This window comes from Somniosus microcephalus, unplaced genomic scaffold (genome assembly GCF_052327205.1).
Source record: "Somniosus microcephalus isolate GS21.2 unplaced genomic scaffold, FLI_Smic_1.0 unresolved_chr9, whole genome shotgun sequence".
Taxonomy (NCBI): domain Eukaryota; kingdom Metazoa; phylum Chordata; class Chondrichthyes; order Squaliformes; family Somniosidae; genus Somniosus; species Somniosus microcephalus.
The window spans coordinates 5,690,167-5,829,351 of record NW_028225187.1 but is presented as its reverse complement, the minus strand read 5'-3'; the positions used below and the strand labels follow the sequence as shown (position 1 = coordinate 5,829,351).

Genomic DNA, 139,185 nt, shown 5'->3' with positions numbered 1-139,185 from the left:
GAGCCTGTTCAGTCTTTCCTGACAAGTATAACCTCTCAGTTCTGGTATCATTCTAGTAAATACTGTTTGTACCTGGACCAGTCCCTCTGTGTCCTTTTTATAAGACGGAGACCATGTTCACAGTACACCAAGTGTGGTCTAACCAAGGTTACATACACGTTTAACATCTATCCCTTCACAAATGAACCCCAATAATTTCTTTGTATTTATGGCCTGTCAACCTGCATTGCAACTTTTACTGATTTATGTAACTGTACCCTCACATCCCTCTGTCCCTCAACCCCGTTTAGAACTTATATTCCAAGGTGTATGTGACCTCTGTATTCTTCCTATTAAAATGCACTACCTCACATTTCTCTATATTGAGCTTCATTTGTCAGTTACACACCCATTTTGCCAGTTTAATAACGTCTTCCTGGATTTTGTTGCAGTCTGCCTCTGTATATTAAATATAAACCCCCATTTAGGTGGCATCCACAATGTTTGAAATTGCAAATTCCGATTCCTGAGTCCTAATTGTTTAATTAAATGGTGAACAAAAGTGTTCCCAGCACCGATCTTTGTGAAACACTACTTCCCACCATTGGCCAACTTTACTTATTTTAATTCTATCGCCTTAAAAATAAACCCCAATTCATTGTCAGCATTTTATCTGCTTTGCTGTCCAGTGACACTGCTTTTGATTATTTGTTCCACTGTAGCCCTGCTGCCCTTTGCTCTTCTGCCACGTTCAGCTTCTTATTTTCTGAGGTATCGGTGATTATAGAATCATGGAATGATACAACACAGAAGGAGGCCATTCGGCCCACCGTGCCTGTGCCGCTTTCTGGTAGAGCTATCCGATAAATCCTACTCCTCTGCTCTGTCCCCAGTATTTTATTTTATCTGAAGTGTCTTTTTCCAAATCCCCTTTGAAAGTTACTGCTGAATCTGCTTCCACCGCCAACTTCAGGCAATGCATTCTAGATCACAACAACTCGCTGTGTAAAACAAAATCTTCCTCATGTTGCCTCAGGTTCTTTTGCCAATCACATTAAATCTGTGTCCTCTGGTTACCACCACACTGCCACTGGAAACATTTGCTCCGTTATTAATCAATTAAATGTATTTATGCTTTTAAACACCTCTATCAAATCTCCTCTTCACCTTCTCTGCTCTAATCAGAACAACCCCAGCTTCTCCAGTCTCTCCACATAACTGATGTCCCTTATCCCTGGTACCATTCTAGTAAATCTCCCCTTAACTTTCTCTGCTCTAATCAGAACAACCCCAGCTTCTCCAGTCTCTCCACATAACTGATGTCCCTTATCCCTGGTACGATTCTAGTAAATCTCTTCTGCACACGCTCCAAGGCCTTGCCATTTTCCTAAAGTGTGGTGCCCAGAATTGGACACAATACTCCACCTGAAACCTAATCAGTGCTTTATAAAGTTTTTGCATAACTTCCCTGCTTTTGTGCTCTACTGCTTATAAATAAAGTGAAGGATCCCGTATGCTTTATTAGCAGACTGCTCAAATTGTCAGCCGCATTCAAAGATTAGTGTACATACATGCCTAGCTCCCTCTGTTCCCCCACTCCCTTTAAAATTGTACCTTTCATATCACATTGCCTCTCCTCATTCTTCACTTCACAATTCTCTGTGTTAAATAGAATCTGTCAAGTGTCTGCCTAATTGAATCAGAGTTCGGGTTATGCTGCAAGCAAAGGGATTGGATTCGGAAAGAAACACCATCAGAGAAGTGTAGGATCATGTCAGGGACGTACCTGAAGCTCTCAAACCCTCCAGCCTGAGGAACAGTTTATAAGGGTAAAGACCCAGGCAAATTTCCTTGGCATTTAGGGTCTTGCTTTTGGCTCCAATGATATTTTATTTCGTTAATGCAAAATATGCCAGTAAGCTGATTAAGGAGATAACTTTAAATGCCGGAATTAGGGTCAATTAGAAAGTGCTGCATGAATGACTTTTTAACCAAAGGTCAGCCATGATCGTACTGAATGGTGAAGCAGGCTCGAAGGGCCGAATGGCCTACTCCTGTTCCCATTTCTTATGTTCTCTTGTTGACCAGTCAGGCTACGTCCTCCTGAAATGTGTTACTATCCTCCTCATTGTGTGCTACATTACCGAATTTCAGTGCCCTGTATACCCAACTCTAGGTGATTAAAATATAGCAAAGAGAGCACTGGTCCTAATAGTGACCCCTGGGGAACACCACTGTATACTTCCCTCCAGTCTGAAAAACAACACATCACCACTGCTCACTGCTTTCTGACCCTTAGCCAATTTGGTATCCATGCTGCCCTGTCCCACTAATCCCATGGGCTACATCTTTATGACAAGTTCTGTAACGAGATTTTTGTCAAATGCCTTTTGAAAGTCCATATACACAACATCAACCGCACTACGCTCATGATGCTTCTATTTTGCTACCAAAGTAAATCACCTCGCATTCATCGATGTTACATTTCACTTGTCACTTAACTGCGCAGTCTTTATGTTTTCTAATGTCTGTTGTGCAATGTCACTGTGAGAAATGTCGATTCAATATTTGAAGCAAAGCATCAGTGTATTGAATAAAAAGCAATAGTAATTAATAAAGGCAGACATCTACAACTGTGTGTGGTTTTCGAATTTTATCAGAACATCTGAGGATTTATTGCAGAGTAAACTCCTGGCTTATTATTTCTACCACTGCTGTTTGAAGAAGTCGGTCAAGATATTATTTATTTCAAATAACAGTACTTCTCACCTGTTTGCTTCAGCCTCTCTTTTTGACTTTCGATATATATATATGCATCGAACATCCTAAAGTACTCCTCACCCCACGTAATATCCTCAGCTCCTCCGCACAGCACCAAATATCCTCAGCTTCTCCCCACCCCACCTAATACCCTCAGCTCCTCCCCATCTCACCTAATATCCTCAGCTCCTCCTCACCCGACCTAATATCCTCAGCTCCTCCCCACCCCACCTAATATCCTCAGCTTCTCCCCACCCCACCTAATATCCTCAGCTTCTCCCCATCCCTCCAAATATCCTCAGCTTCTCCCCACCCCACCGAATATCCTCAGCTCCTCCCCACCCCACCTAATATCCTCAGCTCCTCCCCACCCCAACTAATATCCTCTGCTCCCTCCCACCCCACCTAATATCCTCAGCTCCTCTCCACCCAACTTAATATCCACAGCTCCTCTCCACCCCACCAATGTCCTCAGCTCCTCTTCACTCCACCTAATGTCCTCAGCTCCTCCCCACCCCACCTAATATCCTCAGCTCCTCCCCACCCCACCTAACATCCTCAGCTCCTCCCCACCACACCTAATATCCTCAGCTCATCTCCACCCCACCTAATATCCTCAGCTCCTCCCCACCCCACCTAACATCCTCAGCTCCTCCCCACCACACCTAATATCCTCAGCTCATCTCCACCCCACCTAACATCCTCAGCTCCTCCCCACCACACCTAATATCCTCAGCTCATCTCCACCCAACCTAATATACTCAGCTCCTCTTCACTCCACCTAATATCCTCAGCTCCTCCCCACCCCACCTAAAATCCTCTGCTCCTCCCCACCCCACCTAATATTTCAGCTCCTCCCCACCCCACCAAATATTCTCAGCTCTTCCCCACCCCACCTAATATCCTCAGCTCCTCCCCACCCCACCTAATATCCTCAGCTCCTCCGCACCCCACCTAATATCCTCAGCTCCTCCCCACCCCAACTAAAATCCTGAGCTCCTCCCCACCCCACCTAATATCCTCAGCTCCTCCGCACCCCACCTAATATCCTCAGCTCCTCCCCACCCCAACTAAAATCCTGAGCTCCTCCCCACCCCACCTAATATCCTCAGCTCCTCCTCACTCCATCTAATATCCTCAGCTCCTCTCCACCCCACCTAAGATCATCAGCTCCTCTCCACCCCACCTAATATCCTCAGCTCCTGACCAAGCGACCTAATATACTCGCCACCCCCCCACCCCATCTAATATCCTCAGCTCCTCCCCACCCCACCTAATATCCTCAGCTTCTCCCCACCCCACCTAATATCCTCAGCTCCTCCCCACCCCACCTAATATCCTCAGCTCCTCCCCACCCCACCTAATATCCTCAGCTCCTCCCCACCCCACCTACTATCCTCAGCTCCTCGCCAGCCCACCTAATATCATCAGCTCCTCTCCACCCCACCTAATATCCTCAGCTCCTGACCAATCGACCTAATTTACTCACCACCCCCCCACGCCATCTAATATCCTCACCTCCTCCCCACCCCACCTAATATCCTCAGCTCCTCCCCACCCCACCAAATATCCTCGGCTCCTCCCCACCAATGTCCCATCGAATCTTTTCATACTGTACGGCCACAAACTCCTTTGAACGTGACCTTTTCATCTGTGGGCAAATTTAACAACAACAGATTTTAGAGCAACTTTTAGAAAAGCAACTTTTACAACAACGACAGCCACAACAACCAGTTAAACTCATATATACAGTAATGAGATATTGTCACCCCATTATCTCAAATCATGAGACAATCAGACAAGGTTCTGCAAGTTTAGCAGAACTTCCCTGCTTTTGAAATCCATTGCTCTAGAAATGAACCCGTGCTTTATTTGCACTTTTATGGCTTTTTAACCTGCGTTGCTACTTCTGATGATTTGTGAACCTATACCCCGAGATCCCTTTGCACCTCTACCCCTTTTAGACTCTAATTTTCCAAGGAGTAACTCGAGTCCTTATTCCTGCTGACAAAATTCACCAGCTCACACTTACCTAGATTGAAATTCATTTTTCATTTAAATGCCCATTCTGCAAGATTTTTTTACGGTATAATTAATTAAAAGCTTTTAGTTCGTTATGTACAAACTATATTTAAATAAATACTTGTCAGAAATTACTGGGATATAAAAGAACAGCAGAATAATAAATTAGCACTTCAGAAACGTCACTCAGTTACACATCGACAAACAATCCAAAAGCTCAAGGTGAGCTGAATGAGGCGTATCTATTCGTGCAATTTGTATTCGTTTTAAGGTTTTCAACTTATTACCCCTTCCGTCGTGTCACTATAGCAATGGTTGCAAAGCAGCAGGTGCAGAGGCTTTCCTATGGTGCTGACGTGCTGTACGTCCAGATATGTACTCAGAATATTAATTACAATGCACCCAGACAACCAACAAATATAAAGTGCTGTAGTTCTTTAGTTCACAGAATTAAAAAGAACTGAACAGCAACGGGTATTCGTATTTCCAACTTCAATCACTTCCATTAATAAACGTGGTCTTTTTGAATCAGCACACCCCCATGTAACCTGTCAGAACTGCAGCAGTTATTCACAAGTGCAGAAAAAACACATACACAATTTGCATCACTGAATTAAAAACCAAAAGCAGGAAAAGCTATGATTTATCACAAATAAATATTCATAATTCTTCCTGGACAATAGAACCAATCAGACTGACTTGGAAATATTTGCTAACATGTTGATGTAAAGATGTTAATTAACAACTTTTGCTTCCAATGTTATTTCTCTCAAACATTCTCCACAATATTAATCCCTACTCTTATCACGAAAAGTGTTGAATTATTTTAGGTACTTCCCAATTAAACAGCAGGAAACAAACGTCATTGTGCTCTCCATTTTCAATCTCCTAATTCAAACATTTTAACCTAATCCAAATGATAGATTTTCAGTTTAATCAATGTATTTTGCGTGTCTATCTCAATAAACAAAAAGTAGTTTCTTCCAAATTAATTTGCTGCATTTTTCATACATCAACACAGAGTTCTTGTTTCTATTAACACGCCACTAAACATTTAAGCAAAAATCTATAATTACGTTATTCCTGGGATTTGTTCAGACTATAGAACGACAGACAAAATAAAATCGTTCACAATAGCAAAATACAGCCGATGCTGGAATCTGAAATATAAACAGAAAATGGTGGGAAATCTCAGCAGGCCAGGCAGTATCTGTGGAGAGAGGGAGAGGAACAAAGTTACCGTTTCAGGTCTGTGACCTTTTGTCAGAACTGGAAAATGTTAGAGATGTGACAGATTTTAACCCGGTGCAGAGGTGGGATTTAACCACTGCTGCCTTCCACCCTATCACAGACCATCCCTTGGATAAAGTTAGAGATTTACCCTGTGCAGAGGCCGGATTTAACCACTGCTGCCTTCCACCCTATCACAGACCATCCCTGTTGTACCTTCCTCCCCTCCCGCCTTTCGCTGCCTCTGCACCTGGTAAAATCTGGAACAACTCTAACATTTTCCATTTCTGAAGAAAGGTCACAGACCTGAAACGTTAAATCTGTTTTTCTCTCTCTCCGCAGATGCTGCCTGGCCTGGTGAGTATTTCCAGCATTTTCTCTTTTTATATTATGTAGAATTTAATTGTTTGCGTTTTTCCCCGTTTTTGGTTTTCTTCCTAAACGTCTTAATGATATTTTCATAAAATCAATAAAATGTAATAAGTACTCCTCTAAATCTTCCCCTGCCCTTCGACTTCAACAGCATGGTTGCATGTTTGTGCGACGCTACTCAATCCAGTCGATCGTTGAAAATCAAATATTGAGAAATTTCCATTTTAGAACGTTATAAGCAATTCAGAGCCTGCTTAAAATAATAAAAGTTCATTAAAAATCTTTAAATCCTTTCTCGTCTCATTGCAGTTATTGCAAAAGAAGTTGCGACAAGTTTCTCTTTCCCTCTTGAATGCTGTTGTTAAACATGCAACAATAAAATAAAGTAAACTCTAATTCCAAACGGAGCTGTAAGAAGAAAGCGAAGAATGTGGTTAAACTTCCTAAGAGATGAGGGTACCTCTCCCCAGTATAATAGCAAAATACTGCAGATGCTGGAAATCTGAAATAACAAGGAAAATGCTGGAAACACTCAGCAGGTCAGGCACCATCCCTGGAGAGGGAAACAGAGGTTTCAGGTCTGTGAACCATCATCAGAGTCCCAACCTACTCAACCTTTCCTCATACGTCAACCCCCTCATCCCTGGAATCAACCGAGTGAACCTTCTCTGAACCGCCTCGAGAGCAAGTATATTTTTTCTTAAATATGGAAACCAAAACCACACGCAGTATTACAGGTGTGGCCTCACCAATACCCTGTATAACTGCAGCAAGACTTCCCTGTTTTTATACTCCATCCCTCTTGCAATAAAATCCAAGATTTCATTGGCCTTCCTGATCACCTGCTGCACCTGCATACTAACTTTTTTGTGTTTCATGCACCAGGACCCCCAGATTAATTTGTACTGTAGCACTTTGCAGTTTCTCTCCATTTAGATAATAACTTGCCCTTTGATTTTTTCTGCCAAAGTGCATAACCTCACAATTTCCAACATTATATTGCATCTGCCAAATCTTTGCCCACTCACTTAGCCTGTCTATGTCCTTTTGCAGGTTTTTTATGTCCTCCTCACTCACTGCTTTCCCTCCCATCTTTGTATCGTCGGCAAACCTGGATATGTTGCACTCGGTCCCTTCCTCCAAATCGTTAATATAGATTATCCTTAGACAGTGACCCCTGGTTCTGGACTCCCCCACCATCGGGAACAGCCTTCATGCAGCTAGCCTGTCTAGTCCTGTTAGAATTTTATAAGTTTCAATGAGATCCCCTCTCATTCTTATAAGCACTAGCGAATATAAGCCTAATCGACCCAATCACTGTTCATACGCCATTCCAGGTATCAGTCTGGTGAATCTTCGCAGCACTCCCTCTATGGCAACAACATCCTTCGTCAGATAAGGCGATCAAAACTGCACACAATACTCAAGGTATGGTTTCACCAAGGCCCTGTAGAATTGCATCAACACATCCTTTCTCCTGTAATCGAATCCTCTCACTATGAAGGCCAACAGATCTTTTGGCTTCTTAACCACCCACTGCACCTGCTTGCTTACCTTCAGCGACTGGTGCACAAGGACACCCACGTCTCGTTGCACTTCCCATTTTCCCAATCTATTGCCGTTCAGTTAATAATTTGCCTTCCTGTTTTTGCCACCAAAGTGGATAACCTCGCATTTATCTACATTATACTGCATCTGCCATGCATCTGCTCAATCGCCCAACCTATCCAAATCGTACACACCCACCCAGCTTTGTGTCATCTGCAAACTTGGCGATTTTACATCCAGTTCCCTCGTCTAGATCATTAGTATATATTGTGAATAACTGGGGTCCTAGCACCAATCCCTGTGGTATCCCACGAGTCACTGCCTTCCACTCGGAAATAGACCCGTTTATTCCAACTCTTTGCTTCCTGTCTGCCAACCAGTTTTCTATCCAAGTCAGTACCTTACCCCCAATCCCATGTGCTTTAACTTTTCACGCTAGTCTCTTCTGCGGGACCTTATCAAAAGCCTTCTGAAAGTCCAACTACACCACATCCACTGGTTCTCACTTTTCTATTCTACCAGTTACATCTTCCAAAAATTCCAGTAGATTAGTCAAGCATGATTTACCTTTTGTAAATCCATGCTGACTTTGTCTGAAATAACAACAGGAAATGGTGGAAAAACTCAGCAGGCCAGGCAACATCTGTGGAGAGAAAATAGAGCCAACGTTGAAAATAGACCCGAAACGTTGACTCTATTTTCTCTCCACATATGTTGCCTAGCCTGCTGAGTTTTTCCAGCATTTCCTGTTGTTATTTCTGATTTCCAGCATCTGCAGTATTTTGCTTTTGAGTTTGTCCGATCCTGTCACTGTTTTCCAAGTGCTGTACCATTACATCTTTTATAATGGACTCTAGCATTTCCCCACTACCGATGTCATGCTTACCGGTCTATAATTCCCCGTTTCTTCTCTACCACCTTTTTTATATGGTGGGGTTACATTAGCTACCCTCCAATGGATGAGAATTGTTCTAGAAGTTACAGAATTTAGAAAGATAACAAGCATTGCATCAGCTATTTCTAGGGCCACTTCCTTAAGTACCCTAGGATGTAGATTGTCAGGCCCTGGGTATTTATCGGCCTTCAATCCCGTCAATTTCCCTACACCATTTCACTACAAATACTGATTTCATTCAGTTCCTCCCTTTCATTAAACCCTATGTTCCCCGACATCTCTGGGAGTTTATTTGTATCCTCCTTTGTGAAGACAGAACGAAAGCTTGTATTTAATTGGTCAGCCATGTCTTTGTTCCCCATTATAAATTCCCCTGATTCTGACTGCAAGGGACCTGCGCTTGACGTTACCAATCTTTTTCTCCTCACATTTCTAAATAAGCTTTTACAGTCAGTTTTTATGTTCACTGCTAGCTACTCTATATTCCCCCTCTTAATTAATACCTTAGTCCTCCTTTGCTGAATCCTAAACATAGAAACATAGAATATAGGAGCAGGAGTAGGCCATTCAGCCGCTCGCGCCTGCTCTGCCATTCAATGAAATCATGGCTGATCATACAAATTCAGTACCCTGTCCCTGCCTTCTCCCCATATCCCTTGATCCCTTTAGCCTGAAGAAATACATCGAACTCCTTCTTGAATATATTTAATGAATTTGCCTCCACTGCCTTCTGGTGTACAGAACTCCACAGGTTCACCACACTCTGGCTTACCCCTTATCCTTAGACTGTGACCCCTGGTTCTGGACTCCCTGGCCATCTGGAACATCCTTCCTGCATCTAGTCTGTCTAGTCCTGTTAGAATTTTGTTAATTTCAATGAGCTCCCCTCTCATTCTTCTAAACTCCAGCGAGTATAAGCCCAATGGACCCAATCTCTCCTCATACGTCATTCCTGCCATCCCAGGTGTCAGTCTGATAAACTGCTCCCAATAGTCAGGTTTGCTGCTTTTTCTGGCCAGTGTATATGTCCTCCCCTTGGATCTTATGCTATCCTTAATTTCCCTAGTTAGCCAATGTTGAGGGAGTCAAGGGTTATGAGGAGCGGGCAGGAAATTGGCGTTGAGTCAAAGATTTGATCAGCCATGATGTTATTGAATGGCGGGGCAGGCTCGAGGGGTGGAGTGGCACAAACCTGAGCCTATTTTTTCTGTTCTTATTCTTATTTTTGTCCCTCTGTCCACAGGTTGATTTTTGCTGTGACAGATTCTGCATCTTTCAGTTCCTCGTTAGTATAGTGGTGATTATCCCCGCCTGTCAGGCGGGAGATGGGGTTCAATTCCCCGACGGGGATGATTTTTAACATCCCCAATTTTAAACCTTTGGGCAGCTCCTTAAAATGCCCCTAGGAAAATTTGAACAGAACAAAATGAACTAAAATAATTTTAAAATATATACTGGCATATGAAGAACTGTATCACAACTCCCTGCACAAGTTCCTCGTTAGTACAGTGTTCTCCTTCTGTTTACGTTTTGTGTGGGGCACTCAGGAGGGAGAGAGCACAGAGAAAATGAGCTGACAGCGGGAGTAATCACCACTGCTCTTTCGAAGAGAGAGCACAGGCACGATTGGCCGAATGGCCTCCCACTGTGCTGCCTGCCTCCATGAATCCATGACACTGAGATGGATATCTGAGACATAACCCGAAAAACAGAGCACACACGGGTATTTTGTGTGTGTTTGATGCTTTGTCTCAAGCACTGCATAAACATTTCCTCTACATTGTCCTTGATATTATAATGCTAGTTATAGTATTCAATACCCCGCCGGCTTCTCTCTGACTGTGTGTCTCTGTCTCTGAAAAATACAGATGGAAATAGATGTCAAATGGACGCCTACCTGCAATTGGTGCTGTGATTTCGCGAACATGTCCTTTGTGTTCTCGCCTAAAACATGTCATCTTGTATGAAAAGTTTGCCTGGCGTGAAAGTGATCTGAATTTCAAAGCAGCAAGGAGGAAATACTGCGTTGCTCTGCTTTCTGGAAGACAACTCCCTGCAGCTTCCCTGATGGTGCAGTGGTGTGGATTCGGCACTTTTACCACTGCGGCCCGAATTCGGATTCTGCAGCTCAAACTGTCAGAACAATCATGGTTATTATCAATCTTCCATGTATTTTCTTGCCAACGGCATCTCCCTAACAAACTTACCTCATCACATAACGGCTATCAATCAACTCAACGCCAGTGTGAAAAATGCATCATTTGAATGTTAGCAACGTGTGCAAGACTGGAATGAGAGAGTGCCTGGGCCGTGATATCTTATCCTGAGCAGTAAGATATGCATTAGGCCTGAGCCCTTCCTGCGTTAGACAATTCTGCCCATAGTGATTCTTTTGCTGGTTATCTTCATTTGGTGTCCTCTGGTTACAATCAATCCTGCCACTGGCAAGCGTTTCTCCTTATTTCCTCTGTCAAAACCCCTTTAATTTTGAAAGCCTCTATTAAATATCCTCTTAACCGTCTGAGGAAAACATGCGTTACTCCTTATTACCTCTATCAAATCCTCTTGTAATTTTGAAAGTCTCTTATTAAATTTCCTCCTAACCTTCTGAGGAAAACAATCCCAGACTTTCAACATAACTGAAGTTCCTTATACTTCGGACCACTCTGCAAGACGTCAAACTGAGGCTCTCGCTCTTTGTCCCTGTCTCTCTCTGTATAGGATTCTGAGGCTGCTTGACAGGATAGATGCAGGGAGGATGGTTCCCCTGCTGGGGGAATCGAGAACTAGGAGGCAAAGCTTCAGGATAAGGGATCGCCCATTTAAAACGGAGATGAGGAGGAATTTCTTCTCTCAGAGTGTCGTGAATCTTTGGTATCCTCTACCCCAGAGAGCTGTGGAGGTGGAGCCATTGAATATATTCAAGGCGGAGATAGACATATATTTGAACTACAGGGAAGTCAAGGGTTATGAGGAGCGGGCAGGAAAGTGGCGTTGAGTCGAAGATCTGATCAGCCATGATCTTATTGAATGGCGGGGCAGGCTCGAGGGGCCGAATGGCCCACTCCTGCGCCTATTTCTTCTGTTCTTATTCTTATTTCTGTCCCTTCTGCCTCTTTGTCCCTCTGTCCACAGGTCGATTTTTCTTCTGACAGATTCTGCACCTTTCAGTTCCTCGTTAGTATAGTGGTGTGTATCCCTGCCTGTCATGCAGGAGACGGGGTTCAATTCCCCGACCGGGAGGATTTTTAACATCCCCAATTTTAAGCCTTTGGGCAGATCCTTAAAATGCCCCATGGAAAAGTTGAACAGAACAAAATGAACTAAAATAATTTTAAAATATGCACTGGCATATGAAGAACTGTATAACAACTCCCTGCACCAGTTCCTCTTTAGTATAGTGTTCTCCTTCTGTTTGCCTTTTGTGTGGGGCACTGAGGAGGGAGAGAGCACAGAGAAAATGAGATGACAGCGGGAGTAATCACCACTGCTCTTTCGAAGAGAGAGCACAGGCAGGATTGGCCGAATGGCCTCCCACTGTCCTGCCAGCCTCCATGAATCCATCAAACCGAGATGGATATCTGAGACATACCCAGAAAAACAGAGCACACACGGGTAATTTGTGTGTGTTTGATGCTTTGTCTCAAGCACTGCATAACCATTTCCTCTACATTGTCCTGGATATTATAATGGTGAGTATTCAATTCCCCGACGGCTTCTGCTTTGACTGTGTGTCTCTGTCTCGGAGAAAGGTACAAATGGAAATAGATGTCAAATGGACGCCTACCCGTGGTTTCGCGAACATGTCCTTTGTGTTCTCGCCTAAAATATTTCATCTTGTAGGAAAAGCTTGCCTGGCGTGAATGTGTTCTGAATTTCAACGCAGCAAGGAGGAAAGACTGCATTGCTCTGCTTGCTGGCAGGCAACTCCCTCCAGTTTTCCTGATGGTCTAGTGGTTAGGATTTGACGCTTTCTGGCGAGGCGTGGGTTCAGTTCCCGGTCTGGGTAATGGGGCTGTTTGAAATGCTACCAATCAAAGCACCCACACGAATCAATGCTTGCTCCTGATCAACCTTTCAACTTGCAGCATCGCTGCTGCCGCCTCAACAGATGCAAAATTCTTCTGTAAAATGGCTGATGTTTCAAAGTCAGCAGCAAATGACATTTGGAACGAGACAATTTAAATGTTTACATGTCCACATTTAACTGCAGCTCAAAGTGTCAGAACAGTCACAGTTATTATCAGTCTTCCATGTATTTTCTTACCGACTACATCTCCCTAACAAACTTAGCTTATCACAGCATGGCTATCAATCAACTCATTGCCAGGGTGAAAAATGCAACATTTGAAAGTTAACAACGTGTGCAATACTGGAATGAGAGACAGCCTGGGCCGTGATCACTTATCCTGAGCATTAAGATATTCATTAGGCCTGAGCCCTCCCTGCGTAAGACAATTCTCCCCATACTGTTTTTTTTGCCGGTTATCTTCAATCGGTGTCCTCTGGTTACCGTCCCTCCTGCCACTGGCAAACGTTTCTCCTTATTTTTTCTGTCAAAACCCCTTTAATTTTGAAAGCCTCTATTAAATATCCTCTTAAGCGTCTGAGTAAAACAATCCCAGCTTCTCCGCACTCTCAACATAACTGAAGTCCCTTATCCCACGGGCCACTCTCTAAGACGTCAAACTGAGACTCTCGCTCTGTATGCCTATCTATGTCTCTGTCTCCCTCTTTGTCTCTGTATATGATTCTAAGGGGGCTTGACAGTGTAGATGCAGGGTGGATGTTTCCCCTCCTGGGGGAATCTAGAACAAGGGGGCAAAGTTTCAGGATAATGGGTCGCCCATTTAAAACGGAGATGAGGAGGAATTTCTTTTCTCAGAATGTCGTGAATCTTTGGAATCCTCTAAGCAATCAAATCAAATCAACTTTTATTGCCATTGTTAGTGCACAAGTGCAGTACAACGAAATGTAGGCTTGCGGCTCCCAAGAGTGTACATTTAGATTAAGACATTTAAACAATCAACATACATTTGGCTTGTAATACATTAACATAAAGATAACCATAATAAAGTGCATTGGCAGATGTGCAGGCTTTAGAGTTTATTTGTGGAGTTCAGTACGATGACAACCCTGGGAAAGAAGCTGTTCCTAAATCTGGTCGTACGGGTGCGAACGCATCTGTAGCGTCTCCCAGATGGCAGGAGGGCGAACAGACTGTGGCTGGGGTGGGTAGGGTCTTTGATGATGGACCGTGACCTCCGTAAACAGCGTTTCTGGTATATGTGCTCTATGGTCAGTAGCCGGGTGCCGGTAATGCGTTGGGCAGTTTTGACTACCCGCTGCAGGGCTTTCCGGTCATAGTAGCTACAGCTGCCATACCATACTGTGATACCGTTCGTCAGGATGCTCTCTATTGTGCAGCGGTAAAAGTTAAAGAGGATCAGGGGTGACAGGTTACATCCCTTCAGCCTCCTTAGGAAATATAGGCGCTGCTGGGCCTTCTTCACCAGAGAGGAGGTATTGAGGGACCAGGAGAGGTCTTCCGTGATGTGGACTCCGAGGAACTTAAAGCTGTCCACCCTTTCCACCACAGCCCCATTGATGTGGATGGGGGTGTGACTTCCGCCATTAGACTTCCTGAAGCCCACAATGATTTCCTTGGTTTTCTTGATGTTAAGGGCCAGGTTGTTATCGGCGCACCACTTCACGAGATGCTGGACCTCCTCCCTGTAGGCTGACTCATCGTTGTTGGTGATCTGGCCTACTACCGTGGTATCATCCGCAAACTTGATGATGGTGTTTGAACCATGAACAGCCACACAGTCGTGGGTGAAGAGGGAGTAGAGGAGGGGGCTCAGCACACAATCTTGTGGGGCCCCCGTGTTCAGGGTCGGGGGGGGGAGGCGTGGTTACCTAATTTGACAGACTGGGGTCTGTTTGTTAGGAAGTCCAGGGTCCAGTTGCAGAGGGAAGTGTTCAGGACAAGAGTTTGGAGTTTGGTGGCCAGCTTGTTGGGGACGATAGTGTTGAATGCTGAGCTGTAGTCTATGAACAGCATTCTGATGCAGGTCTCTTTACAATCTAAGTGATTCAGTGCTGTGTGTAGAGCAGTTGTCTACCCCAGAGAGCTGTGGAGGCGGAGTCATTGATTATATTCAAGGCAGAGATAGACATATATTTGAGCTACAGGGTAGTCAAGTGTTATGAGGAGCTGGCAGGAAAGTGGCGTTGAGTCGAACATCTGATTAGTCCTGCTCTTAATGTATGGCGCAACAGGCTCGAGGGCCGCATGGCCAAATCCTGCTCCTATTTCTTCTGTTCTAATGTACCGATCTTGGCTGGTTGGGTTAAGAAATGCGGACTGTGGGCGCACGGTGGCATAATGATTAGCACTGTTATCTCCCAGCGCCAGGGACCCGGGTTCGAATCCGGCCTCGGGTGACTGTCTGTGTGGAGTTTGCACATTCTCCCCGTGTTTGCGTGGGTTTTTTCTGGGTGCTCCGGTTTCCTCCCACAGTCCAAAGATGTGCGGGGTTAGGTTAATTGGCTATGATAAAAATTGACCCTTAGTGTTAGGGGGATTAAATACGTGGGGTTACGGGGATAGGGTGGGATATGTGTTGGTGTATGGGGATCGGGTGGGATATGTGTCGGTGCAGGCTCGATGGGCCGAAATGGCCTCTACCTGTACTGTGAGGTTTCTGTGATTCTGTGATCATCTGTCTTAGTTCATTAAATAAGCATCGCAGTAGGAAACAGCATAAAATGGCTGCACAAATGACGTGCATTTTCTTCAATGGGTTGCAAAATAAATATTTTCGACGGATAAAATTGCTTCTACGTTTTCAAGAGCATTAAACAATGTAGCATTATCCTGTGGCCCAGGCCTCTCGTGATGCCGTGATGTAATAATGGGCTGAAGCGCTTGTTTTACTTTCTGCTTGAATCGTTGTTATAGCTTTGAATCTTGGCACAGGAACCGAAAGGCAGCAGTTAAAATGAAGTAAAGACAAGTTATTTGGGATGATGTTCTTCTTGCCGTAGTCGGCAAGAATTCGAACCTGTGTGGTGAAAACCCCTATGTATTCTTTAACCCATCGCCTTAGCCACCCGGCCACGACTACCCCGACGGATGATTGGATCCACGCAGATTATCATTTGCTGCAAAATCGGTACCTCTGCTGTGAACGCTCTGGCACTTAATCACTTGGGTTACTGTGGAATAATTCCAATTGCTAATTTTTTTCTCGTCTGCCTCTGTGGCCAATGGGCCAGTGCGTTCGGCTCTTTACTTGAAAGGTTAGTTGGTCGAGCCCACCTAGGAACGTGAGCAGCTTTTAATTTTTGCAAACTTATCTATTGTATAAAAATGGAGTCTTTGATTCCGTGAAATGAACAGTGGTGAGCATACTGCTGCTGCCTTCCTGCTTCCACTGGGAACAATCGCTTCATCGATCAGTCTTCGGCCAGGCAGCCTGGATATTGTACTTCCCTTATATACCAATATTCCAAGTGCAGCGTTCTTGCATGAAAATCCAGCAGGAAAATCGGCCACAGTGGATAATCCATTCTGAAAACCCTTTTCTACACTTTCCTCAGTTTTACATATGCATGGATTCGAATGGAAAGCTTGAAACAATAACAATTGCCAGACAACTTCAGCTTCCTTGCATCGCCCCACACACTGATCACGTGACATCAACCAACCAATCACATAGAGCGGCGCGAGAACGCCCCCACTAAATGTGTCCAATCAGGGCCTGAGGATTGAACTGTTCCGTCACAATCAGCTCCACCAGTACGTTGGAGGACCCCGCTGTGAGCGGATGATTAGCTCCTGTCGCTGGCGCTGCGGCCGACAAGTGAGCAGCCCCTGCAACCTCTTGTTTTCAGCTAAATGCTAGAGGTATGAATTTCTAATCACAAAATCTTTCATGCGCACTGATTTGGTTGCTGTATTTGAATGCGGTTTAGTGCCTCACACGGGCCTTGTGAATTTCTTTTTGCATACGGTTTGCAGTGTGTGACCGCTTAACATTTTGCGACTGAAATTAAATACAATGCCTGATTCAAATTTTTGCTTCATATGGCGTTCGGTCAAATTGAGGACATTCGACACAACGAACCGGATTCAAATCGCCTTTTCTCTCGTGTGCTGCTTTTGTCACTTTATACGGCCGCGTGCGTCAGGGAATGTGGTTGGAGAATAAATCTGTGGCTGCATTGTATTTCCTGCTGGTTGTCCATCCAGTTAAACATAGTGTTCTGTGGTGAACTGAATTCATCAGAGTCTACGAAGGAAGAACATGTAAATTCTTTCAGGGCTTGACTGAGCAGATGCTGAGAGGTTGTTTATCCTGGCTGTGGGGTCCCGAACTAGGGGTCAAATTTTCAGAATAAGGGGCCGGCCATTTAGGATTGAGATGCGGAGAAATTGCTTCATTCTAAGAGTTGTGTATCTTTGGATATTTCTACCGCAGAGAGCTGTGGCTGTTCAGTCGTTCAGTACATTCCTAACGGAGATAGATTTGTACATTACGGAAATCAAGGTATATGGGGCTTGGTCGGTTATTTTCAGTTGAGTTAGAGGATCAGCCATGATCTTATTGAATGGCGGAGCAGGATCGAGGGCCGCATGGCCAAATCCTGCTCCTATTTCTTATGATCTAATGCACCGATCTTGGCCGGCGGGGTTGAGAACTGTGGCTCGTCTGGCTTAGTTCATTAAATAAGCATCGCAGTAGGAAGCAGCATCAACTGGAAGATGACTGCGCGGACGACGTGCATTTTCTTCAATGGGTTGCGAAATAAAATATTTTCGACGGCTAAAATTGCTTTCACGGTTTCAAGAGCATTAAATAATGTAGTATTCCCCTGTGGCCCAGGCCTCTCGTAACCTGTGGCCAAGGCCTCTCGTAATGCCGTAATGTAATAATGGGGTGAAGTGCTTGTTATGCTTTCTGCTGGAATCGTTGTTTTGATTGTAGCTTTGAATCTCGGCACAGGAACCGAAAGGCAGCAGTTCAAATTCAGTGAAAACAGACATTTGGGACGACGTCCTCGTTGTCATGGTCGGCAAGATTCGAAACTGCATGGAGAAACCCCAATAGATATAACTAATCCATTGCACTTACCACTCGGCCACGACTGCCCTCACGAGGGATTGGACCCATGCAGTTTCTCATTTGCTGCGAAATTGGTGCCTCTGCTGTGAACGCTTTGGCACATAATCACTTGGGTTCGTGTGGAATATTTCCAATTGCAAAACTTTACTTGACTGTTTCTATGGCGCAATGGGCCAGCGCGTTCGGCTGTTAATTGAACAGTTGGTGATTCGATTCCACCCAGAGATGTGAGTAGCTTTTAATTTTTGCAAACTTAGCTATTGTTTAAAAATGGAGTCTTTGATTCCGTGAAATGAACAGTGGTGACAATACTGCTGCTGCCTTCCTGCTTCCAATGGGAACAATCACTTCATCGATCAGTCTTCTGCCAGGCAGCCTGCATATTCGACTTCCCTTATACCAATATTCCAAGTGCAGCAATCTTGCATTAAAATCCAGCAGGAAAATCGGCCACAGTAGATAATCCATTCTGAAAACCCTTTTCTACACTTTCCACAGTTTTACACATACATGGATTAGAATGGAAAGCTTGAAACAATAACAATTGCCAAAGAGCTTCAGCTTCCTTGCATCGCCCCGCACCCTGATCACATGACAACAACCAACTAATCACATAGAGCAGCGCGAGAGCGCCCCCATTGAATGTGTCTAATCAGAGCCTCAGTATTGAACTGCTCCGTCACAATCAGCTCCAGTAGGTTGGAGGACTCCGCTGTGAGCGGATTACTTGTTCCTGTCACTGGCGCCGCGGCTGAGAAGAGAGCAGCCTTTGCAATCTCTTGTTTTCAGCCAAATGCTAGAGGTATCAATTTTTAATCGCAAAATCTTTGACGCGATCTGATTTGGTTGCTGTATTTGAATGCGGTTTAGTGCCTCGCACATTAGAACATAAGAAATAGGAGCAGGAGTAGGCCAATCGGCCCCTCGAACCTGCTCGGCCATTCAATAAGATCATGGCTGATCTGATCCTAACCTCACATCTACTATCACTCTCCATCCCACCCAAACCCATGTGATCTCCCGGGAGAGGCGAATAACCAGGTAAAAAAAAACAATGGCCAATTTGGGCGAAAAAATCTGGGAAATTCCTCTCTGACCTATCTAGCCGATCGAAACTCGTCCAGGAGAACACTCTGTCCCTATATTTCCTGCAGTACTTACCTTCTATAAAAGGTGATCTCCACCCCAGCCAGCAACAGTCCCAATTTACTCTTGAAGGAATCGTTGCTGGCAGCCTGTTCCCGAGGTCTCCACTATCCATGTGACTAGATACATCTCCTGAAATCTAACAGAATTAGAATACAAGAAATAGGAGCAGGACCAGGCTACATGGCCCCTGGGCCGACTCCGCTACACAAAGGCCATTGACCGATCCAAACCTAGACTCATGTCCAATTTCCTGCCCGTTCCCCGTAACCCCTAATTCCCTTTACTTCTAGGAAACTGTATATTTCTGTTTTAATTTCATTAAATTATGTTGCTTCCACAGCTTTTTGGGGCAGCGAATTCCACAGACCTACCACCCTCTGAGAGAAGAAGTTTCTCCTCAGCTCTGTTTTGAAAGAGCAGCACCTTATTCTAAGATTATGCCCCCCTAGTTCTAGTTTCACCAATCATCAGGAACATCCTCACCACATCCACCTGATCAAGCCCCTTCACAATCTTATATGTTTCAATAAGATCGCCTCTCATTCTTCTGAACTCCAATGAGTAGCGTCCCAATCTACTCAACCTCTCCTCATATGTCCACCCCCACATCCCCGGGATTAATCGAGTGAACCTTCTTTGTATTGACTCGAGAGCAATATGTCTTTTCTTACGTAAGGACACCAAAACTGTATGCAATATTCCAGGTGCGGTCTCAGCGATACCTTGTACAACTGCAGCAATACCTCCCTGTTATTATATTCTATCCTCCTAGCAATAAAAGCCAACATTTCTTTGGCCTTCTTGATCACTTGCTGCACCTGCATACCACATTTTTGAGTTCCGTGACCAGGACCCCCAGATCCCTTTGTACTACATTACTTCCCAGTTTTTTGCTATTAAGATAATAACTTGCTCTATGATTTTTCCTGCCAAAGTGCATAACCTCACACTGTCAAGTATTGTATTCCATCTGCCAAATCTCTGCCCACTTACTTAGCCTGCCTATGCCCCTTTGCAGGTTTTTTATGTCCTCCTCACTCACTACTTTCCGTCCCATCTTTGTATCATCTGCAAACTTTGATATGTTACATTCGGTCCCCTCCTCCAAATCTTTAATAAAGATTGTAAAGAGTTGGGGACACAGCACTGACCCCTGCGGAACACCACTAGTTACTGATTGCCAGTCTGAGAACGAACCATTTATCCCAACTCTCTGCTTTCTGTTAGACAGCCAGACCTCCACCCATGCCAGAATATTACCCCCAATCCCGTGATTTTTTTATCTTGAGCAATAATCTTTTGTGTGACACCTTGTCAAATGCCTTTTGGAAGTCTAAACACACTATGTGCACTGGTTCCCCTTTATCCACCCTTTATGTTACTTATCAAAGAACGCAAGCAAATTTATCAAACATGACTTCCCCTTCATAAAACCATACTGACTTTGTCCTATTAAATTATGTTTATCCAAATGTCCCGTTAATGTCTCCTTTATAATCGACTCTAAAATTTTACCAACCACAGATGTTAGGCTAACAGGTCTATAGTTTCCAGCCTTCTGTCTACTACCCTTTTCAAATAAGGGTGTTACATTAGCAGTTTTCCAATCTGCCGGGACCTTTGCTCAGTCCAGGGAGTTTTGGAAAATTAGTACCAATGCATCCACAATCCCTACAGCCACTTCCCTCAAGACCCTAGGATGTAAGCCATCAGGTCCAGGTGATTTATTCGCCTTGAGTCCCATTATTTTACCGCGTACCACTTCCTTAGTGATTTTAATCGTATTTAGCTCCTCCCTCCCTAGAGCCCCCTGTTTGTCCAGTGTTGTGATATTCTTCATGTCCTCTACCGTAAAGACTGATACAAAATAATTGTTCAGTGTTTTTGCCATCTCCATGTTTCCCACCATTAATTTCCCGGTCTCATCCTCTAAGGGAGCAACATTTTCTTTAGCCACCCTTTTTCTTTTTATATAACTATTGAAACTCTTGCGATCTGTTTTTATATTTTTTGCTAATTTACTTTCATAATCTATCTTCCCTTTCTTAATCAATCTTGTAGTTATTTTTTGCTGTCTTTTAAAGACTTCCCAATCTTCTATCCTCCCACTAGATTCGGCTACCTTATATGCCCTTGTTTTTTGTCGGATACTATCCTTAATTACTTTACTTAGCCACGGATGGCTGTCTTTTTTTTACACCCTTTTTTCCTCAGTGGAATATATATTTTTTGGAAGTTGTAAAATAACTCCTTAAATGTACACCACTGATCATGTACCGTCTTACACTTTAATCTATTTTCTCAGTCCACTCTAATCAATTCCGCTCTCATACCTTCGTAGTCTCCTTTATTCAAGCTCAGCATGCTTGTTTGAGATCTAACCTTCGCACCCTCTAATTGAATATGGAATTCAACAATGTTATGGTCTCTCTTTCCAAGGGGATCCTTTACTAGGGCATTTTAAATTAATCCTGTCTCGTTACACAGGACCAGATATGAGGTTGCTTGCCCCCTAGTCGGTTCAGTTACATACTGCTCAAGAAACCCATCCCTAATACACTCAATGAACTCATTCTCAAGTCTGCCCTGCCCAATTTGATTTGTCCAGTTAAAATAATAGTTAAAATCCCCCATAATTATAGCTGTTCCCTTATTACATGCCTCAACTATTTCCTGATTAATACTCCGTCCAACAGAGTTGCAACTGTTCGGAGGCCTACAGACTACGCCCACTAGTGTCTTTTTCCCCTTATTATTCATTATCTCCACCCAAACTGTTTCACTATCCTGATCCTTTGACCCAATGTCATTTCTCTGTATTACAGAGATTCCTTCCACATTAACATAGCCACCCAACATCCCCTTCCTTCCTGCCTGTCCGTCCTGATTGTTAAATAACCTGGTATGTTTAATTTCCAGTCATGGTCACCCTGCGGCCATGGTTCTGTAATGGCCACAAGATCATGCCCATATGTAGTTTTTGTGCCGTTAACTCGTCCATTTTGTTACGAATGCTACATGCATTCAGATAAAGGACTTTCAAATATGTTTTGTGACACTTTGTTCCTGCTTTTTCCCTTTTTACAACGTTACATTTTACTCCATACCTTTTGTCCCTTCCTGACACGCTCTGCTTTTTAATTCCTACACTGCGACCTAAGTCTATGACCTTCTCCATTGTTATTTTATTTATTTGCTCTCTAGATACCTCCCCCCCCCCACTAATACGTTTAAAGCCCTCTCCACAGCCCTAGTTATATGATTCGCCAGGATTCTGGTCCCAGCACTGGCCAAGTGAAATCCGTCCCAACGGAACTGCTCCCTCCTGTCCCAGTACTGGTGCCAGTGTCCCAAGAAGCAAAACCCATTTCTCCCACACCAGTCTTTGAGCCACGCATTTAACTGACTAATTTTATTTATCCTAGCCAAATTCGCTCGTGGTTCAGGTAATAATCCAGAGATTATTACCCTTGAGGTTCTGTGTTTTAATTTGACCCCTAGCTGCTCATACTCCTTTAACAAAACCATCTTCCTTGTCCTAGCTACATCGTTTGTACCAACTTGGACCACGACAACTGGATCCTCCCACTCCCACTCCAAATTTATTTCCAGCCCAGAAGAGATGTCCTTAACCCTGGCACCGAGCAGCCAACAAAGCCTTCGGGACTCCCGCTCTCGACTGCAGAGAACCCTATCTATTCCCGTAATAATACTATCCCCTACCTCTACAACATTTCTATTTATTCCCCCCACTTGAATGGCCTCCTGTTCCACGGTGCTGTGGCCAGGTGGCTCATCCTCCGTGCAGTCCCCGCTCCCACCCCCACAGGGAGTAAGAACCTCGCAGCTGTTGGGCAAGAGCAAGGGCTGCGGCTCCTCCAGCACTAGCTCCTGGATCCCCGTACCTGCCTCACTCATAGTCACACCGTTCTGTCACTGACCACGGACAACATCTGAATTAATTAATTTCATAGTTGCGACTACCTCCTGAAACATAGAGTCCAGGTACTTCTCCCACTCCCTGGAGTGTTGCAGTGTCTGAAGCTCGGTCTCAAGCGCTTCAATACGGATCCGGAGTTCCTCCAGCAACAAACACATGTCGCAAATGTAATCACTGTGAGCGTCAATGGGGTCCACCGGCTCCCACATTTCACAACAGTAGCACGGGCCCTCTGATTTTCTTTTTGCGTACGGTTTGTGGTGTGTGATCGCTTAACATTTTGAGACTGAAATTAAATGCAATGTCTGGTTCAAGTTGTTGCTTCATATGGCGTTAGGTCAAATTGAGGAAATTCGACACTATGAACGGGATTCAAATCGCCTTTTCTCTGGTATGCTTCTTTTGTCCCTTTATACGGCCGCGTGCGTGTCAGGGAATGTGGTGGGAGAATAAATCTGAGGCTGCATTGTATTTCTACTGGTTGTCCATCCAGTTAAACATAGTTTTCTGTGGTGAAATGAATTCAGCAGATTCTACGAAGGAAGAACATATAAATCATTTCAGGGCTTGACTGGGCCGATGCTGAGAGCTTGTTTACTGGCTGTGGAGTCCCGAAATAGGGGTGAAAGTTTCAGAGTAAGGGGTCGGCCATTTAGGATTGAGATGAGAGAAATTGCTTCATTCTAAGGGTTGTGTACCTTTGGAATTAGCCACCGCAGAGGGCTGTGGCTGTTCAGTCGTTGAGTACATTCCTAACAGAGATGGATTTGTACATAACGGAAGGTTGGTTAATTTCAGTTGAGTTAAAGGATCAGCCATGATCTTATTGAATGGCGGAGCAGGATCGAGGGCCGCATGCTCATATTTCTTATGATCTAATGTACCGATCTTGGCCGGCAGGGTTGAAAGATGTGGCTCGTCTGGCTTAGTTCATTAAAAATAAGCATCGCAGTAGGAAGCAGCATCAACTGGAAGATGGCTGCGTGGACGACGTGCATTTTCTTCAATGCGTTGCAAAATAAAATATTTTGGACAGTTAAAATTGCTTTCACGGTTTCAATAGCATTAAATAATGTAGTATTCTCCTGTGGCCTAGGCCTCTCGTAATGCCGTGATGTAATAATGGGGTGAAGTGCTTGTTATACTTTCTGCTTGAATCGTTGTTTGATTGTAGCTTTGAATCTCGGCACAGAAACCGAAAGGCAGCATTTCAAATTAAGTAAAAACGGATCATTTGGGATGAAGTCCTCGTTGCCGTAGTCAGCAGGATAATAACCTGCACAGGGAAGCCCCACAGGATTACTAGTCCATTGTGGCGGAGCCACCATAGGACTATGGACAATTGTATACAATCATTTTTACAGCTTTGTTATACAGTCTGAAGATGTACCTTTAAATGGATCTGTTACTGCACTCAGGCTTCTCTCCTGTATGCTGCGCGATGACGTCAGACGGTCCATCACGTGACTCCTCAACGGCGGGAAGAACGTGATGACGTCATGACGTCAGGCCTCGGAACCTTCTGGCATTCCAGAGAGGCTTCCAAACAGACCAGACCTGTTTGTATCTTTACCTAGCTTTGATACCTAGCTTTGTTTGTTCATTAAACTTTATTGTTTTGATTCACTGAGTCGAACTCCATCTTTTGCTTAGGAACAGCCATCACTTTCAAACTGCCACACTTTTGGGAGCAGCAGCCAGCCACGTGCTTTTGCCAGGCAGAAGCACAGTTCCAGATCCGGGGAGTTACAGCGGATTCGACCCATTATTACTACGTAGTCTCCGCCCTCGACAGCGCCACAGCCTTGCGGGTCGGCAGCCTCCTCGAAAGTCCTCCTAACGACGGCAAGTACAAAGCATTAAAAGCACGCTTACTCCAAATATTCGGTCTGTTCAAATATGAACGTGCCTGATGACTGATCGCCATGCCCGGCCTTGGGGACTCAAAGCCCTCAGAGCTCAAGTGCCAAATGCTCACGTTGCTCGGCTCGAAATTGCAGTGCTTCCTGTTCCGTGAGCTGTTCCTCTGCCAGCTATCAGAGCCCATGCAGATAGCTTTGGCCAACTCCGCGATCACGGATTGTGCTGAACTCGCCGCGGAAGCAGATAAAATCTTGTCGGTCGCTCAACAGTCCTGCGCAGCCACAAAGGACCCAGACAGTGCGGAGCCCCCCGCCGATTCAGAGCCGGTTTACCCCGAAATGCAGTCATGTTGCACCACCACGAGTCGTCCATCCCCCACGAGGACGAACCAGTCTCCTCTTCCTATGGGTTGGTGCATATACCTTTCTCGTTTTGGCGCGAAAGCCAGGAATTGCCGTCCACCCTGCAGTTTCTTTCAAAAGAAAAAAAAACCTTTTTCAAATACCGGGGTTCGAGAAACTATACTAATCCTGCTGCACATGCGGGGACCACAATGGCTGTGGGATCTGCAGGAAAGCTCCTGTACATCACTGACTCCCTTTCAGGAATGCGCTTCCTCTGCGACATTGGCTCCCAGTGCAGTATTCAGCAAGCATCAAAGCTCGACCTACAGTCCGGCGGTCAGGTCCCCTCCCTCGAGGCAGCCAATGGCGCGGCCATCTGCACGTTCGGAAAGTGTAGGGTTCAATTGAGTTTTGGCAGCCAACTTGTTAGCTGGGAGTGCATCACAGTGAAGGTTTCACAGGCCATCCTGGGGGCAGACTTCCTCTGCGCTAATGGCTTCTTAGTCGACGTTCGACACTGCCCGTTAATCAACGCCTCAACTTTTCATTCAGTCCCCTGCCACTGAAGCACAGCGGCGCATTAGTCAGTTGTTTGTGCAGTCCCTTCCGCCAATGATTTTTCTCGTCTTCTCAAAGAATTTCCCGAGCTCACCAGGCCTACCTTTTCTTCATCAGTCACAAGACACGGTGTGACGCACCACATTACGACAACAGGGTCCCCCATTTACGCAAGAGCACAAAGGCTGGAACCCAGTAAACTTGCGGCGGCCAAGGCGGAGTTTCACACAATGGAACGCCTAGGCATGATCCAACGTTCAAATAGCTCTTGGTCCTCGCCTTTGCACATAGTTCCTAAGCCAGGCGGCGGTTGGCGACCATGTGGCGACGATAGGTGCCTGAACGAGGCTACCACACCAGGAAGGTATCCAATTCCTCACATACAGGACTTTTCGGCTCACCTGGTGAAGAATTGTATCTTTTCAAAAGTGGACCTCATGTGCGGCTAGCCTCAAGTGCCAGTGAATCCTCAAGACGTACCCAAAACCGCCGTCATCACACACTTTGGCCTCTTTGAATTTCTCCACATGCTGTTTGGGCTCAAAAACGCAGCAAACGCTTTCCAACGGCTTATGGATTCCGTCTTGCGCGACCTAACCTTCGTCTTCGTCTACTTAGATGACATCGTCATCGCCAGTAGCAGCCACACGGAGCACACCATGCACCTGCGTACCCTGTTCTCTCGCCTTAGCCTGCATGGCCTCATCATCAACCCGGCCAAGTGCCAGTTTGGTTTGCGCAGTATCGACTATCTGGGCCACAGAATCATCTCAGAAGGTGCCGTCCCTCTGGCCTTCAAGGTGGAAGCCGTCACAGCTTTTCCTCTGCCACAAACCGTGATGTCCCTCCAGGAATTCCTGGGAATGGTCAACTTTTATCACAGATTCGTCCCCAAGGCAGCCTTGTTGATGCAACCATTGTCGAGGCCATCAGAGGCAAAGCGGGCAAAGACCCGATAGAGTGGACACCCCAGATGAACCAAGCCTTTGTCGCCATCAAGAAAGCTCTGGCCACAGGAACCATGTTGGCTCACCCCCTCCCAGGTGCAGCCATCGCCGTCAGCACTGACGCCTCTGAATACACCATCAGGGCGGTACAAGAACAGTGGGTCGACGTGGCTTGGCAGCCACTGGCTTTCTTCAGCCGACAGTTGAGGAAGAATGAACGGAAGTATAGCACTTTTGACAGAGAACTGTTGGCACTCTTCCTGGTCATAAGCCATTTCCGCTTCCTCCTGGAAGGACGACCATTTATGGCTTTTGTCGATCACAAGACGCTTACATTCGTGATGGCTAAGACAGCAGAACCATAGTCGGCGCGCCAACAACGCCATCTCACGTACATCTCGGAATTCACAACCGACGTTCAGCATATCTCTGGAAAGAATGATCTGGTGGTGGATTGCCTCTCTCACGCCCAGCTCCACGTAGTACACCTGGGAGTCAAGTATGTCAGATTGGCCGAAGATCAGAAGGCGGATCCTGAAGTGCAGACATACCGCACCACACCTTCAAGCTTACAAGTGGATGACGTTCATTTCCAGTCCGCATGGACCATGCTCCTGTGCGACATTTCCATGGGCGTTCCACGTCCAATCGTCCCGGTTAAATGGTGCAAGAAAATCTTCGACACTATCCACGGGTTGTCACATCCCGGCATGAGAGTGTCCCAGCGGCTCAGGGCGAATAAATTCGTCTGGAAGTGCATGCATCTCGACGTCCGCGACTGGACAAACTTCTGTGTGACTTGCCAGAAAGCCAAAATACAACGTCATGTCAAGGCACCTCTCTCCACTTTTCTGTTCCCGGAGCGCCGCTTCGACAATGTGCATGTGGACCTCGTTGGCCCTCTTCATCCCTCTAGTGGGCACACTCATCTTCTCACCCTAATTGACCGCTCTACTAGATGGCCAGTGGCAATTCCTTTGGTGGCAACCACAGCAGCGGATATCTCCAGGGCCTTCATTTCATCATGGGTATCATCGTTTGGGGTATCGGCTGACATCTCTTCTGACAAGGGACCGCAGTTCACCTCTGAGCTTTGCAACGCCATTGCTGAAAGTTTAGGTCCCAAGCTTTATCGTACCACCGCCTACCATCCACAGGCGAATGGCCTCTGTGAGAGGTTTCACAGGTCTCTCAAAGCAGCACTACGCGCCAGTCTCACTGGGCCTGGCTGGATGGATAAGCTTCCTTGGGTGCTACTCGGTCTTCACAGGGCGCCAAAGGTCGACCTGCAAACTTCTTCAGCAGAGCTAGTCTTTGGTCAACCACTCAGGGTACTGGGTGATTTTCTTCCTCCTCACACTGAACCTTGGTCTCCAGCTCAGCAGCTCGTCAGCCACCAGGAAGCGGCCAGGAACTTCAACCCAGTGCCTACTTTGCATCATGACCAACAACGTTCTCATGTTCCAGGGGATCTCAAGAACGCGGAGTACGTGTTCATTCGACAAGATACACAAAAAGAACCGCTCAAGCCACCTTACACAGGGCCTTTTCGCGTCATCTCCTCGGGTGATAAGACTTTCATAGTCGACATCAGCAGTAAGCATGACCACATCTCTATAGATGGGTTGAAACCTGCTCCTCTTGACCTCAGCACACCAGCTGTCACTGCTCAGCCGCCCCACCGTGGTCGTCCTCCTTCGACTGCTGGTGTTCCACAGCCACAGTCAACCACCGAGGCACCAGGGTCCACCGCACCGAGTCGGCTGCGATCGTCTTCTCCTTTTTCGTTTTCTTCTTCTTCAGAAGCATCATCCCAGCCTCAAACAACCTGTTTCATCTTCTACCAACCCGTTTCAGCTACCAGAGTACTATAGTCGTTCGGACAGGCTCGTCAGGCCTCCTTCTCGTCTTACCTTCGCCATTAAAAGCAATCCTGGCCGGGGGGGGCGCATGTGGCGGAGGCACCATAGGACTATGGACTGTTGTATATCATTCCTTTTTACAGCTTTGTTATACAGTCTGACGATGTACCTTTAAATATATCTGTTACTGCACTCAGGCTTCTCTCCTGTACGCTGCGTGATGACGTCATGCGGTCCATCACGTTACTCCTCAACGGCGGGAAGAGCGTGATGATGTCAGGTCTCGGAACTTTCTGGCATTCCAGAGAGACTTCCAAGCAGACCAGGCCTGTTTGTATCTAACACTGTAATTTGATACCTAGCTTCGTTTGTTCATTAAACTTTATTGTTTTGATTCACTGAGTCGAACTCCATCTTTTGCTAAGTAACAGCGGTTCCATACACCATCGCCTTAACCACTCGGCCACGACTACCCCGACGGTGGAGTGGACCCATGCAGCTTCTCATTTGCAGCGAAATCTGTGCCTCTGCTGTGAACGCTTTGGCAAATAATCACTTGGGTTCGTGTGGAATAATTCCAATAGCCAAAATTTTCTTATGTGGTGCAATGGGCAAGCGCATTCGGCTGTTAAATGAAAGGTTGGTGGTTCAAGCCCACCCAGGGACGTGAGTAGCATATAATTTTTGCAAACTTATCTATTGTTTAAAAATTGTGTCTTTGATTCCGTGAAATCAACAGTGGTGTGCATAGTGCTGCTGCCTTCCTGCTTCCAATGGGAACAATTCTGGAATTAAATGTTAGTCTTAGTAATGGCGACCATGATACCATTGTCGATTGTTGCAAAAACCGATCTGGTTCACTAATGTCCTTTAGGGAAGGAAATCTTTCGTCCATACCTGGTCTGGCCTACATGTGACGCCAGACCCGCAGCAATGTGGTTGACTTTAATGCCCTCTGAAATGGCCTAGCAAGCCACTCAGTTGTAAACAACTGCTGCGAAAAACAATAAGAATAAAACTGGACGGACCACCCGTCATCGACCTCGGCATGGGAAACGGCAACGATAACGGCAAACCAAGCCCTTCGACCCTGCAAAGCCCTCCTTACCAACATCTGGGGGCTTGTACCAAAATTGGGAGAGCAGTCCCACAGACTAGTCAAGCAACAGCATGACATAGTCATAATTACCGAATCATACCTTACAACCAATGTCCCAGACACCACCATCACCATCCCTGGGTATGCCCTTTCGCAACGATAAGGACAGACCCACCAGAGGTGGTGGCACCGTGGTATACAGTCGGGAGAAATTTGCCCTGGGAGTCCTCAACATTGACTCAGGACCCCATGATGTCTCATGGCATCAAATCATACATGGGCAAGGAAACCTCCTGCTAATTTCCACCTACCGCCCTCCCTCAGCTGATGAATCAGTACTCCTTCATGTTGAACACCAATTGGAAGAAGCACTGAGAGTAGCAAGGGCACAAAATGTCCTCTGGGTGGGGGACTTCAAAGTCCATCACCAAGAGTGGCTCGGTAGCACCACAACTGACCGAGCTGGCCGAATCATAAAGGACATAGCTGCTAGACTGGGTCTGCGACAGGTGGTGAGGGAACCAACAAGAGTAAAAAACCTACTTGATCTCGTCCTCACCAATCTACCTGTTGCAGATGCATCTGTCCATGACAGCATTGCTGGAAATGACCACAGCACAGTCCTTGTGGAGACGAAGTCCCGTCTTCATGTTGAGGATACTCTCCACCGTGTTGTGTGGCACTACCACTGTGCTAAATGGGATAGATTTCGAACAGATCTGGCAACTCAAAACTGGGCATCCATGAGGCGCTGTAGGCCATCAGCAGGAGCAGAATTGTATTCAACCACAATCTGTAACCTCATGGCCCGGCATATCCCTCACTCTACCATTACCATCAAGCTGGGCGATCAACCCTGGTTTAACGAAGAGTGCAGGAGAGCATGCTGGTAACAGCACTAGGCATACCAAAAAATGAGGTGTCAACCTGGTCAGGCGACAACACAGGACTACTTGCATGCCAAACAATGGAAGCAACATGCGATAGACAGAGCTAAGCGATCTCACAACCATCGGATCAAATCAAAGCTCTGCAGTCTTGCCACATCCAGTCATGAGTGGTGGTGGTCAATTAAACCGTTAACAGGAGGAGGAGGCTCCAAAAATATCCCGATCCTCAATGATGGTGGAGTCCAGCACGTGAGTACAAAAGACAAGGCTGAAGCATTTGCAACTATCTTCAGCCAGAAGTGCCGAGTGGATGATCCATCTCGGCCTCCTCCTGAGGTCCCCAGCATCACAGATGCCAGTTTTCAGCCCATTCAATTCACTCCACGTGATGTCAAGAAACGGCTGAAGACACTGGATACTGCCAAGGCTATGGGCCCTGACAACATTCCGGCAATAGTACTGAAGACTTGTGCTCCAGAACCAGCTGCGCCCCCAGCCAAGCAGTTCCAGTACAGCTACAACACTGGCATCTACCCGGCAATGTGGAAAAATGCCCAAATACGTCCTGTCTACAAAAAGCAGGACAAATCCGACCCGGCCAATTACGGTCCCATCAGTCTACTCTCAATCATCAGCAAAGTGATGGAAGGTGTCATCGACAGTGCTATCAAGCGGCACTTACTCAGCAATAACCTGCTAACTGACGCCCAGTTTGGGTTTCGCCAAGGCCACTCAGCTCCTGACCTCATTACAGCCTTGGTCCAAACATGGACAAAAGAGCTGAACTCAAGAGATGAGGTGAGAGTGACTGCCCTTGACATCAAGGCAGCATTTGATCGAGTGTGGCATCAAGGATCCCTAGCAAAACTGAAGTCAATGGGAATCAAAGGGAAAACTCTCCATTGGTTGGAATCATACCTAGCACAAAGGAAGTTGGCTGTGCTTGTTGGAGGTCATTCATCTCAATCACATGACATCACTGCAGGAGTTCCTCAGGGCAGTGTCCTAGGCCCAACCATCTTCAGCTGTTTCATCAATGACCATCCCTCCATCATAAGGTCAGAAGTGGGGATGTTCGCTGATGATTGCACACTGTTCAGCACCATTCGAGACTCGTCAGATACTGAAGCAGTCCGTGTCCATATGCAGCAAGACCTGGACAACATTCAGACTGGGGCTGAAAAGTGGCAATTAACTTTCGCACCACACAAGTGCCAGGCAATGACCATCTCCAACAAGCGAGACTCTAGCCATCTCCCCTTGACATTCAATGGCATTACCATCGCTGAATCCCCCACTATCAACATGCCGGTGGTCACCATTGATCAGAAACTGAAGTGGGCCAGCCATATAAATACTGTGGCTACAAGAGCAGGCCAGAGGCTGGGAATTCTGCAGCGAGTGTCTCACCTCCTGACTCCCCAAAGCCTTTCTACCATCTACAAGGCACAAGTCAGGAGTGTGATGGAATACTCTCCACTTGCCTGGATGAGTGCTGCTCCAACAACACTCAAGAAGCTCGACACCATTCAGGATAAAGCAGTCCACTTGATTGGCACTCCATCTTCAACATTCACTCCCTCCACCATCGGCGTACCATCTACAAGATGCACTGCACTACTCGCCAATGCTCCTGCAACAGCACCTTCCAAACCCGCGATCTCTACCACTTAGAAGGACAAGGGCAGCAAACGCATGGGAACATCACCACTTACAAGTTCCTCTCCAAGCCGCAAGCCATCCTGACTTGGACATGTATCGCCGTTCCTTCACTGTCGCTGGGCCAAAATCCTGGAGAACCCTTCCTAACAGCAGTGTGGGTGTACCTACACCATATGGACTGCAGCGGTTCAAGAAGGTGGCTCCCCACCATCTTCTCAAGGGCAATTAGGGATGGGCACTAAATGCAGGCCGAGCCAGCCAGCGACGCCCACAACCCATCAGTGAATTTAAAAAAAATAACTTCATCGATCAGTCTTCTTCCAGGCAGCCTGGATATTCTACTTCCCTTATACCAATATTCCAAGTGCAGTGTTCTTTCATTAAAACCCAGCAGGAAATTCGGCCACAGCAGATAATCCATTCTGAAAACCCTTTTCTACACATACATGGATTAGAACGGAAAGCTTGAAATAATAACAATTGCCAGACAATTTCAGCCTCCTTGCATCGCACCGCACCCTGATCACATGACAACAACCAACGAATCACATAGAGCGGCGCGAGAACGCCCCCATTGAATGTGTCCAATCAGGGCCTGAGGATTGAACTGCTCAGTAACAAGCAGTTCCAGTACGTTGGAGGACTCAACTGTGAGCGGATGACTTGTTGCTGTCGCTGGCGCCGCGGCCGAGAAGCGAGCAGCCCCTGCAATCTCTTGTTTTCAGCCAAATGCTAGAGGTATGAATTTCTAACGACAAAATCTTTGACGCTAACTGAATTGTTTGCTGTATTTGAATGCGGTTTAGTGCCTCGCACGGGCCTTGTGATTAACTTTTTGCGTACGGTTTGCAGTGTGTGATCGCTTAACAGTTTGCTACTGAAATTAAATGCAATATCTGATTCAAATTGTTGCTTCCTACGGCGTTCGGTCAAATTGAGGAAATTCGACACCACGAAAGGGATTCAAATCGCCTTTTCTCTCGTGTGCTGCTTTTGTCCCTTTGTACGGCCGCGTGCGTCAGGGTATGTGGTTGGAGAATAAATCTTTGGCTGCATTGTTTTTCCTGCTGGTTGTCCATCCAGCTAAACATAGTTTTCTGTGGTGAAATGAATTCAGCAGACTCTACGAAGGAAGAACATATAAATTCTTTCATGGCTTCACTGGACGGATTCTGAGAGGTTATTTACCCTGGCCGTGGAGCCCGAACTAGGGGTCAAAGTTTCAGAATAAGGGGCCGGCCATTTAAGATTGAGATGTGGAGAAATTGCTTCATTGTAAGGGTTGTGTATCTTTGGAGTTTTCTAACGCAGAGGGCTGTGGCGGTTCAGTCGTTGAGTACATTCCTAACCGAGATGGATATGGACATTACGGAAGTCAAGGTATATGGGGCTTGGTCGGTAAATTTCAGTTGAGGTAGAGGATCAGCCATGATCTTATTGAATGGCGGAGCATGATCGAGGGCCGAATGGCCATATCCTGCTCCTATTTCTTATGATCTAATGTTCCGATTTAGGCCGGCGGTGTTGAGAACTGTGGCTCGTCTGGCTTAGTTCATTAAATAAACATCGCAGTAGGAAGCAGCATGAACTGGACGATGGCTGAGCGGAAGACGTGCATTTTCTTCAATGGGTTGCAAAATAAAATAATTTCGATGGTTAAAATTGCTTTGACGGTTTCAAGAGCGGTAAATAACGTAGTATTCTCCTTTGGCTTAGGCCTCTCGTAATGTCGTAAAGTGCTTGTTAAACTTTCCGCTTGAAACTTTGTTTGATTGTAGCTTTGAATCTCGGCAGAGGAACCGGAAGGCGGCAGTTCAAATTAATTAAAAACCGATCATTTGTGACGATGTCCTCGATGCCGTAGTCGGCAGGATTCGAACCTGCGCGGAGAATCACCCAATGGATTTTTAGTCCATCGTCTTAACCACTCGGCAACGACTACCCTGACGGGAGTGTGGCCCCACGCAGATCCTCATTTGCTTCGATATCGGTGCCTCTGCTGTGAACGCTCTGGCACATAATCACATGGGTTCATGTGGAATAATTCCAATTGCAAACATTTTCGTGTCTGTCTCTGTGGCGCAATGGGCCAGGGCGTTCGGCTGTTAACTGAAAGGTTGGTGGTTCGAGCCCACCCAGAGACGTGAGTAACTTTTAATTTTTGCACACTCATCTATTGTTTAAAAATGGAGTCTATGATTCCATGAAATGAACAGTGGTGAGCATACTGCTGCTGCCTTCCTGTTTCCAATGGGAACAATCGCTTCATCGATCAGTCTTCTGCCAGGCAGCATGGATATTCTACTTCCCTTATACCCATATTCCAAGTGCAGCGTTCTTGCATTAAAATCCAGCAGGAAAATCGGCCACAGTGGATAATCCATTCTGAAAAACCTTTTCTGCACTTTCCTCAGGTTTAACCATACATGGATTAGAATGGAACCCTTGAAACTATTACAATTGCCAGAGAACTTCAGCTTCCTTGCATCGCTCCGCACCCTGATCACGTGACAACAACCAACCAATCACATAGAACGGCGCGAGAACACCCCCATTGAATGTGTCCAATCAGGGCCTGAGGATTGAACTGCTCTGTCACAAGCAGTTCCAGTAGGTTGGAGGACTCAGCTGTGAGCGGATGACTTGTTGCTGTCGCTGGCGCCGCGGCCGAGAAGCGTGCAGCCCCTGCAATCTCTTGTTTTCAGCCAAATGCTAGAGGGATGAATTTCTAACGACAAAATCTTTGACGCTAACTGATTTGGTTGCTGTATTTGAATGCGGTTTATTGCCTCGCACGGGCCTTGTGATTTTCTTTTTGCATACGGTTTGCAGTGTGTGATCGCTTAACAGTTTGCGCCTGAAATTAAATGCAATATCTGATTCAAATTGTTGCTTCATATGGCGTTCGGTCAAATTGAGGAAATTCGACACGACGAACGGGATTCAAATCGCCTTTTCTCTCGTGTACTGCTTTTGTCCCTTTGTATGGCCGCGTGCCTCACGGAATGTGGTTGGAGAATAAATCTTTGGCTGCATTGTATTTCCTGCTGGTTCTCCATCCAGCTAAACATAGTTTTCTGTGGTGAAATGAATTCAGCAGACTCAACGAAGGAACAACATATAAATTATTTCATGGCTTCACTGGACGGAATCTGAGAGGTTGTTTACCCTGGCTGTGGAGCCCGAACTAGGGGTCAAAGTTTCAGAATAAGGGGCCGGCCATTTAAGATTGAGATGAGGATAAATTGCTTCATTGTAAGGGTTGTGTATCTTTGGAGTTTTCTAACGCAGAGGGCTGTGGCGGTTCAGTCGTTGAGTACATTCCTAACTGAGATGGATATGTACATTACGGAAATCAAGGTATATGGGGCTTGGTCGGTAATTTTCAGTTGAGGTAGAGGATCAGCCATGATCTTATTGAATGGCGGAGCATGATTGAGGGCCGCATGGCCAAATCCTGCTCCACTTTCTTATGATCTAATGTACCGATTTAGGCCGGCGGTGTTGAGAACTGTGGCTCGTCTGGCTTAGTTCATTAAATATCATCGCAGTAGGAAGCAGCATGAACTGGACGATGGCTGAGCGGAAGACGTGCATTTTCTTCAATGGGTTGCAAAATAAAATATTTTCGATGGTTAAAATTGCTTTGACGGTTTCAAGAGCGTTAAATAATATAGTATTCTCCTTTGGCTTTGGCCTCTCGTAAAGTCCTTGTTATTCTTTCCGCTTTGAAACTTTGTTTGATTGTAGCTTTGAATCTCGGCAGAGGAACCGAAAGGCAGCAGTTCAAATTAATGAAAAACCGATCATTTGTGACGATGTCCTCGATGCTGTCGTCGACAGGATTCGAACCTGCGCGAGGAAAAACCAATGGATTGCTAGCCCATCGCCTTAACCACTCGGCAACGACTACCCTGACGGTGGTGTGAACCCACGCAGATCCTCATTTGCTTCGCTATCGGTGCCTCTGCTGTGAACGCTCTGGCACATAATCACATGGGTTCATGTGGAATAACTCCAATTGCAAACATTTTCGTGTATGTCTCTGTGGCACAATGGGCCAGCGCATTCGGCTGCTAACTGAAAGGTGGGTGATTCGAGCCCACCCAGAGACGTGAGTAACTTTTAATTTTTGCACACTCATCTGTTGTTTAAAAATGGAGTCTATGATTCCGTGAAATGAACAGTGGTGAGCATACTGCTGCTGCCTTCCTGCTTCCAATGGGAACAATCGCTTCATCGATCAGTCTTCTGCCAGGCAGCATGGATATTCTACTTCCCTTATACCCATATTCCAAGTGCAGCGTTCTTGCATTAAAATCCAGCAGGAAAATCGGCCACAGTGGATAATACATTCTGAAAACCCTTTTCTACACTTTCCTCAGGTTTACACATACATGGATTAGAATGGAAAGCTTGAAACTATTACAATTGCCAGAGAATTTCAGCTTCCTTGCATCGCTCCGCACCCTGATCACGTGAGAACAACCAACCAATCACATAGAGCGGCGCGAGAACACCCCCATTGAATGTGTCCAATCAGGGCCTGAGGGTTCAACTGCTCTGTCACAAGCAGTTCCAGTACGTTGGAGGACTCAGCTGTGAGCGGATGACTTGTTGCTGTCGCTGGCGCCGCGGCCGAGAAGCGAGCAGCCTCTGCAATCTCTTGTTTTCAGCCAAATGCTCGAGGTATGAATTTCTAATGACAAAATCTTTGACGCTAACTGATTTGGTTGCTGTATTTGAATGCAGTTTAGTGCCTTGCGCGGGCCTTGTGATTAACTTTTTGCGTACGGTTTGCAGTGTGTGATCGCTTAACATTTTGCGACTGAAATTAAATGCAATATCTGATTCTGGTGCTGCGGGATCCCGGTCTCTTGGCTGTTTGACGGCCATGCTGTAGCTTTCAACAGAGCCTGGATGCTGAAATTTGTCTCGCTAACATACAGCACCGTGGGGCATCGGAACCTAAACACCAGCCGAGAGTTTACACTGGCACGCAGCAGAGTGGCGCAGCGGAAGCGCGTTGGGCCCATAGCTCTGAGATTGATGGATCGAAACCATTTTCTCCTATTTGCATTTTTATTTGCACCAACACTAAAAACTTCTAATGCTACACGCAATCAAATCGCACTTATTTTTACCACACTTTACTTACAATAACTTCCTGCTTGCAATACACAACAGGGATAAATTATTGATTAAATTTACAATGGGTGTGTTCCAACAACGATCTATTTATCAGTGTTTCCCTGTAAACAGGTAGGTTCTTCTGATCTAGTGGGTTGCATCAGAAGAGAGTTTGCCGATCACGAATTTAATTTCCTTTTGTTTCCCCTTTCACTTCCAAGAACAAGCCATATTTCAATCAGCAGTCACTAGTTTCAGATTCCACTGCTCATTGATCTGGTAGCGTGGCCGAGCGGTCTAAGATGCTGGATTAATAGCTGCGAGGGCGAGAGTTCGAATCCCGGAACTGCCAGATATTGCGGCATTCGTAAATTTCGTTGCTTTGCCAATAGCCGTAAACCGTGCAGGCACGGCGGTTTTGTTCAGTATTATGTCACCTTTTTCTTCAGTTGGTATTGGCAGACAGATCTGATTGCAGAATTTCCTCTGGTCCATAATTGGCCTGAACACCGTCCCGAACACTACAAACACCGCCAGCCAACCAACTGAATTCAGCTCGTTCACTCACTCGTCTCCACACCTGCTGCCTCTCACTTATTCAGGTATGCACCACTTTTACAAGTTTGTTTCTTCCATTTTTTGCAATCTGTCGACCGCGCCCCCCATTGCTGTCAATCTCGCACCCTCCATCTCTCCGTCATTTCCCCGTTCGCCCTTCCAAACTTGCCAGTTCAACAGCCCCTCCCATTTTCTCCTGTGCTCCAATCCGATTAATGTAACACGAGTGTCTTTTGTTCAACCTAACCTATCCAGACAGCGAAAGTTACCTTGAGACATGGTTAAGAGAAGATCCATTCTGTGAAAAAAAGGGTGGGTGGGATCTGGACTCTGGCTTCAGGATTTGAGTCAGATGTGTTTTTCATACCATTAGTCTGAAGAAGTTGTGATTAGGAGGGCAAATATTCCCTATTGTTCTCTCCTCATAATTATGAAAAATTTCAGGCTCAATGCGTCAGGTTTTTTTTATCACACTTTACGCTTTACTTACAGGGACTTCCTTCTAGCAGTAAACACAAGAATCTGCAACACAACTTTCAAATCACTTTATTCGCACCAACATAAGCTGCAAATGCTGCAGACTTGAAGCAGCCTTGGCCTTCCCCTTTCTCTCAACGCATTCCGGCAACGCCGCCTCTCCAGCACCAGATGGTGGTCTTGGCCTTTGCACAACAGGGAATACCTTCACACAAGACGGAACACCGTTAGACAACACGGAGAACCTTTACACAACAGGAAACACATTACTCAATATCGGACATCTTCACAAAGCAGACAAAATCTCTAAACAACAGAGAAAAACTTTACACAACAGAGAACATCTTTACACAACAGGGAACAACTTTATATAACAGGGAACATCTTTACACAACCGGGAATTTCTTTACACAGCAGAAAGCACCTTCATGCAAGTCTCTCTCTTCATCTCAGTCTCGGTTTCCGATGTCTGTCTACAAACCCTCGCTGTTTCTCTCGCAGTCTCGGTTTCCCTCAGTCTCTGTCTCTCCATCGTGTTATTCGGTCTGTCTCTCGCTCTGGTTTCTTAAGTGTCTTTCTCTGTCCCTCCCTTTGTGTGGCCAGAAAGACCCTTGCTGGTTTTCTGTGTGTCATTTTGTGACTGTCCCATTGTCGGTGGAGTAATACTGAGTGTCCTTGTGACAATATGTAGCCATGTGAGCCTGCCAACACGGGTGCTGCGGTGACCGGGTCTCTGGGCTGTTTGAGGGACATGCGATATCTTACAACACAGCCTGGATGCTGAAATTTGTCTCGCTGACACACAGCACCGTGGAGCATCGGAATCTAAACACCAGATGGGATCGTGCATAAACCGGCAGCAGAGTGGCGCAGCGGAAGCGTGCTGGGCCCATAACCCAGAGATCGATGGATCGAAGCCATTCTCTGCCATTTGCATTCTTATTTACACCATCAATAAAAACCTCTATTTCTATTCGCAATTATTTTTATCACACTTTACTTACGATAACTTCCTGCTTGCAATACACAACAGGGATAAATTATGAATTAAATTTACAATGGGTGTGTTCCAACAAAGATCTATTTATCAGTGTTGCCCTGTGAACAGGTAGCTTCTACTGATCTAGTGGGTTACATCAGAAGAGAGTCTGCCGATCACGAATTTAATTTCCTTTTGTTTCCCCTTTTAATTACAAGGTCAAGCCACATTTCAATCACCAGTCACTAGTTTCAGATTCCGTAGAGTATTGCTGTGGTAGCGTGGCCAAGCGGTCTAAGGCGCTGGGTTAAGAGTGCAGTCATTTCGGGGGCGTGGGTTCGAATCCCACCGCTGCCAAATATTGCGGCATTCGCAAATTTCTTTTCTTTGCCAACAGCCGTAAACCGTGCAGGCATGGCGGTTTTGTTCAGTATTATGTCTCCTTTTCCTTCATTGGCAGACAGGTCTGATTGCAGAATTTCCTCTGGTCCATAATTGGCCTGAACACCGTCCCGAACACAACAAACACCGCCACCCATCCAACTGAATTCAGCTCGTTCACTCACTCGTCTCCACACCTGCTGCCTCTTACTTATTCAGATATACACCACTTTTACAATTTTGTTTCTTCCATTTTTTGCAATCTGTCCACCGCGCCCCCCATTGCTGTCCATCTCGCACCCACCATCTCTCCGTCGTTTCCCCGTTCGACCTTCCAATCTTGCCGGTTCAACAGCCCCTCCCCTTTGCTCCTGTGCTCCAATCCGATTATTGTAACACGAGTATTTTTGTTCAATCTAACCTATCCAGACAGCGAAAGTTACATTAAGAGATGGTTAAGAGAAGATCCATTCCGTAAAAAAAAGGGTGGGTGGGATCTGGACTCTGACTTCAGGATGTGAGTCAGATGTGTTTTTCACACCATTAGACTGAGGAAGTTGAGATTAGGAGTGCAATTTTTTCCTATTGTTCTCTCCTCATATTTATGAAAACTTTCAGGCTCAAAGCGTCAGGTTTTTTTTTATCACACTTTACGCTTTACTTACGGGAACTTCCTTCTTGCAGTAAACACAAGAGCCTGCCACACAACTTTCAAATCACTTTATTCGTAACAATATTAGCTGCAAATGCTGCAAACTTGGAGCAGCCTTGGCCTTCCCCTTTCTCTCAACGCATTCCCTCCGTCTCTGTCTCTCCCTCGTGTTATTCGGTCTGTCTGTCTCTCTCTCTATCTCTCTCTCTGGTTTCTTCATTGTCTTTCTCTGTCCCTCCCTTTGTGTGGCCAGAAAGACACTTGCTAGTTTGCTGTGTGTCACTTTGTGTCTGTCCCATTGTCGGTGGAGTAATACTGAGTGTCCTTGTGACATTATGCAGACATGTGAGCCTGTCAACACGGGTGCTGCGGGGTCCCGGTCTCTGGGCTGTTTGAAGGCCATGCTGCAGCTTTGAACACAGCTTGGATGCTGAAATTTGTCTCGCTAGCAGAGAGCACCGTGCGGCATCTGAAACTAAACACCAGCCGGCAGTTTGGACCAACCAACAGCAAACCGGTGCAGCGGAAGCTTGCTGGGTCCATAACTCTAGCGGTCGATGGCTCGAAGCCATCCTCTTCTATTTGCATTCTTACTTATACCAACAATAAAAAGCTCCATTGCTGCCCACAATCACATCGCACTTAATTTTTTACCACTGTTTACAATTGACTTACTCCAACGTCCTGCTTGTAATACACAACAGGGATAAATTATGAATTCAATTTACAATAGGTGTGTTCCACAAACATCTATTTATTAGTGTTGCCATGCGAACACGTAGCTTCTTCTGATCCAGTGGGTTGCATCAGAAGTGATTTTGCCGTCCCGGAATATAATTTCCTTTTGTTTCCACTTTTTATTTTACAAAACCAAGCCACCTTTCAATCACCAGTTACTTGTTTCAGAACTCGCGGTGTGCTGTGGTAGCGGGGCTGAGCGGTCAACGGCGCTGGATTTATTCTCTAATTTCGCCGTGAGCTTGAGTTCGAATCCCACCGCTGCCACATGTTGCAGCATTCATAAATTGCGTCGTAAACAGTGCAGGCTGGCTGGTTTTGTTCACTATCATATCACTTTCTCCTTCAGTTGTTATTCACAGGCAGATACGGTTTGCAGAATTTCGTCTGGTCCATAATTGGCCGGAAACCAGCATTGGAAACTGCAACCATCGTTACCCAACCAACTGAATTCAGACCGTTCACTCACATCTCTCACTAATTGCTGCCTCTCACTTATTCAGATATACAGCACTTTTACATTTGTGTTTCTTCCATTTCTTACAATCTATCGATCGCGCCCCCCATTGCTGTCACTCTCGCACCCACCATCTCTCCGTCGTTTCCCCGTTCGCCCTTCCAAACTTGCCGGTTCAACAGCACCTCCCATTTGCTCCTGTGCTCAAATCCAATTAATGTAACACGAGTATCTTTTGTTCAATCTAACCTATCCAGACAGCGAAAGTTGCATTAATACATTGCGGCACGGTGGCATAGTGGTTAGCACTGTTGCCTCACAGCGCCAGGGACCCGGGTTCGAATCCGGCCTCGGGTGACTGTCTGTGTGGAGTTTGCACATTCTCCCCGTGTTTGCGTGGGTTTTCTCCGGGTGCTCCGGTTTCCTCCCACAGTCCAAAGATGTGCGGGTTAGGTTGATTGGCTATGATAAAAAAAAATTGACCCTTAGTGTTAGGGGGATTAAATACGTGGGGATAGGGTGGGATATGTGTTGGTGTAGGGGTTACGGGGATCAGGTGGGATATGTGTCGGTGCAGGCTCGATGGGCCGAAATGGCCTCTATCTGCACTGTGAGGTTTCTGTGATTCTGTGATTGTTAAGAGAAGATCCATTCTGTAATGCAAAAAAAAACTTGGAGGTGATCTGGACTCTATGTTCAGGATGAGTGTCAGATGTGCTTTTCATACCATTAGTCTGAGGAAATGTGATTCGGAGGGCAAATATTTCCTATTATTCCCTCCTCTTATAATTATGGTAAATTTCAGGCTCATTGCGGCAGGTATTTATATCGCACTTTCCGCTTCACTTACAGCAACTTCCTTCTTGCAATAAACACAAGAACCTGCAACAAAACTTTCAAAACACTTTTCTCGCACCAACATAAGCTGCAAATGCTGCAAACTTGGAGCAGCCTTGGCCTTCCCCTTTCTCTCAACGCATTCCTGCAGCGCCGCCTCTCCAGCACCAGATGGTGCTCTTGGCCTTTACACAACATGGAATACCTTCACACAAGACGGAACACCGTTACACAACACGGAGAACCTTTACACAACAGGAAACACATTACTCAATATCGGACATCTTTACAAAGCAGACAACATCTCTAAACAACAGGGAAAACCTTTACACAACAGAGAACATCTTCACACAAGAGGGAACATCTTTACACAACAGGGAACATATTTACCCTGCAGAAAGCTCCTTCATGCAAGTCTCTCTCTCTCTCTTCATCTCAGTCTCCGTTGTCCTGTCTGTCCACAAACCCTCTCTGTTTCTGTCGCTTGCTCGGTTTTCCCTCCGTCTCTATCTCTCCCTCGCTTTATTAGGCCTGTCTCTCTCTCTCTGGTTTCTTCAGTGTCTTTCTCTGTCCCTCCCTTTGAGTGGCCAGAAAGACCCTTGCTAGTTTTCTGCGTGGCATTCTGTGTCTGTCCCATTGTGGGTGGAGTAATACTGAGTGTCCTTGTGACATTGTTCAGCCATGTGAGCTTCCCAGCACGGGTGTTGCGGGGCCCGGGTCTCTGGGCTGTTTGAGGGCCATGCTGTAGCTTTCAACACAGCCTGGATGCTGATATTGGTCTCGCTAACACACAGCACCCTACGCCATCGGAACCGAAACACCAGCCGGGATTCGGCACCAACCGACAGCAGAGCGGCGCAGCGGAAGCGTGCTGGGCCCATAACCCAGAGGTCGATAGATCGAAGCCATCCTCTACTATCAGCAGTCTTATTTACACCAACAATAAAAACCTCTATTGCTGCACACAATCAAATCGCACTTATTCTTATCACACTTTACTTACACCAACTTCCTACTTGCAATACACAACACGGATAAATTATGAATTAAATTTATATTGGGAGTGTTCCAACAAAGATCTATTAATTAGTGTTGCCCTGTGAACAGGTAGCTTCTTCTGATCTGGTGGGTTGCATCAGAAGAGAGTTGCCGACCACGAATTTAATTTCCTTTTGTTTCCCCTTTTATTTAAAAGACCAAGCCTCATTTCATTCACCAGTTACTATTTTCAGATTCCGCAACCGATTGCTGTGGTAGCGTGGCCGAGCGGTTTAAAGCGCTGGATTTAGGTTCCTGCCTTTCGGAGGTGCGGTTCAGAACCCCACCGCTGCCAGTTATGGTTGCATTTATAAATTTCGTTTCACAGAAAGCGTTATACTATGCAGGCCAGACAGTTTTATCTATATCACTTCTTAAACTTTCGATGCTATCATTTCTGTTCACGCACACGTCTCCACGTGCGCTGTATCTCACTTACTCAGATTCCACCACTTCTTACAATTTTGTTGCTCCTTGCTGCCACCATCTCACCGCCGCTTCCCTGTTCGCCCTTCTAAACTTCCCGGTTGAACAGCACCTCCCCTCTGCTCCTGCGCTCCATTCCGATTATTATATCACGAATATATCCTCAAGCTGACACAGAGGGAGAAATAGACTGGATTTTAGGTGGTTTTATTTTTCCAGAGAGCAGTAATGCGTTGCACTCCGGTGTTGTGGGAGCTGACTCTCTGATCGCCTTCAAGAAGGATGGGAAAAAACATGGCAGATGGAAGTTAACGCAGAGAAGTGTGACGTTATATATTTTGTTAGGACGAATGAGGAGAGGCAAAATCAACGAAATGGTAGAATTTCAGACGGGTGCATGAACAGAGAGACCCGGCGGTGTATGTGCACAAATCTTTGATGCTGGCAGGACACGGCTGTTAAAATGCACATGGGAACCTTGGCTTTATCAATAGAGGAATAGAGAAGAAAACTAAAGAAGTTATGCTAAATCTTCCTAAAACACTGGTTACCCTCAGCGGGACTATTGTGTTCAATTATGGCATACACTTTGGGAAGGATGGCTAGGCCTTGGAGAGGGTGCAGGGCAGATTTCTAGAATGGTACCAAGTTATGTGGAGAGATTGGAGAACCTAGGATTGTTCTCCTTAAAGCAGAAACGGTAGAGATTTTCAAAAACTTGAAGTGGTGTGATAGGTCAAGTAGGAAAACTATTTCCTCTGACAATTGGAAAGGTAACCAGAGATAATAGATGTAATATATACTGGCGCGCAGGCGCTTGTTAAGTGCAGGAACACATTACCTAAAATGGTAGTGGAGTCAGATTCAAAGCAACCTCAAAAGGCAATTGGACATGTTTTTGAACTGCAATAATCTGCAGGCTTGTGGGAAAAACGCTGGGGTGTGGGATGAAATTTGACAGTTCTTTCGAAGAGCCGGCATAGGCATGACAGTCTATGACTTTAACTCCTCCATAATGTTAAAGGACTACATGCGCTCTACTCTCAGTCTACTATTTTTCCTATAGGGACGAGGCCAAATATTTCCAGAAGACGTCCTTCTCATTTCCCCTTCCACTGTTCCTGACGATGCCAGAATTCTTCTCTTCACCCACAGTTGCTTCAGGCGCTCCTTCTTCAGCACATATTGAGAAAACACAGGGAGATCAGAAAGAAGAGGCTGCCAGGTCTTCTGTACTGCATTACAAGCTGGTACCAGTAGGGGATATAGCTCAGTGGTAGAGTATTATGCTTCGCATGTATGAAATTCTAGGTTCACTTCCCAACATCTTCAAATGTTGTTTTCTGCAAAATGTTGTTTTAGGCGTTCCAGAATCTGAGGCCTCGGTTAAACATTTTTTCCAGTCCTTAAAATCTATCGACCGCGCCACTCATGCTGCCACTCTCGCAACCACCATCTCACAGCCACTTCCCCGTTTGCCCTGAAAGACTTCCCTGTTGAAAAGCGCATCTCATCTGCTCCTGTGCTCCAATCCGTTTAATATAACAAGAATAATAAGAATCAGAGCAGCACGGTGGCATAGTGGTTAGCACCTGTTACCTCACAGCGTCAGGTAATCCAGGTTCGAATCCGGCCTCACGTGACTGTCTGTGTAGAGTTTGCACATTCTGCCCGTGTTTGTGTGGGTTTTCTCCGGGTGCTCCGGTTTTCTCCCACAGTCCAAAACATGTGCGGGTCAGGTTGATTGGCTATGATAAATTGACCCTTAATATTTGGGGGATTAAATACGTGGGGTTACAGGGATAGGGTGGGATATGTGTCGGTGCGGGCTCAATGGGCCGAAATGGCTTTTATCTGCACTGTGGGATTTCTGTGATTCTCTGAATATATTATCAACCTGTCCAATCAACACAGGGAACGTTACATTAAGACAACGATAGGTGAAAATACACAGGTGGCGAGCTGGACTGTCTGTTCAGGATGAGGGTTAGCTTTGTTTTTCATTCCATTAGTCTGAGGAACTTGTGATTGTGAGAGCAAATATTTCCTATTAGCTATTGTATAAAAATGGAGTTCTTGATTCCGTGAAATGAACAGTGGTGAGCATACTGCTGCTGCCTTCCTGTTTCCAATGGGAACAATCGCTTCATCGATCAGTCTTCTGCCAGGCAGCATGGATATTCTACATCCCTTATACCAATACTCCAAGTGCAGCGTTCTTGCCATTAAAATCCAGCAGGAAAATCGGCCAAAGTGGATAATCCATTCTGAAAACCCTTTTCTACACTTTCCTCAGGTTTACACATACATGGATTAGAATGGAAAGCTTGCAACTATTACAATTGCCAGAGAACTGCAGCTTCCTTGCATCGCCCTGCACCCTGATCACATGACAACAACCAACCAATCACATAGAGCGGCGCGAGAACACCCCCATTGAATGTGTCCAATCAGGGCCTGAGGATTGAACTGCTCTGTCACATGCAGTTCCAGTAATTTGGAGGACTCAGCTGTGACCGGATGACTTGTTGCTGTCGCTGGCGCCGCGGCCGAGAAGCGAGCAGCCCCTGCAATCTCTTGTTTTCAGCCAAATGCTAGAGGTATGAATTTCTAATGACAAAATCTTTGACGCCAACTGATTTGGTTGCTGTATTTGAATGCGGTTTAGTGCCTCGCACGGGCCTTGTGATTTTCTTTTTGCGTGCGGTTTGCAGTGTGTGATCGCTTAACATTTTGCGACTGAAATTAAATGCAATATCTGATTCAAATTGTTGCTTCATATGGCGTTCGGTCAAATTGAGGAAATTCGACACTACGAACGGGATTCAAATCGCCATTTCTCTTGTGTGCTGCTTTTGTCCCTTTGTATGGCCGCGTGCCTCAGGGAATGTGGTTGGAGAATAAATCTTTGGCTGCATTGTTTTTCCTGCTGGTTGTCCATCCAGCTAAACATATTTTTCTGTGGTGAAATGAATTCAGCAGACGCTACGAAGGAAGAACATATAAATTCTTTCATGGCTTGACTGGGCGGATTCTGAGAGGTTGTTTACCCTGGCTGTGGAGCCCGAACTAGGGGTCAAAGTTTCAGAATAAGGGGCCGGCCATTTAAGATTGAGATGAGGAGAAATTGCTTCATTGTAAGGGTTGTGTATCTTTGGAGTTTTCTAACGCAGAGGGCTGTGGTGGTTCAGTCATTGAGTACATTATTAACTGAGATGGATATGTACCTTACGCAAATCAATGTATATGAGGCTAGGTCGGTAATTTTCAGTTGAGGTAGAGGATCAGCCATGATCTTATTGAATGGCGGAGCATGATCGAGGGCCGCATGGCCAAATCCTGCTCCTATTTCTTATGATCTAATGTACCGATTTCGGCCGGCGTTGTTGAGAACTGTGGCTCGTCTGCCTTAGTTCATTAAATAAGCATCGCAGTAGGAAGCAGCATCAACTGGAAGATGGCTGCGCGGAAGACGTGCATTTTCTTCAATGGGTTGCAAAATAAAATATTTTCGACGGTTAAAATTGCTTTGACGGTTTCAAGAGCGTTAAATAGCGCAGTATTCTCCTATTGGCTTAGGCCTCTCATAATGTCATAATGGGGTGAAGTGCTTGTTATACTTTCTGCTTGAAACTTTGTTTGATTGTGGCTTTAAATCTCGGCAGAGGAACCGAAAGGCAGCAGTTCAAATTACTTAAAAACCGAACATTTGGGACGATGTCCTCGGTGACGTAGTCGGCAGGATTCGAACCGGCGCGGGGAAACCCCAACGGATTTCTAGTTCATCGCCTTAACCACTCGGCCACGACTACCCTGACAGTGGTTTGGCCCCACGCAGCTTCTCATTTGCTTCGAAAGCGGTGCCTCTGCTGTGAACACTCTGGCGCATAATCACATGGGTTCATGTGGAATAATTCCAATTGCAAACATTTCCGTGTGTGGCGCAATGGGCCAGCGCGTTCTGGCTGTTAATTGAAAGGTTGGTGGTTCGAGCCCACCCAAAGACGTGAGTAACTTTTATTTTTTGCAAACTCATCTATTGTTTAAAAATGGAGTCTTTGATTCCGTGAAATGAACAGTGGTGAGCATACTGCTGCTGCCTTCCTGTTTCCAATGGGAACAATCGCTTCATCGATCAGTCTTCTGCCAGGCAGCATGGATATTCTACATCCCTTATACCAGTACTCCAAGTGCAGCGTTCTTGCATTAAAATCCAGCAGGAAAATCGGCCACAGTGGATAATCCATTCTGAAAACCCTTTCTACACTTTCCTCAGATTTACACACACATGGATTAGAATGGAAAGCTTGCAACTATTAAAATTGCCAGAGAACTGCAGCTTCCTTGCATCGCTCTGCACCCTGATCACATGACAACAACCAACCAATCACATAGAGCGGCGCGAGAACACCCCCATTGAATGTGTCCAATCAGGGCCTGAGGATTGAACTGCTCTGTCACATGCAGTTCCAGTACGTTGGAGGACTCAGCTGTGAGCGGATGACTTGTTGCTGTCGCTAGCGCCGCGGCCGAGAAGCGAGCAGCCCCTGCAATCTCTTGTTTTCAGCCAAATGTTAGAGGTATGAATTTCTAATGACAAAATCTTTGACGCTAACTGATTTGGTTGCTGTATTTGAATGCGGTTTAGTGCCTCGCACGGGCCTTGTGATTTTCTTTTTGCGTACGGTTTGCAGTGTGTGATCGCTTAACATTTTGCGACTGAAATTAAATGCAATATCTGATTCAAATTGTTGCTTCATATGGCGTTCGGTCAAATTGAGGAAATTCGACACTACGAACGGGATTCAAATCGCCATTTCTCTTGTGTGCTGCTTTTGTCCCTTTGTATGGCCGCGTGCCTCAGGGAATGTGGTTGGAGAATAAATCTTTGGCTGCATTGTTTTTCCTGCTGGTTGTCCATCCAGCTAAACATATTTTTCTGTGGTGAAATGAATTCAGCAGACGCTACGAAGGAAGAACATATAAATTCTTTCATGGCTTGACTGGGCGGATTCTGAGAGGTTGTTTACCCTGGCTGTGGAGCCCGAACTAGGGGTCAAAGTTTCAGAATAAGGGGCCGGCCATTTAAGATTGAGATGAGGAGAAATTGCTTCATTGTAAGGGTTGTGTATCTTTGGAGTTTTCTAACGCAGAGGGCTGTGGTGGTTCAGTCATTGAGTACATTATTAACTGAGATGGATATGTACATTACGCAAATCAATGAATATGAGGCTAGGTCGGTAATTTTCAGTTGAGGTAGAGGATCAGCCATGATCTTATTGAATGGCGGAGCATGATCGAGGGCCACATGGCCAAATCCTGCTCCTATTTCTTATGATCTAATGTACCGATTTCGGCCGGCGGTGTTGAGAACTGTGGCTCGTCTGCCTTAGTTCATTAAATAAGCATCGCAGTAGGAAGCAGCATCAACTGGAAGATGGCTGCGCGGAAGACGTGCATTTTCTTCAATGGGTTGCAAAATAAAATATTTTCGACGGTTAAAATTGCTTTGACGGTTTCAAAAGCGTTAAATAGCGCAGTATTCTCCTATTGGCTTAGGCCTCTCGTAATGTCATAATGGGGTGAAGTGCTTGTTATACTTTCTGCTTGAAACTTTGTTTGATTGTGGCTTTAAATCTCGGCAGAGGAACCGAAAAGCAGCAGTTCAAATTACTTAAAAACCGAACATTTGGGACGATGTCCTCGGTGACGTAGTCGGCAGGATTCGAACCTGCGCGGGGAAACCCCAACGGATTTCTAGTTCATCGCCTTAACCACTCGGCCACGACTACCCTGACAGTGGTTTGGCCCCACGCAGCTTCTCATTTGCTTCGAAAGCTGTGCCTCTGCTGTGAACACTCTGTCGCATAATCACATGGGTTCATGTGGAATAATTCCAATTGCAAACATTTTCGTGTGTGGCGCAATGGGCCAGCGCGTTCTGGCTGTTAATTGAAAGGTTGGTGGTTCGAGCCCACCCAAAGACGTGAGTAACTTTTAATTTTTGCAAACTCATCTATTGTTTAAAAATGGAGTCTTTGATTCCGTGAAATGAACAGTGGTGAGCATACTGCTGCTGCCTTCCTGTTTCCAATGGGAACAATCGCTTCATCGATCAGTCTTCTGCCAGGCAGCATGGATATTCTACATCCCTTATACCAGTACTCCAAGTGCAGCGTTCTTGCATTAAAATCCAGCAGGAAAATCGGCCACAGTGGATAATCCATTCTGAAAACCCTTTCTACACTTTCCTCAGATTTACACACACATGGATTAGAATGGAAAGCTTGCAACTATTAAAATTGCCAGAGAACTGCAGCTTCCTTGCATCGCTCTGCACCCTGATCACATGACAACAACCAACCAATCACATAGAGCGGCGCGAGAACACCCCCATTGAATGTGTCCAATCAGGGCCTGAGGATTGAACTGCTCTGTCACATGCAGTTCCAGTACGTTGGAGGACTCAGCTGTGAGCGGATGACTTGTTGCTGTCGCTAGCGCCGCGGCCGAGAAGCGAGCAGCCCCTGCAATCTCTTGTTTTCAGCCAAATGTTAGAGGTATGAATTTCTAATGACAAAATCTTTGACGCTAACTGATTTGGTTGCTGTATTTGAATGCGGTTTAGTGCCTCGCACGGGCCTTGTGATTTTCTTTTTGCGTACGGTTTGCAGTGTGTGATCGCTTAACATTTTGCGACTGAAATTAAATGCAATATCTGATTCAAATTGTTGCTTCATATGGCGTTCGGTCAAATTGAGCAAATTCGACACTACGAACGGGATTCAAATCGCCTTTTCTCTTGTGTGCTGCTTTTGTCCCTTTGTATGGCCGCGTGCCTCACGGAATGTGATTGGAGAATAAATCTTTGGCTGCATTGTTTTTCCTGCTGGTTGTCCATCCAGCTAAACATAGTTTTCTGTGGTGAAATGAATTCTGCAGACGCTACGAAGGAAGAACATATAAATTCTTTCATGGCTTGACTGGGCGGATTCTGAGAGGTTGTTTACCCTGGCTGTGGAGCCCGAACTAGGGGTCAAAGTTTCAGAATAAGGGGCCGGCCATTTAAGATTGTGATGAGCAGAAATTGCTTCATTGTAAGGGTTGTGTATCTTTGGAGTTTTCTAACGCAGAGGGCTGTGGTGGTTCAGTAGTTGAGTACATTCCTAACTGAGATGGATATGTACATTACGGAAATCAAGGTATATGGGGCTAGGTCGGTAATTTTCAGTTGAGGTAGAGGATCAGCCATGATCTTATTGAATGGCGGAACATGATCGAGGGCCGCATGGCCAAATCCTGCTCCTATTTCTTATGATCTAATGTACCGATTTAGGCCGGCGGTGTTGAGAACTGTGGCTCGTCTGCCTTAGTTCATGAAATAAGCATCGCAGTAGGAAGCAGCATCAACTGGAAGATGGCTGCACGGAAGACGTGCATTTTCTTCAATGGGTTGCAAAATAAAATATTTTCGACGGTTAAAATTGCTTTGACGGTTTCAAGAGCGTTAAATAACGTAGTATTCTCCTTTGGCTTAGGCCTCTCTTAATGTCATAATGGGGTGAAGTGCTTGTTATACTTTCTGCTTGAAACTTTGTTTGATTGTCGCTTTGAATCTCGGCAGAGGAACCGAAAGGCAGCAGTTCAAATTAAGTAAAAAGCGATCATTTGGGAGGACGTCCTCGGTGCCGTAGTCGGCAAGATTCGAACCTGCACGGGGAAACCCCAATGGATTTCTAGTCCATCGCCTTAACCACTCGGCCACGACTACCCTGACAGTTGTTTGGACACACGCAGCTTCTCATTTGCTTCGAAATCGGTGCCTCTGCTGTGAACACTCTGGCACATAATCACATGGGTTCATGTGGAATAATTCCAATTGCAAACATTTTCGTGTCTGTCTCTGTGGCGCAATGGGCCAGCGCGTTCGGCTGTTAACTGAAAGGTTGGTGGTTCGAGCCCACCCAGAGACGTGAGTAACTTTTAATTTTTGCAAACTCATCTATTGTTTAAAAATGGAGTCTTTGATTCCGTGAAATGAACAGTGGTGAGCATGCTGCTGCTGCCTTCCTGTTTCCAATGGGAACAATCGCTTCATCGATCAGTCTTCTGCCAGGCAGAATGGATATTCTACATCCCTTATACCAATACTCCAAGTGCAGCGTTCTTGCATTATAATCCAGCAGGAAAATCGGCCACAGTGGATAATCCATTCTGAAAACCCTTTTCTACACTTTCCTCAGGTTTACACATACATGGATTAGAATGGAAAGCTTGCAACTATTACAATTGCCAGAGAACTGCAGCTTCCTTGCATCGCCCTTCACCCTGATCACATGACAACAACCAACCAATCACATAGAGCGGCGCGAGAACACCCCCATTGAATGTGTCCAATCAGGGCCTGAGGATTGAACTGCTCTGTCACATGCAGTTCCAGTAAGTTGGAGGACTCAGCTGTGACCGGATGACTTGTTGCTGTCGCTAGCGCCGCGGCCGAGAAGCGAGCAGCCCCTGCAATCTCTTGTTTTCAGCCAAATGCTAGAGGTATGAATTTCTAATGACAAAATCTTTGACGCTAACTGATTTGGTTGCTGTATTTGAATGCGGTTTAGTGCCTCGCACGGGCCTTGTGATTTTCTTTTTGCGTGCGGTTTGCAGTGTGTGATCGCTTAACATTTTGCGACTGAAATTAAATGCAATATCTGATTCAAATTGTTGCTTCATATGGCGTTCGGTCAAATTGAGGAAATTCGACACTACGAACGGGATTCAAATCGCCTTTTCTCTTGTGTGCTGCTTTTGTCCCTTTGTATGGCCGCGTGCCTCAGGGAATGTGGTTGGAGAATAAATCTTTGGCTGCATTGTTTTTCCTGCTGGTTGTCCATCCAGCTAAACATAGTTTTCTGTGGTGAAATGAATTCAGCAGACGCTACGAAGGAAGAACATATAAATTCTTTCATGGCTTGACTGGGCGGATTCTGAGAGGTTGTTTACCCTGGCTGTGGAGCCCGAACTAGGGGTCAAAGTTTCAGAAAAAGGGGCCGGCCATTTAAGTTTGAGATGAGGAGAAATTGCTTCATTGTAAGGGTTGTGTATCTTTGGAGTTTTCTAACGCAGAGGGCTGTGGTGGTTCAGTCGTTGAGTACATTCCTAACTGAGATGGATATGTACATTACGGAAATCAAGGTATATGGGGCAAGGTCGGTAACTTTCAGTTGAGGTAGAGGATCAGCCATGATCTTATTGAATGGCGGAGCATGATCGAGGGCCGCATGGCCAAATCCTGCTCCTATTTCTTATGATCTAATGTAGCGATTTAGGCCGGCGGTGTTGAGAACTGTGGCTCGTCTGCCTTAGTTCATTAAATAAGCATCGCAGTAGGAAGCAGCATCAACTGGAAGATGGCTGCGCGGAAGACGTGCATTTTCTTCAATGGGTTGCAAAATAAAATATTTTCGACGGTTCAAATTGCAAGAGCGTTAAATAACGTAGTATTCTCCTTTGGCTTAGGCCTCTCGTAATGTCATAATGGGGTGAAGTGCTTGTTATACTTTCTGCTTGAAACTTTGTTTGATTGTAGCTTTGAATCTCGGCAGAGGAACCGAAAGTCAGCAGTTCAAATTAAGTAAAAAGCAATCATTTGGGACGACGTCCTCGGTGCCGTAGTCGGCAGGATTCGAACCTGCGCGGGGAAACCCCAATGGATTTCTAGTCCATCGCCTTAACCACTCGGCCACGACTACCCTGACAGTGGTTTGGACCCACGCAGCTTCTCATTTGCTTCGAAATCGGTGCCTCTGCTGTGAACACTCTGGCACATAATCACATGGGTTCATGTGGAATAATTCCAATTGCAAACATTTTCGTGTCTGTCTCTGTGGCGCAATGGGCCAGCGCGTTCGGCTGTTAACTGAAAGGTTGGTGGTTCGAGCCCACCCAGAGACGTGAGTAACTTTTAATTTTTGCAAACTCATCTATTGTTTAAAAATGGAGTCTTTGATTCCGTGAAATGAACAGTGGTGAGCATACTGCTGCTGCCTTCCTGTTTCCAATGGGAACAATCGCTTCATCGATCAGTCTTCTGCCAGGCAGCATGGATATTTTACATCCCTTATACCAATACTCCAATTGCAGCGTTCTTGCATTAAAATCCAGCAGGAAAATCGGCCACAGTGGATAATCCATTCTGAAAACCCTTTTCTACACTTTCCTCAGGTTTACACATACATGGATTAGAATGGAAAGCTTGCAACTATTACAATTGCCAGAGAACGGCAGCTTCCTTGCATCGCCCTGCACCCTGATCACATGACAACAACCAACCAATCACATAGAGCGGCGCGAGAACACCCCCATTGAATGTGTCCAATCAGGGCCTGAGGATTGAACTGCTCTGTCACATGCAGTTCCAGTAAGTTGGAGGACTCAGCTGTGACCGGATGACTTGTTGCTGTCGCTAGCGCCGCGGCCGAGAAGCGAGCAGCCCCTGCAATCTCTTGTTTTCAGCCAAATGCTAGAGGTATGAATTTCTAATGACAAAATCTTTGACGCTAACTGATTTGGTTGCTGTATTTGAATGCGGTTTAGTGCCTCGCACGGGCCTTGTGATTTTCTTTTTGCGTGCGGTTTGCAATGTGTGATCGCTTAACATTTTGCGACTGAAATTAAATGCAATATCTGATTCAAATTGTTGCTTCATATGGCGTTCGGTCAAATTGAGGAAATTCGACACTACGAACGGGATTCAAATCGCCTTTTCTCTTGTGTGCTGCTTTTGTCCCTTTGTATGGCCGCGTGCCTCAGGGAATGTGGTTGGAGAATAAATCTTTGGCTGCATTGTTTTTCCTGCTGGTTGTCCATCCAGCTAAACATAGTTTTCTGTGGTGAAATGAATTCAGCAGACGCTACGAAGGAAGAACATATAAATTCTTTCATGGCTTGACTGGGCGGATTCTGAGAGGTTGTTTACCCTGGCTGTGGAGCCAGAACTAGGGGTCAAAGTTTCAGAATAAGGGGCCGGCCATTTAAGATTGAGATGAGGAGAAATTGCTTCATTGTAAGGGTTGTGTATCTTTGGAGTTTTCTAACGCAGAGGGCTGTGGTGGTTCAGTCGTTGAGTACATTACTAACTGAGATGGATATGTACATTACGGAAATCAAGGTATATGGGGCAAGGTCGGTAACTTTCAGTTGAGGTAGAGGATCAGCCATGATCTTATTGAATGGCGGAGCATGATCGAGGGCCGCATGGCCAAATCCTGCTCCTATTTCTTATGATCTAATGTAGCGATTTAGGCCGGCGGTGTTGAGAACTGTGGCTCGTCTGCCTTAGTTCATTAAATAAGCATCGCAGTAGGAAGCAGCATCAACTGGAAGATGGCTGCGCAGAAGACGTGCATTTTCTTCAATTGGTTGCAAAATAAAATATTTTCGACGGTTAAAATTGCTTTGACGGTTCCAAGAGCGTTAAATAACGTAGTATTCTCCTTTGGCTTAGGCCTCTCGTAATGTCATAATGGGGTGAAGTGCTTGTTGTACTTTCTGCTTGAAACTTTCTTTGATTGTTGCTTTGAATCTCGGCAGAGGAACCGAAAGGCAGCAGTTCAAATTAAGTAAAAAGCAATCATTTGGGAGGACGTCCTCTGTGCCGTAGTCGGCAGGATTCGAACCTGCACGGGGAAACCCCAATGGATTTCTAGTCCATCGCCTTAACCACTCGGCCACGACTACCCTGACAGTGGTTTGGACCCAAGCAGCTTCTCATTTGCTTCGAAATCGGTGCCTCTGCTGTGAACACTCTGGCACATAAACACATGGGTTCATGTGGAATAATTCCAATTGCAAACATTTTCGTGTCTGTGTCTGTGGCGCAATGGGCCAGCGCGTTCGGCTGTTAACTGAAAGGTTGGTGGTTCGAGCCCACCCAGAGACGTGAGTAACTTTTAATTTTTGCAAACTCATCTATTGTTTAAAAATGGAGTCTTTGATTCCGTGAAATGAACAGTGGTGAGCATACTGCTGCTGCCTTCCTGTTTCCAATGGGAACAATCGCTGCATCGATCAGTCTTCTGCCAGGCAGCATGGATATTCTACATCCCTTATACCAATACTCCAAGTGCAGCGTTCTTGCATTAAAATCCAGCAGGAAAATCGGCCACAGTGGATAATCCATTCTGAAAACCCTTTTCTACACTTTCCTCAGGTTTACACATACATGGATTAGAATGGAAAGCTTGCAACTATTACAATTGCCAGAGAACTGCAGCTTCCTTGCATCGCTCTGCACCCTGATCACATGACAACAACCAACCAATCACATAGAGCGGCGCGAGAACACCCCCATTGAATGTGTCCAATCAGGGCCTGAGGATTGAACTGCTCTGTCACATGCAGTTCCAGTACATTGGAGGACTCAGCTGTGAGCGGATGACTTGTTGCTGTCGCTAGCGCCGCGGCCGGGAAGCGAGCAGCCCCTGCAATCTCTTGTTTTCAGCCAAATGCTAGATGTATGAATTTCTAATGACAAAATCTTTGACGCTAACTGATTTGGTTGCTGTATTTGAATGCGGTTTAGTGCCTCGCACGGGCCTTGTGATTTTCTTTTTGCGTGCGGTTTGCAGTGTGTGATCGCTTAACATTTTGCGACTGAAATTAAATGCAATATCTGATTCAAATTGTTGCTTCATATGGCGTTCGGTCAAATTGAGGAAATTCGACACTACGAACGGGATTCAAATCGCCTTTTCTCTTGTGTGCTGCTTTTGTCCCTTTGTATGGCCGCGTGCCTCAGGGAATGTGGTTGGAGAATAAATCTTTGGCTGCATTGTTTTTCCTGCTGGTTGTCCATCCAGCTAAACATAGTTTTCTGTGGTGAAATGAATTCAGCAGACGCTACGAAGGAAGAACATATAAATTCTTTCATGGCTTGACTGGGCGGATTCTGAGAGGTTGTTTACCCTGGCTGTGGAGCCCGAACTAGGGGTCAAAGTTTCAGAATAAGGGGCCGGCCATTTAAGATTGAGATGAGGAGAAATTGCTTCATTGTAAGGGTTGTGTATCTTTGGAGTTTTCTAACGCAGAGGGCTGTGGTGGTTCAGTCGTTGAGTACATTCCTAACTGAGATGGATATGTACATTACGGAAATCAAGGTATATGGGGCAAGGTCGGTAACTTTCAGTTGAGGTAGAGGATCAGCCATGATCTTAGTGAATGGCGGAGCATGATCGAGGGCCGCATGGCCAAATCCTGCTCCTATTTCTTATGATCTAATGTAGCGATTTAGGCCGGCGGTGTTGAGAACTGTGGCTCGTCTGCCTTAGTTCATTAAATAAGCATCGCAGTAGGAAGCAGCATCAACTGGAAGATGGCTGCGCGGAAGACGTGCATTTTCTTCAATGGGTTGCAAAATAAAATATTTTCGACGGTTAAAATTGCTTTGACGGTTCCAAGAGCGTTAAATAACGTAGTATTTTCCTTTGGCTTAGGCCTCTCGTAATGTCATAATGGGGTGAAGTGCTTGTTACACTTTCTGCTTGAAACTTTGTTTGATTGCAGCTTTGAATCTCGGCAGAGGAACCGAAAGGCAGCAGTTCAAATTAAGTAAAAAGCGATCATTTGGGACGACGTCCTCGGTGCCGTAGTCGGCAGGATTCGAACCTGCGCGGGGAAACCCCAATGGATTTCTAGTCCATCGCCTTAACCACTCGGCCACGACTACCCTGACAGTGGTTTGGACCCACGCAGCTTCTCATTTGCTTCGAAATCGGTGCCTCTGCTGTGAACACTCTGGCACATAATCACATGGGTTCATGTGGAATAATTCCAATTGCAAACATTTTCGTGTCTGTCTCTGTGGCGCAATGGGCCAGCGCGTTCGGCTGTTAACTGAAAGGTTGGTGGTTCGAGCCCACCCAGAGACGTGAGTAACTTTTAATTTTTGCAAACTCATCTATTGTTTAAAAATGGAGTCTTTGATTCCGTGAAATGAACAGTGGTGAGCATACTGCTGCTGCCTTCCTGTTTCCAATGGGAACAATCGCTTCATCGATCAGTCTTCTGCCAGGCAGCATGGATATTCTACATCCCTTATACCAATACACCAAGTGCAGCGTTCTTGCATTAAAATCCAGCAGGAAAATCGGCCACAGTGGATAATCCATTCTGAAAACCCTTTTCTACACTTTCCTCAGGTTTACACATACATGGATTAGAATGGAAAGCTTGCAACTATTACAATTGCCAGAGAACTGCAGCTTCCTTGCATCGCCCTGCACCCTGATCACATGACAACAACCAACCAATCACATAGAGCGGCGCGAGAACACCCCCATTGAATGTGTCCAATCAGGGCCTGAGGATTGAACTGCTCTGTCACATGCAGTTCCAGTACGTTGGAGGACTCAGCTGTGACCGGATGACTTGTTGCTGTCGCTAGCGCCGCGGCCGAGAAGCGAGCAGCCCCTGCAATCTCTTGTTTTCAGCCAAATGCTAGAGGTATGAATTTCTAATGACAAAATCTTTGACGCTAACTGATTTGGTTGCTGTATTTGAATGCGGTTTAGTGCCTCGCACGGGCCTTGTGATTTTCTTTTTGCGTGCGGTTTGCAGTGTGTGATCGCTTAACATTTTGCGACTGAAATTAAATGCAATATTTGATTCAAATTGTTGCTTCATATGGCGTTCGGTCAAATTGAGGAAATTCGACACTACGAACGGGATTCAAATCGCCTTTTCTCTTGTGTGCTGCTTTTGTCCCTTTGTATGGCCGCGTGCCTCAGGGAATGTGGTTGGAGAATAAATCTTTGGCTGCATTGTTTTTCCTGCTGGTTGTCCATCCAGCTAAACATAGTTTTCTGTGGTGAAATGAATTCAGCAGACGCTACGAAGGAAGAACATATAAATTCTTTCATGGCTTGACTGGGCGGATTCTGAGAGGTTGTTTACCCTGGCTGTGGAGCCCGAACTAGGGGTCAAAGTTTCAGAATAAGGGGCCGGCCATTTAAGATTGAGATGAGGAGAAATTGCTTCATTGTAAGGGTTGTGTATCTTTGGAGTTTTCTAACGCAGAGGGCTGTGGTGGTTCAGTCGTTGAGTACATTCCTAACTGAGATGGATATGTACATTACGGAAATCAAGGTATATGGGGCAAGGTCGGTAACTTTCAGTTGAGGTAGAGGATCAGCCATGATCTTAGTGAATGGCGGAGCATGATCGAGGGCCGCATGGCCAAATCCTGCTCCTATTTCTTATGATCTAATGTAGCGATTTAGGCCGGCGGTGTTGAGAACTGTGGCTCGTCTGCCTTAGTTCATTAAATAAGCATCGCAGTAGGAAGCAGCATCAACTGGAAGATGGCTGCGCGGAAGACGTGCATTTTCTTCAATGGGTTGCAAAATAAAATATTTTCGACGGTTCAAATTGCAAGAGCGTTAAATAACGTAGTATTCTCCTTTGGCTTAGGCCTCTCGTAATGTCATAATGGGGTGAAGTGCTTGTTATACTTTCTGCTTGAAACTTTGTTTGATTGTAGCTTTGAATCTCGGCAGAGGAACCGAAAGTCAGCAGTTCAAATTAAGTAAAAAGCAATCATTTGGGACGACGTCCTCGGTGCCGTAGTCGGCAGGATTCGAACCTGCGCGGGGAAACCCCAATGGATTTCTAGTCCATCGCCTTAACCACTCGGCCACGACTACCCTGACAGTGGTTTGGACCCACGCAGCTTCTCATTTGCTTCGAAATCGGTGCCTCTGCTGTGAACACTCTGGCACATAATCACATGGGTTCATGTGGAATAATTCCAATTGCAAATATTTTCGTGTCTGTCTCTGTGGCGCAATGGGCCAGCGCGTTCGGCTGTTAACTGAAAGGTTGGTGGTTCGAGCCCACCCAGAGACGTGAGTAACTTTTAATTTTTGCAAACTCATCTATTGTTTAAAAATGGAGTCTTTGATTCCGTGAAATGAACAGTGGTGAGCATACTGCTGCTGCCTTCCTGTTTCCAATGGGAACAATCGCTTCATCGATCAGACTTCTGCCAGGCAGCATGGATATTTTACATCCCTTATACCAATACTCCAATTGCAGCGTTCTTGCATTAAAATCCAGCAGGAAAATCGGCCACAGTGGATAATCCATTCTGAAAACCCTTTTCTACACTTTCCTCAGGTTTACACATACATGGATTAGAATGGAAAGCTTGCAACTATTACAATTGCCAGAGAACGGCAGCTTCCTTGCATCGCCCTGCACCCTGATCACATGACAACAACCAACCAATCACATAGAGCGGCGCGAGAACACCCCCATTGAATGTGTCCAATCAGGGCCTGAGGATTGAACTGCTCTGTCACATGCAGTTCCAGTAAGTTGGAGGACTCAGCTGTGACCGGATGACTTGTTGCTGTCGCTAGCGCCGCGGCCGAGAAGCGAGCAGCCCCTGCAATCTCTTGTTTTCAGCCAAATGCTAGAGGTATGAATTTCTAATGACAAAATCTTTGACGCTAACTGATTTGGTTGCTGTATTTGAATGCGGTTTAGTGCCTCGCACGGGCCTTGTGATTTTCTTTTTGCGTGCGGTTTGCAATGTGTGATCGCTTAACATTTTGCGACTGAAATTAAATGCAATATCTGATTCAAATTGTTGCTTCATATGGCGTTCGGTCAAATTGAGGAAATTCGACACTACGAACGGGATTCAAATCGCCTTTTCTCTTGTGTGCTGCTTTTGTCCCTTTGTATGGCCGCGTGCCTCAGGGAATGTGGTTGGAGAATAAATCTTTGGCTGCATTGTTTTTCCTGCTGGTTGTCCATCCAGCTAAACATAGTTTTCTGTGGTGAAATGAATTCAGCAGACGCTACGAAGGAAGAACATATAAATTCTTTCATGGCTTGACTGGGCGGATTCTGAGAGGTTGTTTACCCTGGCTGTGGAGCCAGAACTAGGGGTCAAAGTTTCAGAATAAGGGGCCGGCCATTTAAGATTGAGATGAGGAGAAATTGCTTCATTGTAAGGGTTGTGTATCTTTGGAGTTTTCTAACGCAGAGGGCTGTGGTGGTTCAGTCGTTGAGTACATTACTAACTGAGATGGATATGTACATTACGGAAATCAAGGTATATGGGGCAAGGTCGGTAACTTTCAGTTGAGGTAGAGGATCAGCCATGATCTTATTGAATGGCGGAGCATGATCGAGGGCCGCATGGCCAAATCCTGCTCCTATTTCTTATGATCTAATGTAGCGATTTAGGCCGGCGGTGTTGAGAACTGTGGCTCGTCTGCCTTAGTTCATTAAATAAGCATCGCAGTAGGAAGCAGCATCAACTGGAAGATGGCTGCGCAGAAGACGTGCATTTTCTTCAATTGGTTGCAAAATAAAATATTTTCGACGGTTAAAATTGCTTTGACGGTTCCAAGAGCGTTAAATAACGTAGTATTCTCCTTTGGCTTAGGCCTCTCGTAATGTCATAATGGGGTGAAGTGCTTGTTGTACTTTCTGCTTGAAACTTTCTTTGATTGTTGCTTTGAATCTCGGCAGAGGAACCGAAAGGCAGCAGTTCAAATTAAGTAAAAAGCAATCATTTGGGAGGACGTCCTCTGTGCCGTAGTCGGCAGGATTCGAACCTGCACGGGGAAACCCCAATGGATTTCTAGTCCATCGCCTTAACCACTCGGCCACGACTACCCTGACAGTGGTTTGGACCCAAGCAGCTTCTCATTTGCTTCGAAATCGGTGCCTCTGCTGTGAACACTCTGGCACATAAACACATGGGTTCATGTGGAATAATTCCAATTGCAAACATTTTCGTGTCTGTGTCTGTGGCGCAATGGGCCAGCGCGTTCGGCTGTTAACTGAAAGGTTGGTGGTTCGAGCCCACCCAGAGACGTGAGTAACTTTTAATTTTTGCAAACTCATCTATTGTTTAAAAATGGAGTCTTTGATTCCGTGAAATGAACAGTGGTGAGCATACTGCTGCTGCCTTCCTGTTTCCAATGGGAACAATCGCTGCATCGATCAGTCTTCTGCCAGGCAGCATGGATATTCTACATCCCTTATACCAATACTCCAAGTGCAGCGTTCTTGCATTAAAATCCAGCAGGAAAATCGGCCACAGTGGATAATCCATTCTGAAAACCCTTTTCTACACTTTCCTCAGGTTTACACATACATGGATTAGAATGGAAAGCTTGCAACTATTACAATTGCCAGAGAACTGCAGCTTCCTTGCATCGCTCTGCACCCTGATCACATGACAACAACCAACCAATCACATAGAGCGGCGCGAGAACACCCCCATTGAATGTGTCCAATCAGGGCCTGAGGATTGAACTGCTCTGTCACATGCAGTTCCAGTACATTGGAGGACTCAGCTGTGAGCGGATGACTTGTTGCTGTCGCTAGCGCCGCGGCCGGGAAGCGAGCAGCCCCTGCAATCTCTTGTTTTCAGCCAAATGCTAGATGTATGAATTTCTAATGACAAAATCTTTGACGCTAACTGATTTGGTTGCTGTATTTGAATGCGGTTTAGTGCCTCGCACGGGCCTTGTGATTTTCTTTTTGCGTGCGGTTTGCAGTGTGTGATCGCTTAACATTTTGCGACTGAAATTAAATGCAATATCTGATTCAAATTGTTGCTTCATATGGCGTTCGGTCAAATTGAGGAAATTCGACACTACGAACGGGATTCAAATCGCCTTTTCTCTTGTGTGCTGCTTTTGTCCCTTTGTATGGCCGCGTGCCTCAGGGAATGTGGTTGGAGAATAAATCTTTGGCTGCATTGTTTTTCCTGCTGGTTGTCCATCCAGCTAAACATAGTTTTCTGTGGTGAAATGAATTCAGCAGACGCTACGAAGGAAGAACATATAAATTCTTTCATGGCTTGACTGGGCGGATTCTGAGAGGTTGTTTACCCTGGCTGTGGAGCCCGAACTAGGGGTCAAAGTTTCAGAATAAGGGGCCGGCCATTTAAGATTGAGATGAGGAGAAATTGCTTCATTGTAAGGGTTGTGTATCTTTGGAGTTTTCTAACGCAGAGGGCTGTGGTGGTTCAGTCGTTGAGTACATTCCTAACTGAGATGGATATGTACATTACGGAAATCAAGGTATATGGGGCAAGGTCGGTAACTTTCAGTTGAGGTAGAGGATCAGCCATGATCTTAGTGAATGGCGGAGCATGATCGAGGGCCGCATGGCCAAATCCTGCTCCTATTTCTTATGATCTAATGTAGCGATTTAGGCCGGCGGTGTTGAGAACTGTGGCTCGTCTGCCTTAGTTCATTAAATAAGCATCGCAGTAGGAAGCAGCATCAACTGGAAGATGGCTGCGCGGAAGACGTGCATTTTCTTCAATGGGTTGCAAAATAAAATATTTTCGACGGTTAAAATTGCTTTGACGGTTCCAAGAGCGTTAAATAACGTAGTATTTTCCTTTGGCTTAGGCCTCTCGTAATGTCATAATGGGGTGAAGTGCTTGTTACACTTTCTGCTTGAAACTTTGTTTGATTGCAGCTTTGAATCTCGGCAGAGGAACCGAAAGGCAGCAGTTCAAATTAAGTAAAAAGCGATCATTTGGGACGACGTCCTCGGTGCCGTAGTCGGCAGGATTCGAACCTGCGCGGGGAAACCCCAATGGATTTCTAGTCCATCGCCTTAACCACTCGGCCACGACTACCCTGACAGTGGTTTGGACCCACGCAGCTTCTCATTTGCTTCGAAATCGGTGCCTCTGCTGTGAACACTCTGGCACATAATCACATGGGTTCATGTGGAATAATTCCAATTGCAAACATTTTCGTGTCTGTCTCTGTGGCGCAATGGGCCAGCGCGTTCGGCTGTTAACTGAAAGGTTGGTGGTTCGAGCCCACCCAGAGACGTGAGTAACTTTTAATTTTTGCAAACTCATCTATTGTTTAAAAATGGAGTCTTTGATTCCGTGAAATGAACAGTGGTGAGCATACTGCTGCTGCCTTCCTGTTTCCAATGGGAACAATCGCTTCATCAATCAGTCTTCTGCCAGGCAGCATGGATATTCTACATCCCTTATACCAATACACCAAGTGCAGCGTTCTTGCATTAAAATCCAGCAGGAAAATCGGCCACAGTGGATAATCCATTCTGAAAACCCTTTTCTACACTTTCCTCAGGTTTACACATACATGGATTAGAATGGAAAGCTTGCAACTATTACAATTGCCAGAGAACTGCAGCTTCCTTGCATCGCCCTGCACCCTGATCACATGACAACAACCAACCAATCACATAGAGCGGCGCGAGAACACCCCCATTGAATGTGTCCAATCAGGGCCTGAGGATTGAACTGCTCTGTCACATGCAGTTCCAGTACGTTGGAGGACTCAGCTGTGACCGGATGACTTGTTGCTGTCGCTAGCGCCGCGGCCGAGAAGCGAGCAGCCCCTGCAATCTCTTGTTTTCAGCCAAATGCTAGAGGTATGAATTTCTAATGACAAAATCTTTGACGCTAACTGATTTGGTTGCTGTATTTGAATGCGGTTTAGTGCCTCGCACGGGCCTTGTGATTTTCTTTTTGCGTGCGGTTTGCAGTGTGTGATCGCTTAACATTTTGCGACTGAAATTAAATGCAATATCTGATTCAAATTGTTGCTTCATATGGCGTTCGGTCAAATTGAGGAAATTCGACACTACGAACGGGATTCAAATCGCCTTTTCTCTTGTGTGCTGCTTTTGTCCCTTTGTATGGCCGCGTGCCTCAGGGAATGTGGTTGGAGAATAAATCTTTGGCTGCATTGTTTTTCCTGCTGGTTGTCCATCCAGCTAAACATAGTTTTCTGTGGTGAAATGAATTCAGCAGACGCTACGAAGGAAGAACATATAAATTCTTTCATGGCTTGACTGGGCGGATTCTGAGAGGTTGTTTACCCTGGCTGTGGAGCCCGAACTAGGGGTCAAAGTTTCAGAATAAGGGGCCGGCCATTTAAGATTGAGATGAGGAGAAATTGCTTCATTGTAAGGGTTGTGTATCTTTGGAGTTTTCTAACGCAGAGGGCTGTGGTGGTTCAGTCGTTGAGTACATTCCTAACTGAGATGGATATGTACATTACGGAAATCAAGGTATATGGGGCAAGGTCGGTAACTTTCAGTTGAGGTAGAGGATCAGCCATGATCTTAGTGAATGGCGGAGCATGATCGAGGGCCGCATGGCCAAATCCTGCTCCTATTTCTTATGATCTAATGTAGCGATTTAGGCCGGCGGTGTTGAGAACTGTGGCTCGTCTGCCTTAGTTCATTAAATAAGCATCGCAGTAGGAAGCAGCATCAACTGGAAGATGGCTGCGCGGAAGACGTGCATTTTCTTCAATGGGTTGCAAAATAAAATATTTTCGATGGTTAAAATTGCTTTGACGGTTCCAAGAGCGTTAAATAACGTAGTATTCTTCTTTGGCTTAGGCCTCTCGTAATGTCATAATGGGGTGAAGTGCTTGTTGTACTTTCTGCTTGAAACTTTGTTTGATTGTAGCTTTGAATCTCGGCAGAGGAACCGAAAGGCAGCAGTTCAAATTAAGTAAAAAGCGATCATTTGGGACGACGTCCTCGGTGCCGTAGTCGGCAGGATTCGAACCTGCGCGGGGAAATCCCCAATGGATTTCTAGTCCATCGCCTTAACCACTCGGCCACGACTACCCGGACAGTGGTTTGGACCCACGCAGCTTCTCATTTGCTTCGAAATCGGTGCCTCTGCTGTGAACACTCTGGCACATAATCACATGGGTTCATGTGGACTAATTCCAATTGCAAACATTTTCGAGTCTGTCTCTGTGGCGCAATGGGCCAGCGCGTTCGGCTGTTAACTGAAAGGTTGGTGGTTCGAGCCCACTCAGAGACGTGAGTAACTTTTAATTTTTGCAAACTCATCTATTGTTTAAAAATGGAGTCTTTGATTCCGTGAAATGAACAGTGGTGAGCATACTGCTGCTGCCTTCCTGTTTCCAATGGGAACAATCGCTTCATCGATCAGTGTTCTGCCAGGCAGCATGGATATTCTACATCCCTTATACCAATACTCCAATTGCAGCGTTCTTGCATTAAAATCCAGCAGGAAAATCGGCCACAGTGGATAATACATTCTGAAAACCCTTTTCTACACTTTCCTCAGGTTTACACATACATGGATTAGAATGGAAAGCTTGCAACTATTACAATTGCCAGAGAACTGCAGCTTCCTTGCATCGTCCTGCACCCTGATCACATGACAACAACCAACCAATCACATAGAGCGGCGCGAGAACACCCCCATTGAATGTGTCCAATCAGGGCCTGAGGATTGAACTGCTCTGTCACATGCAGTTCCAGTAAATTGGAGGACTCAGCTGTGACCGGATGACTTGTTGCTGTCGCTAGCGCCGCGGCCGAGAAGCGAGCAGCCCCTGCAATCTCTTGTTTTCAGCCAAATGCTAGAGGTATGAATTTCTAATGACTAAATCTTTGACGCTAACTGATTTGGTTGCTGTATTTGAATGCGGTTTAATGCCTCGCACGGGCCTTGTGATTTTCTTTTTGCGTGCGGTTTGCAGTGTGTGATCGCTTAACATTTTGCGACTGAAATTAAATGCAATATCTGATTCAAATTGTTGCTTCATATGGCGTTCGGTCAAATTGAGGAAATTCGACACTACGAACGGGATTCAAATCGCCTTTTCTCTTGTGTGCTGCTTTTGTCCCTTTGTATGGCCGCGTGCCTCAGGGAATGTGGTTGGAGAATAAATCTTTGGCTGCATTGTTTTTCCTGCTGGTTGTCCATCCAGCTAAACATAGTTTTCTGTGGTGAAATGAATTCAGCAGACGCTACGAAGGAAGAACATATAAATTCTTTCATGGCTTGACTGGGCGGATTCTGAGAGGTTGTTTACCCTGGCTGTGGAGCCCGAACTAGGGGTCAAAGTTTCAGAATAAGGGGCCGGCCATTTAAGATTGAGATGAGGAGAAATTGCTTCATTGTAAGGGTTGTGTATCTTTGGAGTTTTCTAACGCAGAGGGCTGTGGTGGTTCAGTCGTTGAGTACATTCCTAACTGAGATGGATATGAACATTAAGGAAATCAAGGTATATGGGGCAAGGTCGGTAACTTTCAGTTGAGGTAGAGGATCAGCCATGATCTTATTGAATGGCGGAGCATGATCGAGGGCCGCATGGCCAAATCCTGCTCCTATTTCTTATGATCTAATGCAACGATTTAGGCCGGCGGTGTTGAGAACTGTGGCTCGTCTGCCTTAGTTCATTAAATAAGCATCGCAGTAGGAAGCAGCATCAACTGGAAGATGGCTGCGCGGAAGACGTGCATTTTCTTCAATGGGTTGCAAAATAAAATATTTTCGACGGTTCAAATTGCAAGAGCGTTAAATAACGTAGTATTCTCCTTTGGCTTAGGCCTCTCGTAATGTCATAATGGGGTGAAGTGCTTGTTATACTTTCTGCTTGAAACTTTGTTTGATTGTAGCTTTGAATCTCGGCAGAGGAACCGAAAGTCAGCAGTTCAAATTAAGTAAAAAGCAATCATTTGGGACGACGTCCTCGGTGCCGTAGTCGGCAGGATTCGAACCTGCGCGGGGAAACCCCAATGGATTTCTAGTCCATCGCCTTAACCACTCGGCCACGACTACCCTGACAGTGGTTTGGACCCACGCAGCTTCTCATTTGCTTCGAAATCGGTGCCTCTGCTGTGAACACTCTGGCACATAATCACATGGGTTCATGTGGAATAATTCCAATTGCAAACATTTTCGTGTCTGTCTCTGTGGCGCAATGGGCCAGCGCGTTCGGCTGTTAACTGAAAGTTTGGTGGTTCGAGCCCACCCAGAGACGTGAGTAACTTTTAATTTTTGCAAACTCATCTATTGTTTAAAAATGGAGTCTTTGATTCCGTGAAATGAACAGTGGTGAGCATACTGCTGCTGCCTTCCTGTTTCCAATGGGAACAATCGCTTCATCGATCAGTCTTCTGCCAGGCAGCATGGATATTTTACATCCCTTATACCAATACTCCAATTGCAGCGTTCTTGCATTAAAATCCAGCAGGAAAATCGGCCACAGTGGATAATCCATTCTGAAAACCCTTTTCTACACTTTCCTCAGGTTTACACATACATGGATTAGAATGGAAAGCTTGCAACTATTACAATTGCCAGAGAACGGCAGCTTCCTTGCATCGCCCTGCACCCTGATCACATGACAACAACCAACCAATCACATAGAGCGGCGCGAGAACATCCCCATTGAATGTGTCCAATCAGGGCCTGAGGATTGAACTGCTCTGTCACATGCAGTTCCAGTAAGTTGGAGGACTCAGCTGTGACCGGATGACTTGTTGCTGTCGCTAGCGCCGCGGCCGAGAAGCGAGCAGCCCCTGCAATCTCTTGTTTTCAGCCAAATGCTAGAGGTATGAATTTCTAATGACAAAATCTTTGACGCTAACTGATTTGGTTGCTGTATTTGAATGCGGTTTAGTGCCTCGCACGGGCCTTGTGATTTTCTTTTTGCGTGCGGTTTGCAGTGTGTAATCGCTTAACATTTTGCGACTGAAATTAAATGCAATATCTCATTCAAATTGTTGCTTCATATGGCGTTCGGTCAAATTGAGGAAATTCGACACTACGAACGGGATTCAAATCGCCTTTTCTCTTGTGTGCTGCTTTTGTCCCTTTGTATGGCCGCGTGCCTCAGGGAATGTGGTTGGAGAATAAATCTTTGGCTGCATTGTTTTTCCTGCTGGTTGTCCATCCAGCTAAACATAGTTTTCTGTGTTGAAATGAATTCAGCAGACGCTACGAAGGAAGAACATATAAATTCTTTCATGGCTTGACTGGGCGGATTCTGAGAGGTTGTTTACCCTGGCTGTGGAGCCCGAACTAGGGGTCAAAGTTTCAGAATAAGGGGCCGGCCATTTAAGATTGAGATGAGGAGAAATTGCTTCATTGTAAGGGTTGTGTATCTTTGGAGTTTTCTAACGCAGAGGGCTGTGGTGGTTCAGTCGTTGAGTACATTCCTAACTGAGATGGATATGTACATTACGGAAATCAAGGTATATGGGGCAAGGTCGGTAACTTTCAGTTGAGGTAGAGGATCAGCCATGATCTTATTGAATGGCGGAGCATGATCGAGGGCCGCATGGCCAAATCCTGCTCCTATTTCTTATGATCTAATGTAGCGATTTAGGCCGGCGGTGTTGAGAACTGTGGCTCGTCTGCCTTAGTTCATTAAATAAGCATCGCAGTAGGAAGCAGCATCAACTGGAAGATGGCTGCGCAGAAGACGTGCATTTTCTTCAATTGGTTGCAAAATAAAATATTTTCGACGGTTAAAATTGCTTTGACGGTTCCAAGGGCGTTAAATAACGTAGTATTCTCCTTTGGCTTAGGCCTCTCGTAATGTCATAATGGGGTGAAGTGCTTGTTGTACTTTCTGCTTGAAACTTTCTTTGATTGTTGCTTTGAATCTCGGCAGAGGAACCGAAAGGCAGCTGTTCAAATTAAGTAAAAAGCAATCATTTGGGAGGACGTCCTCTGTGCCGTAGTCGGCAGGATTCGAACCAGCACGGGGAAACCCCAATGGATTTCTAGTCCATCGCCTTAACCACTCGGCCACGACTACCCTGACAGTGGTTTGGACCCACGCAGCTTCTCATTTGCTTCGAAATCGGTGCCTCTGCTGTGAACACTCTGGCACATAAACACATGGGTTCATGTGGAATAATTCCAATTGCAAACATTTTCGTGTCTGTGTCTGTGGCGCAATGGGCCAGCGCGTTCGGCTGTTAACTGAAAGGTTGGTGGTTCGAGCCCACCCAGAGACGTGAGTAACTTTTAATTTTTGCAAACTCATCTATTGTTTAAAAATGGAGTCTTTGATTCCGTGAAATGAACAGTGGTGAGCATACTGCTGCTGCCTTCCTGTTTCCAATGGGAACAATCGCTGCATCGATCAGTCTTCTGCCAGGCAGCATGGATATTCTACATCCCTTATACCAATACTCCAAGTGCAGCGTTCTTGCATTAAAATCCAGCAGGAAAATCGGCCACAGTGGATAATCCATTCTGAAAACCCTTTTCTACACTTTCCTCAGGTTTACACATACATGGATTAGAATGGAAAGCTTGCAACTATTACAATTGCCAGAGAACTGCAGCTTCCTTGCATCGCTCTGCACCCTGATCACATGACAACAACCAACCAATCACATAGAGCGGCGCGAGAACACCCCCATTGAATGTGTCCAATCAGGGCCTGAGGATTGAACTGCTCTGTCACATGCAGTTCCAGTACATTGGAGGACTCAGCTGTGAGCGGATGACTTGTTGCTGTCGCTAGCGCCGCGGCCGGGAAGCGAGCAGCCTCTGCAATCTCTTGTTTTCAGCCAAATGCTAGATGTATGAATTTCTAATGACAAAATCTTTGACGCTAACTGATTTGGTTGCTGTATTTGAATGCGGTTTAGTGCCTCGCACGGGCCTTGTGATTTTCTTTTTGCGTGCGGTTTGCAGTGTGTGATCGCTTAACATTTTGCGACTGAAATTAAATGCAATATCTGATTCAAATTGTTGCTTCATATGGCGTTCGGTCAAATTGAGGAAATTCGACACTACGAACGGGATTCAAATCGCCTTTTCTCTTGTGTGCTGCTTTTGTCCCTTTGTATGGCCGCGTGCCTCAGGGAATGTGGTTGGAGAATAAATCTTTGGCTGCATTGTTTTTCCTGCTGGTTGTCCATCCAGCTAAACATAGTTTTCTGTGGTGAAATGAATTCAGCAGACGCTACGAAGGAAGAACATATAAATTCTTTCATGGCTTGACTGGGCGGATTCTGAGAGGTTGTTTACCCTGGCTGTGGAGCCCGAACTAGGGGTCAAAGTTTCAGAATAAGGGGCCGGCCATTTAAGATTGAGATGAGGAGAAATTGCTTCATTGTAAGGGTTGTGTATCTTTGGAGTTTTCTAACGCAGAGGGCTGTGGTGGTTCAGTCGTTGAGTACATTCCTAACTGAGATGGATATGTACATTACGGAAATCAAGGTATATGGGGCAAGGTCGGTAACTTTCAGTTGAGGTAGAGGATCAGCCATGATCTTAGTGAATGGCGGAGCATGATCGAGGGCCGCATGGCCAAATCCTGCTCCTATTTCTTATGATCTTATGTAGCGATTTAGGCCGGCGGTGTTGAGAACTGTGGCTCGTCTGCCTTAGTTCATTAAATAAGCATCGCAGTAGGAAGCAGCATCAACTGGAAGATGGCTGCGCGGAAGACGTGCATTTTCTTCAATGGGTTGCAAAATAAAATATTTTCGGCGGTTAAAATTGCTTTGACGGTTCCAAGAGCGTTAAATAACGTAGTATTCTCCTTTGGCTTAGGCCTCTCGTAATATCATAATGGGGTGAAGTGCTTGTTACACTTTCTGCTTGAAACTTTGTTTGATTGCAGCTTTGAATCTCGGCAGAGGAACCGAAAGGCAGCAGTTCAAATTAAGTAAAAAGCAATCATTTGGGACGACGTCCTCGGTGCCGTAGTCGGCAGGATTCGAACCTGCGCGGAGAAACCCCAATGGATTTCTAGTCCATCGCCTTAACCACTCGGCCACGACTACCCTGACAGTGGTTTGGACCCACGCAGCTTCTCATTTGCTTCGAAATCGGTGCCTCTGCTGTGAACACTCTGGCACATAATCACATGGGTTCATGTGGAATAATTCCAATTGCAAACATTTTCGTGTCTGTCTCTGTGGTGCAATGGGCCAGCGCGTTCGGCTGTTAACTGAAAGGTTGGTGGTTCGAGCCCACCCAGAGACGTGAGTAACTTTTAATTTTTGCAAACTCATCTATTGTTTAAAAATGGAGTCTTTGATTCCGTGAAATGAACAGTGGTGAGCATACTGCTGCTGCCTTCCTGTTTCCAATGGGAACAATCGCTTCATCGATCAGTCTTCTGCCAGGCAGCATGGATATTCTACATCCCTTATACCAATACTCCAAGTGCAGCGTTCTTGCATTAAAATCCAGCAGGAAAATCGGCCACAGTGGATAATCCATTCTGAAAACCCTTTTCTACACTTTCCTCAGGTTTACACATACATGGATTAGAATGGAAAGCTTGCAACTATTACAATTGCCAGAGAACTGCAGCTTCCTTGCATCGCTCTGCACCCTGATCACATGACAACAACCAACCAATCACATAGAGCGGCGCGAGAACACCCCCATTGAATGTGTCCAATCAGGGCCTGAGGATTGAACTGCTCTGTCACATGCAGTTCCAGTACATTGGAGGACTCAGCTGTGAGCGGATGACTTGTTGCTGTCGCTAGCGCCGCGGCCGGGAAGCGAGCAGCCTCTGCAATCTCTTGTTTTCAGCCAAATGCTAGATGTATGAATTTCTAATGACAAAATCTTTGACGCTAACTGATTTGGTTGCTGTATTTGAATGCGGTTTAGTGCCTCGCACGGGCCTTGTGATTTTCTTTTTGCGTGCGGTTTGCAGTGTGTGATCGCTTAACATTTTGCGACTGAAATTAAATGCAATATCTGATTCAAATTGTTGCTTCATATGGCGTTCGGTCAAATTGAGGAAATTCGACACTACGAACGGGATTCAAATCGCCTTTTCTCTTGTGTGCTGCTTTTGTCCCTTTGTATGGCCGCGTGCCTCAGGGAATGTGGTTGGAGAATAAATCTTTGGCTGCATTGTTTTTCCTGCTGGTTGTCCATCCAGCTAAACATAGTTTTCTGTGGTGAAATGAATTCAGCAGACGCTACGAAGGAAGAACATATAAATTCTTTCATGGCTTGACTGGGCGGATTCTGAGAGGTTGTTTACCCTGGCTGTGGAGCCCGAACTAGGGGTCAAAGTTTCAGAATAAGGGGCCGGCCATTTAAGATTGAGATGAGGAGAAATTGCTTCATTGTAAGGGTTGTGTATCTTTGGAGTTTTCTAACGCAGAGGGCTGTGGTGGTTCAGTCGTTGAGTACATTCCTAACTGAGATGGATATGTACATTACGGAAATCAAGGTATATGGGGCAAGGTCGGTAACTTTCAGTTGAGGTAGAGGATCAGCCATGATCTTAGTGAATGGCGGAGCATGATCGAGGGCCGCATGGCCAAATCCTGCTCCTATTTCTTATGATCTTATGTAGCGATTTAGGCCGGCGGTGTTGAGAACTGTGGCTCGTCTGCCTTAGTTCATTAAATAAGCATCGCAGTAGGAAGCAGCATCAACTGGAAGATGGCTGCGCGGAAGACGTGCATTTTCTTCAATGGGTTGCAAAATAAAATATTTTCGGCGGTTAAAATTGCTTTGACGGTTCCAAGAGCGTTAAATAACGTAGTATTCTCCTTTGGCTTAGGCCTCTCGTAATATCATAATGGGGTGAAGTGCTTGTTACACTTTCTGCTTGAAACTTTGTTTGATTGCAGCTTTGAATCTCGGCAGAGGAACCGAAAGGCAGCAGTTCAAATTAAGTAAAAAGCGATCATTTGGGACGACGTCCTCGGTGCCGTAGTCGGCAGGATTCGAACCTGCGCGGGGAAACCCCAATGGATTTCTAGTCCATCGCCTTAACCACTCGGCCACGACTACCCTGACAGTGGTTTGGACCCACGCAGCTTCTCATTTGCTTCGAAATCGGTGCCTCTGCTGTGAACACTCTGGCACATAATCACATGGGTTCATGTGGAATAATTCCAATTGCAAACATTTTCGTGTCTGTCTCTGTGGCGCAATGGGCCAGCGCGTTCGGCTGTTAACTGAAAGGTTGGTGGTTCGAGCCCACCCAGAGACGTGAGTAACTTTTAATTTTTGCAAACTCATCTATTGTTTAAAAATGGAGTCTTTGATTCCGTGAAATGAACAGTGGTGAGCATACTGCTGCTGCCTTCCTGTTTCCAATGGGAACAATCGCTTCATCGATCAGTCTTCTGCCAGGCAGCATGGATATTCTACATCCCTTATACCAATACTCCAAGTGCAGCGTTCTTGCATTAAAATCCAGCAGGAAAATCGGCCACAGTGGATAATCCATTCTGAAAACCCTTTTCTACACTTTCCTCAGGTTTACACATACATGGATTAGAATGGAAAGCTTGCAACTATTACAATTGCCAGAGAACTGCAGCTTCCTTGCATCGCCCTGCACCCTGATCACATGACAACAACCAACCAATCACATAGAGCGGCGCGAGAACACCCCCATTGAATGTGTCCAATCAGGGCCTGAGGATTGAACTGCTCTGTCACATGCAGTTCCAGTACGTTGGAGGACTCAGCTGTGACCGGATGACTTGTTGCTGTCGCTAGCGCCGCGGCCGAGAAGCGAGCAGCCCCTGCAATCTCTTGTTTTCAGCCAAATGCTAGAGGTATGAATTTCTAATGACAAAATCTTTGACGCTAACTGATTTGGTTGCTCTATTTGAATGCGGTTTAGTGCCTCGCACGGGCCTTGTGATTTTCTTTTTGCGTGCGGTTTGCAGTGTGTGATCGCTTAACATTTTGCGACTGAAATTAAATGCAATATCTGATTCAAATTGTTGCTTCATATGGCGTTCGTTCAAATTGAGGAAATTCGACACTACGAACGGGATTCAAATCGCCTTTTCTCTTGTGTGCTGCTTTTGTCCCTTTGTATGGCCGCGTGCCTCAGGGAATGTGGTTGGAGAATAAATCTTTGGCTGCATTGTTTTTCCTGCTGGTTGTCCATCCAGCTAAACATAGTTTTCTGTGGTGAAATGAATTCAGCAGACGCTACGAAGGAAGAACATATAAATTCTTTCATGGCTTGACTGGGCGGATTCTGAGAGGTTGTTTACCCTGGCTGTGGAGCCCGAACTAGGGGTCAAAGTTTCAGAATAAGGGGCCGGCCATTTAAGATTGAGATGAGGAGAAATTGCTTCATTGTAAGGGTTGTGTATCTTTGGAGTTTTCTAACGCAGAGGGCTGTGGTGGTTCAGTCGTTGATTACATTCCTAACTGAGATGGATATGTACATTACGGAAATCAAGGTATATGGGGCAAGGTCGGTAACTTTCAGTTGAGGTAGAGGATCAGCCATGATCTTAGTGAATGGCGGAGCATGATCGAGGGCCGCATGGCCAAATCCTGCTCCTATTTCTTATGATCTAATGTAGCGATTTAGGCCGGCGGTGTTGAGAACTGTGGCTCGTCTGCCTTAGTTCATTAAATAAGCATCGCAGTAGGAAGCAGCATCAACTGGAAGATGGCTGCGCGGAAGACGTGCATTTTCTTCAATGGGTTGCAAAATAAAATATTTTCGATGGTTAAAATTGCTTTGACGGTTCCAAGAGCGTTAAATAACGTAGTATTCTCCTTTGGCTTAGGCCTCTCGTAATGTCATAATGGGGTGAAGTGCTTGTTACACTTTCTGCTTGAAACTTTGTTTGATTGCAGCTTTGAATCTCGGCAGAGGAACCGAAAGGCAGCAGTTCAAATTAAGTAAAAAGCGATCATTTGGGACGACGTCCTCGGTGCCGTAGTACGGCAGGATTCGAACCTGCGCGGGGCAACCCCAATGGATTTCTAGTCCATCGCCTTAACCACTCGGCCACGACTACCCTGACAGTGGTTTGGACCCACGCAGCTTCTCATTTGCTTCGAAATCGGTGCCTCTGCTGTGAACACTCTGGCACATAATCACATGGGTTCATGTGGAATAATTCCAATTGCAAACATTTTCGTGTCTGTCTCTGTGGCGCAATGGGCCAGCGCGTTCGGCTGTTAACTGAAAGGTTGGTGGTTCGAGCCCACCCAGAGACGTGAGTAACTTTTAATTTTTGCAAACTCATCTATTGTTTAAAAATGGAGTCTTTGATTCCGTGAAATGAACAGTGGTGAGCATACTGCTGCTGCCTTCCTGTTTCCAATGGGAACAATCGCTTCATCGATCAGTCTTCTGCCAGGCAGCATGGATATTCTACATCCCTTATACCAATACTCCAAGTGCAGCGTTCTTGCATTAAAATCCAGCAGGAAAATCGGCCACAGTGGATAATCCATTCTGAAAACCCTTTTCTACACTTTCCTCAGGTTTACACATACATGGATTAGAATGGAAAGCTTGCAACTATTACAATTGCCAGAGAACTGCAGCTTCCTTGCATCGCCCTGCACCCTGATCACATGACAACAACCAACCAATCACATAGAGCGGCGCGAGAACACCCCCATTGAATGTGTCCAATCAGGGCCTGAGGATTGAACTGCTCTGTCACATGCAGTTCCAGTAAGTTGGAGGACTCAGCTGTGACCGGATGATTTGTTGCTGTCGCTAGCGCCGCGGCCGAGAAGCGAGCAGCCCCTGCAATCTCTTGTTTTCAGCCAAATGCTAGAGGTATGAATTTCTAATGACAAAATCTTTGACGCTAACTGATTTGGTTGCTGTATTTGAATGCGGTTTAGTGCCTCGCACGGGCCTTGTGATTTTCTTTTTGCGTGCGGTTTGCAGTGTGTGATCGCTTAACATTTTGCGACTGAAATTAAATGCAATATCTGATTCAAATTGTTGCTTCATATGGCGTTCGGTCAAATTGAGGAAATTCGACACTACGAACGGGATTCAAATCGCCTTTTCTCTTGTGTGCTGCTTTTGTCCCTTTGTATGGCCGCGTGCCTCAGGGAATGTGGTTGGAGAATAAATCTTTGGCTGCATTGTTTTTCCTGCTGGTTGTCCATCCAGCTAAACATAGTTTTCTGTGGTGAAATGAATTCAGCAGACGCTACGAAGGAAGAACATATAAATTCTTTCATGGCTTGACTGGGCGGATTCTGAGAGGTTGTTTACCCTGGCTGTGGAGCCCGAACTAGGGGTCAAAGTTTCAGAATAAGGGGCCGGCCATTTAAGATTGAGATGAGGAGAAATTGCTTCATTGTAAGGGTTGTGTATCTTTGGAGTTTTCTAACGCAGAGGGCTGTGGTGGTTCAGTCGTTGAGTACATTCCTAACTGAGATGGATATGTACATTACGGAAATCAAGGTATATGGGGCAAGGTCGGTAACTTTCAGTTGAGGTAGAGGATCAGCCATGATCTTAGTGAATGGCGGAGCATGATCGAGGGCCGCATGGCCAAATCCTGCTCCTATTTCTTATGATCTAATGTAGCGATTTAGGCCGGCGGTGTTGAGAACTGTGGCTCGTCCGCCTTAGTTCATTAAATAAGCATCGCAGTAGGAAGCAGCATCAACTGGAAGATGGCTGCGTGGAAGACGTGCATTTTCTTCAATGGGTTGCAAAATAAAATATTTTCGACGGTTAAAATTGCTTTGACGGTTCCAAGAGCGTTAAATAACGTAGTATTCTCCTTTGGCTTAGGCCTCTCGTAATGTCATAATGGGGTGAAGTGCTTGTTACACTTTCTGCTTGAAACTTTGTTTGATTGCAGCTTTGAATCTCGGCAGAGGAACCGAAAGGCAGCAGTTCAAATTAAGTAAAAAGCGATCATTTGGGACGACGTCCTCGGTGCCGTAGTCGGCAGGATTCGAACCTGCGCGAGGAAACCCCAATGGATTTCTAGTCCATCGCCTTAACCACTCGGCCACGACTACCCTGACAGTGGTTTGGACCCACGCAGCTTCTCATTTGCTTCGAAATCGGTGCCTCTGCTGTGAACACTCTGGCACATAATCACATGGGTTCATGTGGAATAATTCCAATTGCAAACATTTTCGTGTCTGTCTCTGTGGCGCAATGGGCCAGCGCGTTCGGCTGTTAACTGAAAGGTTGGTGGTTCGAGCCCACCCAGAGACGTGAGTAACTTTTAATTTTTGCAAACTCATCTATTGTTTAAAAATGGAGTCTTTGATTCCGTGAAATGAACAGTGGTGAGCATACTGCTGCTGCCTTCCTGTTTCCAATGGGAACAATCGCTTCATCGATCAGTCTTCTGCCAGGCAGCATGGATATTCTACATCCCTTATACCAATACTCCAAGTGCAGCGTTCTTGCATTAAAATCCAGCAGGAAAATCGGCCACAGTGGATAATCCATTCTGAAAACCCTTTTCTACACTTTCCTCAGGTTTACACATACATGGATTAGAATGGAAAGCTTGCAACTATTACAATTGCCAGAGAACTGCAGCTTCCTTGCATCGCCCTGCACCCTGATCACATGACAACAACCAACCAATCACATAGAGCGGCGCGAGAACACCCCCATTGAATGTGTCCAATCAGGGCCTGAGGATTGAACTGCTCTGTCACATGCAGTTCCAGTAAGTTGGAGGACTCAGCTGTGACCGGATGACTTGTTGCTGTCGCTAGCGCCGCGGCCGAGAAGCGAGCAGCCCCTGCAATCTCTTGTTTTCAGCCAAATGCTAGAGGTATGAATTTCTAATGACAAAATCTTTGACGCTAACTGATTTGGTTGCTGTATTTGAATGCGGTTTAGTGCCTCGCACGGGCCTTGTGATTTTCTTTTTGCGTGCGGTTTGCAGTGTGTGATCGCTTAACATTTTGCGACTGAAATTAAATGCAATATCTGATTCAAATTGTTGCTTCATATGGCGTTTGGTCAAATTGAGGAAATTCGACACTACGAACGGGATTCAAATCGCCTTTTCTCTTGTGTGCTGCTTTTGTCCCTTTGTATGGCCGCGTGCCTCAGGGAATGTGGTTGGAGAATAAATCTTTGGCTGCATTGTTTTTCCTGCTGGTTGTCCATCCAGCTAAACATAGTTTTCTGTGGTGAAATGAATTCAGCAGACGCTACGAAGGAAGAACATATAAATTATTTCATGGCTTGACTGGGCGGATTCTGAGAGGTTGTTTACCCTGGCTGTGGAGCCCGAACTAGGGGTCAAAGTTTCAGAATAAGGGGCCGGCCATTTAAGATTGAGATGAGGAGAAATTGCTTCATTGTAAGGGTTGTGTATCTTTGGAGTTTTCTAACGCAGAGGGCTGTGGTGGTTCAGTCGTTGAGTAAATTCCTAACTGAGATGGATATGTACATTACGGAAATCAAGGTATATGGGGCAAGGTCGGTAACTTTCAGTTGAGGTAGAGGATCAGCCATGATCTTAGTGAATGGCGGAGCATGATCGAGGCCGCATGGCCAAATCCTGCTCCTATTTCTTATGATCTAATGTAGCGATTTAGGCCGGCGGTGTTGAGAACTGTGGCTCGTCTGCCTTAGTTCATTAAATAAGCATCGCAGTAGGAAGCAGCATCAACTGGAAGATGGCTGCGCGGAAGACGTGCATTTTCTTCAATGGGTTGCAAAATAAAATATTTTCGACGGTTAAAATTGCTTTGACGGTTCCAAGAGCGTTAAATAACGTAGTATTCTCCTTTGGCTTAGGCCTCTCGTAATGTCATAATGGGGTGAAGTGCTTGTTACACTTTCTGCTTGAAACTTTGTTTGATTGCAGCTTTGAATCTCGGCAGAGGAACCGAAATGCAGCAGTTCAAATTAAGTAAAAAGCGATCATTTGGGACGACGTCCTCGGTGCCGTAGTCGGCAGGATTCGAACCTGCGCGGGGAAACCCCAATGGATTTCTAGTCCATCGCCTTAACCACTCGGCCACGACTACCCTGATAGTGGTTTGGACCCACGCAGCTTCTCATTTGCTTCGAAATCGGTGCCTCTGCTGTGAACACTCTGGCACATAATCACATGGGTTCATGTGGAATAATTCCAATTGCAAACATTTTCGTGTCTGTCTCTGTGGCGCAATGGGCCAGCGCGTTCGGCTGTTAACTGAAAGGTTGGTGGTTCGAGCCCACCCAGAGACGTGAGTAACTTTTAATTTTTGCAAACTCATCTATTGTTTAAAAATGGAGTCTTTGATTCCGTGAAATGAACAGTGGTGAGCATACTGCTGCTGCCTTCCTGTTTCCAATGGGAACAATCGCTTCATCGATCAGTCTTCTGCCAGGCAGCATGGATATTCTACATCCCTTATACCAATACTCCAAGTGCAGCGTTCTTGCATTAAAATCCAGCAGGAAAATCGGCCACAGTGGATAATCCATTCTGAAAACCCTTTTCTACACTTTCCTCAGGTTTACACATACATGGATTAGAATGGAAAGCTTGCAACTATTACAATTGCCAGAGAACTGCAGCTTCCTTGCATCGCCCTGCACCCTGATCACATGACAACAACCAACCAATCACATAGAGCGGCGCGAGAACACCCCCATTGAATGTGTCCAATCAGGGCCTGAGGATTGAACTGCTCTGTCACATGCAGTTCCAGTAAGTTGGAGGACTCAGCTGTGACCGGATGACTTGTTGCTGTCGCTAGCGCCGCGGCCGAGAAGCGAGCAGCCCCTGCAATCTCTTGTTTTCAGCCAAATGCTAGAGGTATGAATTTCTAATGACAAAATCTTTGACGCTAACTGAATTGGTTGCTGTATTTGAATGCGGTTTAGTGCCTCGCACGGGCCTTGTGATTTTCTTTTTGCGTGCGGTTTGCAGTGTGTGATCGCTTAACATTTTGCGACTGAAATTAAATGCAATATCTGATTCAAATTGTTGCTTCATATGGCGTTCGGTCAAATTGAGGAAATTCGACACTACGAACGGGATTCAAATCGCCTTTTCTCTTGTGTGCTGCTTTTGTCCCTTTGTATGGCCGCGTGCCTCAGGGAATGTGGTTGGAGAATAAATCTTTGGCTGCATTGTTTTTCCTGCTGGTTGTCCATCCAGCTAAACATAGTTTTCTGTGGTGAAATGAATTCAGCAGACGCTACGAAGGAAGAACATATAAATTCTTTCATGGCTTGACCGGGCGGATTTTGAGAGGTTGTTTACCCTGGCTGTGGAGCCCGAACTAGGGGTCAAAGTTTCAGAATAAGGGGCCGGCCATTTAAGATTGAGATGAGGAGAAATTGCTTCATTGTAAGGGTTGTGTATCTTTGGAGTTTTCTAACGCAGAGGGCTGTGGTGGTTCAGTCGTTGAGTACATTCCTAACTGAGATAGATATGTACATTACGGAAATCAAGGTATATGGGGCAAGGTCGGTAACTTTCAGTTGAGGTAGAGGATCAGCCATGATCTTAGTGAATGGCGGAGCATGATCGAGGGCCGCATGGCCAAATCCTGCTCCTATTTCTTATGATCTAATGTAGCGATTTAGGCCGGCGGTGTTGAGAACTGTGGCTCGTCTGCCTTAGTTCATTAAATAAGCATCGCAGTAGGAAGCAGCATCAACTGGAAGATGGCTGCGCGGAAGACGTGCATTTTCTTCAATGGGTTGCAAAATAAAATATTTTCGACGGTTAAAATTGCTTTGACGGTTCCAAGAGCGTTAAATAACGTAGTATTCTCCTTTGGCTTAGGCCTCTCGTAATGTCATAATGGGGTGAAGTGCTTGTTACACTTTCTGCTTGAAACTTTGTTTGATTGCAGCTTTGAATCTCGGCAGAGGAACCGAAAGGCAGCAGTTCAAATTAAGTAAAAAGCGATCATTTGGGACGACGTCCTCGGTGCCGTAGTCGGCAGGATTCGAACCTGCGTGGGGAAACCCCAATGGATTTCTAGTCCATCGCCTTAACCACTCGGCCACGACTACCCTGACAGTGGTTTGGACCCACGCAGCTTCTCATTTGCTTCGAAATCGGTGCCTCTGCTGTGAACACTCTGGCACATAATCACATGGGTTCATGTGGAATAATTCCAATTGCAAACATTTTCGTGTCTGTCTCTGTGGCGCAATGGGCCAGCGCGTTCGGCTGTTAATTGAAAGGTTGGTGGTTCGAGCCCACCCAGAGACGTGAGTAACTTTTAATTTTTGCAAACTCATCTATTGTTTAAAAATGGAGTCTTTGATTCCGTGAAATGAACAGTGGTGAGCATACTGCTGCTGCCTTCCTGTTTCCAATGGGAACAATCGCTTCATCGATCAGTCTTCTGCCAGGCGGAATGGATATTCTACATCCCTTATACCAATACTCCAAGTGCAGCGTTCTTGCATTAAAATCCAGCAGGAAAATCGGCCACAGTGGATAATCCATTCTGAAAACCCTTTTCTACACTTTCCTCAGGTTTACACATACATGGATTAGAATGGAAAGCTTGCAACTATTACAATTGCCAGAGAACTGCAGCTTCCTTGCATCGCCCTGCACCCTGATCACATGACAACAACCAACCAATCACATAGAGCGGCGCGAGAACACCCCCATTGAATGTGTCCAATCAGGGCCTGAGGATTGAACTGCTCTGTCACATGCAGTTCCAGTACGTTGGAGGACTCAGCTGTGACCGGATGACTTGTTGCTGTCGCTAGCGCCGCGGCCGAGAAGCGAGCAGCCCCTGCAATCTCTTGTTTTCAGCCAAATGCTAGAGGTATGAATTTCTAATGACAAAATCTTTGACGCTAACTGATTTGGTTGCTGTATTTGAATGCGGTTTAGTGCCTCGCACGGGCCTTGTGATTTTCTTTTTGCGTGCGGTTTGCAGTGTGTGATCGCTTAACATTTTGCGACTGAAATTAAATGCAATATCTGATTCAAATTGTTGCTTCATATGGCGTTCGGTCAAATTGAGGAAATTCGACACTACGAACGGGATTCAAATCGCCTTTTCTCTTGTGTGCTGCTTTTGTCCCTTTGTATGGCCGCGTGCCTCAGGGAATGTGGTTGGAGAATAAATCTTTGGCTGCATTGTTTTTCCTGCTGGTTGTCCATCCAGCTAAACATAGTTTTCTGTGGTGAAATGAATTCAGCAGACGCTACGAAGGAAGAACATATAAATTCTTTCATGGCTTGACTGGGCGGATTCTGAGAGGTTGTTTACCCTGGCTGTGGAGCCCGAACTAGGGGTCAAAGTTTCAGAATAAGGGGCCGGCCATTTAAGATTGAGATGAGGAGAAATTGCTTCATTGTAAGGGTTGTGTATCTTTGGAGTTTTCTAACGCAGAGGGCTGTGGTGGTTCAGTCGTTGATTACATTCCTAACTGAGATGGATATGTACATTACGGAAATCAAGGTATATGGGGCAAGGTCGGTAACTTTCAGTTGAGGTAGAGGATCAGCCATGATCTTAGTGAATGGCGGAGCATGATCGAGGGCCGCATGGCCAAATCCTGCTCCTATTTCTTATGATCTAATGTAGCGATTTAGGCCGGCGGTGTTGAGAACTGTGGCTCGTCTGCCTTAGTTCATTAAATAAGCATCGCAGTAGGAAGCAGCATCAACTGGAAGATGGCTGCGCGGAAGACGTGCATTTTCTTCAATGGGTTGCAAAATAAAATATTTTCGATGGTTAAAATTGCTTTGACGGTTCCAAGAGCGTTAAATAACGTAGTATTCTCCTTTGGCTTAGGCCTCTCGTAATGTCATAATGGGGTGAAGTGCTTGTTACACTTTCTGCTTGAAACTTTGTTTGATTGCAGCTTTGAATCTCGGCAGAGGAACCGAAAGGCAGCAGTTCAAATTAAGTAAAAAGCGATCATTTGGGACGACGTCCTCGGTGCCGTAGTACGGCAGGATTCGAACCTGCGCGGGGCAACCCCAATGGATTTCTAGTCCATCGCCTTAACCACTCGGCCACGACTACCCTGACAGTGGTTTGGACCCACGCAGCTTCTCATTTGCTTCGAAATCGGTGCCTCTGCTGTGAACACTCTGGCACATAATCACATGGGTTCATGTGGAATAATTCCAATTGCAAACATTTTCGTGTCTGTCTCTGTGGCGCAATGGGCCAGCGCGTTCGGCTGTTAACTGAAAGGTTGGTGGTTCGAGCCCACCCAGAGACGTGAGTAACTTTTAATTTTTGCAAACTCATCTATTGTTTAAAAATGGAGTCTTTGATTCCGTGAAATGAACAGTGGTGAGCATACTGCTGCTGCCTTCCTGTTTCCAATGGGAACAATCGCTTCATCGATCAGTCTTCTGCCAGGCAGCATGGATATTCTACATCCCTTATACCAATACTCCAAGTGCAGCGTTCTTGCATTAAAATCCAGCAGGAAAATCGGCCACAGTGGATAATCCATTCTGAAAACCCTTTTCTACACTTTCCTCAGGTTTACACATACATGGATTAGAATGGAAAGCTTGCAACTATTACAATTGCCAGAGAACTGCAGCTTCCTTGCATCGCCCTGCACCCTGATCACATGACAACAACCAACCAATCACATAGAGCGGCGCGAGAACACCCCCATTGAATGTGTCCAATCAGGGCCTGAGGATTGAACTGCTCTGTCACATGCAGTTCCAGTAAGTTGGAGGACTCAGCTGTGACCGGATGATTTGTTGCTGTCGCTAGCGCCGCGGCCGAGAAGCGAGCAGCCCCTGCAATCTCTTGTTTTCAGCCAAATGCTAGAGGTATGAATTTCTAATGACAAAATCTTTGACGCTAACTGATTTGGTTGCTGTATTTGAATGCGGTTTAGTGCCTCGCACGGGCCTTGTGATTTTCTTTTTGCGTGCGGTTTGCAGTGTGTGATCGCTTAACATTTTGCGACTGAAATTAAATGCAATATCTGATTCAAATTGTTGCTTCATATGGCGTTCGGTCAAATTGAGGAAATTCGACACTACGAACGGGATTCAAATCGCCTTTTCTCTTGTGTGCTGCTTTTGTCCCTTTGTATGGCCGCGTGCCTCAGGGAATGTGGTTGGAGAATAAATCTTTGGCTGCATTGTTTTTCCTGCTGGTTGTCCATCCAGCTAAACATAGTTTTCTGTGGTGAAATGAATTCAGCAGACGCTACGAAGGAAGAACATATAAATTCTTTCATGGCTTGACTGGGCGGATTCTGAGAGGTTGTTTACCCTGGCTGTGGAGCCCGAACTAGGGGTCAAAGTTTCAGAATAAGGGGCCGGCCATTTAAGATTGAGATGAGGAGAAATTGCTTCATTGTAAGGGTTGTGTATCTTTGGAGTTTTCTAACGCAGAGGGCTGTGGTGGTTCAGTCGTTGAGTACATTCCTAACTGAGATGGATATGTACATTACGGAAATCAAGGTATATGGGGCAAGGTCGGTAACTTTCAGTTGAGGTAGAGGATCAGCCATGATCTTAGTGAATGGCGGAGCATGATCGAGGGCCGCATGGCCAAATCCTGCTCCTATTTCTTATGATCTAATGTAGCGATTTAGGCCGGCGGTGTTGAGAACTGTGGCTCGTCCGCCTTAGTTCATTAAATAAGCATCGCAGTAGGAAGCAGCATCAACTGGAAGATGGCTGCGTGGAAGACGTGCATTTTCTTCAATGGGTTGCAAAATAAAATATTTTCGACGGTTAAAATTGCTTTGACGGTTCCAAGAGCGTTAAATAACGTAGTATTCTCCTTTGGCTTAGGCCTCTCGTAATGTCATAATGGGGTGAAGTGCTTGTTACACTTTCTGCTTGAAACTTTGTTTGATTGCAGCTTTGAATCTCGGCAGAGGAACCGAAAGGCAGCAGTTCAAATTAAGTAAAAAGCGATCATTTGGGACGACGTCCTCGGTGCCGTAGTCGGCAGGATTCGAACCTGCGCGAGGAAACCCCAATGGATTTCTAGTCCATCGCCTTAACCACTCGGCCACGACTACCCTGACAGTGGTTTGGACCCACGCAGCTTCTCATTTGCTTCGAAATCGGTGCCTCTGCTGTGAACACTCTGGCACATAATCACATGGGTTCATGTGGAATAATTCCAATTGCAAACATTTTCGTGTCTGTCTCTGTGGCGCAATGGGCCAGCGCGTTCGGCTGTTAACTGAAAGGTTGGTGGTTCGAGCCCACCCAGAGACGTGAGTAACTTTTAATTTTTGCAAACTCATCTATTGTTTAAAAATGGAGTCTTTGATTCCGTGAAATGAACAGTGGTGAGCATACTGCTGCTGCCTTCCTGTTTCCAATGGGAACAATCGCTTCATCGATCAGTCTTCTGCCAGGCAGCATGGATATTCTACATCCCTTATACCAATACTCCAAGTGCAGCGTTCTTGCATTAAAATCCAGCAGGAAAATCGGCCACAGTGGATAATCCATTCTGAAAACCCTTTTCTACACTTTCCTCAGGTTTACACATACATGGATTAGAATGGAAAGCTTGCAACTATTACAATTGCCAGAGAACTGCAGCTTCCTTGCATCGCCCTGCACCCTGATCACATGACAACAACCAACCAATCACATAGAGCGGCGCGAGAACACCCCCATTGAATGTGTCCAATCAGGGCCTGAGGATTGAACTGCTCTGTCACATGCAGTTCCAGTAAGTTGGAGGACTCAGCTGTGACCGGATGACTTGTTGCTGTCGCTAGCGCCGCGGCCGAGAAGCGAGCAGCCCCTGCAATCTCTTGTTTTCAGCCAAATGCTAGAGGTATGAATTTCTAATGACAAAATCTTTGACGCTAACTGATTTGGTTGCTGTATTTGAATGCGGTTTAGTGCCTCGCACGGGCCTTGTGATTTTCTTTTTGCGTGCGGTTTGCAGTGTGTGATCGCTTAACATTTTGCGACTGAAATTAAATGCAATATCTGATTCAAATTGTTGCTTCATATGGCGTTTGGTCAAATTGAGGAAATTCGACACTACGAACGGGATTCAAATCGCCTTTTCTCTTGTGTGCTGCTTTTGTCCCTTTGTATGGCCGCGTGCCTCAGGGAATGTGGTTGGAGAATAAATCTTTGGCTGCATTGTTTTTCCTGCTGGTTGTCCATCCAGCTAAACATAGTTTTCTGTGGTGAAATGAATTCAGCAGACGCTACGAAGGAAGAACATATAAATTATTTCATGGCTTGACTGGGCGGATTCTGAGAGGTTGTTTACCCTGGCTGTGGAGCCCGAACTAGGGGTCAAAGTTTCAGAATAAGGGGCCGGCCATTTAAGATTGAGATGAGGAGAAATTGCTTCATTGTAAGGGTTGTGTATCTTTGGAGTTTTCTAACGCAGAGGGCTGTGGTGGTTCAGTCGTTGAGTAAATTCCTAACTGAGATGGATATGTACATTACGGAAATCAAGGTATATGGGGCAAGGTCGGTAACTTTCAGTTGAGGTAGAGGATCAGCCATGATCTTAGTGAATGGCGGAGCATGATCGAGGCCGCATGGCCAAATCCTGCTCCTATTTCTTATGATCTAATGTAGCGATTTAGGCCGGCGGTGTTGAGAACTGTGGCTCGTCTGCCTTAGTTCATTAAATAAGCATCGCAGTAGGAAGCAGCATCAACTGGAAGATGGCTGCGCGGAAGACGTGCATTTTCTTCAATGGGTTGCAAAATAAAATATTTTCGACGGTTAAAATTGCTTTGACGGTTCCAAGAGCGTTAAATAACGTAGTATTCTCCTTTGGCTTAGGCCTCTCGTAATGTCATAATGGGGTGAAGTGCTTGTTACACTTTCTGCTTGAAACTTTGTTTGATTGCAGCTTTGAATCTCGGCAGAGGAACCGAAATGCAGCAGTTCAAATTAAGTAAAAAGCGATCATTTGGGACGACGTCCTCGGTGCCGTAGTCGGCAGGATTCGAACCTGCGCGGGGAAACCCCAATGGATTTCTAGTCCATCGCCTTAACCACTCGGCCACGACTACCCTGATAGTGGTTTGGACCCACGCAGCTTCTCATTTGCTTCGAAATCGGTGCCTCTGCTGTGAACACTCTGGCACATAATCACATGGGTTCATGTGGAATAATTCCAATTGCAAACATTTTCGTGTCTGTCTCTGTGGCGCAATGGGCCAGCGCGTTCGGCTGTTAACTGAAAGGTTGGTGGTTCGAGCCCACCCAGAGACGTGAGTAACTTTTAATTTTTGCAAACTCATCTATTGTTTAAAAATGGAGTCTTTGATTCCGTGAAATGAACAGTGGTGAGCATACTGCTGCTGCCTTCCTGTTTCCAATGGGAACAATCGCTTCATCGATCAGTCTTCTGCCAGGCAGCATGGATATTCTACATCCCTTATACCAATACTCCAAGTGCAGCGTTCTTGCATTAAAATCCAGCAGGAAAATCGGCCACAGTGGATAATCCATTCTGAAAACCCTTTTCTACACTTTCCTCAGGTTTACACATACATGGATTAGAATGGAAAGCTTGCAACTATTACAATTGCCAGAGAACTGCAGCTTCCTTGCATCGCCCTGCACCCTGATCACATGACAACAACCAACCAATCACATAGAGCGGCGCGAGAACACCCCCATTGAATGTGTCCAATCAGGGCCTGAGGATTGAACTGCTCTGTCACATGCAGTTCCAGTAAGTTGGAGGACTCAGCTGTGACCGGATGACTTGTTGCTGTCGCTAGCGCCGCGGCCGAGAAGCGAGCAGCCCCTGCAATCTCTTGTTTTCAGCCAAAGGCTAGAGGTATGAAATTTCTAATGACAAAATCTTTGACGCTAACTGATTTGGTTGCTGTATTTGAATGCGGTTTAGTGCCTCGCACGGGCCTTGTGATTTTCTTTTTGCGTGCGGTTTGCAGTGTGTGATCGCTTAACATTTTGCGACTGAAATTAAATGCAATATCTGATTCAAATTGTTGCTTCATATGGCGTTCGGTCAAATTGAGGAAATTCGACACTACGAACGGGATTCAAATCGCCTTTTCTCTTGTGTGCTGCTTTTGTCCCTTTGTATGGCCGCGTGCCTCAGGGAATGTGGTTGGAGAATAAATCTTTGGCTGCATTGTTTTTCCTGCTGGTTGTCCATCCAGCTAAACATAGTTTTCTGTGGTGAAATGAATTCAGCAGACGCTACGAAGGAAGAACATATAAATTCTTTCATGGCTTGACCGGGCGGATTTTGAGAGGTTGTTTACCCTGGCTGTGGAGCCCGAACTAGGGGTCAAAGTTTCAGAATAAGGGGCCGGCCATTTAAGATTGAGATGAGGAGAAATTGCTTCATTGTAAGGGTTGTGTATCTTTGGAGTTTTCTAACGCAGAGGGCTGTGGTGGTTCAGTCGTTGAGTACATTCCTAACTGAGATAGATATGTACATTACGGAAATCAAGGTATATGGGGCAAGGTCGGTAACTTTCAGTTGAGGTAGAGGATCAGCCATGATCTTAGTGAATGGCGGAGCATGATCGAGGGCCGCATGGCCAAATCCTGCTCCTATTTCTTATGATCTAATGTAGCGATTTAGGCCGGCGGTGTTGAGAACTGTGGCTCGTCTGCCTTAGTTCATTAAATAAGCATCGCAGTAGGAAGCAGCATCAACTGGAAGATGGCTGCGCGGAAGACGTGCATTTTCTTCAATGGGTTGCAAAATAAAATATTTTCGACGGTTAAAATTGCTTTGACGGTTCCAAGAGCGTTAAATAACGTAGTATTCTCCTTTGGCTTAGGCCTCTCGTAATGTCATAATGGGGTGAAGTGCTTGTTACACTTTCTGCTTGAAACTTTGTTTGATTGCAGCTTTGAATCTCGGCAGAGGAACCGAAAGGCAGCAGTTCAAATTAAGTAAAAAGCGATCATTTGGGACGACGTCCTCGGTGCCGTAGTCGGCAGGATTCGAACCTGCGTGGGGAAACCCCAATGGATTTCTAGTCCATCGCCTTAACCACTCGGCCACGACTACCCTGACAGTGGTTTGGACCCACGCAGCTTCTCATTTGCTTCGAAATCGGTGCCTCTGCTGTGAACACTCTGGCACATAATCACATGGGTTCATGTGGAATAATTCCAATTGCAAACATTTTCGTGTCTGTCTCTGTGGCGCAATGGGCCAGCGCGTTCGGCTGTTAATTGAAAGGTTGGTGGTTCGAGCCCACCCAGAGACGTGAGTAACTTTTAATTTTTGCAAACTCATCTATTGTTTAAAAATGGAGTCTTTGATTCCGTGAAATGAACAGTGGTGAGCATACTGCTGCTGCCTTCCTGTTTCCAATGGGAACAATCGCTTCATCGATCAGTCTTCTGCCAGGCGGAATGGATATTCTACATCCCTTATACCAATACTCCAAGTGCAGCGTTCTTGCATTAAAATCAAGCAGGAAAATCGGCCACAGTGGATCATCCATTCTGAAAACCCTTTTCTACACTTTCCTCAGGTTTACACATACATGGATTAGAATGGAAAGCTTGCAACTATTACAATTGCCAGAGAACTGCAGCTTCCTTGCATCGCCCTGCACCCTGATCACATGACAACAACCAACCAATCACATAGAGCGGCGCGAGAACACCCCCATTGAATGTGTCCAATCAGGGCCTGAGGATTGAACTGCTCTGTCACATGCAGTTCCAGTAAGTTGGAGGACTCAGCTGTGACCGGATGACTTGTTGCTGTCGCTAGCGCCGCGGCCGAGAAGCGAGCAGCCCCTGCAATCTCTTGTTTTCAGCCAAATGCTAGAGGTATGAATTTCTAATGACAAAATCTTTGACGCTAACTGATTTGGTTGCTGTATTTGAATGCGGTTTAGTGCCTCGCACGGGCCTTGTGATTTTCTTTTTGCGTGCGGTTTGCAGTGTGTGATCGCTTAACATTTTGCGACTGAAATAAAATGCAATATCTGATTCAAATTGTTGCTTCATATGGCGTTCGGTCAAATTGAGGAAATTCGACACTACGAACGGGATTCAAATCGCCTTTTCTCTTGTGTGCTGCTTTTGTCCCTTTGTATGGCCGCGTGCCTCAGGGAATGTGGTTGGAGAATAAATCTTTGGCTGCATTGTTTTTCCTGCTGGTTGTCCATCCAGCTAAACATAGTTTTCTGTGGTGAAATGAATTCAGCAGACGCTACGAAGGAAGAACATATAAATTCTTTCATGGCTTGACTGGGCGGATTCTGAGAGGTTGTTTACCCTGGCTGTGGAGCCCGAACTAGGGGTCAAAGTTTCAGAATAAGGGGCCGGCCATTTAAGATTGAGATGAGGAGAAATTGCATCATTGTAAGGGTTGTGTATCTTTGGAGTTTTCTAACGCAGAGGGCTGTGGTGGTTCAGTCGTTGAGTACATTCCTAACTGAGATGGATATGTACATTACGGAAATCAAGGTATATGGGGCAAGGTCGGTAACTTTCAGTTGAGGTAGAGGATCAGCCATGATCTTAGTGAATGGCGGAGCATGATCGAGGGCCGCATGGCCAAATCCTGCTCCTATTTCTTATGATCTAATGTAGCGATTTAGGCCGGCGGTGTTGAGAACTGTGGCTCGTCTGCCTTAGTTCATTAAATAAGCATCGCAGTAGGAAGCAGCATCAACTGGAAGATGGCTGCGCGGAAGACGTGCATTTTCTTCAATGGGTTGCAAAATAAATTATTTTCGACGGTTAAAATTGCTTTGACAGTTCCAAGAGCGTTAAATAACGTAGTATTCTCCTTTGGCTTAGGCCTCTCGTAATGTCATAATGGGGTGAAGTGCTTGTTACACTTTCTGCTTGAAACTTTGTTTGATTGCAGCTTTGAATCTCGGCAGAGGAACCGAAAGGCAGCAGTTCAAATTAAGTAAAAAGCGATCATTTGGGACGACGTCCTCGGTGCCGTAGTCGGCAGGATTCGAACCTGCGCGGGGAAACCCCAATGGATTTCTAGTCCATCGCCTTAACCACTCGGCCACGACTACCCTGACAGTGGTTTGGACCCACGCAGCTTCTCATTTGCTTCGAAATCGGTGCCTCTGCTGTGAACACTCTGGCACATAATCACATGGGTTCATGTGGAATAATTCCAATTGCAAACATTTTCGTGTCTGTCTGTGGCGCAATGGGCCAGCGCGTTCGGCTGTTAACTGAAAGGTTGGTGGTTCGAGCCCACCCAGAGACGTGAGTAACTTTTAATTTTTGCAAACTCATCTATTGTTTAAAAATGGAGTCTTTGATTCCGTGAAATGAACAGTGGTGAGCATACTGCTGCTGCCTTCCTGTTTCCAATGGGAACAATCGCTTCATCGATCAGTCTTCTGCCAGGCAGCATGGATATTCTACATCCCTTATACCAATACTCCAAGTGCAGCGTTCTTGCATTAAAATCCAGCAGGAAAATCGGCCACAGTGGATAATCCATTCTGAAAACCCTTTTCTACACTTTCCTCAGGTTTACACATACATGGATTAGAATGGAAAGCTTGCAACTATTACAATTGCCAGAGAACTGCAGCTTCCTTGCATCGCCCTGCACCCTGATCACATGACAACAACCAACCAATCACATAGAGCGGCGCGAGAACACCCCCATTGAATGTGTCCAATCAGGGCCTGAGGATTGAACTGCTCTGTCACATGCAGTTCCAGTAAGTTGCAGGACTCAGCTGTGACCGGATGACTTGTTGCTGTCGCTAGCGCCGCGGCCGAGAAGCGAGCAGCCCCTGCAATCACTTGTTTTCAGCCAAATGCTAGAGGTATGAATTTCTAATGACAAAATCTTTGACGCTAACTGATTTGGTTGCTGTATTTGAATGCGGTTTAGTGCCTCGCACGGGCCTTGTGATTTTCTTTTTGCGGGCGGTTTGCAGTGTGTGATCGCTTAACATTTTGCGACTGAAATTAAATGCAATATCTGATTCAAATTGTTGCTTCATATGGCGTTCGGTCAAATTGAGGAAATTCGACACTACGAACGGGATTCAAATCGCCTTTTCTCTTGTGTGCTGCTTTTGTCCCTTTGTATGGCCGCGTGCCTCAGGGAATGTGGTTGGAGAATAAATCTTTGGCTGCATTGTTTTTCCTGCTGGTTGTCCATCCAGCTAAATATAGTTTTCTGTGGTGAAATGAATTCAGCAGACGCTACGAAGGAAGAACATATAAATTCTTTCATGGCTTGACTGGGCGGATTCTGAGAGGTTGTTTACCCTGGCTGTGGAGCCCGAACTAGGGGTCAAAGTTTCAGAATAAGGGGCCGGCCATTTAAGATTGAGATGAGGAGAAATTGCTTCATTGTAAGGGTTGTGTATCTTTGGAGTTTTCTAACGCAGAGGGCTGTGGTGGTTCAGTCGTTGAGTACATTCCTAACTGAGATGGATATGTACATTACGGAAATCAAGGTATATGGGGCAAGGTCGGTAACTTTCAGTTGAGGTAGAGGATCAGCCATGATCTTAGTGAATGGCGGAGCATGATCGAGGGCCGCATGGCCAAATCCTGCTCCTATTTCTTATGATCTAATGTAGCGATTTAGGCCGGCGGTGTTGAGAACTGTGGCTCGTCTGCCTTAGTTCATTAAATAAGCATCGCAGTAGGAAGCAGCATCAACTGGAAGATGGCTGCGCGGAAGACGTGCATTTTCTTCAATGGGTTGCAAAATAAAATATTTTCGACGGTTAAAATTGCTTTGACGGTTCCAAGAGCGTTAAATAACGTAGTATTCTCCTTTGGCTTAGGCCTCTCGTAATGTCATAATGGGGTGAAGTGCTTGTTACACTTTCTGCTTGAAACTTTGTTTGATTGCAGCTTTGAATCTCGGCAGAGGAACCGAAAGGCAGCAGTTCAAATTAAGTAAAAAGCGATCATTTGGGACGACGTCCTCGGTGCCGTAGTCGGCAGGATTCGACCCTGCGCGGGGAAACCCCAATGGATTTCTAGTCCATCGCCTTAACCACTCGGCCACGACTACCCTGACAGTGGTTTGGACCCACGCAGCTTCTCATTTGCTTCGAAATCGGTGCCTCTGCTGTGAACACTCTGGCACATAATCACATGGGTTCATGTGGAATAATTCCAATTGCAAACATTTTCGTGTCTGTCTCTGTGGCGCAATGGGCCAGTGCGTTCGGCTGTTAACTGAAAGGTTGGTGGTTCGAGCCCACCCAGAGACGTGAGTAACTTTTAATTTTTGCAAACTCATCTATTGTTTAAAAATGGAGTCTTTGATTCCGTGAAATGAACAGTGGTGAGCATACTGCTGCTGCCTTCCTGTTTCCAATGGGAACAATCGCTTCATCGATCAGTCTTCTGCCAGGCAGCATGGATATTCTACATCCCTTATACCAATACTCCAAGTGCAGCGTTCTTGCATTAAAATCCAGCAGGAAAATCGGCCACAGTGGATAATCCATTCTGAAAACCCTTTTCTACACTTTCCTCAGGTTTACACATACATGGATTAGAATGGAAAGCTTGCAACTATTACAATTGCCAGAGAACTGCAGCTTCCTTGCATCGCCCTGCACCCTGATCACATGACAACAACCAACCAATCACATAGAGCGGCGCGAGAACACCCCCATTGAATGTGTCCAATCAGGGCCTGAGGATTGAACTGCTCTGTCACATGCAGTTCCAGTAAGTTGGAGGACTCAGCTGTGACCGGATGACTTGTTGCTGTCGCTAGCGCCGCGGCCGAGAAGCGAGCAGCCCCTGCAATCTCTTGTTTTCAGCCAAAGGCTAGAGGTATGAATTTCTAATGACAAAATCTTTGACGCTAACTGATTTGGTTGCTGTATTTGAATGCGGTTTAGTGCCTCGCACGGGCCTTGTGATTTTCTTTTTGCGTGCGGTTTGCAGTGTGTGATCGCTTAACATTTTGCGACTGAAATTAAATGCAATATCTGATTCAAATTGTTGCTTCATATGGCGTTCGGTCAAATTGAGGAAATTCGACACTACGAACGGGATTCAAATCGCCTTTTCTCTTGTGTGCTGCTTTTGTCCCTTTGTATGGCCGCGTGCCTCAGGGAATGTGGTTGGAGAATAAATCTTTGGCTGCATTGTTTTTCCTGCTGGTTGTCCATCCAGCTAAACATAGTTTTCTGTGGTGAAATGAATTCAGCAGACGCTACGAAGGAAGAACATATAAATTCTTTCATGGCTTGACTGGGCGGATTCTGAGAGGTTGTTTACCCTGGCTGTGGAGCCCGAACTAGGGGTCAAAGTTTCAGAATAAGGGGCCGGCCATTTAAGATTGAGATGAGGAGAAATTGCTTCATTGTAAGGGTTGTGTATCTTTGGAGTTTTCTAACGCAGAGGGCTGTGGTGGTTCAGTCGTTGAGTACATTCCTAACTGAGATGGATATGTACATTACGGAAATCAAGGTATATGGGGCAAGGTCGGTAACTTTCAGTTGAGGTAGAGGATCAGCCATGATCTTAGTGAATGGCGGAGCATGATCGAGGGCCGCATGGCCAAATCCTGCTCCTATTTCTTATGATCTAATGTAGCGATTTAGGCCGGCGGTGTTGAGAACTGTGGCTCGTCTGCCTTAGTTCATTAAATAAGCATCGCAGTAGGAAGCAGCATCAACTGGAAGATGGCTGCGCGGAAGACGTGCATTTTCTTCAATGGGTTGCAAAATAAAATATTTTCGACGGTTAAAATTGCTTTGATGGTTCCAAGAGCGTTAAATAACGTAGTATTCTCCTTTGGCTTAGGCCTCTCGTAATGTCATAATGGGGTGAAGTGCTTGTTACACTTTCTGCTTGAAACTTTGTTTGATTGCAGCTTTGAATCTCGGCAGAGGAACCGAAAGGCAGCAGTTCCAATTAAGTAAAAAGCAATCATTTGGGACGACGTCCTCGGTGCCGTAGTCGGCAGGATTCGAACCTGCGCGAGGAAACCCCAATGGATTTCTAGTCCATCGCCTTAACCACTCGGCCACGACTACCCTGACAGTGGTTTGGACCCACGCAGCTTCTCATTTGCTTCGAAATCGGTGCCTCTGCTGTGAACACTCTGGCACATAATCACATGGGTTCATGTGGAATAATTCCAATTGCAAACATTTTCGTGTCTGTCTCTGTGGCGCAATGGGCCAGCGCGTTCGGCTGTTAACTGAAAGGTTGGTGGTTCGAGCCCACCCAGAGACGTGAGTAACTTTTAATTTTTGCAAACTCATCTATTGTTTAAAAATGGAGTCTTTGATTCCGTGAAATGAACAGTGGTGAGCATACTGCTGCTGCCTTCCTGTTTCCAATGGGAACAATCGCTTCATCGATCAGTCTTCTGCCAGGCAGCATGGATATTCTACATCCCTTATACCAATACTCCAAGTGCAGCGTTCTTGCATTAAAATCCAGCAGGAAAATCGGCCACAGTGGATAATCCATTCTGAAAACCCTTTTCTACACTTTCCTCAGGTTTACACATACATGGATTAGAATGGAAAGCTTGCAACTATTACAATTGCCAGAGAACTGCAGCTTCCTTGCATCGCCCTGCACCCTGATCACATGACAACAACCAACCAATCACATAGAGCGGCGCGAGAACACCCCCATTGAATGTGTCCAATCAGGGCCTGAGGATTGAACTGCTCTGTCACATGCAGTTCCAGTAAGTTGGAGGACTCAGCTGTGACCGGATGACTTGTTGCTGTCGCTAGCGCCGCGGCCGAGAAGCGAGCAGCCCCTGCAATCTCTTGTTTTCAGCCAAATGCTAGAGGTATGAATTTCTAATGACAAAATCTTTGACGCTAACTGATTTGGTTGCTGTATTTGAATGCGGTTTAGTGCCTCGCACGGGCCTTGTGATTTTCTTTTTGCGTGCGGTTTGCAGTGTGTGATCGCTTAACATTTTGCGACTGAAATTAAATGCAATATCTGATTCAAATTGTTGCTTCATATGGCGTTCGGTCAAATTGAGGAAATTCGACACTACGAACGGGATTCAAATCGCCTTTTCTCTTGTGTGCTGCTTTTGTCCCTTTGTATGGCCGCGTGCCTCAGGGAATGTGGTTGGAGAATAAATCTTTGGCTGCATTGTTTTTCCTGCTGGTTGTCCATCCAGCTAAACATAGTTTTCTGTGGTGAAATGAATTCAGCAGACGCTACGAAGGAAGAACATATAAATTCTTTCATGGCTTGACTGGGCGGATTCTGAGAGGTTGTTTACCCTGGCTGTGGAGCCCGAACTAGGGGTCAAAGTTTCAGAATAAGGGGCCGGCCATTTAAGATTGAGATGAGGAGAAATTGCTTCATTGTAAGGGTTGTGTATCTTTGGAGTTTTCTAACGCAGAGGGCTGTGGTGGTTCAGTCGTTGAGTACATTCCTAACTGAGATGGATATGTACATTACGGAAGTCAAGGTATATGGGGCAAGGTCGGTAACTTTCAGTTGAGGTAGAGGATCAGCCATGATCTTAGTGAATGGCGGAGCATGATCGAGGGCCGCATGGCCAAATCCTGCTCCTATTTCTTATGATCTAATGTAGCGATTTAGGCCGGCGGTGTTGAGAACTGTGGCTCGTCTGCCTTAGTTCATTAAATAAGCATCGCAGTAGGAAGCAGCATCAACTGGAAGATGGCTGCGCGGAAGACGTGCATTTTCTTCAATGGGTTGCAAAATAAAATATTTTCGACGGTTAAAATTGCTTTGACGGTTCCAAGAGCGTTAAATAACGTAGTATTCTCCTTTGGCTTAGGCCTCTCGTAATGTCATAATGGGGTGAAGTGCTTGTTACACTTTCTGCTTGAAACTTTGTTTGATTGCAGCTTTGAATCTCGGCAGAGGAACCGAAAGGCAGCAGTTCCAATTAAGTAAAAAGCAATCATTTGGGACGACGTCCTCGGTGCCGTAGTCGGCAGGATTCGAACATGCGCGGGGAAACCCCAATGGATTTCTAGTCCATCGCCTTAACCACTCGGCCACGACTACCCTGACAGTGGTTTGAACCCACGCAGCTTCTCATTTGCTTCGAAATCGGTGCCTCTGCTGTGAACACTCTGGCACATAATCACATGGGTTCATGTGGAATAATTCCAATTGCAAACATTTTCGTGTCTGTCTCTGTGGCGCAATGGGCCAGCGCGTTCGGCTGTTAACTGAAAGGTTGGTGGTTCGAGCCCACCCAGAGACGTGAGTAACTTTTAATTTTTGCAAACACATCTATTGTTTAAAAATTGAGTCTTTGATTCCGTGAAATGAACAGTGGTGAGCATACTGCTGCTGCCGTCCTGTTTCCAATGGGAACAATCGCTTCATCGATCAGTCTTCTGCCAGGCAGCATGGATATTCTACATCCCTTATACCAATACTCCAAGTGCAGCGTTCTTGCATTAAAATCCAGCAGGAAAATCGGCCACAGTGGATCATCCATTCTGAAAACCCTTTTCTACACTTTCCTCAGGTTTACACATACATGGATTAGAATGGAAAGCTTGCAACTATTACAATTGCCAGAGAACTGCAGCTTCCTTGCATAGCCCTGCACCCTGATCACATGACAACAACCAACCAATCACATAGAGCGGCGCGAGAACACCCCCATTGAATGTGTCCAATCAGGGCCTGAGGATTGAACTGCTCTGTCACATGCAGTTCCAGTAAGTTGGAGGACTCAGCTGTGACCGGATGACTTGTTGCTGTCGCTAGCGCCGCGGCCGAGAAGCGAGCAGCCCCTGCAATCTCTTGTTTTCAGCCAAATGCTAGAGGTATGAATTTCTAATGACAAAATCTTTGACGCTAACTGATTTGGTTGCTGTATTTGAATGCGGTTTAGTGCCTCGCACGGGCCTTGTGATTTTCTTTTTGCGTGCGGTTTGCAGTGTGTGATCGCTTAACATTTTGCGACTGAAATTAAATGCAATATCTGATTCAAATTGTTGCTTCATATGGCGTTCGGTCAAATTGAGGAAATTCGACACTACGAACGGGATTCAAATCGCCTTTTCTCTTGTGTGCTGCTTTTGTCCCTTTGTATGGCCGCGTGCCTCAGGGAATGTGGTTGGAGAATAAATCTTTGGCTGCATTGTTTTTCCTGCTGGTTGTCCATCCAGCTAAACATAGTTTTCTGTGGTGAAATGAATTCAGCAGACGCTACGAAGGAAGAACATATAAATTCTTTCATGGCTTGACTGGGCGGATTCTGAGAGGTTGTTTACCCTGGCTGTGGAGCCCGAACTAGGGGTCAAAGTTTCAGAATAAGGGGCCGGCCATTTAAGATTGAGATGAGGAGAAATTGCTTCATTGTAAGGGTTGTGTATCTTTGGAGTTTTCTAACGCAGAGGGCTGTGGTGGTTCAGTCGTTGAGTACATTCCTAACTGAGATGGATATGTACATTACGGAAATCAAGGTATATGGGGCAAGGTCGGTAACTTTCAGTTGAGGTAGAGGATCAGCCATGATCTTAGTGAATGGCGGAGCATGATCGAGGGCCGCATGGCCAAATCCTGCTCCTATTTCTTATGATCTAATGTAGCGATTTAGGCCGGCGGTGTTGAGAACTGTGGCTCGTCCGCCTTAGTTCATTAAATAAGCATCGCAGTAGGAAGCAGCATCAACTGGAAGATGGCTGCGTGGAAGACGTGCATTTTCTTCAATGGGTTGCAAAATAAAATATTTTCGACGGTTAAAATTGCTTTGACGGTTCCAAGAGCGTTAAATAACGTAGTATTCTCCTTTGGCTTAGGCCTCTCGTAATGTCATAATGGGGTGAAGTGCTTGTTACACTTTCTGCTTGAAACTTTGTTTGATTGCAGCTTTGAATCTCGGCAGAGGAACCGAAAGGCAGCAGTTCAAATTAAGTAAAAAGCGATCATTTGGGACGACGTCCTCGGTGCCGTAGTCGGCAGGATTCGAACCTGCGCGAGGAAACCCCAATGGATTTCTAGTCCATCGCCTTAACCACTCGGCCACGACTACCCTGACAGTGGTTTGGACCCACGCAGCTTCTCATTTGCTTCGAAATCGGTGCCTCTGCTGTGAACACTCTGGCACATAATCACATGGGTTCATGTGGAATAATTCCAATTGCAAACATTTTCGTGTCTGTCTCTGTGGCGCAATGGGCCAGCGCGTTCGGCTGTTAACTGAAAGGTTGGTGGTTCGAGCCCACCCAGAGACGTGAGTAACTTTTAATTTTTGCAAACTCATCTATTGTTTAAAAATGGAGTCTTTGATTCCGTGAAATGAACAGTGGTGAGCATACTGCTGCTGCCTTCCTGTTTCCAATGGGAACAATCGCTTCATCGATCAGTCTTCTGCCAGGCAGCATGGATATTCTACATCCCTTATACCAATACTCCAAGTGCAGCGTTCTTGCATTAAAATCCAGCAGGAAAATCGGCCACAGTGGATAATCCATTCTGAAAACCCTTTTCTACACTTTCCTCAGGTTTACACATACATGGATTAGAATGGAAAGCTTGCAACTATTACAATTGCCAGAGAACTGCAGCTTCCTTGCATCGCCCTGCACCCTGATCACATGACAACAACCAACCAATCACATAGAGCGGCGCGAGAACACCCCCATTGAATGTGTCCAATCAGGGCCTGAGGATTGAACTGCTCTGTCACATGCAGTTCCAGTAAGTTGGAGGACTCAGCTGTGACCGGATGACTTGTTGCTGTCGCTAGCGCCGCGGCCGAGAAGCGAGCAGCCCCTGCAATCTCTTGTTTTCAGCCAAATGCTAGAGGTATGAATTTCTAATGACAAAATCTTTGACGCTAACTGATTTGGTTGCTGTATTTGAATGCGGTTTAGTGCCTCGCACGGGCCTTGTGATTTTCTTTTTGCGTGCGGTTTGCAGTGTGTGATCGCTTAACATTTTGCGACTGAAATTAAATGCAATATCTGATTCAAATTGTTGCTTCATATGGCGTTCGGTCAAATTGAGGAAATTCGACACTACGAACGGGATTCAAATCGCCTTTTCTCTTGTGTGCTGCTTTTGTCCCTTTGTATGGCCGTGTGCCTCAGGGAATGTGGTTGGAGAATAAATCTTTGGCTGCATTGTTTTTCCTGCTGGTTGTCCATCCAGCTAAACATAGTTTTCTGTGGTGAAATGAATTCAGCAGACGCTACGAAGGAAGAACATATAAATTCTTTCATGGCTTGACTGGGCGGATTCTGAGAGGTTGTTTACCCTGGCTGTGGAGCCCGAACTAGGGGTCAAAGTTTCAGAATAAGGGGCCGGCCATTTAAGATTGAGATGAGGAGAAATTGCTTCATTGTAAGGGTTGTGTATCTTTGGAGTTTTCTAACGCAGAGGGCTGTGGTGGTTCAGTCGTTGAGTACATTCCTAACTGAGATGGATATGTACATTACGGAAATCAAGGTATATGGGGCAAGGTCGGTAACTTTCAGTTGAGGTAGAGGATCAGCCATGATCTTAGTGAATGGCGGAGCATGATCGAGGGCCGCATGGCCAAATCCTGCTCCTATTTCTTATGATCTAATGTAGCGATTTAGGCCGGCGGTGTTGAGAACTGTGGCTCGTCTGCCTTAGTTCATTAAATAAGCATCGCAGTAGGAAGCAGCATCAACTGGAAGATGGCTGCGCGGAAGACGTGCATTTTCTTCAATGGGTTGCAAAATAAAATATTTTCGACGGTTAAAATTGCTTTGACGGTTCCAAGAGCGTTAAATAACGTAGTATTCTCCTTTGGCTTAGGCCTCTCGTAATGTCATAATGGGGTGAAGTGCTTGTTACACTTTCTGCTTGAAACTTTGTTTGATTGCAGCTTTGAATCTCGGCAGAGGAACCGAAAGGCAGCAGTTCAAATTAAGTAAAAAGCGATCATTTGGGACGACGTCCTCGGTGCCGTAGTCGGCAGGATTCGAACCTGCGCGAGGAAACCCCAATGGATTTCTAGTCCATCGCCTTAACCACTCGGCCACGACTACCCTGACAGTGGTTTGGACCCACGCAGCTTCTCATTTGCTTCGAAATCGGTGCCTCTGCTGTGAACACTCTGGCACATAATCACATGGGTTCATGTGGAATAATTCCAATTGCAAACATTTTCGTGTCTGTCTCTGTGGCGCAATGGGCCAGCGCGTTCGGCTGTTAACTGAAAGGTTGGTGGTTCGAGCCCACCCAGAGACGTGAGTAACTTTTAATTTTTGCAAACTCATCTATTGTTTAAAAATGGAGTCTTTGATTCCGTGAAATGAACAGTGGTGAGCATACTGCTGCTGCCTTCCTGTTTCCAATGGGAACAATCGCTTCATCGATCAGTCTTCTGCCAGGCAGCATGGATATTCTACATCCCTTATACCAATACTCCAAGTGCAGCGTTCTTGCATTAAAATCCAGCAGGAAAATCGGCCACAGTGGATAATCCATTCTGAAAACCCTTTTCTACACTTTCCTCAGGTTTACACATACATGGATTAGAATGGAAAGCTTGCAACTATTACAATTGCCAGAGAACTGCAGCTTCCTTGCATCGCCCTGCACCCTGATCACATGACAACAACCAACCAATCACATAGAGCGGCGCGAGAACACCCCCATTGAATGTGTCCAATCAGGGCCTGAGGATTGAACTGCTCTGTCACATGCAGTTCCAGTAAGTTGGAGGACTCAGCTGTGACCGGATGACTTGTTGCTGTCGCTAGCGCCGCGGCCGAGAAGCGAGCAGCCCCTGCAATCTCTTGTTTTCAGCCAAATGCTAGAGGTATGAATTTCTAATGACAAAATCTTTGACGCTAACTGATTTGGTTGCTGTATTTGAATGCGGTTTAGTGCCTCGCACGGGCCTTGTGATTTTCTTTTTGCGTGCGGTTTGCAGTGTGTGATCGCTTAACATTTTGCGACTGAAATTAAATGCAATATCTGATTCAAATTGTTGCTTCATATGGCGTTCGGTCAAATTGAGGAAATTCGACACTACGAACGGGATTCAAATCGCCTTTTCTCTTGTGTGCTGCTTTTGTCCCTTTGTATGGCCGTGTGCCTCAGGGAATGTGGTTGGAGAATAAATCTTTGGCTGCATTGTTTTTCCTGCTGGTTGTCCATCCAGCTAAACATAGTTTTCTGTGGTGAAATGAATTCAGCAGACGCTACGAAGGAAGAACATATAAATTCTTTCATGGCTTGACTGGGCGGATTCTGAGAGGTTGTTTACCCTGGCTGTGGAGCCCGAACTAGGGGTCAAAGTTTCAGAATAAGGGGCCGGCCATTTAAGATTGAGATGAGGAGAAATTGCTTCATTGTAAGGGTTGTGTATCTTTGGAGTTTTCTAACGCAGAGGGCTGTGGTGGTTCAGTCGTTGAGTACATTCCTAACTGAGTTGGATATGTACATTACGGAAATCAAGGTATATGGGGCAAGGTCGGTAACTTTCAGTTGAGGTAGAGGATCAGCCATGATCTTAGTGAATGGCGGAGCATGATCGAGGGCCGCATGGCCAAATCCTGCTCCTATTTCTTATGATCTAATGTAGCGATTTAGGCCGGCGGTGTTGAGAACTGTGGCTCGTCTGCCTTAGTTCATTAAATAAGCATCGCAGTAGGAAGCAGCATCAACTGGAAGATGGCTGCGCGGAAGACGTGCATTTTCTTCAATGGGTTGCAAAATAAAATATTTTCGACGGTTAAAATTGCTTTGACGGTTCCAAGAGCGTTAAATAACGTAGTATTCTCCTTTGGCTTAGGCCTCTCGTAATGTCATAATGGGGTGAAGTGCTTGTTACACTTTCTGCTTGAAACTTTGTTTGATTGCAGCTTTGAATCTCGGCAGAGGAACCGAAAGGCAGCAGTTCCAATTAAGTAAAAAGCGATCATTTGGGACGACGTCCTCGGTGCCGTAGTCGGCAGGATTCGAACATGAGCGGGGAAACCCCAATGGATTTCTAGTCCATCGCCTTAACCACTCGGCCACGACTACCCTGACAGTGGTTTGAACCCACGCAGCTTCTCATTTGCTTCGAAATCGGTGCCTCTGCTGTGAACACTCTGGCACATAATCACATGGGTTCATGTGGAATAATTCCAATTGCAAACATTTTCGTGTCTGTCTCTGTGGCGCAATGGGCCAGCGCGTTCGGCTGTTAACTGAAAGGTTGGTGGTTCGAGCCCACCCAGAGACGTGAGTAACTTTTAATTTTTGCAAACTCATCTATTGTTTAAAAATGGAGTCTTTGATTCCGTGAAATGAACAGTGGTGAGCATACTGCTGCTGCCGTCCTGTTTCCAATGGGAACAATCGCTTCATCGATCAGTCTTCTGCCAGGCAGCATGGATATTCTACATCCCTTATACCAATACTCCAAGTGCAGCGTTCTTGCATTAAAATCCAGCAGGAAAATCGGCCACAGTGGATAATCCATTCTGAAAACCCTTTTCTACACTTTCCTCAGGTTTACACATACTTGGATTAGAATGGAAAGCTTGCAACTATTACAATTGCCAGAGAACTGCAGCTTCCTTGCATCGCCCTGCACCCTGATCACATGACAACAACCAACCAATCACATAGAGCGGCGCGAGAACACCCCCATTGAATGTGTCCAATCAGGGCCTGAGGATTGAACTGCTCTGTCACATGCAGTTCCAGTAAGTTGGAGGACTCAGCTGTGACCGGATGACTTGTTGCTGTCGCTAGCGCCGCGGCCGAGAAGCGAGCAGCCCCTGCAATCTCTTGTTTTCAGCCAAATGCTAGAGGTATGAATTTTTAATGACAAAATCTTTGAAGCTAACTGATTTGGTTGCTGTATTTGAATGCGGTTTAGTGCCTCGCACGGGCCTTGTGATTTTCTTTTTGCGTGCGGTTTGCAGTGTGTGATCGCTTAACATTTTGCGACTGAAATTAAATGCAATATCTGATTCAAATTGTTGCTTCATATGGCGTTCGGTCAAATTGAGGAAATTCGACACTACGAACGGGATTCAAATCGCCTTTTCTCTTGTGTGCTGCTTTTGTCCCTTTGTATGGCCGCGTGCCTCAGGGAATGTGGTTGGAGAATAAATCTTTGGCTGCATTGTTTTTCCTGCTGGTTGTCCATCCAGCTAAACATAGTTTTCTGTGGTGAAATGAATTCAGCAGACGCTACAATGGAAGAACATATAAATTCTTTCATGGCTTGACTGGGCGGATTCTGAGAGGTTGTTTACCCTGGCTGTGGAGCCCGAACTAGGGGTCAAAGTTTCAGAATAAGGGGCCGGCCATTTAAGATTGAGATGAGGAGAAATTGCTTCATTGTAAGGGTTGTGTATCTTTGGAGTTTTCTAACGCAGAGGGCTGTGGTGGTTCAGCCGTTGAGTACATTCCTAACTGAGATGGATATGTACATTACGGAAATCAAGGTATATGGGGCTAGGTCGGTAATTTTCAGTTGAGGTAGAGGATCAGCCATGATCTTATTGAATGGCGGAGCATGATCGAGGGCCGCATGGCCAAATCCTGCTCCTATTTCTTATGATCTAATGTACCGATTTAGGCCGGCGGTGTTGAGAACTGTGGCTCGTCTGGCTTAGTTCTTTAAATAGGCATCGCAGTAGGAAGCAGCATCAACTGGAAGATGGCTGCGCGGAAGACGTGCATTTTCTTCAAAGGGTTGCAAAATAAAATATTTTCGACGGTTAAAATTGCTTTGACGGTTTCAAGAGCGTTAAATAACGTAGTATTCTCCTTTGGCTTAAGCCTCTCGTAATGTCATAATGGGGTGAAGTGCTTGTTATACTTTCTGCTTGAAACTTTGTTTGATTGTAGCTTTGAATCTCGGCAGAGGAACCGAAAGGCAGCAGTTCAAATTAAGTAAAAACCGATCATTTGGGATGACGTCCTCGGTGCCGTAGTCGGCAGGATTCGAACCAACGAGGGGAAACCCCAATGGATTTACTAGTCCATCGCCTTAACCACTCGGCCACGACTACCCTGACGGTGGTTTGGACCCACGCAGCTTCTCATTTGCTTCGAAATCGGTGCCTCTGCTGTGAACACTCTGGCACGTAATCACATGGGTTCATGTGGAATAATTCCAATTGCAAACATTTTCGTGTCTGTCTCTGTGGCGCAATGGGCCAGCGCGTTCGGCTGTTAACTGAAAGGTTGGTGGTTCGAGCCCACTCAGAGACGTGAGTAACTTTTAATTTTTGCAAACTCATCTATTGTTTAAAAATGGAGTCTTTGATTCCGTGAAATGAACAGTGGTGAGCATACTGCTGCTGCCTTCCTGTTTCCAATGGGAACAATCGCTTCATCGACCAGTCTTCTGCCAGGCAGCATGGATATTCTACATCCCTTATACCAATACTCCACGTGCAGCGTTCTTGCATTAAAATCCAGCAGGAAAATCGGCCACAGTGGATAATCCATTCTGAAAACGCTTTTCTACACTTTCCTCAGTTTTACACATACATGGATTAGAATGGAAAGCTTGCAACTATTACAATTGCCAGAGAAATGCAGCTTCCTTGCATCGCTCTGCACCCTGATCACATGACAACAACCAACCAATCACATAGAGCGGCGCGAGAACACCCCCCATTGAATGTGTCCAATCAGGGCCTGAGGATTGAACTGCTCTGTCACATGCAGTTCCAGTACGTTGGAGGACTCAGCTGTGAGCGGATGACTTGTTGCTGTCGCTAGCGCCTCGGCCGAGTAGCGAGCAGCCCCTGCAATCTCTTGTTTTCAGCCAAATGCTAGAGGTATGAATTTCTAATGACAAAATCTTTGACGCTAACTGATTTGGTTGCTGTATTTGAATGCGGTTTAGTGCCTCGCACGGGCCTTGTGATTTTCTTTTTGCGTACGGTTTGCAGTGTGTGATCGCTTAACATTTTGCGACTGAAATTAAATGCAATATCTGATTCAAATTGTTGCTTCATATGGCGTTCGGTCAAATTGAGGAAATTCGACACTACGAACAAGATTCAAATTGCCTTTTCTCTTGTGTGCTGCTTTTGTCCCTTTGTATGGCCGCGTGCCTCAGGGAATGTGGTTGGAGAATAAATCTTTGGCTGCATTGTTTTTCCTGCTGGTTGTCCATCCAGCTAAACATAGTTTTCTGTGGTGAAATGAATTCAGCAGACGCTACGAAGGAAGAACATATAAATTCTTTCATGGCTTGACTGGGCGGATTCTGAGAGGTTGTTTACCCTGGCTGTGGAGCCCGAACTAGGGGTCAAAGTTTCAGAATAAGGGGCCGGCCATTTAAGATTGAGATGAGGAGAAATTGCTTCATTGTAAGGGTTGTGTATCTTTGGAGTTTTCTAACGCAGAGGGCTGTGGTGGTTCAGTCGTTGAGTACATTCCTAACTGAGATGGATATGTACATTACGGAAATCAAGGTATATGGGGCTAGGTCGGTAATTTTCAGTTGAGGTAGAGGATCAGCCATGATCTTATTGGAAGGCGGAGCATGATCGAGGGCCGCATGGCCAAATCCTGCTCCTATTTCTTATGATCTAATGTACCGATTTCGGCCGGCGGTGTTGAGAACTGTGGCTCATCTGCCTCAGTTCATTAAGTAAGCATCGCAGTAGGAAGCAGCATCAACTGGAAGATGGCTGCGCGGAAGACGTGCATTTTCTTCAATGGGTTGCTAAATAAAATATTTTCGACGGTTAAAATTGCTTTGACGGTTTCAAGAGCGTTAAATAACGTAGTATTCTCCTTTGGCTTAGGCCTCTCGTAATGTCTTAATGGGGTGAAGTGCTTGTTATACTTTCTGCTTGAAACTTTGTTTGATTGTAGCTTTGAATCTCGGCAGAGGAACCGAAAGGCAGCAGTTCAAATAAAGTAAAAACCGATCATTTGGGCCGACATCCTCAGTGCCGTAGTCGGCAGTATTCGAACCTGCGCGGGAAAACCCCAATGGATTTCTAGTCCATCGCTTTAACCACTCGGCCACGACGACCCTGACGGTGGTATGGACCCACGCAGCTTCTCATTTGCTTCGAAATCGGTGCCTCTGCTGTGAACACTCTGGCACATAATCACATGGGTTCATGTGGAATAATTCCAATTGCAAACATTTTCGTGTCTGTCTCTGTGGCGCAATGGGCCAGCGCGTTCGGCTGTTAACTGAAAGGTTGGTGATTCGAGCCCACCCTGAGGCGTGAGTAACTTTTAATTTTTGCAAACTCATCTATTGTTTAAAAATGGAGTCTTTGATTCCGTGAAATGAACAGTGGTGAGCATACTGCTGCTGCCTTCCTGTTTCCAATGGGAACAATCGCTTCATCGATCAGTCTTCTGCCAGGCAGCATGGATATTCTACATCCCTTATACCAATACTCCACGTGCAGCGATCTTGCATTAAAATCCAGCAGGAAAATCGGCCACAGTGGATAATCCATTCTGAAAACCCTTTTCTACACTTTCCTCAGTTTTACACATACATGGATTAGAATGGAAAGCTTGCAACTATTACAATTGCCAGAGAAATGCAGCTTCCTTGCATCGCTCTGCACCCTGATCACATGACAACAACCAACCAATCACATAGAGCGGTGCGAGAACACCCCCATTGAATGTGTCCAATCAGGGCCTGAGGATTGAACTGCTCTGTCACATGCAGTTCCAGTACGTTGGAGGACTCAGCTGTGAGCGGATGACTTGTTGCTGTCGCTAGCGCCTCGGCCGAGAAGCGAGCAGCCCCTGCAATCTCTTGTTTTCAGCCAAATGCGAGAGGTATGAATTTCTAATGACAAAATCTTTGACGCTAACTGATTTGGTTGCTGTATTTGAATGCGGTTTAGTGCCTCGCACGGGCCTTGTGATTTTCTTTTTGCGTACGGTTTGCAGTGTGTGATCGCTTAACATTTTGCAACTGAAATTAAATGCAATATCTGATTCAAATTGTTGCTTCATATGGCGTTCGGTCAAATTGAGGAAATTCGACACTACGAACGGGATTCAAATCGCCTTTTCTCTTGTGTGCTGCTTTTGTCCCTTTGTATGGCCGCGTGCCTCAGGGAATGTGGTTGGAGAATAAATCTTTGGCTGCATTGTTTTTCCTGCTGGTTGTCCATCCAGCTAAACATTGTTTTCTGTGGTGAAATGAATTCAGCAGACGCTACGAAGGAAGAACATATAAATTATTTCATGGCTTGACTGGGCGGATTCTGAGAGGTTGTTTACCCTGGCTGTGGAGCCCGAACTAGGGGTCAAAGTTTCAGAATAAGGGGCCGGCCATTTAAGATTGAGATGAGGAGAAATTGCTTCATTGTAAGGGCTGTGTATCTTTGGAGTTTTCTAACGCAGAGGGCTGTGATTGTTCAGTCGTTGAGTACATTCCTAACTGAGATGGATATGTACATTACGGAAATCAAGATATATGGGGCTAGGTCGGTAATTTTCAGTTGAGCTAGAGGATCAGCCATGATCTTATTGAATGGCGGAGCATGATCGAGGGCCGCATGGCCAAATCCTGCTCCTATTTCTTATGATCTAATGTACCGAATTAGGCCGGCGGTGTTGAGAACTGTGGCTCATCTGGCTTAGTTCTTTAAATAAGCATCGCAGTAGGAAGCAGCATCAACTGGAAGATGGCTGCGCGGAAGACGTGCATTTTCTTCAATGGGTTGCAAAATAAAATATTTTCGACGGTTAAAATTGCTTTGACGGTTTCAAGAGCGTTAAATAACGTAGTATTCTCCTTTGGCTTAAGCCTCTCGTAATGTCATAATGGGGTGAAGTGCTTGTTACACTTTCTGCTTGAAACTTTGTTTGATTGTAGCTTTGAATCTCGGCAGAGGAACCGAAAGGCAGCAGTTCAAATTAAGTAAAAACCGATCATTTGGGACGACGTCCTCGGTGCCATAGTCGGCAGGTTTCGAACCTGCGCGGGAAAACCCCAATGGATTTCTAGTCCATCGCCTTAACCACTCGGCCACGACTACCCTGACGGTGGTTTGGACCCACGCAGCTTCTCATTTGCTTCGAAATCGGTGCCTCTGCTGTGAACACTCTGGCACATAATCACATGGGTTCATGTGGAATAATTCCAATTGCAAACATTTTCGTGTCTGTCTCTGTGGCGCAATGGGCCAGCGCGTTCGGCTGTTAACTGAAAGGTTGGTGGGTCGAGCCCACCCAGAAACGTGAGTAACTTTTAATTTTTGCAAACTCATCTATTGTTTAAAAATGGACTCTTTGATTCCGTGAAATGAACAATGGTGAGCATACTGCTGCTGCCTTCCTGTTTCCAATGGGAACAATCGCTTCATCGATCAGTCTTCTGCCAGGCAGCATGGATATTCTACATCCCTTATACCAATACTCCAAGTGAAGCATTCTTGCATTAAAATCCAGCAGGAAAATCGGCCACAGTGGATAATCCATTCTGAAAACCCTTTTCTACACTTTCCTCAGGTTTACACATACATGGATTAGAATGGAAAGCTTGCAACTATTACAATTGCCAGAGAACTGCAGCTTCCTTGCATTGCTCTGCACCCTGATCACATGACAACAACCAACCAATCATATAGAGCGGCGCGAGAACACCCCCATTGAATGTGTCCAATCAGGGCCTGAGGATTGAACTGCTCTGTCACATGCAGTTCCAGGACGTTGGAGGACTCAGCTGTGAGCGGATGACTTGTTGCTGTCGCTAGCGCCGCGGCCGAGAAGCGAGCAGCCCCTGCAATCTCTTGTTTTCAGCCAAATGCTAGAGGTATGAATTTCTAATGACAAAATCTTTGACGCTAACTGATTTGGTTGCTGTATTTGAATGCGGTTTAGAGCCTCGCACGGGCCTTGTGATTTTCTTTTTGCATACGGTTTGCAGTGTGTGATCGCTTAACAGTTTGCGACTGAAATTAAATGCAATATCTGATTCAAATTGTTGCTTCATATGGCGTTCGGTCAAATTGAGGAAATTCGACACTACGAACGGGATTCAAATCGCCTTTTCTCTTGTGTGCTGCTTTTGTCCCTTTGTATGGCCGCGTGCCTCAGGGAATGTGGTTGGAGAATAAATCTTTGGCTGCATTGTTTTTCCTGCTGGTTGTCCATCCAGCTAATCATAGTTTTCTGAGGTGAAATGAATTCAGCAGACGCTACGAAGGAAGAACATATAAATTCTTTCATGGCATGACTGGGCGGATTCTGAGAGGTTGTTTACCCTGGCTGTGGAGCCCGAGCTAGGGGTCAAAGTTTCAGAATAATGGGCCGGCCATTAAAGATTGAGATGAGGAGAAATTGCTTCATTGTAAGGGTTGTGTATCTTTGGAGTTTTCTAACGCAGAGGGCTGTGGTGGTTCAGTCGTTGAGTACATTCCTAACTGAGATGGATATGTACATTACGGAAATCAAGGTATATGGGGCTAGGTCGGTAATTTTCAGTTGAGGTAGAGGATCAGCCATGATCTTATTGAATGGCGGAGCATGATCGAGTGCTGCTTGGCCAAATCCTGCTCCTATTTCTTATGATCTAATGTACCGATTTAGGCCGGCGGTGTTGAGAACTGTGGCTCATCTGCCTTAGTTCATTAAGTAAGCATCGCAGTAGGAAGCAGCATCAACTGGAAGATGGCTGCGCGGAAGACGTGCATTTTCTTCAATGGGTTGCAAAATAAAATATTTTCGATGGTTAAAATTGCTTTGACGGTTTCAAGAGCGTTAAATAACGTAGTATTCTCCTTTGGCTTAGGCCTCTCGTAATGTCATCATGGGGTGAAGTGCTTGTTATACTTTCTGCTTGAAACTTTGTTTGATTGTCGCTTTGAATCTCGGCAGAGGAACCGAAAGGCAGCAGTTCAAATTAAGTAAAAACCGATCATTTGGGACGACGTCCTCCGTGCCGTAGTCGGCAGAATTCGACCCTGCGCGGGGAAACCCCAATGGATTTCTAGTTCATCGCCTTAACCACTCGGCCACGACTACCCCGACGGTGGTTTGGACCCACGCAGCTTCTCATTTGCTTCGAAATCGGTGCCTCTGCTGTGAACACTCTGGCACATAATCACATGGGTTCATGTGGAATAATTCCCATTGCAAACATTTTCATGTCTGTCTCTGTGGTGCAATGGGCCAGCGCGTTTGGATGTTAACTTGAAAGGTTGCTGGTTCGAGCCCAACCAGAGACGTGAGTAACTTTCAATTTTTGCAAACTCATCTATTGTTTAAAAATGGAGTCTTTGATTCCGTGAAATGAACAGTGGTGAGCATACTGCTGCTGCCTTCCTGTTTCCAATGGGAACAATCGCTTCATCGATCAGTCTTCTGCCAGGCAGCATGGATATTCTACATCCCTTATACCAATACTCCAAGTGCAGCGTTCTTGCATTAAAGTCCAGCAGGAAAATCGGCCACAGTGGATAATCCATTCTGAAAACCCTTTTCTACACTTTCCTCAGGTTTACACATACATGGATTAGAATGGAAAGCTTGCAACTATTACAATTGCCAGAGAACTGCAGCTTCCTTGCATCGCTCTGCACCCTGATCACATGACAACAACCAAGCAATCACATAGAGCGGCGCGAGAACACCCCCATTGAATGTGTCCAATCAGGGTCTGAGGATTGAACTGCTCTGTCACATGCAGTTCCAGGACGTTGGAGGACTCAGCTGTGAGCGGATGACTTGTTGCTGTCGCTAGCGCCGCCGCCGTGAAGCGAGCAGCCCTGCAATCTCTTGTTTTCAGCCAAATGCTAGAGGTATGAATTTCTAATGACAAAATCTTTGACGCTAACTGATTTGGTTGCTGTATTTGAATGCGGTTTAGTGCCTCGCACTGGCCTTGTGATTTTCTTTTTGCGTACGGTTTGCAATGTGTGATCGCTTAACATTTTGCGACTGAAATTAAATGCAATATCTGATTCAAATTGTTGCTTGATATGGCGTTCGGTCAAATTGAGGAAATTCGACACTACGAACGGGATTCAAATCGCCTTTTCTCTTGTGTGCTGCTTTAATCCCTTTGTATGGCCGCGTGCCTCAGGGAATGTGGTTGGAGAATAAATCTTTGGCTGCATTGTTTTTCCTGCTGGTTTTCCATCCAGCTAATCATAGTTTTCTGTGGTGAAATGAATTCAGCAGACGCTACGAAGGAAGAACATATAAATTCTTTCATGGCTTGACTAGGCGGATTCTGAGAGGTTGTTTACCCTGGCTGTGGAGCCCGAACTAGGGGTCAAAGATTCAGAATAAGGGGCCGGCCATTTAAGATTGAGATGAGGAGAAATTGCTTCATTGTAAGGGTTGTGTATCTTTGGAGTTTTCTAACGCAGAGGGCTGTGATGGTTCAGTCGTTGAGTACATTCCTAACTGAGATGGATATGTACATTACGGAAATCAAGGTATATGGGGCTAGGTCAGTAATTTTCAGTTGAGGTAGAGGATCAGCCATGATCTTATTGAATGGCGGAGCATGATCGAGGGCCGCATGGCCAAATCCTGCTCCTATTTCTTATGATCTAATGTACCGATTTAGGAAGGCGGTGTTGAGAACTGTGGCTCGTCTGGCTTAGTTCTTTAAATAAGCATCGCAGTCGGAAGCAGCATCAACTGGAAGATGGCTGCGCGGAAGACGTGCATTTTCTTCAATGGGTTGCAAAATAAAATATTTTCGACGGTTAAAATTGCTTTGACGATTTCAAGAGCGTTAAATAACGTAGTATTCTCCTTTGGCTTAAGCCTCTCGTAATGTCATAATGGGGTGAAGTGCTTGTTACACTTTCTGCTTGAAACTTTGTTTGATTGTTGCTTTGAATCTCGGCAGAGGAACCGAAAGGCAGCAGTTCAAATTAAGTAAAAACCGATCATTTGGGACGACGTCCTCGGTGCCGTAGTCGGTAGGATTCGAATCTGCGCGGGGAATCCCCAATGGATTTTTAGTCCATCGCCTTAACCACTCGGCCACGACTACCCTGACAGTGGTTTGGACCCATGCAGCTTCTCATTTGCATCGAAATCGGTGCCTCTGCTGTGAACACTCTGGCACATAATCACATGTGTTCATGTGGAATAATTCCAATTGCAAACATTTTCGTGTCTGTCTCTGTGGCGCAATGGGCCAGCGCGTTCGGCTGTTAACTGAAACGTTGGTGGTTCGAGTCCACCCAGAAACGTGAGTAACTTTTAATTTTTGCAAACTCATCTATTGTTTAAAAATGGAGTCTTTGATTCCGTGAAATGAACAGTGGTGAGCCTACTGCTGCTGCCTTCCTGTTTCCAATGGGAACAATCGCTTCATCGATCAGTCTTCTGCCAGGCAGCATGGATATTCTACATCCCTTATACCAATACTCCAAGTGCAGCGTTCTTGCATTAAAATCCAGCAGGAAAATCGGCCACAGTGGATAATCCATTCTGAAAACCCTTTTCTAAACTTTCCTCAGGTTTACACATACATGGATTTGAATGGAAAGCTTGCAACTATTACAATTGCCAGCGAACTGCAGCTTCGTTGCATCGCTCTGCACCCTGATCACATGACAACAACCAACCAATCACATAGAGCGGCGCGAGAACACCCCCATTGAATGTGTCCAATCAGGGCCAGAGGATTGAACTGCTCTGTCACATGCAGTTCCAGTACCTTGGAGGACTCAGCTGTGAGCGGATGGCTTGTAGCTGTCGCAAGCGCCGCGGCCGAGAAGCGAGCAGCCCCTGCAATCTCTTGTTTTCAGCCAAATGCTAGCGGTATGAATTTCTAATGACAAAATCTTTGACGCTTACTGATTTGGTTGCTGTATTTGAATGCGGTTTAGTGCCTCGCACGGGCCTTGAGATTTTCTTTTTGCGTACGGTTTGCAGTGTGTGATCGCTTAACATTTTGCGACTGAAATTAAATGCAATATCTGATTCAAATTGTTGCTTCATATGGCGTTCGGTCAAATTGAGGAAATTCGACACTACGAACGGGATTCAAATCGCCTTTTCTCTTGTGTGCTGCTTTTGTCCCTTTGTGTGGCCGCGTGCCTCAGGGAAAGTGGTTGGAGAATAAAACTTTGGCTGCATTGATTTTCCTGCTGGTTGTCCATCCAGCTAAACATAGTTTTCTGTGGTGAAATGAATTCAGCAGACGCTACGAAGGAAGAACATATAAATTCTTTCATGGCTTGACTGGGCGGATTCTGAGAGATTGTTTACCCTGGCCGTGGAGCACGAACTAGGGGTCAAAGTTTCTGAATAAGGGGCCGGCCATTTAAGATTGAGATGAGGAGAAATTGCTTCATTGTAAGGGTTGTGTATCTTTGCAGTTTTCTAACGCAGAGGGCTGTGGTGGTTCAGTCGTTGAGTACATTCCTAACTGAGATGGATATGTACATTACGGAAATCAAGGTATATGGGACTAGGTCGGTAATTTTCAGTTGAGGTAGAGGATCAGCCATGATCTTATTGAATGGCGGAGAATGATCGAGGCCACATGGCCAAATCCGCCTCCTATTTCTTATGATCTGATGTACCGATTTAGGCCGGCGGTGTTGAGAACTGTGGCTCGTCTGGCTTAGTTCATTAAATAAGCATCGCAGTAGGAAGCAGCATCAACTGGAAGATGGCTGCGCAGAAGACGTGCATTTTCCTCAATGGGTTGCAAACTAAAATATTTTCGACTGTTAAAATGGCTTTGACGGTTTCAAGATCGTTAAATAACGTACTATTCTCCTTTGGCTTAGGCCTCTCGTAAAGTCATAATGGGGTGAAGTGCTTGTTATACTTTCTGTTTGAAACTTTGTTTGGTTGCAGTTTGAATCTCGGCAGAGGAACCGAAAGGCAGCAGTTCAATTTAAGTAAAAACCGATCATTTGGGACGCCGCCCTCGGTGCCGTTGTTGGGAGGATTCGAAACTGCGCGGGGAAACCCCAATGGATTTCTAGCCCATCGCCTTAACCACTCGGCCACGAGTACCCTGACGGTGGTTTGGACCCACGCAGCTTCTCATTTACTTCGAAATCGGTGCCTCTGCTGTGAACACTCTGGCACATAATCACATGGGTTCATGTGGAATAATTCAAATTGCAAACTTTTGTGTGTATGTCACTGTGGTGCAATGGGCCAGTGCATTCGGCTGTTAACTGAAAGGTTGGTGGTTCGAGCCCACCCAGAGACGTGAGCAGCTTTTAATTTTTGCAAACTTATCTATTGTTTAAAAATGGAGTCTTTGATTCCGTGAAATGAACAGTGGTGAGCATACTGCTGCTGCCTTCCTGCTTCCAATGGGAACAATCGCTTCATCGATCAGTCTTCTGCCAGGCAGCCTGGATTTTCTGCTTCCCTTATATACCAATATACCAAGTGCAGCGTTCTTGCATTAAAATCCAGCAGGAAAATCGGCCACAGTGGATAATCCATTCTGAAAACCCTTTTCTACACTTTCCTCAGGTTTACACATACATGGATTAGAATGGAAAGCTTGCAACTATTACAATTGCCAGAGAACTTCAGCTTCCTTGCATCGCTCCGCACCCTGATCACATGACAACAACCAACCAATCACATAGAGCGGTGCGAGAACACCCCCATTGAATGTGTCCAATCAGGGCCTGAGGATTGTATTGCTCTGTCACATGCAGTTCCAGTACATTGGAGGACCCAGCTGTGAGCGGATGACTTGTTGCTGTCGCTGGCGCCGCGGCCGAGAAGCGAGCAGCCCCTGCAATCTCTTGTTTTCAGCCAAATGCTAGAGGTATGAATTTCTAATGACAAAACCTTTGACGCTAACTGAATTGGTTGCTGTATTTGAATGCCGTTTAGTGCCTCGCATGGGCCTTGTGATTTTCTTTTTGCGTACGGTTTGCAGTGTGTGATCGCTTAACATTTTGCGACTGAAATTAAATGCAATATCTGATTCAAATTGTTGCTTCATATGGCGTTCGGTCATATTGAGGAAATTCGACACTAAGAACGGGATTCAAATCGCCTTTTCTCTCGTCAGAGAGTCATAGAGTTTTACAGCACAGAAAGAGGCCCTTCGGCCCATCGTGTCTGCGCCTTCCATCAATCCCTGTCCAGTCTAATCCCATTTTCCAGCATTTGGTCCACAGCCTTGTATGCAATGGCATTTCAAGTGCTCATCCAAATGCTTCTTGAATGTTGTGAGGATTCCTGCCTCCACCGCCCTTTCAGGCAGAGAGTTCCAGATTCCAACCACCCTCTGGGTGAAAAAGTTGCTCCTCAAATCCCCTATAAATATCCTGCCCCTTACCTTGAATCGATGCCCCCTTGTTATTGACCCCCCTACTAAGGGGAAAAGTTCCTCTTTATCTACCCTATCTATGCCCCTCATCATTTTGTACACCTCAATCAGGTCCCCCCTCAGCCTTCTTTGCTCCAATGAAAACAACCCCAGCCTGTTTAGTCTTTCTTCATAGCTGAGGCGCTCCATCCCAGGTAACATCCTGGTGAATCTTCTCTGCACCCTCTCTAAAGCAATCACATCCTTCCTATAGTGAGGCGATCAGAACTGCACACAGTACTCCAGCTGTGGCCTCACCAGCGTTTTGTACAGCTCCATCATAACCTCCCTGCTCTTATATTCTATGCCTCGGCTAATGAAGGCAAGCATCCCATATGCCTTTTTAACCACCTTATCTACCTGTTCCGCTGCCTTCAGGGATCTATGTACATGCACACCAAGGCCCCTCTGACCCTCTGTACTTCCTAGGGTCCTACCACTCATTGTGTCCTCCCTTGCCTTATTTGTCCGTCCAAAATGCATCACCTCGCACTTTTCAGGGTTAAATTCCATTTGCCACTTATCCGCCCATCTGACCAACTCGTTTATATCTTCCTGTAGCCTGAGGCTTTCCTCCTCACAATTTACCACCCCACCAATTTTCGTGTCATCTGCGAACTTACTGATCATACCTTTTACATTATCATCCAAATCATTTATGTAGATCACAAACATCAAGGGACCCAGCACCGATCCCTGAGGTACCCCACTAGACACAGGCTTCCAGTCAAAAAAGCAACCTTCGACCATCACCCTCTGCCTTCTGCCACTCAGCCAGTTTAGGATCCAACGCGCCAAGGCACCCTGGATCCCATGGACTCTTACCTTCTTGACCAGTCTCCTATGCGGGACTTTGTCAAAAGCTTTACTGAAGTCCATGTAAATCACATCCACAGCATTTCCCTCATCCACACACCGAGTCAACCCCTCGAAAAATTCAATCAGATTTGTCAGACATGACTTACCTTGACAAAGCCATGCTGACTATCCCCGATTAATCCTTGCCTCTCCAAGTGCAGACTAATTTTGTCCCTCAGAATTTTTTCCAATAATTTCCCTACCACAGGTGTTAGGCTCACTGGCCTGTAATTCCCTGGTTTATCCCTGCTACCCTTCTTGAATAATGGTACTGCGTTAGCTGTTCTCCAGTCCTCTGGTACATCCCCTGTGGCCAGAGAGGTTCTGAAAATTTGTGTCAGAGCCCCTGCAATCTCCTCCCTTGCCTCACACAACAGCCTGGGATACATCTCGTCTGGGCCTGGGGATTTATCCACTTTTTGGCCTGCTAAAATCGTTAGCACCTCCTCCATCTCGATGCTAATATGTTCAAGTATGTCACAGTCCCCTTGCCCGATTTCTATGTCTACATCATCTTTCTCCACAGTGAACACAGATGCAAAAAATTCATTTAAAACCCCGCCTACATCATCTGGCTCTACACACAGATTGCCACTTTAGTCCCTAATGGGCCCTACCCTTTCCCTGGTTATCCTCTTGCCCTTAATATACTTATAAAACATCTTAGGATTTTCCTTTATTTTGCTCGCCAGTGTTATTTCATGGCCCCTCCTCGCCCTCCTAATTTCTTTTTTAAGTATGCCCCTGCACTTTTTATACTCCTCTAGGGCTTCCTCCGTCTTTAATCTTTTGTAACTGCCAAAGCCCCCCTTTTTTTCCTAATGCATTTTTGTATATCCCTTGTCATCCAAGGTGCCCTTTGCTTGTTGGTCCCACCCTTGACCTTTACAGGAACATGTTGGCGTGTACTCTCTCTATTTCCCCTCTGAATGCCTCCCACTGCTTTGATGTGGATTTTCCTATAAGTAGCTGCTCCCAGTCCACTTTGGCCAGCTCCTGCCTTATCATATTAAAATCGGCCATCCCCCAATTTAGAACCCTTATTTCCGGGCCGTCAGTGTCTTTTTCCATGACCACCTTAAATCTCACCTAATTATGGTCACTGTCGCCAAAATGCTCTCCTACTGACACTTCCACCACTTGCCCGGCTACATTCCCTAGAATTAGGTCCAGTACCGCCCCCTCTCTTGTAGGACTTTCTGCAAGTTGGCTCAAAAAGCTCACCTGGATGCACTTTAAGAATTCTGCACCCTCTAAGCCTTTCACACTCTGACTATCCCAATTAATATTGGGGAAGTTGAAATCCCCCAATATTATTACCCTATTATTTTCGCACTTGTCTGAGATTTGCCTACATATCTGTTCCTCTATCTCCCCCTGACTGTTTGGGGGCCTATAGTACACTCCCAGCAAGGTGCTTGCCCCCTTTTTGTTTTTAAGTTCTACCCATATGGCCTCATTCGAGGAACCCGCTAATATATCATCCCTCCTTACGGCCGTAATCGACTCCTTAATTAATATTGCAACACCCCCTCCCCTTCTACACCCACCTCTGTCTCTCCTGAAGATTCTATACCCCGGAATATTGAGCTGCCAGTCCTGACCCTCTCTCAACCATGTCTCCGTGATAGCAACAATATCGTACTCCCATGTGTTCAACAACAACTTCAGTTCTTCCACCTTATTTGCAAGACTCCTTGCATTAAAATAAATGCCTTCCAGCCTTGCCATATTCCCTTTTGCCCTCACATATTTTCTCTGCCTTCCCAGCTGACTTGTTTTTTCCTCTGTATTTGGCTGCAAATCACCCCCTACTATAGCTCCACTCTCTATCCCATCCCCCTACCAAGTTAGTTTAAACCCCCCCCCAGCAGTGCTAGCAAACCTCCCCGCAAGGATTTTGGTCCCCCTCTGGATCAGGTGTAGACCGTCCGACATGTACAAGTCCCACCTTCCCCAGAAGCAGGCCCAGTGATCCAGGAAACTAAAGCCATCCCCGCTGCACCATCCCTTTAGCCACGCATTCATCTGTTCTATCTTCCTATTCCTATACTCACTAGCACGTGGCACCGGGAGCAATTCAGAGATTACAACCTTTGAGGTCCTGCTCTTTAATCTTCCACCTAGCTCCCTAAATTCTTGCTGCAGGACCTCATCCCTCTTTTTACCTATGTCGTTGGTACCAATGTGGACCACGACCACTGCCTGTTCACCCTCCCCCTCCAGAATGCCCTGCAGCCGCTCAGTGACATCCTTGACCCTGGCACCAGGGAGGCAACAAACCATCCTGGATTCACGTCTACGGCCACAGAAACGCCTATCTGTTCCCCTTACTATAGAATCCCCTACCACTATTGCTCTCCCACTCTTTTTCCTCCCTTCCCGGGCAGCAGGAGCACCCCCAGTGCCAGGAAGTTGGCTGCTGCTGCCTTCCCCTCGTGAGTCATCCCCCTCAGCAGTATCCAAATCGTATACCTGTTTGTGAGGGGAATGGTCACAGGGGTCTCCTGCACTACCTGCCTGCTTCTATTGTTCCGCCTGGTGGTCACCCATTTCCTTTCTTCCTGTGCAACCCTTCCCTGCGGTGTGACCAACTCACTAAACGTGCTATCCACGACCCTCTCAGCGTGTGCTGCTTTTGTCCCTTTGTATGGCCACGTGCGTCAGGGAATGTGGTTGGAGAATAAATCTTTGTCTGCATTGTTTTTCCTGCTGGTTGTCCATCCAGCTAAACATAGTTTTCTGTGGTGAAATGAATTCAGCAGACTGAACGAAGGAAGAACATATAAATTCTTTCATGGCTTGACTGCGCAGAGTCTGAGAGGTTGTTTACCCTGGCTGTGGAGCCCGAACTAGGGGTCAAGGTTTCAGAATAAGGGGTCGGCCATTTAAGATTGAGATGAGGAGAAATTGCTTCATTGTAAGGGTTGTGTACCTTTGGAGTTTTCTAACGCAGAGGGCTGTGGCGGTTCAATCGTTGAGTACATTCCTAACGGAGATGGATATGTACATTATGGAAATCAAGGTGTATAGGGCTTGGTCGGTAATTTTCAGCTGAGGTAGAGGATCAGCCATGATCTTATTGAATTGCGGAGCATGATCGAGGGCCGCATGGCCAAATCCTGCTCCTATTTCTTATGATCAAATGTTCCGATTTAGGCCGGCGGTGTTGAGAACTGTGGCTCGTCTGGCTTAGTTCATTAAAAAAGCATCACAGTAGGAAGCAGCATCAACTGGAAGATGGCTGCGCGGAAGACGTGCATTATCTTCAATGGGTGGCAAAATAAAATATTTTCGACGGTTAAAATTGCTTTGACGATTTCAAGAGCGTTAAATAACGTAGTATTCTCTTTTGGCTTAGGCCGCTCGTAATGTTGTAAAGTGCTTGTTATACTTTCCGCTTGAGACTTTGATTGTAGCTTTGAATCTCGGCAGACGAACCGAAAGGCAGCTGTTCAAATTAAGTAAAGACAGATCGTTTGGGACGACGTCCTCTGTGCCGTAGTCGGCAGGATTCTAACCTGCGCGGGGAAACCCCACTGGATTTCTAGTTCATCGCCTTAAGCACTCGGCCACGACTACCCTGACGGTGGTTTGGACCCACGCAGCTTCACATTTGCTTCGAAATCGGTGCCTCTGCAGTGAACGCTCTGGCACATAATCACATGGGTTCATGTGGAATAATTCCAATTGCAAGCATGTCAGTGTCTGGCTCTGTGGCGCAATGGGCCAGCGCGTTCGGCTGTTAACTGAAAAGTTAGTAGTTCGAGCCCACCCAAAAACATGAGTAAATTTTAATTTTTGCAAACTCATCTATTGTTTAAAAATGGAGTCTTTGATTCCGTGAAATGAACAGTGGTGAGCATACTGCTGCTGCCTTCCTGCTTCCAATGGGAACAATCGCTTCATCGATCAGTCTTCTGCCAGGCAGCATGGATATTCTACTTCCCTGATACCCATATTCCAAGTGCAGCGCTCTTGCATTAAAATCCAGCAGGAAAATCGGCCACAGTGGATAATCCATTCTGAAAACCCTTTTCTACACTTTCCTCAGGTTTACACATACATGGATTAGAATGGAAACCTTGAAACTATTACAATTGCCAGAGATCTTCAGCTTCCTTGCATCGCTCCGCACCCTGATCACGTGACAACAACCAACCAATCACATAGAGCGGCGCGAGAACACCCCCATTGAATGTGTCCAATCAGGGCCTGAGGATTGTACTGCTCTGTCACAAGCAGTTCCAGTGCGTTGGAGGACTCAGCTGTGAGCGGATGACATGTTGCTGTCGCTGGCGCCGCGGCCGAGAAGCGAGCAGCCCCTGCAATCTCTTGTTTTCAGCCAAATGCTAGAGGTATGAATTCTAACGACAAAATCTTTGACGCTAACTGATTTGGTTGCTGTATTTGAATGCGGTTTAGTGCCTCGCACGGGCCTTGTGATTTTCTTTTTGTGTACGGTTTGCAGTGTGTGATCGCTTAACATTTTGCGACTGAAATTAAATGCAATATCTGATTCAAATTGTTGCTTCATATGGCGTTCAGTCAAATTGAGGAAGTTCGACACTACGAACGGGATTCAAATCGCCTTTTCTCTCGCGTGCTGCTTTTGTCACTTTGTACGGCCGCGTGCCTCAAGGAATGTGGTTGGAGAATAAATCTTTGGCTGCATTGTTTTTCCTGCTGGTTGTCAATCCAGCTAAACATAGTTTTTTGTGGTGAAATGAATTCAGCAGACGCTACGAAGGAAGAACATATAAATTCTTTCATGGCTTGACTGGGCGGATTCTGAGAGGTTGTTTACCCTGGCTGTGGAGCCCGAACTAGGGGTCAACGTTTCAGAATAAGGGGCCGGCCATTTAAGATTGAGATGAGGAGAAATTGCTTCATTGTAAGGGTTGTGTATCTTTGGAGTTTTCTAACGCAGAGGGCTCTGGCGGTTCAGTCGTTGAGTATATTCCTAACTGAGATGGATATGTACATTACGGAAATCAAGGTATATGGGGCTAGGTCGGTAATTTTAAGTTGAGGTTGAGGATCAGCCATGATCTTATTGAATGGCCGAGCATGATCGAGGGCCGCATGGCCAAATCCTGCTCCTATTTCTTATGATCTAATGTATCGATTTAGGCCGGCGGTGTTGAGAACTGTGGCTCGTCTGGCTTAGTTCATTAAATAAGCATCGCAGTAGGAAGCAGCATCAACTGGAAGATGGCTGCGCAGAAGAGGTGCATTTTCTTCAATGGGTTGCAAAATAAAATATTTTGTATGGTTAAAATTGCTTTCATGGTTTCAAGAGCATTAAATAACGTAGTATTCTCCTTTGGCTTAGGCCTCTCGTAATGTCGTAATGGGGTGAAGTGCTTGTTATACTTTCTGCTTGAAACTTTGTATCTCGGCAGAGGATCCGAAAGGCAGCAGTTCAAATTAAGTAAAAACCGATCATTTCAGACGACATCCTCAGTGCCGTAGTCAGCAGGATTCGAGCCTGCGCGGGGAAAACCCCAATGGATTTCCAGTATCATCGCTTTAACCATTCGCTCACGACGACCCTGACAGTGGCTTGGACACACGCAGCTTCTCATTTGCTTCGAAATCGGTGCCTCGGCTGTGAACGCTCTGGCACATAATCACATGGGTTCATGTGGAATAATTCCAATTGCAAGCAGTTGCTTGTGTGTTTCTGTGGCACAATGGGCCAGCGCGTTCGGCTATGAAGTGAAAAGTTGGTGGTTCGAGCCCACCCAGAGACATGGGTAACTTTTAATTTTTGCAAAATCAACTATTGTTTAAACATGGAGTCTTTGATTCCGTGAAATGAACAGTGGTGAGCATACTGCTGCTGCCTTCCTGCTTCCAATGGGAACAATCGCTTCATCGATCAGTCTTCTGCCAGGCAGCATGGATATTCTACTTCCCTTATACCAATATTCCAAGTGCAGTGTTCTTGCATTAAAACCCAGCAGGAAAATCGGCCACAGTGGATAATCCATTCTGAAAACCCTTTTCTACACTTTCCTCAGGTTTACACATACATGGATTAGAATGGAAAGCTTGAACCTATTACAATTGCCAGAAAACTTCAGCTTCCTTGCATCGCTCCGCACCCTGATCACGTGAAAACAACCAACCAATCACATAGAGCGGCGCGAGAACACCCCCATTGAATGTGTCCAATCAGGGCCTGAGTATTGAACTGCTCCGTCACAAGCAGTTCCAGTACGTTGGAGGACTCATCTTTGAGCGGATGACTTGTTCCTGTTGCTGGGGCCCGGCCGAGAAGCGAGCAGCCCCTGCAATCTCTTGTTTTCAGCCAAATGATGGAGGTATGAATTTCTAATGACAAAATATTTGACGCTAGCTGATTTGGTTGCTGTATTTGAATGCGGTTTAGTGCCTCGCACGGTCCTTGTGATTTTCTTTTTGCGTACGGTTTGCAGTGTGTGATCGCTTAACATTTTGAGACTGAAATTAAATGCAATATCTGATTCAAATTGTTGCTTCATATGGCGCTCGGTCAAATTGTGGAAATTCGACACTACGAACGGGATTCAAATCGCCTTTTCTCTCGTGTGATGCTTTTGTCCCTTTGTACGGCCGCGTGCCTCAAGGAATGTGGTTGGAGAATAAATCTTTGGCTGCATTGTTTTTCCTGCTGGTTGTCCATCCAGCTAAACATAGTTTTCTGTGCTGAAATGAATTCAGCAGACTCTACGAAGGAAGAACATATAAATTCTTTCAGGGCATGACTGGGCGGATTTTGAGAGGTTGTTTACCCTGGCTGTGGAGCCCGAACTAGTGGTCAAAGTTTCAGAATATGGGGCCGGCCATTTAAGATTGAGATGAGGAGAAATTGCTTCATTGTAAGGGATGTGTAACTTTGGAGTTTTCTAACGCAGAGGGCTGTGGTGGTTCAGTCGTTGAGTACATTCCTAAAGGAGATGGATATGTACATTACGGAAATCAATGTATATGGGGGTAGGTCGGTAATTTTCAGTTGAGGTAGAGGATCAGTCATGATCTTATTGAATGGCGGAGCATGATCGAGGGCCGCATGGCCAAATCCTGCTCCTATTTCTTATGATCTAATGTACCGATCGTGGCCGGCAGTGTTGAGAACTGTGGGTCGTCTGGCTTAGTTCATTAAATAAGCATCGCAGCAGGAAGCAGCATCAACTGGACGATACTTCGCGGAAGACGTGCATTTTCTTCAATGGATTGCAAAATAAAATATTTTCGACGGTTAAAATTGCTTTCACGGTTTCAAGAGCGTTAAATAACGTTGTATTCTCCTCTGGCTTCGGCCTCTCATAATGTCGTGATGTAATAATGGGGTGAAGTGCTTGTTGTATTTTCTGCTTGAATCGTTCTTTGATTGCAGCTTTGAGTCTCTGTACAGGAACCGAAAGGCAGCAGTTCAAATTAAGTAAAAACGGATCATTTGGGACGACGTCCTCGTTGCTGTGAGTCGGCAAGATTCGAACTAGCGCGGGGATTTTTAATCCATCGCCTGAACCACTCGGCCACGACTACCCCGAAGGTGGATTGGACCCACGCAGCTTCTCATTTGCTGCAAAATTGGTGCCTCTGCTGTGAACGCTCTGGCACATAATCACATGGGTTCATGTGGAATAATTCCGATTGCAAACATGTTTTTTCTTGTCTCTGTGGTGCAATGGGCCAGCGCGTTCGGCTGTTTACTGAAAGGTTGGTGGTTCAAGCCCAGCCATGGACGTGAGTAGCTTTTAATTTTTGCAAACTTATCTATTGTTTAAAAATGGAGTCTTTGATTCCGTGAAATGAACAGTGGTGAGCATACTGCTGCTGCCTTCCTGTTTCCAATGGGAACAATCGCTTCATCGATCAGTCTTCTGCCAGGCAGCATGGATATTCTACTTCCGTTGTACCAATACTCCAAGTGCAGCGTTGTTGCATTAAAATCCAGGAGGAAAATCGGCCACAGTGGATAATCCATTATGAAAACCCTTTTCTACATTTCCTCAATTTTACACGTACATGGATTAGAATGGAAAGCTTGAAACTATAACAATTGTCAGAAAACTGCAGCTTCCTTGCATCGCTCCGCACCCTGATCACGTGAAACAACCAACCAATCATATAGAGCGGCGCGAGAACGCCCCCGTTGAATTTGTCCAATCAGGGCCTGAGGATTGAACTGCTCCGTCACAAGCAGCTCCAGTACATTGGAGGACTCAGCTGTGAGCGGTTGACTTGTTCCTGTCGCTGGCACCGCAGCCGAGAAGCGAGCAGCCCCTGCAATCTCTTGTTTTCAGCCAAATGCTAGAGGTATGAAATTCTAATCACAAAATCTTTGACGCTAACTTATTTGGTTGCTGTATTTGATTGCGGTTAAGTGCCTCGCACGGGCCTTGTGATTTTCTTTTTGTGTACGGTTTGCAGTATGTGGTCGCTAACATTTTGAGACTGAAATTAAAAGCAATATCTGATTCAAATTGTTGCATCATATGGCGTTCGGTCAAATTGAGGAAATTCGACTCTACCAACGGGATTCAAATCGTCTTTTCTCTCGTGTGCTGCTTTTGTCCCTTTGTACGGCCGCGTGCGTTAGGGAATGAGAACATAAGAACATAAGAAATAGGAGCTTGAGTAGGCCAATCGGCCCCTCGAGCCTGCTCCGCCATTCAATAAGATCATGGCTGATCTGATCCTAACCGTCAACCCACTATCACAGAACCAGCTCCTGAATCTAACAGAACTAGACACACGAAATAGGAGCACGATCAGGCTACATGGCCCCTGGGCCCGCTCCGCTACCCACAGGGCCATGACCGATCCGGACCTAGGCTCATGTTCAAATTCATGCCCGCTCCCCGTCAGCCTTAATTCCCTTTACTTCTAGGAAACTGTCTATTTCTGTTTTAAATTTATGTAATGATGGAGCTTCTACAGCTTTTTGGGGCAGCATATTCCATGGACCTATCACCCTCTGAGTTAAGTAGTTCCTCCTCATCTCAGTTTTGAAAGAGCAGCCCCTTATTTTAAGACTATGCCCCCTAGTTCTAGTTTCACCCATCATCGGGAACATCTTCCTTGCATCCACCCGATCCAACCCCTTCACAATCTTATATGTTTCAATAAGATCGCCTCTCATTCTTCTGAACTCCAATGAGTAGAGACCCAATCTACTCAACCTCTCCTCATATGTCCATCCCCTCATCCCCGGGATTAACCGAGTGAACTTTCTTTGGACTGACTCGAGAGCAAGTATGTCCTTTCTTAAGTATGGACGCCAAAACTCTACGCAGTATTCCAGGTGCGGTCTCACCAATACCTTGTACAACTGAAGCAATACCTCACTATTTTTATATTCTATCCCCCTAGCAATGAAAGCCAACATTCCATTGACCTTCTTAATCACTTGCTGCACCTGCATACTAACCTTTTGTGTTTCGTGCACCACGACCCCCAGATCCCTTTGTACTTCGCTACTTTCCAGTTTCTTGCCATTAAGATAATAACTTGCTCTACGATTTTTCCTGCCAAAATGCATAACCTCACACTTTCCAGTATTGTATTCCATCTGCCAAATCTCTGCCCACTTACTTAGCCTGTCTATGTCCCCTTGCAAGCTTTTTATGTCCTCCTCACTCAGTACTTTCCCTCCCATCTTAGTATCATCTGCAAACTTTGATATGTTACACTCGGTCCCCTCCTCCAAATCGTTAATACAGATTGTAACGAGTTGGGGACCCAGCACTGACACCTGCAGAACACCACTAGTTACTGATTGCCAGTCTGAGAATGAACCATTTAACCCACCTCTCTGCCTTCTGTTAGATAGCCAATCCTCTAACCATGCCAGAATATTACCCCCAATCCCGTGATTTTTTATCTTAAGCAATAATCTTTTGAGTGGCACCTTGTCAAATGCCTTTTGGAAGTCTAAATACACTACGTCCACTGGTTCCCCTTTATCCACCCTATATGTTACTTCCGCAAAGAACTCCAGCAAATTTGTCAAACATGACTTCCCCTTCATAAAACCATGCTGACTTTGTCCTATTAAATTATGATTATCCAAATGTCCTGTTACTGTCTCCTTAAAAATGGACTCCAAAATTTTACCTACCACAGATATTAGGCTAACTGGTCTATAGCTTCCAGCCTTCTGTCTACTGCCCTTTTTAAATAAGGGTGTTACATTAGCAGTTTTCCAGTCTGCTGGGACCTTTGCCGAGTCCAGGGAGTTTTAGAAAATTATTACCAATGCATCCACAATCCCTACCGCCACTTCCCTCAAGACCATTGGATGTAAGCCATCAGGTCCAGGTGATTTATCCGCCTTGTGTCCCATTATTTTACCGAGTACCACTTCCTTAGTCATTTTGATCGTGTCTAGCTCCTCCCCCCCTTTAGCCCCCTGTTTGTCCAGTGTTGGGATATTCTTAGTGTCCTCTACTGTAAAGACTGATATAAAATGTTCATTCAGCGTTTTTGCCATCTCCATATTTCCCACCATTAATTTCCCAGTCTCATCCTCTAAGGGACCAACATTTACTTTAGCCACCTTTTTTCTTTTTATATAACTATAAAAACTCATACTATCTGTTTTTATATTTTATGCTAATTTACTTTCATAATCTATCTTCCCTTTCTTAATCAACCTTTTTGTTATTTTTTGCTGTCTTTTAAAGTTTACCCAATCCTCTATCCTCCCACTAGATTTGGCTACATTATATGCCCTTGTTTTTAGTCGAATACTAACCTTAATTTCTTTACTGAGCCACGGATGGCTCTCTTTTCCTTTACACCCTTTTCTTCTCAGTGGAATATATTTTTTTTGGAAGTTTTAAAATAACTCCTTAAATGTACACCACTGATCATGTATCATCTTACCCTTTAATCTATTTTCCCAATCCACTCTACTCAATTCCGCTCTCATACCTTCATAGTCTCCTTTATTCAAGCTTAGCACGCTTGTTTGAGATCCAACCTTCTCACCCTCTAATTGAATATGGAATTCAACCATGTTATGGTCACTCATTCCAAGGGGATCCTTTACTAGGACATTTTTAATTAATCCTGTCTCGTTACACAGGACCAGATCTAAGGTTGCTTGCCCCCTTGTCGGTTCAGTTACATACTGCTCAAGAAACCCATCCCTAATACACTCAATGAATGTGGTTGGAGAATAAATCTTTGGCTGCATTGTTTTTCCTGCTGGTTGTCCATCCAGCTAAACATAGTTTTCTGTGGTGAAATGAATTCAGCAGACTCTACGAAGGGAGAACATATAAATTATTTCAGGGCTTGACTGGGCGGATGCTGAGATGCTGTTTACCCTGGCTGTGGAGCCTGAACTAGGGGTCAAAGTTTCAGAATAAGGGGCCGGCCATTTAAGATTGAGATGAGGAGAAATTGCTTCATTGTAAGGGTTGTGTATCTTTTGAGTTTTCTAACGCAGAGGGCTGTGGTGGTTCAGCCATTGAGCACATTCCTAACGGAGATGGATATGTACATTACGGAAATCAAGGTATATGGGGGTAGGTCGGTAATTTTCAGTTGAGGTAGAGGATCAGCCATGATCTTATTGAATGGCGGAGCAGGATCGAGGGCCACAAGTCCAAATCCCGCTCCTATTTCTTATTATCTAATGCACCGATCTTGGCTGGCGGTGCTGAGAACTGTGGCTCCTCTGGCTCAGTTCATTAAATAAGCATCACAGTAGGAAGCAGCATCAACTGGAAGATGGCTGCGCAGAAGACGTGCATTTTCTTCAATGGGTTGCAAAATAAAATATTTTCGACGGTTGAAATTGCTTTCACGGTTTCAAGAGCTTTAAATAATGTAGTTTTCTCCTGTGGCCTCGGCCTCTCGTAATGTCGTGATTTAATAATGGGATGAAGTGCTTGTTATACGTTCTGCTTGAATTGTTGTTTGATTGCAGCTGAATCTCGGCACAGGAACCGAAAGGCAGCAGTTCAAATGAATAAAAACGGATCCTTTGGGACGATGTTCTCGTTACCGGAGATCCGCCGGATTCAAACCTGCGCGTAGAAACTACAATAGGTTTTTAGTCCATCACCTTAACCACTCAGCCACGACTATCTGGCTGGTGAATTGAACCCATGCAGCTTCTCATTTGCTGCAAAATCGGTGCCTCTGCTGTGAACGCTCTGGCACATAATCACATGGGTTCATGTGGAATAATTGCAATTGCAAGCATTGTCGTGTCTGTCTTCGTGGCGCAATGGGCCAGCACGTTCGGCTGTCAACTGAACTGTTGAGTGGTTCGAACCCATCCAGGAACGTGAGTAGCTTTTAATTTTTGCAAACTTATCTATTGTTTAAAAATGGAGTCTTTGATTCCGTGAAATGAACAGTGGTGAGCATACTGCTGCTGCCTTCCTGCTTCCAATGGGAACAATCGCTTCATCGATCAGTCTTCTGCCAGGCAGCCTGGACTTTCTGCTTCCCTTATATACCAATATACCAAGTGCAGCGTTCTTGCATTAAAATCTAGCAGGAAAATCGGCCACAGTGGATAATCCATTCTGAATACCCTTTTCTACACTTTCCTCAGTTTTACACATACATGGATTAGAATGGAAAGCTTGAAACTATAACAATAGCCAGAGAACTTCAGCTTCCTTGCATCACTCTGCACCCTGATCACGTGACAACAACCAACCAATCACATAGAGCGGCGCGAGAACGCCCCCATTGAATGTGTCCAATTCGGGCCTGAGGATTGAACTGCTCCGTCACAAGCAGTTCCAGTGCGTTGGAGGACTCAGCTGTGAGCGGATGACTTGTTCCTGTCGCTGGCGCCACGGCCGAGAAGCGAGCAGCCCCTGCAATCTCTTGTTTTCAGCCAAATGATAGAGCTATGAATTTCTAATCACAAAATCTTTGACACTAACTGATTTGTTTGCTGTATTTGAATGCGGTTTAGTGCCTCGCACGGGCCTTGTGATTTTCTTTTTGTGTACGGTTTGCAGTGTGTGATTGCTTAACATTTTGAGACTGAAATTAAATGCAATCTCTGATTCAAATTGTTGTTACATATGGCTTTCGGTCAAATTGATGAAATTCGACACGACGAATGGGATTCAAATCGCCTTTTCCCTCTTGTGCTGCTTTTGTCCTTTTGTACGGCCCCGTGCTTGTCACAAAATCTTGGACGCGAGCTGGTTTGGTTACTGTGTTTGAACATTAATAAATAGATACAAAAGGAAAATACTGTGGATGATGGAAATCTGAAATAAAAATAGAAAATGCTGGAAATACTCAGCAGTTCAGGCAGAATCTGTGGAGAGAGAAACAGTGTTAACGTTTCAGGTTGAAGGCACTTCGTCAGAACTGCAATAAGCTGGAGACCGATGTTTCTTGGAACACACCGATTGTAAATTTAATTAATAATTTATCCCAAAATCAAAAGCACGAATAAAACAGATCCTTGACACATTGTTGCTTGTGGGACATTTTATGCGCAACTAGGCTGCAGCCTTTCCAACATTACAACAATAACTTCGCTTCAAAATGCTTCATTGGTTGTAAAGCGCTCTGGGACATCTTGAGGAGCTGAAAGGCACTAAGGCAATGCAAGTCTGATCAGAGCGTGCGAGCATGAGGGGAAACATTGCAAGTTGACAACAAATAATATCATGACAACCGTCGGCAGAATGTCAGTGAGAGGAAAGATATCGTGTTTGAGGGAAGAAATAAAAAATGGTAGAAAGAAAGATAATCATTTCCATAGGGACATATTGCAGAATGTTGCCAATTGTTTTAATAAAATTCAGAGCATAGCCGGCACATTTGATCTTCCTTCTACTGCTCTCACAACTGAACTATTCCTGCTGCATTGAGATTGAAATTTACCATTAGTATAAGAGGAGAGAATATTAGGGGATATTTGCCCTCCAATCAAAAGTTCCTCAGGCTAATGGAATTTAAACAACATCTGACCCTCATCCTGATCATGGAGACCAGCTCACCACCTGTTTATAGATAATGAATATTCCCTTAACCTTGTCTTAATGTAAAGTTCACTGTCTTGCTAGGTCAGGTTGAGAATATATTCTTGTAATATTGAACCGATTGGAGTGCAGGAGCAGATGGGATCCGCTGTTCAACCGGGAAGTTTGGTAGGGCGAACGGAGAAGCGGCTGAGAGATGGTGGGTTTGAGAGTGGCAGCAAGCATGGCGCGGTCGATAGATTGTAAATAATGGAAGAAATGTTTAACCGAGGCCTGAGACGCTGGAACTCATAAAATAACGTTTTGCTGAAAATGACGGTGTTAAAAACAATATTTGGAAATGCGGGGGATTGAACCCAAGAATTCATACATGCTTGCACTCTATCACTGAGTTACAGCCTCAGCAGATGTTTTGCTGTGATGTAGGACAGAAGGACCGGCAGTATTATTTGTCTAATCTCCCTTTGTGTTCCAAGTCTGTGCTGAAGTTGGTGAAGAGAAGAATTCTGGCCTCATCACTCCAGGAACAGAGAAAGGGGAAATGAGAAGGAAGACTTGCGGCATTAATGTGCATCTTCCCTCAAGGATAAAGTAGACTGAGAGGAGACCTCATATAGGCCTTTAACATTATGGAGGGGTTAAAGTAATAGAATATTACATCACAACAGGGGCCATTCGGCCTGTCGTGCCTGTGCCAGCTCCTTGAAAGAGCTGTCCAATTTCATCCAATAACCCAGCATTCTTCCCACCACCCTGCGAGTTATCTTCAAGTAAATGTCCAATTGCCTTTTGAAGTTTCTGTCGAATCTGACTCCACTGCCATTTTAGGTAAAGTGGTCCTGCTCTTAACAACTGCCTGTGCGCCAATATATATTACACCCATTGCCTCTGGTTACCATTCCACTTGTCAGGGTATCCCCACATGCTCTATCATACCCCCTCATGTTATTGAATATCTCTATTAAGCCTCCACTTAAACGTCTCTGCTCCAGGAGAACAATCCGAGGTTCTCCAATCTCTCCACATAACTGAAATCCCTTAACCCTGGTACCATCCTAGTAAATCTTCTCTGCGCTCCCTTCAAGGCCTTGCAATTCTGGCCAAAGTGTATGTCCATAATTGAAAACAATGCTGCAGCTGAGACTAACTAGTGTTTTAAGAAGGTTTAGCGTAACTTCTTTACTTTTCTTCTCTATTGCTCTATTGAAAAAGCCAAGCATCCCATATGCTTTTTAACAGTCCTCTAATCGTATCATGCCACCACCAAAGATTTGTGCACATGCACATCCAGGTCTCTCTGTTCATGCACCCGTTTAAAATTGTACTATTTCTTTCATATTTCCTCTCCACATTCGTCCTTCCAAAATATATCACGTCACACTTCTTTGCATTAACTTCCATCTGCCATGTGTTTTCCCATCCTTCTTGAAGGCGATCAGAGAGTCAGCACCCACAACACCGACTGGCAAAGCATTCCTGAGGCTCAACGCTCTCTGGGAAAAGTAACACCGCCTAAAATCCAGTCTATTCCTCCCTCTGTGTCACGCTGAGAATATATTCTTGTTATATTGATTGGATTCGAGTGCAGGCGCAAGTGGGAGGTGCTGTTCCACCGGTAAGTTTGGAAGGGTGAACGGGGAAGTGGCGGTGAGATGGTGGGCGTGAGAGTGGCAGCAAGGAGGGTGTGGTCGATGGGTTTTAAGAAATGTAAGCAACAAAATTGTACAAGTGGTGGAATCTCTGAGGACGTGAGACACAGCGTGTGTGGAGATGTGTCAGTGAATTGAAATGTCAGCATTGAAAGTTAAAGAGTGGCATAAACACTGTCAAAGCTGGCCAGCCTGCACAGTTTAATGCTTTTAGCGACGAAATTTACAAAAGCCACAATATCTGGCAGCGGTAGGATTAATCACATAACATAAATCCAATAACCCTGGTACCATTCTAGTAGATCTCCTCTGCACCCACGCCAGGGCCTTGCCATCATTCCCAAGGTGTACACCCATAATTGAACAGTCATACATTTCGTCACTTCACCAACAGCAGTAAACCGTGCAGGGTGAGCGGTTCTGCAAATTATCATATCACTTCTTCACCATTTGCTCGTGGATGCCCATGCTATCCTTTCCATTCAGTTGTTACTGACAGGCTGGAAAGATTTGCAGAATTTCCTCTCGTCCACAATTGGCCTGAATCCAGCACCGGACACTACAAACACCGTCATCCAACCAACTAAATTCAGTCCGTTCACTCACTCGTCTCCACAGCCGCTGTGGCTCACGTATTCAGATATCCAACACTTATACATTATCGTTTCTTCCATTTCTTACAACCACGACGTGCGTGGATTCTTTAGCGCAGTCAAGACCACTTATGGCCCAAGCACACAAGGTCCTATCCCACTGCGGGCCAAGAATAGAGAGGCACTCATCAAATGCAGGGATGCAGTCAGTGCCCGCTGGAAGGAACACTTCGAAGATCTCCTTAACCGAGACACTTTTTGACGCGAGTGTGCTCAACTCCGCCCTGCAGCATGCTACCTGCCAACATTTCCGCTCAGCCCCAGACCGGCATGTGATTGAAAAGGCCATCTGACAACTGAAGAACAGCAAGGCCTCAGGAGCAGATGGAATCCCTGCCGAGGCACTAACGCATGGCAGAGAAGCACTACTGGCTCGAATTCATGAACTAAATTCTCTTATCTGGAAGTGGCCCAAAGCGCTGTACAGCCAATGCAGTTCTTTAAAGTGTAGTTCCCGTTGTGATGTTGGAAATGCCGCAGTCATTATGTGCACAGCAAGCTCCCATAAGCAGCAATGTGATAATGACCAGATATCTCTCTTTTCCTTCATAATGTTACTTTAGGGATAAATAATGAATTAAATTTGCAATTGGTGTGTTCAAACATTCATCTATTTATTGACTCACACATCTCCACGCGGGCTTTATCTCACTAACTCTGATTCCATCACTTTTACAATTTTGTTGCTCCTTGCTGCCACCATCTCACCGCGGCCTCCCTGTTCGCCCTTCCAAACTTACCGGTTGAACAGCACCTCCCATCTGCTCCTGTGCTCCGTTCCGAGTAATATATCAAGAATATATTCTCAAGCTGACACAGCGGGAGGAATAGACTGGATTTTAGGCGGTGATACTTTTCCAGAGAGCAGTAATGCGTTGCACTCCGGTTTTGTGGGTGCTGACTCTCTGATCGCCTTCAAGAAGGATGGGAAAACACATGGCATATGGAAGTTAATGCAGAGAAGTGTGACCTGATATATTTTGTTAGGGTGAATGAGGAGAGGCAATATGAAGGAAATAGTAGAATTTCAAAGGGTGCATGAACAGAAAGACCTGGAGGTGTATGTGCACAAACCTTTGAAGGTGGCAGGACAGGGCTGTTAAAAAGCACACAGGATGCTTGGCTTTATCAATAGAGAAATAGAGAAGAAAAGTAAAGAAGTTATGCTAAATCTTCCTAAAACACTGGTTAGCCTCAGCGGGAGTATTATGCTCAATTATGGGCATACACATTGGGAAGGATGGCAAGACCTTGGCGATGGTGCAGAGGAGATTTATTAGAATGGTACCAGGGTTAAGAGATTTAGTTTGTGGAGAGTTTGGCGAACCTGGGATTGTTCTCCTTAAAGCAGAGACGGTAAAGGGGAGGCTGAATAGATATATTCAAAAACTTGAGGTGATTTGATAGGTCAAGTAGGAAAACTATTTCCTGACAATTAGAATGGTAACCAGAGGTCAAAGATGTAATATATATTGGCGCACAGACGGTTGTTATGTGCAGGAATGCATTACCTCAAAAGGTATTCAGATTCGAAGCAACTTCAAAAGGCAATTGGACATGTTTTTGAAGAGAACTAGTCTGCAGGCTTGTGGGGAAAACGCTGGGGTGTGGGACGAAATGGGACAGCTCTTTCAAAGAGCCGGCACAGGCACGACAGGCCAAAGGGCCCCTGTTGTAATGTAACATTCTATGACTTTAACTCCTCCAAAATGTTAAAGGCCTACGTCAGCTCTCCTCTCAGTCTACTTTTTTCCTAGAGCGAAGAGGCCAAATAGTTCCCGAAGATTTCCTTCTCATTTCTCCTTCCTCTGTTCCTGGAGTGACGAGGCCAAAACATTCTTCTCTTCACCCACAGTTGCATCAGGTGCTCCTTCTTCAGCACAGACTTAGAAAGCAAAGGGTGATTAGAAAGAAAAGGCTGCCAGGTCTTCTGTACTACATTACAGCAAAGCATCAGTTGTGGATGTAGCTCAGTGGTAGATGACATGCATCGTCCCTCTGATCGTCTGTCCTTCCTAGGGTCCTACCATTCTTTCTGTGTAACATTGCCTTCTTAGTCCTCCAAAAATGCATCACCTCGCAATTTTCAGACTTAAATTCAATTTGCCACTGTTCTGCCCACCTAAACATCCCGTTTATATCGTTCTGTAGCCAGCGGCTTCCCTCCTCGCTATGTACCACTCCAACAAGTTTCTTCTCATCTGTAAACTTAATGATCATACCTCCTACCTTCATATCTAAATCATTAATGTACACTACAACAGCAAAGCAACTTACACAGATCCCTGCGGTACACCAATGGACACAAACTTCCAGTCTCAAAAGCAATTTTCGGCCATCATACTCTGCCTGCTGCCACTAAGCCAATTTTGGATCCAGTGTGCCAAATTGCCCTGGATCATAGGGGCTCTTACCTTCTTGACCAGTCTCCCATGTGGGACTTTGTCAAAAGCCTTACTGAAGTCCATGTAGACTATATCAACTACACTACACTCATCCACACACCTAGTCACCCCCTCGAAAAATTATATCAAATTGGTTAGATATGATCTCCCCCTGACAAAGCCATGCTGACTACTTTTGATTAATCGTTGCCTCTTCAAGTGGAGACTAATTCTGTCCCTCAGAATGTTTTCCAATATTTTCCCTACCACTGGTGTTAGACTCACTGGCCTCTAATTCCCTGGTTTAAACCTACTACCCTTCTTGAATAATGGTACAATGTTAGCTGTCCCGCAGTCCTCTGGCACCTGCCTTGTGGCCAGAGAGTTTCTGAAAATTGGTTTCCGAACCCATGCAATCTGCTCCCTAGCCTCAAACAGCAAACTGGGATACTACTCGTCTGGGACTGGGGATTAACCACATTTAAGCCGGATAAAACTGCGAGTACCTCCTCCTTCTCAATACTAATTTGTTCAAGTATATCAAAATACCTCTGCCTGATTTCTATGCCTATATCGTCCTTCTCCATATTTAACACAGATGCCAAATATTCATTTAAATCCTCACCTGCATCTTCAGATAATCCATTCTGAAAACCCTTTCCTACACTCTCATTAGTTTTACACTTACATAGATAAGAACGGAAACATAGAAACATAGAAGATAGGAGCAGCAGTAGGCCATTCGGCCACTCGAGCCTGCTTTGCCATTCAATGCGATCATGGCTGATCATCCAAATTCAGTACTCGATCCCTGCTTTCTCCGCATACCCCTTGATCACTTTAGCCTTAAGAAATATATCCAACTCCTTCTTGAATATATTTAATGTATTGGCCTCTACTGCCTTCTGTGGTAGAGAATTCCACAGGTTCACCACTCTCTGGGTGAAGAAATTCCTCCTCATTTCTGTCCTAAATGGCTTACCCCTTATCCTTAGACTGTGACACCTGGTTCTGGACTCCCCGACCAGCTTGAAGCAATAACAATTGCCAGACAATTTTAGCTTCCTGGCATCGCCCGTACCCTGATCACGTGGCAACAACCAACCAATCACATGCAGCGGCGCCAGAATGCCCCCATTGAATGTGTCCAATCAGGGCCTGAGGATTGAGCTGCTCCGTCACAAGCAGCTCCAGTACATTGGAGGAATCGGCTGTGAGCGGATGACTTGTTCCTGTCGCTGGCGCCGCGGCCGAGAAGCGAGCAGCCCCTGCAATCTCTTGTTTTCAGCCAAATGCAAGAGATATGAATTTCTAATCACAAAATCTTCGTCGCGAGATGATTTGGTTGCTGTATTTGAATGCGGTTTACTGACTCGCATGGACCGTGTGCTTTTGTTTTTCCGTGCAGTTTTCAGTGAGTGATCGCTTCAAGTTTTGAGACTGAAACGAAGTGCAATGTCTGATTCAAGTTGCTGCTTCATATGGTGTTCGGCCAAATTGAGGCAATTCGACACTACGAAAGGGATTGAAATCGCCTCTTCTCCCGTGTGCTGCTTTTTTCGCTTTACACGGCCACCTGCGTGCCAGAAAAAGTGGTTGGAGAATAAATCTGCAGCTGCATTCTATTTCCTGCTGCGTGTCCATCCAGTTAAACATTGTTTTCTGTGGTGAAATGAAATCAGCAGATTGTACGAAGGAAGAACATATAAATTCTTTCAGGGCTTGACTGGGCGGATAATGAGAGCCTTTTTGCCCTGGCTCTGGAGCCCAGAGCTAGCATTCAGTGTTTCAGAATAAGGGGCCGGCCAATTTGGATAGAGATAATGAGAAATTTCTTCATTCTAATGGTTGTGTATATTTGGAATTCTCTACTGCAGAGGGCAGTGGCTGTTTAATCATTGAGTACATTCCTAGCTGAGATGTATTTGGACATTACGGATATCAAGGTATATGGGGCTAAGTCTGGAAGCTTCAGTTGAGGTAGAGGATCAGCCGTGATCTTAATGAATGGTGGAGCAGGCTCGAGGGCCGAATGGCCAAATTCTGCTCCTATTTCTTATGTTCTCTGTGGTGTATTTGCCTTTAAGAGCCCCTGTGTACTGTAATGCTGGTAGTGGCCACTCGGGCTATATAAGCCTGTATAGTGTCTTGTATCTGTTAGTTCACCTCCAGAGTTTGTCCAGTAAACACCTGTAAACCAACTCCTGCATTCCGTGTCTCCATTAACACACAGATACAACAGTGGCGACGAATTGGAAACGGACTTACCTGCAATTCGGCAGCACCTCAAGGAGATCGATTCCTCAGACGAAGGAAGAAGAATAAAAGAAAAAAAAAGAAAAAACTGTGGTATCACCAGCTAGCCGGGCTGGTGGCAGGTACTGCAATAATCCTTCATGCGCGGCGGGTTGGGGCTCGATCGGCTGGCTCTACAGCGGGGCCAAGCAGTCAAGGCGCAGGCAAACAGAGACGAAGGGTGGAGCACTCAGGAGAAGGCCAGCTCTGCAAAGCAGGTCGGCGTTCGGACCATGCAGAGGGAGGGGAAAGTCCCAGAGAGTCCGGCGGGAACAAGTCTCCGACTATAAAAAATATTTGTTTAAATAAAAACCGCGGAGAACAGCGTTGTCAGCAGCAACAGCGGCGGGAAAGCGTGGGAGGCGCCATTTTTTTTTTCTCAGCAAGGAAGAAAGGAAAGCGCGGGAGGCGCCATTTTTTTTCAGGATGCCTAAGACTGGCAATATTATTATTTTCGATAGTGATGTAGAGGATTGGACCACATATGTGGAAAGAGTGGAGATATATTGCACAGCAAATGAAATAGAGGATGATAAAAACGCATCGATACTCCTAAATCTAATGGGCGCAAAGGAATATGGGCTGTTACAAAACATAATCACTCCAGCCAAACCGATGGACAAGAATTTTAAGGAAATTGTTGATACCCTATAGAAACACTTAAACCCAACACCGCTGCTGATAGCGGAATGGTTCAAATTCTTCAGGAGGAATCAGCACAAGAATGAAAGTAATGCTGATTACCTCACCGAATTAAGGAAGCTATCAAAGCACTGCCAATTCGGAGCAGGACTGGCAGATTCTCTTCG

The 139,185-nt window shown here is 45.6% G+C and overlaps 54 non-coding genes across 54 annotated transcripts; 24 read left to right on the top strand and 30 right to left on the bottom strand.

Annotated features, from left to right (window-relative positions):
* Positions 1–34,110: 34,110 nt before the first annotated feature.
* On the bottom strand, positions 34,111–34,193 carry trnaf-aaa (transfer RNA phenylalanine (anticodon AAA)). The gene has a single exon. It is a non-coding gene; the product is annotated as a tRNA-Phe (tRNA).
* Positions 34,194–36,082: 1,889 nt separating this feature from the next.
* trnaa-agc (transfer RNA alanine (anticodon AGC)) lies at positions 36,083–36,164 on the bottom strand. Its single transcript has one exon. It is a non-coding gene; the product is annotated as a tRNA-Ala (tRNA).
* A 13,470-nt stretch (positions 36,165–49,634) lies between these two features.
* Positions 49,635–49,716, bottom strand: trnas-aga (transfer RNA serine (anticodon AGA)). The gene has a single exon. It is a non-coding gene; the product is annotated as a tRNA-Ser (tRNA).
* Positions 49,717–51,613: 1,897 nt separating this feature from the next.
* Positions 51,614–51,695, bottom strand: trnas-aga (transfer RNA serine (anticodon AGA)). Its single transcript has one exon. It is a non-coding gene; the product is annotated as a tRNA-Ser (tRNA).
* A 128-nt stretch (positions 51,696–51,823) lies between these two features.
* On the top strand, positions 51,824–51,897 carry trnan-guu (transfer RNA asparagine (anticodon GUU)). The gene has a single exon. It is a non-coding gene; the product is annotated as a tRNA-Asn (tRNA).
* A 1,691-nt stretch (positions 51,898–53,588) lies between these two features.
* Positions 53,589–53,670, bottom strand: trnas-aga (transfer RNA serine (anticodon AGA)). The gene has a single exon. It is a non-coding gene; the product is annotated as a tRNA-Ser (tRNA).
* Positions 53,671–53,798: 128 nt separating this feature from the next.
* On the top strand, positions 53,799–53,872 carry trnan-guu (transfer RNA asparagine (anticodon GUU)). The gene has a single exon. It is a non-coding gene; the product is annotated as a tRNA-Asn (tRNA).
* Positions 53,873–55,575: 1,703 nt separating this feature from the next.
* Positions 55,576–55,657, bottom strand: trnas-aga (transfer RNA serine (anticodon AGA)). The gene has a single exon. It is a non-coding gene; the product is annotated as a tRNA-Ser (tRNA).
* Positions 55,658–57,562: 1,905 nt separating this feature from the next.
* trnas-aga (transfer RNA serine (anticodon AGA)) lies at positions 57,563–57,644 on the bottom strand. The gene has a single exon. It is a non-coding gene; the product is annotated as a tRNA-Ser (tRNA).
* Positions 57,645–57,772: 128 nt separating this feature from the next.
* Positions 57,773–57,846, top strand: trnan-guu (transfer RNA asparagine (anticodon GUU)). The gene has a single exon. It is a non-coding gene; the product is annotated as a tRNA-Asn (tRNA).
* A 1,691-nt stretch (positions 57,847–59,537) lies between these two features.
* On the bottom strand, positions 59,538–59,619 carry trnas-aga (transfer RNA serine (anticodon AGA)). The gene has a single exon. It is a non-coding gene; the product is annotated as a tRNA-Ser (tRNA).
* A 128-nt stretch (positions 59,620–59,747) lies between these two features.
* On the top strand, positions 59,748–59,821 carry trnan-guu (transfer RNA asparagine (anticodon GUU)). Its single transcript has one exon. It is a non-coding gene; the product is annotated as a tRNA-Asn (tRNA).
* Positions 59,822–61,524: 1,703 nt separating this feature from the next.
* trnas-aga (transfer RNA serine (anticodon AGA)) lies at positions 61,525–61,606 on the bottom strand. Its single transcript has one exon. It is a non-coding gene; the product is annotated as a tRNA-Ser (tRNA).
* Positions 61,607–63,511: 1,905 nt separating this feature from the next.
* trnas-aga (transfer RNA serine (anticodon AGA)) lies at positions 63,512–63,593 on the bottom strand. The gene has a single exon. It is a non-coding gene; the product is annotated as a tRNA-Ser (tRNA).
* A 128-nt stretch (positions 63,594–63,721) lies between these two features.
* Positions 63,722–63,795, top strand: trnan-guu (transfer RNA asparagine (anticodon GUU)). Its single transcript has one exon. It is a non-coding gene; the product is annotated as a tRNA-Asn (tRNA).
* A 1,703-nt stretch (positions 63,796–65,498) lies between these two features.
* Positions 65,499–65,581, bottom strand: trnas-aga (transfer RNA serine (anticodon AGA)). The gene has a single exon. It is a non-coding gene; the product is annotated as a tRNA-Ser (tRNA).
* Positions 65,582–65,709: 128 nt separating this feature from the next.
* Positions 65,710–65,783, top strand: trnan-guu (transfer RNA asparagine (anticodon GUU)). The gene has a single exon. It is a non-coding gene; the product is annotated as a tRNA-Asn (tRNA).
* A 1,691-nt stretch (positions 65,784–67,474) lies between these two features.
* Positions 67,475–67,556, bottom strand: trnas-aga (transfer RNA serine (anticodon AGA)). Its single transcript has one exon. It is a non-coding gene; the product is annotated as a tRNA-Ser (tRNA).
* Positions 67,557–67,684: 128 nt separating this feature from the next.
* trnan-guu (transfer RNA asparagine (anticodon GUU)) lies at positions 67,685–67,758 on the top strand. Its single transcript has one exon. It is a non-coding gene; the product is annotated as a tRNA-Asn (tRNA).
* Positions 67,759–69,461: 1,703 nt separating this feature from the next.
* trnas-aga (transfer RNA serine (anticodon AGA)) lies at positions 69,462–69,543 on the bottom strand. Its single transcript has one exon. It is a non-coding gene; the product is annotated as a tRNA-Ser (tRNA).
* A 1,905-nt stretch (positions 69,544–71,448) lies between these two features.
* trnas-aga (transfer RNA serine (anticodon AGA)) lies at positions 71,449–71,530 on the bottom strand. Its single transcript has one exon. It is a non-coding gene; the product is annotated as a tRNA-Ser (tRNA).
* Positions 71,531–71,658: 128 nt separating this feature from the next.
* On the top strand, positions 71,659–71,732 carry trnan-guu (transfer RNA asparagine (anticodon GUU)). Its single transcript has one exon. It is a non-coding gene; the product is annotated as a tRNA-Asn (tRNA).
* Positions 71,733–73,435: 1,703 nt separating this feature from the next.
* trnas-aga (transfer RNA serine (anticodon AGA)) lies at positions 73,436–73,517 on the bottom strand. Its single transcript has one exon. It is a non-coding gene; the product is annotated as a tRNA-Ser (tRNA).
* A 128-nt stretch (positions 73,518–73,645) lies between these two features.
* Positions 73,646–73,719, top strand: trnan-guu (transfer RNA asparagine (anticodon GUU)). Its single transcript has one exon. It is a non-coding gene; the product is annotated as a tRNA-Asn (tRNA).
* A 1,914-nt stretch (positions 73,720–75,633) lies between these two features.
* On the top strand, positions 75,634–75,707 carry trnan-guu (transfer RNA asparagine (anticodon GUU)). Its single transcript has one exon. It is a non-coding gene; the product is annotated as a tRNA-Asn (tRNA).
* A 1,703-nt stretch (positions 75,708–77,410) lies between these two features.
* Positions 77,411–77,492, bottom strand: trnas-aga (transfer RNA serine (anticodon AGA)). The gene has a single exon. It is a non-coding gene; the product is annotated as a tRNA-Ser (tRNA).
* Positions 77,493–77,620: 128 nt separating this feature from the next.
* On the top strand, positions 77,621–77,694 carry trnan-guu (transfer RNA asparagine (anticodon GUU)). The gene has a single exon. It is a non-coding gene; the product is annotated as a tRNA-Asn (tRNA).
* Positions 77,695–79,396: 1,702 nt separating this feature from the next.
* Positions 79,397–79,478, bottom strand: trnas-aga (transfer RNA serine (anticodon AGA)). Its single transcript has one exon. It is a non-coding gene; the product is annotated as a tRNA-Ser (tRNA).
* Positions 79,479–79,606: 128 nt separating this feature from the next.
* trnan-guu (transfer RNA asparagine (anticodon GUU)) lies at positions 79,607–79,680 on the top strand. The gene has a single exon. It is a non-coding gene; the product is annotated as a tRNA-Asn (tRNA).
* A 1,703-nt stretch (positions 79,681–81,383) lies between these two features.
* Positions 81,384–81,465, bottom strand: trnas-aga (transfer RNA serine (anticodon AGA)). The gene has a single exon. It is a non-coding gene; the product is annotated as a tRNA-Ser (tRNA).
* Positions 81,466–81,593: 128 nt separating this feature from the next.
* On the top strand, positions 81,594–81,667 carry trnan-guu (transfer RNA asparagine (anticodon GUU)). Its single transcript has one exon. It is a non-coding gene; the product is annotated as a tRNA-Asn (tRNA).
* Positions 81,668–83,581: 1,914 nt separating this feature from the next.
* On the top strand, positions 83,582–83,655 carry trnan-guu (transfer RNA asparagine (anticodon GUU)). Its single transcript has one exon. It is a non-coding gene; the product is annotated as a tRNA-Asn (tRNA).
* A 1,703-nt stretch (positions 83,656–85,358) lies between these two features.
* Positions 85,359–85,440, bottom strand: trnas-aga (transfer RNA serine (anticodon AGA)). Its single transcript has one exon. It is a non-coding gene; the product is annotated as a tRNA-Ser (tRNA).
* Positions 85,441–85,568: 128 nt separating this feature from the next.
* On the top strand, positions 85,569–85,642 carry trnan-guu (transfer RNA asparagine (anticodon GUU)). The gene has a single exon. It is a non-coding gene; the product is annotated as a tRNA-Asn (tRNA).
* A 1,702-nt stretch (positions 85,643–87,344) lies between these two features.
* On the bottom strand, positions 87,345–87,426 carry trnas-aga (transfer RNA serine (anticodon AGA)). Its single transcript has one exon. It is a non-coding gene; the product is annotated as a tRNA-Ser (tRNA).
* Positions 87,427–87,554: 128 nt separating this feature from the next.
* Positions 87,555–87,628, top strand: trnan-guu (transfer RNA asparagine (anticodon GUU)). Its single transcript has one exon. It is a non-coding gene; the product is annotated as a tRNA-Asn (tRNA).
* A 1,704-nt stretch (positions 87,629–89,332) lies between these two features.
* On the bottom strand, positions 89,333–89,414 carry trnas-aga (transfer RNA serine (anticodon AGA)). The gene has a single exon. It is a non-coding gene; the product is annotated as a tRNA-Ser (tRNA).
* A 128-nt stretch (positions 89,415–89,542) lies between these two features.
* trnan-guu (transfer RNA asparagine (anticodon GUU)) lies at positions 89,543–89,616 on the top strand. Its single transcript has one exon. It is a non-coding gene; the product is annotated as a tRNA-Asn (tRNA).
* A 1,703-nt stretch (positions 89,617–91,319) lies between these two features.
* trnas-aga (transfer RNA serine (anticodon AGA)) lies at positions 91,320–91,401 on the bottom strand. The gene has a single exon. It is a non-coding gene; the product is annotated as a tRNA-Ser (tRNA).
* A 1,903-nt stretch (positions 91,402–93,304) lies between these two features.
* On the bottom strand, positions 93,305–93,386 carry trnas-aga (transfer RNA serine (anticodon AGA)). The gene has a single exon. It is a non-coding gene; the product is annotated as a tRNA-Ser (tRNA).
* Positions 93,387–93,514: 128 nt separating this feature from the next.
* On the top strand, positions 93,515–93,588 carry trnan-guu (transfer RNA asparagine (anticodon GUU)). Its single transcript has one exon. It is a non-coding gene; the product is annotated as a tRNA-Asn (tRNA).
* A 1,703-nt stretch (positions 93,589–95,291) lies between these two features.
* Positions 95,292–95,373, bottom strand: trnas-aga (transfer RNA serine (anticodon AGA)). Its single transcript has one exon. It is a non-coding gene; the product is annotated as a tRNA-Ser (tRNA).
* A 128-nt stretch (positions 95,374–95,501) lies between these two features.
* On the top strand, positions 95,502–95,575 carry trnan-guu (transfer RNA asparagine (anticodon GUU)). The gene has a single exon. It is a non-coding gene; the product is annotated as a tRNA-Asn (tRNA).
* A 1,703-nt stretch (positions 95,576–97,278) lies between these two features.
* On the bottom strand, positions 97,279–97,360 carry trnas-aga (transfer RNA serine (anticodon AGA)). The gene has a single exon. It is a non-coding gene; the product is annotated as a tRNA-Ser (tRNA).
* Positions 97,361–97,488: 128 nt separating this feature from the next.
* Positions 97,489–97,562, top strand: trnan-guu (transfer RNA asparagine (anticodon GUU)). Its single transcript has one exon. It is a non-coding gene; the product is annotated as a tRNA-Asn (tRNA).
* Positions 97,563–99,265: 1,703 nt separating this feature from the next.
* Positions 99,266–99,347, bottom strand: trnas-aga (transfer RNA serine (anticodon AGA)). The gene has a single exon. It is a non-coding gene; the product is annotated as a tRNA-Ser (tRNA).
* A 128-nt stretch (positions 99,348–99,475) lies between these two features.
* On the top strand, positions 99,476–99,549 carry trnan-guu (transfer RNA asparagine (anticodon GUU)). Its single transcript has one exon. It is a non-coding gene; the product is annotated as a tRNA-Asn (tRNA).
* A 1,703-nt stretch (positions 99,550–101,252) lies between these two features.
* Positions 101,253–101,334, bottom strand: trnas-aga (transfer RNA serine (anticodon AGA)). The gene has a single exon. It is a non-coding gene; the product is annotated as a tRNA-Ser (tRNA).
* A 128-nt stretch (positions 101,335–101,462) lies between these two features.
* On the top strand, positions 101,463–101,536 carry trnan-guu (transfer RNA asparagine (anticodon GUU)). The gene has a single exon. It is a non-coding gene; the product is annotated as a tRNA-Asn (tRNA).
* A 1,913-nt stretch (positions 101,537–103,449) lies between these two features.
* trnan-guu (transfer RNA asparagine (anticodon GUU)) lies at positions 103,450–103,523 on the top strand. Its single transcript has one exon. It is a non-coding gene; the product is annotated as a tRNA-Asn (tRNA).
* A 1,703-nt stretch (positions 103,524–105,226) lies between these two features.
* trnat-agu (transfer RNA threonine (anticodon AGU)) lies at positions 105,227–105,309 on the bottom strand. Its single transcript has one exon. It is a non-coding gene; the product is annotated as a tRNA-Thr (tRNA).
* A 128-nt stretch (positions 105,310–105,437) lies between these two features.
* Positions 105,438–105,511, top strand: trnan-guu (transfer RNA asparagine (anticodon GUU)). Its single transcript has one exon. It is a non-coding gene; the product is annotated as a tRNA-Asn (tRNA).
* Positions 105,512–109,202: 3,691 nt separating this feature from the next.
* trnas-aga (transfer RNA serine (anticodon AGA)) lies at positions 109,203–109,284 on the bottom strand. Its single transcript has one exon. It is a non-coding gene; the product is annotated as a tRNA-Ser (tRNA).
* A 3,892-nt stretch (positions 109,285–113,176) lies between these two features.
* trnaf-aaa (transfer RNA phenylalanine (anticodon AAA)) lies at positions 113,177–113,258 on the bottom strand. Its single transcript has one exon. It is a non-coding gene; the product is annotated as a tRNA-Phe (tRNA).
* Between the last annotated feature and the right edge of the window lie 25,927 nt (positions 113,259–139,185).